This window comes from Vigna radiata, chromosome 6, assembly GCF_000741045.1.
Source record: "Vigna radiata var. radiata cultivar VC1973A chromosome 6, Vradiata_ver6, whole genome shotgun sequence".
NCBI lineage: Eukaryota > Viridiplantae > Streptophyta > Magnoliopsida > Fabales > Fabaceae > Vigna > Vigna radiata.
The window spans coordinates 5,698,625-5,818,229 of NC_028356.1; the positions used below are offsets into that span (position 1 = coordinate 5,698,625).

Below are 119,605 nucleotides of genomic sequence, written 5' to 3' on the forward strand. Positions count from 1 at the left end.
ATAAAAAATAAAGTTTTTGATCGGGATATGAATCAAACGGGGGATCCCTTAACTTTGAAGGAGTCCTTGAAACGAATCGCACTTTTACCACTAAACTATACCCGCTACAATATCATTATTGTATCTTTTGTTGAACAAAGCAATCAGACAAAATAAAGAAATAGGGGGCGTAATTTTAATTAGTAAGCATTATAGAAGAACTACTTGTAACAAATTCCTATTCGCAATTTTAATTTATAAAACTTGCATAACTAACTTTTTTAGCCATTACTCTTTCAATAAGAATTTATAACAATTTAGTGGGGGACTACGTCATTGAATTTTTTAACTCCAAAGTTTAAGTGGATACCAAACTGACCATAAGGTGAAAGAGTTGAGTAAAAAAATCCATTTATAAAATTAAGACTCGAAATCCTCCTTGATGAAGAAACATACGATTCATTTGTCATCCTAAACGAGATACAATTCTGCTCACGAGCTAAAAAGAAACATAAAAAATTGACTCGCATAATGCAAATCTGTGTTAAGTATCCAAACAAACAAGCCCCACGACCAACGAGTCCTGAGAATCTGCAAAACCAAGGTGCATTCAAAGCCAATTAGATCATGTAGATAAAATAGGATCATCATACTTGATATTCCTAAGTGCACTACCACAGCAGAAACATGTTAACTTTTGAAATTTTATTTGCCAGCAGCTATTCTTAAGTGTAATAATACTTGACATTATTGTAAGCCAATTACATTGGAGCATATCTCCATGGATAAAAGAAGACTGGTCAAGCAGAAAGGTTTTTCACTTAATATCCGCACAGATAAAATCCTAGGAATTGATTTTGTCAAAGTTCCCAAGAAGAACTGTGTGCACTTTTAGAAGAAAGTGATCAATTCATCCTTGAAATAAAGAAACAGGACAGATAGAACAAAAAACAATACAATGACGAGTTTAAAATGAAGGAATTGGCATTGTCTTACCAACTGAAATATGGTAAAAATATAATAACAACGATTTGGGTTACAATCTGAAAACTATTATTAACCGTGCCGTCTACACCTTAATATGCAGAAAGCAGACCCCATAACAAATAACAAACAAATTTCAGATTCTGAATGAAACTGTGAACCAATTACATTGGAGCATATCTCCATGGACAAGGGAGAAGGCTCAAGCAGAAAGGATTTTTACTTGCTATCTGCACATATAAAATCCTGGAAATTGATTTTACTAGGTTCCCAAGAAGAACTGTGTGCAAACTTCAAATAACGAAAAAGGGAAAAACACCTACACTACAACAGAGTTTGAATAGAGGGATTAGCACTGCATCATATGACAAAAGGCAGCAATAAACTAAAAATCAATTATTAGACTTAGACAAACTAGAAATCATATGAAATCTCCACAAACTGAACAAGCATACAAAATTTAGAAAACAAACTTGGCCTAATATGAATAATGGACAAGGCATTTCGTCAGGAACAGATACGATTAGTATCAAATTTTTATATTAAATTAAACTGAATTAAAAGGAACAAAGTACTTCGGCAGTTTGGCAATTGCATATAGCTTAGAAGCCATCCTTCTTTCATAGAAAGTGATTAATTGATGCAGAAATCCTTCACTGTTTCCTTTATTGGGACAGTTTGTATTTTAAAAAAGTGTCTAGTTCATATATCCGAGTTTCGAAATCAAGTGTGTACAGTTGGCGGCATCCAAACTGAGATCATAATTTACAATGAAACATAGCGGGCTAACACTTGATAATGCATATCTTTTTGAAAAAAAGAAAATTTACCTCATATATTGCTTGGATACATAAACACTCTCACCCTTGCTCCCTGCAAAGGCATCAACAGTCAACACTAATAAACCACCAAAAAAATGCCAAAAACAAAAACGAATTCTGTGTCAAAAAGTATACCATCGATCTTGGCGGCAGATTTGACTTGAACTTAGCTCTAACGACACCACTATTACCATGAGGTCTGGTGACCTTACCCCAAATGCATCGATAGTGGCTGCCGTTCTTCTTTACCTTGGCTTTGTAAATGTAAGCCATGCGCTTCCCAGCGTACCACGCAACTTCTTCCTTGGAGTTTACATTCTCAATCTGGATGAGAGAAGTATTTGGGTACTGATTCGACTTGGACCTGAACAACACGATCTTTTTTTTCTTAGCACGAATATAGTCCCACTACCTTAATCAACATCTATTATCTACTGTATATACATGGCATAGATTAAAACTATTATGAGAAAATCATAAACCTAATACTGTCACTCTTGCACGCACCTTTGAAGTAAGTTAACACATGATACATAATTGAAAAAAAAAATGAATCTAACGTTAATTGAAAAGAAAAAGAAAAAGAAAAAAAGCTTACCTCTTGTATCCAAGAATTGAGCCCCTGACATAAAGTCTGGCAAAGGAGAAAAACCACAATAGCATAAACAAAAGCTCATGAATGTGCATTCCGCTAAAATTTGTAAAAATGAAATTTATGATTAGAAGAGATAGAAACTACAGATCGCAAACCTAACACGTTCTCCTTGGCGCCCTTTAACCATCTTGGTAATGAAGATGCCTCTTCCTTCTTCTCTTCTCTTCTTCTGAGCTCGGCGGAAGCATGTTCTGCGATATAAGTCTCTGGGTTCTTATAGAGACAGAGTAACAAAGCGGGCAAGCTAGGGTTTTCTGCAAGGCCCATTGAATTGGGCTTCCCAAGGCCTTTTGCTTCAGTTTTAAACCCTTTTTAAAATATAGATTATTAGTAGCTATACGGATTTAATATTTTTTTTAAAAAAAAAAACAAAACATTAGTTATACACTAATTTGCTTTAAATTTGGATAAAAGAATTCCAAAAATACGGAACCATTTTATAATTATTTAATTAATTATTTTAATTTAAAATATAATGTAAAAATGTTAGGTTTGAACAGTTTTAAATGTTAAGAATTGAGAAATGTTTTTTTAACTACTTTTTTTTTATAATATTTTGACATATAGTGATTAATAATGAGTTCGTTTTAAATATTTTTTTTTAAAAGTAGATTTAAACCAATGGAATAATGATACGTGATTATTGTTAAAAAGAAAATTGTTATGAAAAAGTTATTATCTTGCAAAATATATTTTTAACAATTTTTTTATAGTTTATTTGAGTAACAAAGTAATATGGATTAATAGGCTTTTATTATAATTTAAAATTGACGAAAATAACCTAAAGATAAAAACAATGAGAGAATGTTGGTGAGAGAGGGATAAGCGTAGATAAAAATGGAAATTTTGCAAAGAGTAGATAAGTTGACAATCGTATATTTTATAAAACTCGATATAGCAATTAAGATGCAAACTAAAAACATTTGAAACAAAGAGAGTATATCGGCTGGTGTTTCGGTGCCATGACATATAAACTAATCGTTTATCTATAGAAAAGCTTCACCAAAGGAAAAAGAAGAAAACATAGTCTATGACACAAGTCCAACTTTCCACCAATGCATGTTTTGTTTTCATAACCTCACACACCCTTTTGCATCATTCACCTTAATCTCTGTAATAATCGCTTATTGTCTTTTTTCAAGTAGTGAATAATCTCGTACGTGCACGATGTTGACAAGGAGGAACATGTCAGAAGGCACAGAAGAACGACATGGATTGATGTCTTCTGGCATCAGAGGCATGTCCTCTCCGCAACGTAAATTACGACATTGGCAAAAAGTTTTGAGGCTTAAGCTTGGACGTCATATGTTTTGGGGCTTAATGGTTTTGGTTTTTATGTGTGTCATTGCCAAGTTTGTGTTGTTGAATATGTTTTCTGAACAGTTAGACTTTGACCCTATAAATCGTACAAATGTTGTAAAGCACCTACCGTCACCAACAAAGTCACCGGTATACAACATTTTGTTCCATCTGTTATTTTACTCTGATTGTAATTACATACAGATTTAGATTAGACTGTGATGCTAGTTTTCCTTTGATATCTGTTAGTTAGACTCTCAAAATATGGCAGCATCCCAACAGTAAAAACTACCACAAATGCATTGGTTCAGCCAATAGTCACAGTGAGTCCAAAGTTTTCTATTGCTCAAAATTTGAGAAAACAAGCCATTATAATTTTTTCATATTTTTCCATGGTTGTAACTAGCAAACTTTCTATCCTGTAGGGAAGGGAAATGAGACCAATGGTTACCTTCTGGTGCATGCAAATGGAGGGTTAAATCAAATGAGAGCTGGTGTATGAAATCTATCTTTGTTCATGTTTGTTTATTATTTTTCGAGATTATATATTGCTTACTTACACCTTATGAGATACATATAAACATATTTTCCACCCAATTGCAGATAAGTGACATGGTTGCTGTTGCAAAAATCATGAAAGCCACTTTGGTTTTACCTACATTAGATACTAATTCCTTCTGGACGGATTCTAGGTGTGAAATCTCATTTACCTGAGTTCCATAACAAGAATATATTTTCCTCTCTAATTTGCAGTGTTGTGACAGTGATTTTAAGCAAATTTTTAACTGGAAGAACTTCATTGAAGTTTTAAACGATGATGTTCATATAGTGGATTCTCTACCACCAGAAATGGCGAAAATTAAGCCATTTTTGAAGGCTCCAGTATCTTGGTCTAAGGCAATAAAACATCATCTCCATAAATAGTTCACAAACTAGTTATTACGATATTCATATATATAAACTTTTTGTGTACTTTGAAACATGTAGGCGGCTTATTACGCTGGGGAGATGGTGCAATTGTTGAAGAAACACAAAGTGCTAAAATTTACGCATACTGATTCTCGGTTGGTGAACAATGGTTTAACCAATCCAATTCAGAAAGTACGTTGTAAGGCTATGTATGAAGGGCTTAGGTTCGCAGTTCCAATTGAAGAGCTTGGAATGAAGTTGGTAAATAGACTAAGAAAAGATGGTACTCCTTACATTGCTCTTCATCTAAGGTAATTAATTAATCCCTCTAACACGTATACTCGATTTATGGTACATATGTTTGATTAAATAAGCTTTGTCTCACAAGCAAGTGCCAATATTGCAGATATGAAAAGGACATGCTTGCTTTTACAGGTTGTAGCCACAACTTGACAGTAGAAGAAGCTGAAGAACTTAAGAGGATGAGATATAAGGTGAAACATTGGAAGGTGAAGGAGATTGATAGCAAATCAAGGCGCTTAGGGGGTAGTTGCCCCATGACTCCAAGAGAGGCTGCTGTGTTTCTTGAAGCACTTGGTTACCCTTTTGACACAAAAATTTACATAGCTGCAGGCGAGATTTTTGGAGAAGATCAAATGAAACCTCTCCAAAGGAAGTATCGTTACTTGCTCTCACACTCCACTTTGGCCACTGAAGAAGAGCTTCGACCTTTTAAGGGTCACCAGAATCAACTTGCTGCTCTCGATTACATCATAGCAGTAGAAAGTGATGTTTTCGTTTATAGTTATGATGGGCACATGGCCAAAGCAGCTCGTGGTCATCGAGCATTTCAAGGATTTCGAAAAACTATTGACCCAGACAAGTACTAGTTATGTTTGTTTTTAAATTTAGGATCATTTTGGTTTTCCTTCTTATATTTCAATGATCTCATTTAATAGTGAAAACTGTCCTCTGACGTGACAAATGACGAATCAATCTCCGTTGAACTATATCTAACCTGATTTGTAGTTTGTCACAGTCCAACATTATTGGACTAAAAGACCGCATTCATATATAGAACCTAACAAAACCATAGTTTGAAGAAAAAAAACATTATTAATCTTAAATTTAGTATATCATTCGTGTGAATATAATCTGGTTCTTTCTGCTTGTAGACAACGATTTGTGAGATTGATTGATCAACTGGACAATGGTTTGATTTCTTGGGATGAATTTTCATCGAGGGTGAAAAGTATACATGCAAATAAAATTGGAGGCCCACATCGTAGAAAAGTAAAGCGACACCCCAAATGGGAAGAAAGCTTTTATGCAAACCCTTATCCGGGTTGCATCTGTGAGGACCCTCAGAAAATGACAATGTAAATATTCAAAACAATCTAGTTATTGGAGTAATCAAAGCCAAATGTTCAACTGTTGTAAACTGTGTATTAACTTACTTAGAATAGACTAATGAATAGTTTTAAAGTAGCTCCTGTTTACTGATGTCAATTAATATTTTCTTATTATTTATTAAAAAATATTTTGTAAGGTATATTTTAAAATAAAAGTTAAAGTAATTACTTAAATCTTACAAAAAAAATTCAAACATTAGCTTATACGCTAACAAATATATAAGATAATCTAAATAATAAGTCCATTATCAAATCCGGATAAAAAAAAAAACAATTCAGACACATGCACAAAAAAGTAAGTATATTTATAATTACAGTGAATCTAATGTTAGTAAAGTTAAGATAACCTCGTACACAAAGTCAATATTCAATACACATCCTATAATGTCGAAATACAATGCTTCCCCATCAGAAATAACTACATTCACCTATCAAACAATACCTTACAATAAATTATGACTCATCTTCCATATTATACTTTATTATTCACCATATAAAAAAAATAAAATAGATTATGGTCAACACCCTAACTTTTTCCAGTCATACACTCACTAGTTTAAATTCAAAAAATAAAACATATAATTTCATATATAAAATATATCCTTGCTCAACCACAATATTCTCTCACCCAACGAACCACCCTTAGAAGGATGCTCGCTTGATGACCAACCACTCTTTCTACTCTTTAGATTTTCATCCATCAAATTGGACCTCTAAGAACATTTCTCTAAAGCTCACCCGACGAATAAGACCACTCGAGCTCTTTGAAATCTTAAAACCACACTTTTGCTCAATAGCTGGTTAGCTCACAATTTTCATAATTCTATAAATATATCATATCATTACTTTAAGCTATTTAAGACATTTTATTCCTTTCTCAGTTCAAAAATACTACCATTTAGTTCAAAATATACCTTATATAAAACAAATTAACCAAAATGACATATTTAACTTAATTCGTTTGACCACATAGTCATACAATCATCAAACTTCCAATTCAACCTCAATACCAATATCATTTAATACATTAATACATAAAATATAAATCATACTTATTCTGCCATTTAAAACATTAGTTTAAAAACACTATTATAAATTAACTAACCTCCCTTACCTAAAATCAAGATACTTTCACAACTATTGTTTTAAGGACCTCACTCTTACATGATTCTATTTCTATAAAAGAAAATTTAGATAAATGGGAAACATAAACTTATTCTAACAAACAAACAAATATTTATCTTGACATGCACACAACAACATAAATATCACATGCATGTCGAAATCTGCCTCAAATTGAGCTACTTTCTCAACTATTTCTCCTAGTCTAACTTTTAAGAATTTTCTATATAAAGAAAATTCAGATTAATGATTTGAACATATTTTAATGATCATAATTGGACACAAATTCATCTTGAACTCTCTGGAACAGTATGCAGATATCACATGTATATCAAAGTTCTAAATGACTCAAGAAAAGAGAGTAAAGGTAATTAATTAAAAGAATTAATAAATTATTTTGAAAATTAGAGTTTTTTCTTTTTTTTAAGAAAAAATGTTTTTTAACAATGTTTTTTACAATAACTTCTTATTAGTTGGTTTTAAATATTTTTTTGAAAATAAATTTAAATTAACTAATAAAATAATAACATGTAATTTATTATAAAAAAAAATTGTTAACTTTTTTTTTAATCTGCATTTAACACACAGAAAGAGAGTTTTTTTTAAGAATAAGTTATTGCTGATGACACCTCGAAATTTATCCAAATTAAGAAAAATCTGATACATAGTAGATGCTCTTCCAAAAGGTTGGGTTATTCTCTTTAGTGGTGTGCTTTTATTGTTTTCTCTGATTTCACCAATCACCTCCACTTCTCCGCCGCGGTTTACACTTTCCTTGGTGCTCCTCTCTCAGGTTATCTTTTTTATATTTTTTTGTTTTCATTTTTTTATATTTTTTTTATTTTGCTGTTCTTCAGTTTTGTGCCCCTGTTCAATCGAAGTTTTAGGTGGTCATTTAGTTCGTTCTCTTTTGTAAATCAATTTTTTAGGTCATATGTACTTTAGGATGTTGAATTTGTTGGCGGATCTAGGGTTTCGTACTCGTCAAAAATTACTTTGTATGTCTGTTGTTTGATCCGAGTTCATTGAACTCCGATCTGTCTTAAAATCACTTGGTCCTGCCTATTGTTCAAAGTTTTTGAAGTGAGTACTTTGGTCTACACTTATTGACATCTAAATAAAAAGAAGGGGTATAATACAGCGGGAAAAGAAACTACCATTGAAGTGTTCTTATTCCATACTTCCAATTGAATTAGAAATTTCTCGATTGAGAATGAGAATTATTTGTAAAATTTAAGGATTATCTAGCCTTCATCTAAGGTAAAATATTCAACCTTGTACCAAGTCTGTCAGTTCTTTGACAATGAAAGCATCCTATTGCTGTATTCTCCCCATATGTTTCAACAAAGTGTATTATCTACCAAATCAGATTCAGGGATACCATTCTGCATTTTGATTTAATGGTTACGGTTACTTTTCCTTGAGCCCTTATTTTGACTGCTATGGTTAGCCAAATACGAGGCAATCTTGAGATTATGATTTGGTCATATAAAACGCGTACATAGTGCTGCTAGCTGTTTCATGCTTATGGTTAATTATGCCTTTTTCTCCAAAAATTATCAGTTGCATTAGTGACCATTGACCTTTTTGAGGTAATTTAGAGTAGTAAATGCAGGGAACTGCTGGTTTTGTAGTAGCCGATGCATAATTTTATACTATGTTTCTGGCTGTTATCTGCCTCCGTCAGTACTTTAGAATGAATTTGATCCTTATTCTTACTTGCCAGTGCATAGTTTTTCACTGATTTGTAAAGCGCTAAGTAGTCTTTATATGATCATATCTTCCAATTTTCTGTAATTCAATAGTCATGTTTTTGTATTCAGAAGAATGCTAGCAATTCCCTGCGCTTATTTATTATGAGTTCAATTTTGATGGATGCTATTTGTAAAGTTTTTACATTGTCAACCTATTAAAAATCACCCTAGTTATGATTTTTAAAAGTAAGATTCTAATGTTTCTCCTTAGTTTAAAGAATATTAGGGATGCAGTATTTGATTTGATAAATTAAAATTAAGCTTCCCTTTCTTATAGAATTTTTGTAGCCTGAGACTGTTCATTTGGAGGGGGTTGAGGGGTGTACAACACCAATCTTTTTTATTTGTCGTAGTCATTTGTTATTCTCCACTTCTGTTTATAGGTGAACAACAAAGAAAGACTAGTGCAAATGACTTGGAATTTTTTGTAAGCTGTGTTGGTTTTCTTTACGTTGCAGGTAAATGGGTTTGTGGACATTACTTGAGGGGTTCCTTCTTCTTGCAAATGCACTAGCAATACTGAATGAGGACCGATTTCTTGCACCCAGAGGATGGGGCTTATCAGATTTTTCAGCTGGCCAGACAAAGTCTTTCAAAGGCCAGGTTTTAGGTCTCATTTATGCAACACAGTACCTAAGATTTCCTCTTATACTTCTGAACTCTATCTGCATTATCGTGAAGTTAGTTTCTGGATGACGCCAGCAAGGTAAGATGTCAATACATATGTCTGGTTTAAACATGCATCTAATGTATCATCGTTTTTATTGCTATTAAATGCTATTTTAATTTAATTACAACAAGTATCTGTTTTTGATGTGAGTGCCTTGTACTTTTCTTAAAATTTCGTGTTCTATACCAACAAATCACGTAAAAGTGAATAATATGTTGACATTACAGGCAAGGTGTATTTTTCTATAAGTGACGGTTGTGACGGATATTGCAGTACAACGCATGCACACAATATATATGTACTGAATTTAGTTATAGATTGTGAGCTTAGTTTAATGTGGCCTTTTTAACTTAGGGAATTTACATTAGACCAAACCAAAACGGATAGTTTTAAACTTACCTTGGTTAATTGTGAAGTTAATAATTTTATTTGCATGCTTGATTCACTTTATATTGGACAAGTAATATCTTATTTTGTTAGTTTCGAGAGTTTTTATAAAACAAATAACTTTTTGTATTCTAACAAAATAGTTTATACCAAACATGTAGAGTGAGTCTGGTGAGCAAAACCTTTCCTTATCATCTAGCTAAGCATTCTTGCCTCTTGTGTCCTTTCCCTTAAATGCTCATTGAACAATATGCCTTGGGTATAATGACATTTAACACGATTTCTGTTTCTTTATGATGGCAGGTTCAAGAGTGATCATCAGATTATTTCAAAATGTTCTTAGATAGGAAAAATGGACAGGGATTATCTACCCAAAAAGGGTCAAATTCTATTGTAGAAATATACATTAAAAGTGTCCTTTTTAGGATTTTTGTTATCGTCAAATCAAGTTTTCCAGTGACAAAGCGAATCAGAAAATGAGTTCATCGTGGTTTTGATATTAATTGGGCGGGTGTTGTATTCATTTTTTAAGGATTGGTTACACCCTCTTCAAATTTTCCTTGTGTAAATTCAGATTGATTTTAACTGCTTTTTTGCTTGATAGGTGATATGTGTCCGAATTCACACTGTCCAAATAAATTTTACAAAAACATACGATTCTCAACTTGACGGCTTTTGAAAATGCTTGTTAATTCTTAAGTCAGAAGTCTGTTTGCTACCTCAAGTTAATTAAGTGGAAGTTGAAGTTATATTTGGCGAAAGGAAAATTTTAGGTAGCTGGTAAACTAAACAAAAGTAAACAAATGTTATTGAGAAATAAATAAATCTAATACTTAATTTACAAGTTATTTAATTATTCATTTTCTGTAAGTAATTAAAAGTATTTAAATGGTATAAACTCCACGTTGTCGAGAAAGGCTTTGTTAAAAAGAAAGCTACGATTTGCAGATTTTTATATCATTAATTAATTTTATACTTTGGTAAGTAGTTTTGGTTCACATGGGAGGAAAAAGTAAATAAAATTATCTAATATATTTAACCAGTACTGCTATTTTGTAAGACTTTTTACAAGTCAATTTCTTTAAATTTAAAATAAGTAATTTTGAAATAAATACCTTTTTAGAGTAGTTAGTTAAGAAATAAATAGGATTCGCATCTTAAAAAGACAGATTGTTAATTTTAAAATGAATAGACTAGATAGAATGTTAAATAAATTTTTCTTACATGAGAAAAGGACCTTTTGCATATCATGGAGAGATTCCAAGTAGTTATTTTTAACGAAAGCATATGTGAAGCAAAACCCACTATAACTACAATTGCCGAAAGAATATAATGCATTTAATCATACATCTGCAAAAGGATGGTAGGTTTTGGAGTCTACAGCAATAAGCCGCAGGGCTGCAATAGTTGCCGCAGCAGACAAGATGGCAAAGAAACAAATATTGATCCAATGCCAGAGCTTCTGGATGGACGTTAGTTTGTTTTTCTGTGTCACCAGGTACATATGGTTTGCAAGGATAAATGTAAGGGGAAATGTGCTGATTGCTCCAGTGAGGCTCATGAAATCTCCAAGAAATGGCAGTACAGCTGATACAAACGTATTTATAGCGAGGTACCCACCTCTCACCATGATTCGAAATGACAAGTTCCTAAAAGCCAGAGCACTCCCTTTGATCCCATGTTTCGTATCCAAATACTCATACATTGGACTCGCAAATATCTACCAAAATCACAAGAGGGGTTATCAGGCCAGTGATACAATTTAAATAGAATATTTAGTGGCACATGAATTGCAGTTTAGAAAGTTACTATACATGCAATGCAATGACTGATTGAAGAAAAGCTGCAATATTGGCCATGGCCTTAGCCCAGACTGGACCATTTACACCAGCCATCAAATAGGTTGGTGTTGAAGATCCGTAAGCCCAGTATCCTCCAAATGTTACCATATATAACGGCAGAACTCCAACGGTAAACTGAAAGTACAGAGCTTTCATCATGTTCTTCACAACTGGCTGCTTGATGGTTGCCTGTGATGGCCACAACCAAATAAAACTCACTTTCAAGAGGGTTTTTATTAATTCACACAAAACTCAACAAATCAATATGTATAAGCTTGCATGTTACCTGTATCTCAGGAAGCATTCCTGTATTATATGCAAACACAAGATTAGCAGATGCTCCAATTGTTGTGAATATTTTACTTGTTGGTGTCCCCGGAATACTATAATCACGAGGTGGTGATTTTATACCTATTGATGCAAGGGGGGAGATTAGTATGCGAATTCGCTTCCGGTTCATCAAGCATAAAAAGAGAATGAAAATAGAATGAGAGATTACCGTCTTTGACCGACAGAACAAATGCTATAACAATATACACTAGGCTCAAGACTGTTGAAAATCCCAGCCAAATTCCAAGAGCCGATAAATGGGGAATACAAATGGCAAACATTGCACAAACCAATCCAGCTATGCCAATAAAATAAGGAAGCTTCATCCCATCGTCATCCCTAAATAGAACATAAGCAGCCTGCAAAACAGTGAACAAACAAAGATCAGAGCTATTCGAAACACTACTAAACGATTTCTGCATCACTTTTTCTGATACAGAAACATAACAGTGCAGTCAATACAACGCAACTAGAGAATAGTTGACAAAAAATGAAGCAGTTGAAGTATCTTTAAATAAAACTTTTGGAAGGCTTCTTGAGAAACGGGAAAATGAAATCATTAATGAACAGTTCATATGAAGATTCATAAGCGTTACATTCTGCATAAAATAGAAAAGAAAAAAAAATTATGACTGCATCAATAACACACTTGTTTGTAACTGTACGTATGTTAGAAGGAGAGATGACAAGATAAATTTTAAATAAACTACTATTAAAGTTTAGTGTCAGTTTAAATAAATTTCTCTGTAAAAAGAAAACTAAGTTTTTTCAAGTTGACTCTAGTACAAACTTTCTATCAAAAATAGAAATTACCCAAAAATACTTCAATTCCATTATTTCTTTCTAAGAATCAATTCCTCAACTCAGAATTAAACACGTAAAAGTGACCCAAAATCAAACAAAGCAGTGTCTCAACACAGTTAAAGAAACACAAGTGTTGCCCCCATTTACCTTCAAAGCCGAACCAGCCAAAATGATGTAGCCAACATTTATCATGAAAAGATTGACATACTGCAGAGTCCATGTGAGGGAATAAGCTTTGCTCCCTGCAATAAGAAAAAGGAATGAGAGATAAAACCAAAAGCATGAGCATATATGCTCATGTACTTCCGTACAGAACAAGAGAAAAAACAGTTCGGTTGTGTTACGCTGTTGATTTATTCAGAAGCAGATATATAGAAAATACCATATATAAATCCAGCAAGATCTCTGTATCGAATATGCCTTGTTCCTCCAAATTCATGAAGCCTAGCAATAAGAGCGTTGGCGTAGAGCGAAATCGCAGTGGCTAGAATCAAACCAATCACACCCCATTCCCAACCCAGGGGTACCATGATGGTCCCAGAATATCCAAGCACATACGCGCTGTTGATGCCCGTGGTCAGCACAAACCCCACCTGAAACCACGAATCTGCAAAATATTCCCCAATTCATTCAATCTCATAAATCCCCAATTCAGTAGCAGTGTATAGACCGAGCTAAGAAGAAGGAACGCACCGGTGCTAATTTGATGCGCGGTATCCGGGATTTCAACACCCGCACCGTTTTCCTCATCGGTAATCAGCGTGACGCCGAGCTGCTCAGCCGCCGGCGCAGAAACGTTCTTCACCGCCAGCGTTAATCTCTTTTCAATTTATAATTTAATAAACAAATAAATAAATAAATCGGAATCTAAACTGCAGCAGTAGTAGTTATAGTTATAACAAGTGTAACTGGCGCTGAATTTATACGAAAGAAGACAGCAGAAGATTGCGGTGCGGTGGGTTGGAGGTAGAGAGCAGAGGTAAGGTACCAACAATTTCCTACGTTGTTAAGTGTGTGTTTACGTCTGTATGGTTATGGTTGCGCTGCCACTGCCTCTGTCTGATGCTACTTGCTAGAGTTTGGTGGGTCCCGCATTTGTAGTTTCGCCTCGATCGTAGCTTTGAAATTTTAAACAACAACTTTTTCTTCCTGCATCTACGTACTTTCACTTTGTTTATATCATTCCAAATATTTGTATCCTTAAACCTCTATTTCCGAAAACTGAAAAATACGTTCTCAACTGTCCCCTTCTTTTAATTTTCCCGACAACTTTACTACTGTGTAACAATTTTCAAATTCTCATTTTTTTTTCTATTAAATGTTTTCTTTGGTTTAATTATATTACTTTTAAAATGGTCAATCAAATATTAAAATCTTTAGTTACGTAACCCGAAAACCCGCACAACGAAGAGTAGTTCAAAACAGACGAAAAAGAAAGCACAGAAGGTAGGTATGGGAAAAGTGTTTTGAAATAAAATAAAATAAAAAATCCCACTTTCTATAAGATATTTTAAATTTTAACAAAATTCCACTAATTTTCCAGCCATTTAAAATCATTTGATCCTGCGTGGGTACGTAGATATTTATGAATAAAATTTTTGAATAAAATTTGTCACAAATAATTATTGCGAGTATTTACTATATGTATTGTTTTAATATTAGTTTATGAACGAGTCCGTGTGAATATTATATTATTAAAGTTGTAGGTATTTATTATAAAAAAATAAAAATAAAAATTTAATTTATATTTCATTAAGTGAAATTTAATTAAAATTAATATTAATTCATATTTTATAAGGTTAAATTTAATTAAAATTAAATTAAATTTATATTTAATTTAATTTATATTATATTTTATATATTTTTTGTAATTTTATTGTAATAATTTATTTTTTTTTAAATATTTACAAGTATTCGTATATAACAAGTAATGAATTATTAACCCAAACAATGATGCTATTGATTTATTTAAATATGAAATCATTTTATGTAGCTCGGTTTGGTTATGAGAATTATCACATATAAAAGATGGTATGCATTTGTATTTGTATTTTCTTTTTTTATGAATCCGCATTTTTTTCTCAGTTTTCTTTTTTAATTTTTATTACTAAGTTAATTTTGTAGCTTTTTAGGTTTGTGTGGATGATTGAAGGCATTTGATGGAAGATGAGTGAGGATGGTGAGAATTGCTCAATAATTGTAGGTAGTTGAGTGAAGGAAGTGATAACTGGTCGGTGTCTGTTTCTGTTGTCCTGTTTTATGTGATACTGTATCATCTTTTATCCATTCTGCTTTTGCTGTGGGACTTCTACACTTTTACTTCAATTCTCGCTGTCTCTTTATTGTCTACCTTAGACACAGACTAATACTGTGTGTTTCAATTAATGTTTTCATAAATACTTTAAATAAACTTTTTTTTTTTTAAGTTTATTTACTTAAAATTGTGTTTTGGATAATTGAACTTGAACTTGTGAATAAAATTATTTTATGAAATAGTCAGTAATAGTATTGTGGTCTTCTTTTTCTTCTCATTATAAGAAAAAAAAAAGAACATATCGTAATTAATCTGAATGTTGCTATTAGAAGATATTATTCTTGGAAGTAGTAATGGGAAGATGCATGGCCATCGTTTGATTGGATTCGAAGATACCAAACCCAAAATATCACACTTTCTTGAATTGAAAAATGGAATAATGTGAAGCACAGAGTATTATTGTAAAATGGAAAATGATTTAACGAAAGAAATGTGAGGGAATGGACAAACACCCCTCTCCTTTATTCTTAACGATTAGCATTTTTGTTTTTTCTTATAAAATAATAATAGATTTTTCACTAAAGTCATGGGTGAAAAAAAATATATGAGATGCATATTTTAAATTTTGTAAGTGGCTAATGTGATTAAGGTGAACCTTTAATCATATGGGCTACCATTTATAATTTGATTTAGTTTTTATTGTATTGTCTTTTCCTCTTGTATGAATTAATAGTGAACCATTAATTAATTAATTAAGATAAGGGACAAACCAAAATTATTACTTAGGGTAATTTTATTATGACCATTCAGGTATTATTTACATGTATTCATATGTTTGTATAAATAATATAATGACTTCAGTTTCATATTTCAATCTATGACTAATTAATTTGGTAAAGTGAATTTACATGATTTTTTTTACTTGTTATTACATCATGACCTGTTTTGTGTCTAATCTATAATTGGAGTGAACTCATTTTTTTTAAGAATTATATTACATATTTAAAATATTAAAATTAATTTATTATATAAAAATAAAAATTTAATTAAACATGTTTATATGTACAAAAAGATTTTCAAATGATTATATTCAAACATGTTTAAAAGTAATTTTTTTTTATATATACATGATGTAATTCACACATTTAATTACAGAAAATAGACAACTTTTAAAAAAAAAAATATCGACATGGAGAAGGAGAAGTCCTGTTAGTGAGATACAACTTTATCAAGAAGAAGTCGTATGAAGAATGATAACTTTTGCTAATTAGGCAATAATAATGACAACTTCAACATATTATCACCATATTATTATTTAATATCAGGACTGATAGCGGTAATTCTTACCATTATTTGAGATTCATTTTAGAGACAAAATAAACTCCTCTTTAGTTTATAACTTGTTTAATCCTCTCTTTTATCTTAGTTTTATGAATAATTGTGTTTTGGGCTACTTTGATATAATTTCATTTCTAGTCCCTTATTTTGTAGTTAATAATGTGTTTAGAAGAATCTCCAACAATGTATAGAGCTTAACCAATCACAAGAAGCAAATAGATATGTAGAAAAAGAGAAAAAAAATGTAGTGTAGAAAAATCAGGCCCAAGCGCCCCAGGAAGGGGGCTGAGTGCAAGTCTTCGCGCAACTCTCGTGCCTGGGCGCCCTAAGAAGGGCCTGAGCACTAGTCTTAGCGCAACTCTCGCGCCTGGGCACCTAGAAGGGGCGCTGAGCGCTGAGAGTGCTTATGTGACAGATCTGTTCTATTTAAACCTAAAACACGAAGGGGTTTGGGTCTTTGGTGGTTTGGAGGCACGATTTCACTTAGAGGAGAGCTTGAAGGGCTGCTAGGGTTTGTGGGAACACTCCCTTCTTCCTCTTTGGGTTCTTCTTCTTCTTCCATGGCCATTTTGTAAGCTTAAAGGCTCTCCATGACAAATAGAGAGCCAAACCCATCTTGTTGGGATTAGTTGTAGCCTTTGAATCTTGTGTAATTGTTGAATGATTTGAATACATATATGCCTTTTCTATCAACTGCTAGTATTCTTGTTTCCAATCTTAAAACTCGCATGTAATAGGGATGTTCATGACTTGATTTTGGGGTTTCATGGGTTATAGGGACGTAAGATGAAACCCAGAACTGAAACAAGAGTCCTTGTGGTTCATTAGGGATGGAAGATGATTCACATGTTGTCTTAGATCTTTGCTCATTAATGCGGGTTTTGCTTGTTAATTAATTAAGGGATTGATAGTTAATAGGTAAAAGTCAGGCTCTTTCACCTAAGGGATTAGGGCTAGAGTAATTTTGTGGATTGACTTTAGTCAATTGATGGAGAGGAGATGAAATTGTGTATGCACAAGAGCAAATTGGTGAAACCTAACCTTAGCAATGCCCTTTTCATATCATTTCTAGTCTATTTCATTCTTAAGTGTCTTCAAGCACTAAAGTCCAAACTTGTATAGTTGAAATTTTATCTTCTTTGCACTTGTTTTTCAATTAATGTGATGTTCTTGAGAATAGATAAGTTGTTAATCACACAATTCTCTAGTATTACGAGTCTCTTGGAAAAACGATACCTGATCTTACCATGATTTATTACTTGAAACGATTCAGTGCACTTGTCGAGGTCTTAACAAGGACTAATTATTTTATTATTATTCAAAAGTAAAGTCGTATGGGCAATGCACAACTTTTGCACAAATGTAGGATAAAATTCGTATATAGTTGTAGACAACTTTAGGTTGGAAAGAAGTCTTATAGTCGTGTAATATGTTGAACGAACTCGTGTGTTACAATCGATACCTCACAAGCGATTACCAAATGAAAAATGCACTTTTACTACAATACTACCATCTCATGACGAACCTTCTCGATACCTTTATCGGAGTTAAGCTCAAACACATACCTCATGGAGAAAACATAAGGGTTGATGTGCTCTCAAAACTAGCTAGCACCAAGAAGAATGTGGGTTATAATTCTCTACTACAACAAGTGTGATCGTCATCGTCCATTGATAAAATAGGTGAATGCATGACTATCGACATGGGAGAAGAAACATGGATGGAACCCTGCATACATTATTTGAAGATTAAGGATATTTTAGAGGGTGAAGACAAAAGCTGGGTAAGAAAAGCTACTTGTTATACTTTGGTGCGCAACTATCTCTTCAGAAGAGGCTATAGTCAGCCTCTATTAAAATGTGTCACCATGGAACAAGCTGAGTACATATGTGAGACGCATAAAGAGATTTGTGGTTACCACTCTGGGACAAGAACTATGACGAATCGAATCCTTCGAGTTGGGTACTTTTGGCCGACTATATGGGTGTGGATTGCATTGCCTACATCTAAAAATGCATACCTTACCAGAAACATGGAAATCTCATACTAGAAAAAGCTTCACCATATCTTCTCCTCGTGGTCTTTTGTAAAGTGAGGGAGATAGATATTTTGGGTCCTTTTACTCGAGGCAAGGGACATATTAAGTTCTTTTTGGTTGACATAGACTACTTCAACAAGTGGATCGAGGTCGACCCCTATCCGCTATCACGACTCAACAAGCCCAACATATCATTTGTAAAAACACAGTTTGACGGTGTAGAGTCCCACATAACGTCATCACTAACAATAAATGTCAATTCATCGACAAGAAGGCAAAGTTCTACACAAGACTTGGCATAAAACATACAACCAGCTTAGTGGAACACCCCTACTGTAATGGGTAGGCCGAGGTCGTCAACAAGGTCATCCTAGTTGAATTGAAGAAGCCATTGAATTCGACCAAGGGTAAATGGCCACAAGACTTGTTATAACTATGTGTGGGTGTATTACTCCACACTGTAGTCATCTACTAAGGAAACTCCTTTCAACTTACTATACGACATAGATGCCACGATTTAAATAGAAATCAATTAGTCATCTCTACGATGTCAGTGATAAAATGAAGACCGCAATCAAGATTGTCTGGGCACAAGTTTATACCTATTAGTTGAAAGATGAGAGAAATCTCTAATATGTGAGGCGATTACAAAGCAGAAGGCAACAAGAAGATAAACTCCAAGCTACAACCCAAAACATTCAGAATAGGTGATCTAGTATGGTGAATGTATAACAATTCTAAGAAAAATGATGATAATCTCTCCTTTAATTGGAAGGGAATGTTTTGAGTAGCAAAAGACATCGACAAAGGGGCTTATACACTAGAATACTTGTCGGAGGAATCGATACCTAACACCTGGAATGTAACACATTTAAAACTTTATTTTAGATAGGAAATTGTATATGAATAGTTTGTTGTAGACCTAAGTGTACTCTTTCCTTACTCAGTCTTTTTTCGCTAAGGAGGATTTTGAACGAGTATTTTTTGGCTTATCAACATTGATCTCTTCCTGTGATAACTTAGTGCAAAGCACATTTTGGGTATCGCTTACTGAGTGTCACGTGCCGCTTGTTGAGGGTTGAGTGTTAATTGTCGAAGGTTATGTGTTGCTTTCTAAGAGCCATGTGTCGCATGTCGAGGGCCTAAAGCTACCAGTCAAAGGTTAAGTGTTGCCTATTAAGTGTCATGTATCACTTATTAAGGGCTATGTGCTACCAACCAGGACTATGTTCCATTTACTGATAGTTAGGTGCACCTGTCGAGAACTGTATGGCTTCTACCAGTTCCATGTGCCTTTTGTCGAAGCTAATGGTGAACCACTTACTAATCGGTCTAGTTGAGTACATGTCAACTTATCAAATCTAATGGTGTACCGCTCACTGTGAAGCTTAGCAAAATTCAATTAATCATTGTCTCAATCAAGGTAAATGGGTTTTTGGGCCATGGAGCCCAAACCTAAGCTCAAACCTAAGCTCATTTAGGTAAGGGCATATGAGTATTAATTTTTGTTAAAAATATAACAACAATCGGGGTTTGTTTTTACTTTTTACATTAATTTTCATTTTGACTTTTTGTTGGCACTTAATTTTGACTTGAGCCTAAAAAAAATCTTTGGCAACCGCAACTCCTAAGTACCAAAAGGAAGAAGGAAGAATAGCTAATGAAGTGAAGGTTGAAGAAGTTTGTAGAGTTGGAGTCTCTTTGCAGGTACCTCTTCGACTCTGATAGAATATGTTTAATTTGGGAACTAGTTATTTTTTTATTATTCAAAAGTGAAGTCATGTTAGCAATGCATGACTTCTGCAGATATATGGGATGAAAGTCATCAGAGGTGTGGATGACTTTTAGGTTAGAAAGAAGTTGTGATTGGAATAGATGACTTCAAGTACAATGAGTATGAATAGAAGTCACAAGGGCAATGTACGACTTCTGCACATATATAGGATGAAAGTTGTCCCCAATGTGAATAATTTCAAATTCGAAAGAAGTCGTGATTGAGATAGATGACTTCACGTGTAACAAGACTAAGACACAACTTTTGAGACATGCAAAATATAATCTTTCAACCTTACAGAACTCATCTATCATGCATGGATCATGAACCATGATTAGAGTTTTTGTGTAAAAACATATGTGATGAATTGTTTTTTTTCTTGTGTACTGTTGTTGAAAATATATAGACCATAATTTTTATATGAAAGTTGTTAAAGAGAAAAAATAATGTGAGTGATCATAAAATTAGAAGTAAAAGTTTAAAATAATAATAGAAAAGGAAAATGACAATTAAGCCTAATTTTTCTTAATATATTTAAATAGAAGGATAATAGTTATTAAGAGAAAAAAAGGAAATAAATATTTCTGGTTTCTCTAAAATTAGATTTTTAATTTACTTCATTTTTTTTTAGTTTTTTCGTAAAAAAGCTTATGTACGTGAAAATTTCTTCTTGTTCTTAAAAATACTTGAGAATAATTTCGGTCAAATAACCTCAATAATCATATATGTTGAGAAAATGTAACTGGGATTATTAAATAAGTTGTGTGAATTATGTAAATACTTAACATAATTCAACTCTTTCTAATAAAGAAATAATAAAGATTTATAAAAGATAAACGGTCAAATATTCAATATAATGTCCTAAAACAGCCATTAAAAATTTAAAGAGGCTTCTTTATTATATTATGAAATTCATTATCTTATAATTTTTTTTTTCATCTATTTCAACATGAGTAATCGTTACGAGTACAAGAGCTAATTCATTTACAATCTTATATTTTGACAAATATTATAGAAATGTTAAAATTTTTTATATAAATGTATAAAACTTTACGAGAATGTCAAATAGAGAAAACATATTAAAACTTTTTGCATAAATATCTAAAATTATATTATATTATATATAATTTGGAGGCCAAAGTAACCTATGTGTACTAGGTTTCGCTACATTAGAAATTGTTTATTTAAATGTTATTGGATTACAAAACATAAGAAAAATCAAATTATTGATAACTTCTTTGAAAAGACATTTATTTGAATAATTTTCATTAGGATGTTTTGCTGTAAAATTTAAAAATATAGTGACCATGAATTACGTATTAATTTATAAGAACTTTCATTTTCAATCTTTCCACACACAACATGTATATATATAATATATATACACAAAATCGGACAACTCAACATGAAAACGATTGATCGATAAAATTTCCATTAGATATTCTATTGTTGTAGCTTTTCGGTAAAATTAATAAATTTAATAATACAGTGAAAGGACAAGTTGTTATATATATATATATATATATATATATATATATATATATATATATATATATATATATATATATAGAATAATATCTAATAGACCTTTTTGCAACAATCATGAAACAGTCTCCCCTCACGCAACATATTTATTTAAACGTGTTTCAAGAATTTAAAAAACGAGATTATATTTATAAGAATAAAAAAGATATTAAAATATTATACTTGTTTTTTGTTTTATCAAATTTTGATTTCACTTAGTTAAATCTAAACTAATTTATAAATTCAAATATTTTAATTGAATTTTTATTTAAATTGTTTTTTTATTGAAGTACTTAAAATTTTGATATATTTTTATTGAGTTTTTACTATTTAATTGTTATTTATTCATGTATTAGGAATTATATACATCAATAACAGTGGCATCAACATTCTATTGATGTTTCAATAAAAAATAACGAAAGTCACTTATATTTTTACATTAATTATATTATCATTTTATATTAATCAAATAAATTTCATTTTTTTTAATGATGGATAAAATTTCACTAAAGTTCATGTCATTCAGATAAAAACATAAATGATAAAAGTCCAACTGAAAAATATAAAAATACTGAATATTTAATAAAATTAAAAAAGTGAATAAAAATTCAGTTAAAAATATTTAAATTTATAAAATAAAATTAAAAATTAAATAAATAGTTTAATTTCTATTAGTTTAAAAAAGTTGTGCCCAATATTTTTTTTGTAAACTCGATTAAATGTTATTTGTTATTTCTCTATCAAAATGATAATATAAAGTTGATGAACTCACATTCAGCTGCTTGCTTTTTTCTCAATTGATACTATGATCATAATTTGATTTGACCCACACCATCCAAACAAGTTCTGTCAAGGAATTGAAAACCAAGGCCCAGCAAGACATCTGAATATCATTGTAAAGCAATCCATTATTTTTCAAATAAATATTCTTCTATATTCATGTTTTCTTAAGAAAATACCACATTTATCTTTTTACAGGAGATAATTATACCAAACTAAATAAATCAGTAAGGATAATAAAAATCTATTTGTCAATATTTTAAATTAATTATAAATAAAATCTATTTTTGAGTAAACAACTCTCACATCATATTTGATTTTGTAATGATAAATTAAATTTATCATCTTAGTAATTTATCGAATATATAGTATAATTCTTCGTTATTAGACTGTTATTAAACCATTACAATTATATAATTTTAAATGTTTATTCCATATCTTATCATAATAGAGTTTAAATGTCTATCTCAATATTTTATTATAACAGAGATTCTACATTATTAGAAATAAAATCAACTTTTACCATATAATTTATTTATAATGAGTTAAATATAACGTTATTTATTTAACTATATATTCCAACCCTTAGAACTTAAAAATAATGATTACACAAAAAAAATGTTAGTAATTAATTAAGAGTTGGATAATTGTATAAAAATCAATGTAACTAATAATCTTCTTAAGAAGTAAATTTTAAATATATATTCATTATTTCAAAATACATAAACTAAACAAAACTCAAATCTTGTTTTAATAGATATTAAATAATAGTTTTAATATCATGTTAAAAAGTGAATTTTAAGTCTAATTTAATTTTATAAAATTAATTTGTAAGATTAAATTTATAAATTAATTTTTTACTTTTAGTTGATGTGAAAATTATAAAACATTTGTTATGAATTTGAATTTGTTTCACTATCACTTTAAATATTAATGGTTGGGATGTGAAAAATGGGAATGATTAAAAAAAGATTAATAATATATTTTTACATTAATTTGAAATATTGCATAAGAATAAAATAGCTATAAAAATATAAATTTTTATATTTTAAGAAAAAATAGAGTAAAAATAAAAAAAATATATATAGTATCAAATGAAAGTAAAAAAATTTATGTATGTGAAAGAGAAAAAGTTTGTTAAAGATTAGATGTATATATGGAAAATGAAAGATGAAGGAGAGATAAATTGAAAAGAAATGAGAATAAAGAAAGTAGGAAGATGAATGGAAAGTTGTATATGATATAAAAGTGCAGAAAGGTATAGGACAGAAAACTGGAGGAGTGAAGGAGCAGAATCAGAGTAATATATAATGTTCCGTCGAAGCTCCCAAAAGTGCTCTCACAACCATGAAATCATTTCTTCTCACCGCAATTCTCTTTCACCTAATTTCCAATATTTGCCAAATAACATATTTTTCTGTTATTTCAAAATTAAAATATCATTTTGCAGTAAAGGAACAAAAAGAAAAAAAAGTTATTGTTTTTCTCGATTGAAACGAGAAATGTAATAGAATATTTTGCTACATTCTTCCCCACTTGCATTCTTCTGATAGGCAACTGTATTACTCTGTTGAAGTTTCGACCATTTAAATTGACGAAATAGAAAAAAAGAAAAGAAAAAGAGTTTGCATGAATAATTTAAGGTAAGTTATAGTGTTTGTGATGATGAAAAGATATTTATTTAAAGGGTAATGATAGATATAATGAGAAAGAGAGGTTGTTGGAGCACATGGGGTTCCACCTTGAAGAAACAGCAATGGCAGCATGCAGCAGCTAGCACACCTATAGAGGGCCAATATTGACAGTACTGTCATCCCACTAATGGTATTGTCGTGGCTACTCTTATGCAATATGCACTGAACAGTAGCTGGACCACGCCATTTATATATCATCATCATTCATCACCATCTTCTTTTATATCAATCCAATTTCTGCACACCCCTCAATGCATCCTATATATGCAACACTTCCTCTCACCTTTTTTCCAACAACATTTCATAAATAATAACTCACTTTTTCTCTCCTTCTTTCGTTACTCTTATACTTGTATTAAAAACTCAATTTCAAATAGGATAATCATACTTACACAACATTTTTCTGAACATTATTTACGTGTTATTATATGATTGGTCCAAAATTATTTCACAATTAATAATAATAATCATAAGGTTTAATATCTATTTTGGTCTTTCTTTTCGTAGGGTTTGTTCAAAGTCGTCATCTTTTTTTTAAAAAGTTCATTAAAGTCTTACTTTTTATAAAAAGTGTGGAAGTTAGTCCTTTTTACTTACGGCATTAATCTTGTTAACGACAGAGTTATGTGTTAAAAAAATAATTAATTGTGACGTGAAATTTAATAAAGTTAGGATTAAAATAAAAATTGAATTTGGGGTAATTAAGTAACCCTAACTTGAACAAAATTCCCATTTGAAAACCTAACTCCTAATTTGTAAGAACAGATTGCAAATTTCCCAATTTCAGAAACAAGTTGAGGAACCTTAATTTCAAACCTCAAATTGTAAGAAAAATTTGCAATCACAGAAACCCTAAATTACAATCACATATCTGCAAAGAAAACAGATGAATCAAACCCCAGAAATCTCCAATTTAATTTTAGAAAACCCAATTTCGACAAAACCCCAAGGTTGACATTTCGAATGGCAATGTTACTTCCCCTACAACGAAACCTCAAAACCAGAAAAAATTTGTTTAGGAAAGAAGAAGAGTTCATGTAAAAGGAAACCCCAAGACAAAAAACCAATCACGAGTCAAAAGAAAAGCGAGAGCAGAAACCCCCATGTTGCGTGGTCGATGGAGATGCTACGGTCATGACCCTTGCGCCGCGAACCGGAACAAAGAGTATGAGGATCTCCTACAACGTCAACCTCGAACAGAGAAAAGAAGGAGAACAAGGATAACCCCACTGCTCCTTGCACGGAAGGAGAGTTAAAGATTACTTTACTTAATTACCCCAAATTCAATTTTTATTTTAACCCTAACTTTATTAAATTCCACGTCACAATTAATTACTTTTTTTTAACACATAACAGTGCCAACACAATCAAAACGTTATAACTCATCAAATATTTGCAGCTGGGCAGCTCTGTCATTAGCAAAATTAACGTCGTAAGCAAAAAAGACTAACTTTCACAGTTTTTGCAAAAAATAGGACTTTAGTGAACTTTTTAAAAAAGGGAGGACGACTTTGAACAAACCCTATGAAAAGAGGGACCAAAATAGGTATTAAACCTAATCATAAATACCACCATGGACCAATAACAAAATGACACGTAGAAGATGTTAAAATGTTGTCAAAAAAATGTTGTCTAAGTATCATTATCCTTTCAAATATATTAAGAAGTAGACTTAAGTCTAACTCAATTTCACAAAATCAGTGACTCGATAGTAGAATAGACTTTAACTATAGCTCTGATACTATATTAAAAATAGACTTCAACCTAACTGAATTCCACAAAACCGACTTGTAAAATGAGATTTGTACCTCCACTTTTATATATATATATATATATATATATATATATATATATATATATATATATATATATTAAATTGGTCTTATATTTAGTATATTTAGTAGATGTCAAACTTTCAACAAATATAATTCAAGGATGAACACCTACCTACCCTCCTTTCTTCTCTTTTATTCACCTTTAATACCTCAAACCTAGCTCTCTATATTTGATCACTCATCGGAATATATAATCAATACTATGCATCACCTTTTATGGGGTTAATTATATAACTACCAACACAGAAATCTATATATAGCCATTTCTTTTGTGGACAGTGAATGAAATTGAATAATGAATCTTAATGATCCACACCATTGTTGACTATGTTGGATTTGTTATTGCTTCACAAGATCTCCATTTCTCTTATCGATCCACCTTCATATCCTTGTGTTGGTAGCTGTGTTTGGCCAAATTAGATGTGCATATGGTGCGAGTTATGGTGTGAAACTCGGTTATCTAGTATGGATAATAACGTTCATTCAAAAGGAAATTTTCAGAAAGTGACATCATTAGTAGTGTGTGTGTGTATTTTGAAGGTGTTTCAAAAGCTTTTCAGATGTTTAAGAGTAAAGTTTTTCATACAAGACACGTGATAAAAGCATAGCATTGATTTGGTGTAGTAAGTATTTGACAAAGATGTCAAGTTTGGATTTCACTATCAAGACAAGAGTTTTGCTGGTGAGTAATTTGCAAGAATTTTTGTGAGTGTTCATGGGATATATGGACCCTTTGAGATGAATAAGATAAAACTCTAGTCAATCCATTTTTCATAATTTTAAATAATGTTGGACTTTTAATTCAACTTAGCAAATCCATTGATATAATAAATTTTTATTTTTTAACTTATTAGTTATTTATTTAGAATAAAGAAAAAAAATTGTATATAAAAAACACAAGTTATCCTAATAAACTAAGGGTAGCAATATGAGTTAATCCGTCGTGTTTTGGTCCATTGATGTACTGATTTATATTTCAAGTCAGTTGCATAACATCTGATCTACAAACTTGCGGATTAATCTGCATAAGATTTTTTATTTTTTAATTTTATTATTTAAATTAACAAGTATAATACATTAAAGACTTTAAAAGAAATGTAATTTAAATGTGATTAATAAATATTTGTTCAAAACAAAATAACAATTTATACTTTCTAAATCTTAATTTTTTTTAAAGATTTTTTTATTGAAATTATAAATATTATTAACCATAATAGTTAGATGTACAGTTGAATGTGTTAATTAATAACTTTTATATTTATACACATTATTACAAATCACCTAATGAAATATTTTCTATCCCTTTAATGTTAAAAACATGTATTTCTTTTTTTTTACAATTTAAATTAATACGGGCCATGTGGGCTTGCCCGTTCCGTTCTGTGTGGGCAATATTAAAAGTTATCAGTATTATTTTTTTTTTGTTTGAATCATTAAAAATTTGATATTTCATCTCATTTGATTAAAACATTTTACTCTAATAAAGGAAATTAAAACATAATAACATTAAATATTTTCTTAAACAAAATTCGTAAAAGATAAAATAATTAAAATAAAATAAATTTAAATTTAATATATTTAAATATTTTAAAAGTTATAAAATTTCCTGTCAAAATGTTAAAGAGTGTTTGATAATTTCGGGTAGCTAGCTAGACATGTATTTTTCATCTCTCTTTTGTGGAGGATAGCCAGTGGGCCTTAATATTTTCTTCCCCAATTTATCTATTTTATAAGACTTCCATTAAAAGTAATTTTATTAGATAAAAACTGATGAAGTAATTAAATATTGAAATTTTAGTTAATGTTGCATTCAAAAGTATTCTCAAGTTATATGAAACGGGTAGTTCACGATAATAAAGTTCGAACTTATCTTATTTCTTACACTAAATTTTGTTGGAAGTCCCACATTGATTAGAGATAAGTCGGTTTTGTAGGGTTGAGTTAGGCCTAGAACCCACTTCTAACATGGTATAGAGTTTATCCTAGCGATATTTGTTGGACAGATTGTTCCACCCGCTATTGGGCCGTTATCGGACCACCCATTAATATCTAGTTTCACGCTCGAGATGTATATACCTCGGCGTGAGGGAGGTGTGTTGGAAGTCCCACATCGACTAGAGATAAACCGGTTTTGTGGAGTTGAGTTAGGCCTAGAACCCACTTCTAACAAATTTTGCCACTTTATTTGAGATGTATATCATGCAAACTCTATTTTGCTTGTATGACTAGTTAAATATACTTGTAAACAATATATAAATAGATTAATAATGATTTATTTGTATTTATTTAAATAAATTAATCTGCTAATTAAGTCTATTGATCAAAGCTTAATTTTTAAATAATATGTTTTTGAAACAATTATATTTGACTTGATAACCTGAACTAGAATATATAAACTAAGCTATCAAAATTTGATTTTTCTTTAACTGTAATAATTTCAGTTTGGAAAAATACCCTTCATTCCATTGAAACAAGTTTCAAGGTTTGGATATTGTAAGCTTCCTTAATAATTATATGAAAACTACGAGATATATAATATTATATATCCAGAGTCATAAAAATTATAAAAAGGTCTGTAACATGGTTTGGATTTATTAAACATTAATTTCTTTTTCAAATGTATCAAGAAAGATTCTCATGAAACTAAAATTAGAAATATTACATTCTCATATATTTGATATAAAAGTTTTGCAAGTATATTCCATGAAATCATTAATTGCCAAAAATATAACTAGTTATGTTTTTCTTACTTGTTGTTTTACAGTAAAAGATAGGAATATTATAGACTTTTAAGATGGTGGAAATGATTTTCTTTAAAAGCAATTTTGATATAGTTTGAATTAAAAGATGCATTCTAAAAGAGAGGATAAGGGTGGTGGAAATTTGAGAAAAACCTAAATATATGCATTGAGTGTGGAAGAATTGAAAAGCAAGGAGGGAGATGAAAAATAGAGAGGGGTAAGTGAGAAGAGAAGACAGTTTCACGTGAAGATTTTGATAAAGTTGAAGTGGTTGATTTTACCGTTTGCACGATAAAGGAAGACAAACTTAGTCCTCAAACTTTACGAATGATAGGAACATTTGAGAAGCATGTACGATGAAGGTGTTTGTTAGAGAAAATGAATTAAACTTTTTTAGAGGCCTATTAGTAGCCATGATCATGTGGAGAAGATTTAGATGAGATGTAAAGAAAGAAAAGAGGATCTAGACAGCTAAAATACCCGTTTAATGTGCCTATCCATGTGCATTTTTACTAGATTCCATTGCAAGCAAACAAATGCTTCTCTTTTGGGTACCCATTAAAACCATTTTCTTAAATCTTTTTTATTTAGGATTTTGATGCAAAAAACTTACTAGAAAAGGAACATGATACTAAGTTATATCTACATTTATAATGTTGTTTATTAATGTAATGCGTTATATATTAAGCATCTTTGACCAATGTAGACAAGTTGGATTTGTTCAAAATATCCAGCCACTGTGCATATATTTAGTCTGTGTTAAGTCATATGTATGATCATTCATATCATTGATAAAGTATATTTAATCATGCGTACATATAATGTCATAATTTTTATAATGCAGACTTCTGAACCAAGTATTATTATTATTATAATAGTTTGCTCTGTGTGAGTGGGAACATGGATTGGACCACAAACTTTGATTTAGTTAAAGAGGAAAAGAAAAATTTAGAGAATAAAATTGCTTTTCTTTGCGAAGACAGGGAATAAAATTGTAATATATATTGCTAGCCAACTTGTAGAGAATTTCCAATAATGGATAGCTGACCCATTGTCGGGTAAATTTTCTTTCGGGGTGTCTGGATTGTTATGGAATGGGGTCTACATCTCAATAAATATCATAATTTCCTCAAAAAACATTTTCGGATTATTCTGCAAAATCTTCGTAAATATAATCAATTCATGGAAAGAGAGTTTTTGTTGTTAATATAAGCACTTGTTCTCTTTTGCTTTCAAACCTTCAACCTTCAACCTTCAACCCTCAAACTCACACATACCCTTCCATCATCCATTCTTTTTCCTTCACCACAAAATCCTTCAGAGACAGAACCATAAACTATATATCAAACACACTCAAGAATCAACTCAGAAGCTGAACTTTGGTTACTGTAATCCACTGCAACTGGAGGAGGCATCCAAAGGGATCGCATTGATCCCAAATCTCAGATTTATCACTTTTTCCTTCTCTTCCTTCTTCAATGTTTGGGATCATGCTATCCCTTTGGATTCCTCCTTTGGTGGCTTCTACTGTTTCTCATGGTTTTGTCGACAATCTCTAATCACACCATCACAAACCACCACTGTTCTTCGCTTACAAACTGCATTCTGCATACGAAAGACAGTCATACAATTCATGTGTAAGTCCATGTTATCAATCTTCTTAATGCTCTCTCGCGCTCACCAACCCAATTTCTTTCACTTTTCTTTTCGCTTTTAACATATTTAACCATCTCATGTGATTTATGTAGTGGATCTCAGAACTTTGTTCCTGTATTATTGTTTTCTTCTCTTTTTCTTCTTCATTCAATATATATGAAGTTAACTTCTTTTTTCCAGAACCCAACACCCTTAAATTTAGCAAAACATAGGCTTAATGATTACCTTATTCATGCTTTCTGAGCATGGTTGAATAGATCCACTAATTCAGTCCAAGAGGGACTGGATCCCACCAAGGTAAATTATTCTTCAACCAGGTATATATTATCTCATTATTAGGTCTTTCTGCTTTTCACCACACACATATAATATATACGTACACTTATAAATATATAATTATATATTTTACAGAAGTAGTTTTCCGTGAATGTCAGTGTATATGCAGTACATTATTTCAGTCACTAGAATGAGGTCACCTTCCAAACATCTTACAAAATTACACCGTGCAAGTTAATGCTAACTTTTACTAATACGGAGGCACATTTTTCCAATTGATGTACTAAGATTTATGAGCTACTGATATGAATTTAACTGCGCTATAGAATTTTTGGGTTTCTGATGAGTGTATCGATCCCCCATGAAGAAGGCTGCTAAGATATTTTAAAGCCATAGAATAAGAGCAACTTTGACCAAAGAATTAAGGACATTTTCCAATATCTTTCATATCTGTGAGTAACTTTGTTGATTTTAATCAGAAACTTTTTCTATGGGTTCAGAAATAAATGGCAGGAAAAAGTTAGTCTCTCTCCGATGTCACAGATGCGCATATTCTCCCTCTCAATTACAAATTGGGGATGCCACTGTTGGAAGATGAAAAATTTAATTAAGTACAATACATAGCAAAAATGGAAGCATTCAAGCTAGTTAACCGGGTAGTTTGCAATCCATCCGTATGAATAAAACAGTGCTGACTATTAGCTATGCATTCTAATCAGTCGGCCAAAAGAAATTTCTCCCCATTTGGAAGGTTTTTGAATTTCGATCATTACCTATATTCAACAAATCAATTTCACCTTTTGATAAAGCAACTTTTCCCCCTGCTGAACATGGTCATTTTATGCACAAAAGCTAACTGGGCAAACCTGGCACTCATAGTCATAGTTCACTGACCGACCACACTCGAGTTGTCATATGTTGACATGATATTTTTTGTGTCTCACACAGTCACAGTAGCTACTATAGCCTTATAATATTAAATTAGGTTTTTGTTAAAAAATGTAAACAGTGCAGGAATATAAAAGTACATAGATACATAGTAGCCAATTGAAGCAGCATCTGAGAGTCTAAAACCAGTGAGCTTGAGTGAATTGCACTCCGAAAAACACATGGTTTTATGAAGTTTAATTAGAATGAAAGGCAGTGAGAATTGTTATTGAGGGAATTCTGCATATTGCTTTGAGAGTCACACAGAGTGTTCCATAGGAAATGGAATGATAGACGTGGCAACATTGCAATATCTTTAGAGGTTATTGTTAGCACATGAGTTGTAAATTTTAGGCCAGACTTTGGTGAGGATCGCTTTTATCACATGCTAGCTACCGTGTCTCCTGTTAAAGAATGAGCTGTTAAATCTCTTTATGAATTTTGCTGAAAGGACAAAAGATTAATTCTACACTAAACTATTAATGTAGGAGAGGGCCACTAAAGAACACAGTACACACACTTCTGAAGGATGGCCCTTTTGTTTCACTGTCTATTCTGTCTATTTCTTCTAAACAAGAATGCTATTTACACAGTTTGAATTTCATAAATAATATAGTTTTTGGCAGCTTTAAAATATGTAGGTAAAGTGTTTGGACTCTTGTCCTGATGATAGAAGTGAGAGTGTAATGTAAGAGGAAGAATAGGTTGTAAGATGGAGGGGTGGGTGGGGTTAAATTCTGAAAGGAAATGACGTTGAAATGAAATTGAAGAGGAAATGGGGTCCTAGGTGAAGTAGAATTTTTGGACATAAGAGTGTACAAATTGTCTACAAGTGTGAGTATGTAGTTGCCATGTCTCCTTCTTGGACTACACAGGTTTTATGAGGAAGACACGAGGTGGGAAAACATAAATAAATAAACAAAAATCTCAATATTTTTATCAACACCAACGTGGTAACTTGTGATTGGTTCATTTTAAATATTATTTTAAACATCAATTCAAACATACCAATAAAATAATAACAAATATCCTATTACAAAAAGTTGTCAAAATATCATGTTATCTTAAAAAAAAATTTAACAATATTTTTTCGACAACTTTTTTTATAAATGATCTGTTTTAAATATTTTTTAAAAATAAATTCAAATAAATCAATCAAATAATGATACGTTATAAAAAATTATTAAAAAATAATTTTAAAATACCAAAATTTTATAGTGTTAAAAAAAGTTGTTAAGATTATAAGGTGGGATATGGCCCGTGACGTCCTTCTCATATCTCCAAATTTCAACCCCTTTCCTCAATTTCTTGTCATTCTTTTCTACCGCACTTTCTCACTCTTATCTTCCAACCATCATTTTCGGATCTTATCATTTTTTTTTTTCATCTCTTACTCTCCCAGAGCTACGGATTATTTGCTTCCCAATTCAAATTAATTTTAATATAGTTTTCTTTTAGTTTAATCCAACTTCCAACATTTGTTTTTGTAAATATATAAATGAAAAAATAAAACATATAAAGATCCACAAATTCATGTTAAGGTTTTTAACCGAAAATAATATCATTTTTTATATGGTTTTAGTTCATACTTTATTGATATTATGTTTCTGAGTGAACTTTTTATTTTATTTTTTAAATTCCATCAGTTTCTCAGTTATTTTAAATAAAAAATACTTAAACATGAAAACAAGTTGAGTACATATTTAAGTTTCATTTATATATTATAATGTAGTCATATGTCTAATTATCATGAAATCTGTGATATTTTTTTTTTACATTAAGAAATGAACATCTTAACATTATAAAATCAATTTATAAAATAACACTTACATCTTATTTATATATAACACAGTTTAATTTTATTTTTAATTGAAATGGTATTTTTAACGGTGGCAAATAAAGAAATATTTAATTAAAATATAATCTCTCGATATAGGTGAAACAGTGAAGATATATAATGCATCAATTTACCTTTAATTTTACATTTTTTTAAGATAAATATTTTATAACAAAATAATAAAGAGTTTTATATTTGGAAAAAATATATGATAAAATAGTAAATACTCGAGTTAACTAATATCACTCAGACTTGAAAGTCGAAAATACATTATGGATTTTCCCTTCTATGCATTACTTGCAGAAGTTCAGAAATAAAAAATATATATTTTGACATAATAAGTTTTTGACTATGAATTTAATAAAAAATATATATATATTTATTTTAATTATGGCGCATGGAGTGGAGAATTTAATTTCGATATTGTACATGAACTGTGAAATAAAACAAAATATGTATTGGTTGGTAGTAGTGAAGTGGGGAACAACTAATGCACGATTGAATGAAATGGTTGGTTTCAGAACCCCACCAAGAATAAAGTGTCTCATAAAATTTTATTATTCCTTTTATTTTTCTTTTTTCATTTATGTTGTTGTTGATTATTATCAACTCATAATAATTTGTTAAATGCCGTTAATTAATTTTATTTAGGAGAAAATCAACATTCAAATAAATCACAAAAAGAAACGAGATCCATTATCAGATGTTTGAAGTTTTCTTTTCAATAATTCAGAAATTAAAAAAAAATAGAGCGAGAATAATAAGGTGGTAGTACAAAAATTGAAATTTTTAAAACAGCCATCTGCATCTGTACTACATGACAGTGCATTACATTCACAATTAATGTCCAACAAATTAATTAAATATGCTGCCTCAAAATATTTAATCGTTTACCATTTTTCTTTTAATATTTGGGCTGTTATGTCTGAATAACAAAGTTTGGTTGGACTGCTTCTTTCTGCACCTCCGTTGTGACAAAATGATAAATTTATTCTCTCTCCTGTGTTTAGTCTTGTATATGGAGAGAAAGGAGAAGGTTCAAATGACAAGAAAATTCGCAATTAGGGATATATGTGGATAAATTCATAAGAGTAATTATTATCTATGAATATTTATTATTCACAGATAACTTATAACAAGTATTTTAATATCCATTTTTAAACTAATTAAATGTAGATATGATAATATCGACTAATATGTATTCATTATTAAAAAAATAATAATAATAATTTAATTTATATTCATTTAAAATTAAATTTAATTAAAAATAAGATTAACTTATATTTTATTAAGTTAAATTTAATTTAAATTTAATTTTATTTATATTATATATATATATATATATATATATATATTACTTTTTTTAAAAATGTATAAAATATATATTTTTAAAATTTTTAAGGGTATTTTGTGAGTATTCGTAAGTTTTAAAATATTCACAAATATTTTTTAAGCAATGAGTAAGGCGGGTTGCAAGACAAATTTTTATTTTGCGAGTCGGGTTGTAGGTAGGTGATAACGGTTGATTTTACTGTTATCTATGATTCAATTTTAATATTAAATCAACTCTTTTTTACTTTGAAGCTTGTTTAAATTCTTGACTTTAATTGAATTTTGTGAATAAAGGAATCGAGGTTATACTTAATGATTTTTATCACTAATTCCCTCAATTTTATAGGTTATTGGTAGGTTTTGGAAGAGGAGTAAAGTATCAAGGAGTTGGAACCCAGGAATGACAGCAAAAGCATCAGAATAGAAGGATGCAGAAGGCTTGAGGACGCCCGCTTGCCCTTTTCTAGGGCCCTAGGCGCTGGTTGTCACACAACCACACCTAATTGCCTTTTTTTGGGGCTCTCAACGCTGATGTTTGTGCATCCATGCCTGGTTTCCCTCCTATGGGGCGTTGAGCGCTAGTCAACCACACCACGAGACGCCTAGTTGCCCTTGGTCAGGGCGTTAAGCGCCACTCTTCATGCAGTTTCGCCTGCTTGCCCCTAGTTAGGGCGTTGAGCGCTGGCGACATGGGCATATGTGATACTTTGGATCTATTTAAAGGCTTTGATGCATTGGGGTTGATATCTTTTGGCAGTTGAAGCACATAAATCCTATTTTCGACCCGTTGGAGGCAGATTGGGCATGTAGGAGCTTTCCTTTTCTCTTTCTAGGGTTTCCATCTTATATTCATTCTTCCATTATACACCAAGATTCTCCATGACAATGGAGAGCTAAATTCATTTGTTGTTAGGGAAGATGTAACCTCTAAACTCATGTATTTGAATATGATTTAAACATTTTAGGCTTATTTCATTTCATGTTAGTGATTTTCTCCTATTCGTAATGTTAATTATGTTTTTGGCCATTCATAGCTTGATGACTTGATTTATGTGATATTGGGAAATACTCATGAACCATGATCTGGAGAATTTCACTCAGAAGGAATATTGTCTAGGGATAGAGATGGGACGTTTGATTGTCTATAGCTTCTTTTCTTAATGCGGAATTGGTTATTAGGGATTTAAAGGATTGAGGTCTAATAATCAAGGTTGGGCCTTTTATGTCAAGGGATTGGGTTCTAAGTAATTTCGTAAGGAGTGTTGCTCCCTCCACCTCCCCAAGTGGGACCTGTACCTCCTCATTATTTTAATTTATTTAAAAAATATTTTACATCTCCCCACTATTTTCTTTTATTCCAAAAATACCCTACACCTCTCCTAACCTTAACAATTTTTCTCTTTCTCTCTCTACATTAATGGAGCATTTACATGGGTCACTAATGGGACATTTACATGACTCAAATTTCAACTTGTGATATATATTTTCTTAAATAAGTTTGATTGAATCTTATTTTTGTCGTTGAATATATTTTTTTCTTTTCAAATTACTTAATAAATGGTAAAATTTTGTTCTAAATTTCTAGAAAAATGTTTATATATATATATATATATATGTGTGTGTGTGTGTGTGTGTGTTTTTTACATATAAAAATTCAAAGGAAACTTCAATATTAGTACTTCCACCATTTCTATTTTATAAAATTAAAAGTCAGATGCAAATACAAAATAATAAACATAATAATATTTTATTCATGTTATTTGAGTCAAACATGTCGGTGAGTTAAAACATAATATAATGTTAAAAATTATAGATATTATATATAAAAAAAACACACATATATATATAAACATTTTTCTAGAAATTTAAAACAAAATTTTACCATTTATTAAGTAATTTGAAAAGAAAAAAATATATTCAACAGTAAAAATAAGATTGAATCAAACTTATTTAAGAAAATATATCACAATTTCAAATTTGAGTCATGTAAATGCTCCATTAATGAGCCATGTAAATGCTCCATTAATATAGAGAGAGAAAGAGAAAGATTGTTAAGGATAATAGGNAGGTGTAGGGTATTTTTGGAATAAAAGAAAATATGAGGAGGTGTAATATTTTTGAAATAAATTAAAATAGTAGGGAGATACAGGTTCTACTTGGGGAGGTGTAGGGAGCAACACCCTTTCATAAGTGACATTAACATTCCAAGGAAGAGAATGAGTTCTTATATGCATGAAAGTCAGTAGGAAAAGTCTAACCCCAACAACATCATCATCTCATATCATCAACACCAATCATTCATTCTTACTCTTAGCTTCAATTGATCAAATTTGACCTTCCAGTATTATGTTTACTTTTATTACATTTTAATTTTAATCATTAAAATAGTTTTTTTCTAAGTCTTAATTAGTTAAGATATTATACAATTGTTAGTGTCATACGATTCTCTTGAAAAACGATACTCCATCTTACCATATTACATTACTTAATACGATTCAATACACTTGCTGAACCCTTAACAATAGACACTACCTGTGTCCAATCTGACCTTTTGTCATCCCTAATATGAAAGGAGAAGAAAAATAATAATATTTTTAATTACTTAGAACATTTTATTTATTTATTTGGTCAGTAATCTTTTTATTGTAGATAATTATTTTATTTTAAAAATAGTTAAATTTTAAAAAATGTGAAGAAAAACAATAATTAAATTAAAAAATACAATTAGTTAAAGGATAAAATAAATGAAATATTTATTTTAATTTAATGTTAAAGGATAAAAAAAAATTATGTATGTACACAAAAAGAGTGAATAACCTTTATATATTGGCATAGTTACCAGGTTACGCAATCTAGAAAATATTTTTGAATTCAAAATACTAGATTTTGATTCAAAAATACTTTTCAGAATATATCTTTTAAATATAGTTTAGAATGTACATTTTTAAATTTGAAAATATCTTTTAAATTATATAATCTGAAATACATTTATAAAATGAGGTACATTTAGAAAATGAGGTGCATGAGTAAGTAGGATGACATAGTCTCTATGCTACCATTGGAAATGGGCTCATAAAAGGCTCCAAAATAAGGGATGGCCCAACTATTGAAACCTCTAATAGAAGTTTCTGCCACATACTTGAACAAGGTTTCACCATCAACATAAGCTTGTCAAGTTTGTTTTTAAATATGTATGATTAAATTTATCTTTATTTGTATTGTAATGTGATTATACTTACGGTAGAGTGATTATATTTGTATTTATATTGTAATGTGATTATCATCCTTGATGATTCTTATGTCTAACTTGTTGAATATGAGTGAGAATTATAATATTCAAGGATGCAAAATAAATGAAAAAATAACGACTAATAACAAATATAATATGATTGTTACGAATGCATATTTTCATAAAGTATGTAATCATACTTTTAGTAGGAATTATACGCATTTCCTTATTTACATGATATTACATCTTTAAAACTTTCTTCGAATAAATATGTATATATGAGTTAAATTTATTATAAATATTATTAACACAATAACTTTTGATTAACTTACACTAAATACGTGTTTGGTTGTCGAAATTAATTAAGTAATATTTTTTTCTTATATTTTTACTAGAGCCAAGAGAATACTAGATAGACATTTGCTATATAGTTATTTAAATAAGGAAATCAACTATGAACTTTTTGTATTTGAAAACAAAAATAAATATGTTTATGTCGAACGAGGTCCGAGGTCCACACTTTACACGTTTCTCTTTCTTCACCGAATTCTGCACTAGATTACTTGACTTTCTTCCTCCAATTGGTCTACACGTTTCTCCTTCTTTACCGAATTCTGCACTAGATTACTTGACTTTCTTTCTCCGATTGGTCTAGCGAGGGGGAACTCTCTAGAAAACACTCTTGACGCTAAAGTCAGTGAGATGTCTCTCAAAAGTATCTTGGAAAAATCATACTTTAACTGGTCATCCATCCTGTATTTATAAGCTTTGTAATTGTCCAGTCCATTAAATGTCGTTTAATATATTTTATGCCCCATGATTTGCTAATTATGTTATATATATCCAAGATAATTTGACTGATAATTCCTGTCAATCACACATAAATGCAATACCTATGATACAGTAAAATTATTCACATTAATTGTCCATTAATACTATTGAATGCTTATCAATCGGTGTCCTCTCCTGTATCGTGTTGGTGAGTCTTGGTCCGTCGTCCCTCTATATAGTATAAAATACAACATTTTATATAATAAAAAAATAGAAACTCAAATAAGACTTTTTTATTTTTTCTAATAAAAAAGTTAAAAATTAGATTTCAAAACACTTATCAGATTACAAAATTCAATTAAAATTTTATCGAATTTTAAAATTCGATTGAATTTTCATCCAATTTTAAAATACTATTAAGATCCAATCTGAATTCGAAATCCATTAGATATTTTTATCGCGAGACATAATAGCTAACTTAACCACACATGGAGGGTGAAACGTAATCTTGAACCGTCTAAAGCAAATTTAAGCTGGGCCTATAGAGAAAGAGGAATAAATTTAGATTTGATTTGATTTTTTTAATAAAATCACGAAAAACTCTTATAATATAATATCGAAAAGCATTGGTTAAAAAGAAATATAAAGTCCCTCCAATCTGGAAAATTTGTGCTGAATTGTGTCGGGTCATTTTAGAGGGTTTGGTGGCAAAGTAGCTGAATGTGTAAGGTTGATGTAGCCATCAAGACCTGCACTGTTTGCTACTTTGCTTGGATGCATTGAGGTTTTCTTTTTCCTTTTTCTGTCTTCTTTTTCAGCTGTTGATACCAGTTCTGTCTCATAATTCAAACAGACAATAGATGCTAAAACCTATGTCTTGGAATATGGTTTTTGCTTCCTCTATAATTGAGTTTAACAAAAATTACATGGTAAAATATAATTAATATTACAAAAAGTTATTTCAATTAATCAACTTTTTTTTTTTCTCTTTATCTAACTGATGATATCTTCCTACTAAATTTCTTACAGAATCTGCTCTTACAGATATTTTTATATCCAGAATGGCCTATCAATCATCTTTATCACCGAATATTATCACATGTTGTTGCTTCTGTCACTCTAAGCATGCGGCAGTGGAAACATGGAAACTACTTCAGAATTTTACAAATGAATGCCGGTCTAAAAAAATTACAGCAATTATATAACTTCTATTTTTATATTAAATATTTATATTTGAAAATAACTATTAGTTCATTATAAAAAATTAAAAGTGATATGATATAAAACATGAAGCACAACTGGGCTGCAAACTTTGTGATATGTGTTATGATCCATTCACCAATGGTAAGTTTTCAGAAAAAAGTTACTTTGATCTTTCTTGTTTTTGTTTTTTTGAATTTTCAAGATAAGGAATTCTCAGAAAAATAGACTGAATCTATTTGTTTGAATTTAAATATAAAATTCATTTTACAGATGAGGATAGAAAATTTGTGATCTGTTAAGAAGTATAAAAACCAAAAATAGATTTTTCAGACTTGTTGAAGATGAAGAGAATGAGAAAGACATAAAAGACAAGAGGAAGAAGAAAGAGAAAAGTGAAAGCGGTGAATGGAAAAGAGGACAAAGAATTTTGTGCTTTTCACAGTTTTATCTGTTGATGGCAGCGGCAAAAGAAAGAGCTTTTTTAGGTGTCTTCTCTATCTGTCAATCATAACATCTCACTCTTCAAATTCATTCTCTTCTCTTTTCGTTTTCCTTTCCCTTTTCCTTCTTTCTTGCATTCTCTCCTCAGTTGCACTCATCATTTGCAGCCCACAGTGAAAAACAACACTGGTTTCTCACCATACTTCACAAGGGAAAAAGAAGCATGGGCCCCACTTATCCCACAACTCATCACACCATGTCACTTCACCGTGAGTGACCCGTGTTCAACAATCTCTCTTGTTTTAAGGTTTCTTTTGCTTGTTATAATGCTAACGACATGGTATAGACACACACGAAATAATAATAATAATAATCAGACATATTAAAAACTGTGTATGCTTTGGGTTTTTGAGATGAGAGACACTGTTAGATTTCCAAGACCTCTCTTTTTTTACACACAAACAAACAAAACAATAGGGAATTTTTATTTTTTTGCTATATTTCTCCCATCAGATCACTGCATAATCATAATGCTGTTTCTCTTATATCATCTCTTCTGATCCATTTCTCTCTCTCTCTCTCTCTCTCTCTCTCTCACAAAGGTCCTCCTGTGTCAGGGTCTCAGAAGAGAGAGATCACATACCTTGCACACAAGTCACACAACTCGTGCTGGGCTTCAGAAAGACTGAAACTTTCTCCCTAAAAACTTGTGGGTATTAATGATCTTTGCCTCACTGGGTCATTACATGAAGATTCTCAACTTGGGTGCTCAAAATGTTGGTCACTACTGAGGACAAGTCTCATGTTGTTGTCGTTGACATACACAGTAATGGTTGTTGTCAACGGAGCTCGGCCACCGACGAGGGGGGGTGTTCTGACGCCACCGACCGGTCGCATGAGGAGCAAAGGTCTTCCCATGATCCTGGCACTGAGATAGTGGGAGTGTGTGAGAAGGAGAGAAGATCCTCTGCTTCAGAGTGTTCGGTGGAGGTGGATCTGGAGGAGGGTTCAGTCCCCGAAGTTAAGGTGCATTTGGATAATGTGGAGAGGGATTGTAGGATTTGCCATCTCAGCATGGATATGACCAACCATGAATCTGGTACTCCCATTGAGCTGGGATGCTCTTGCAAGGATGATTTGGCTGCTGCTCACAAGCAGTGTGCTGAGGCTTGGTTCAAGATCAAGGGCAACAAGTAAGTACACTTTTATGTCTTTGGAATGGCTTGGTTCCTGGGAAAGTGTTGTGAAATTGTAAGATTGATCAACACACCACTTTTAAGTTCTTGGCGTTTTTCTTTTGGACTGAAGTTATGAACAAGGTATCTGGTGGTCTTGCGTTAGTTTGAGATATGGATAATCTATTCTTTTCCCCAAATCTGGTGCTTTGAGTTGACTTGTCTGTTTTGTTTCTTCTTGCCCTATAGCAATTTACCATATGCTTATAATACCAATAGGATTTGGGATATTGCAGGTTCCTTTTTTGCTGTAAGAAGGTCATTGTGTGAACTAAATTAGGCCACATTGTTCCCAAAATAGTTTAGAGATTAAATGCTTAAAGAAAAATGTTGGAGGGGGAGATGAAAGTATCATATTTGCAGATTGGACTCTACAAGCATGTTCGATTTGCTTATGCACCTCTGTATCCAGTTGATTGTGAATAAATTGAATTTCAAAAGTATGTATGAGAGAGTGAGGTTTTGGAGGAAAACGAACAACGGACTTTCGTTTTTAATAAATATTTTCTAATTTTGGTAATTTTTAAATAAAGAAATGTTATGATATCCTAACCTTTTGTTTATTTGGATGAACAATATAGAACTTTTAATTAAAAAACAACAAATTTTTTAAACCTCACTTGTTGAATGTTTGAAAGCTTTATTTTTTTTTTTTGAAAAACTAAACTTGCCTTAAATGCTTTGTTATTTTTAACGAGACAGCATGTATGATCCATAAGTAAAAGTCTATGTGATATGAGAAATTTCATGTAAAAGAAGGATTTTCTAAAAATAGTACATTTATGGAGGTGGATGTAGTTTCCCAATCAAGAATGTTAACCTCAAGGGAGATTAGTATAACTATCCCTTTATTCATTGACGTGGCCCTCGTCATTAAATATTCATTCCTTTATCTTTTTTTCAAAGAAATCATGATCAAGTGTATTTATTATTAAAGAGGACTTTTGTGACCATAATTGACACCTGAATTTCATGAAGTAATAATCACCTATTATTGACAGGCTCCTGGAATTTTCATATTCAAAAATCTCCTAAAGGATAGTCAAATGGTGGGTATGCCAAGAGAAAGATAATTTGAGAAGTTAAAAACATAGTTTTGTGGGTTTCTGGGATGAGTAAGAGGAAAGTGAAAACTTTGGGAATGAAAATCAGAAGAAAGAGTGAAGAGTGGATATGTATGATGTAGAAACAGTTCAGGTTGATTTCAGTTTGAAGTTTGGAAAGTAATTATGTGAATTGCATATAAAGAATTTCAATAAGCTAAATAAAGAAGAAAAAAAGTGTTGCCTCCAATATGTAGTCAAATTATACTCGTTACAGATCAGATTTGATCTGGCTTTCGCTACTTAGCAGCACTAGATAAATTAAGCTGCTGCAAGTGTGAAACTTACTTCTATGACATTTTTGCTCTTGTTTTATACTTCATTTACCTATATTTTCTTCTATGTATTGATTTTGCTCTGTAGTTGTGATCTGATGCCTGCAAAATAAACCCGCTTTCTTTCATTCTAGGGATCCTGAATGTTACTAACTTTAAATGGGTCATTGAAAAAAGTAATTTTGTAAAAATATTGCCTACTACAAGTTTTCATGTAATTTTTTAGGATAATGATATTCTGACAACTTTTTTTTGACAATATTTTAACATCATTTACATGTCGTAAACACCACACCAATCACAGAATGATACATAGATAGTGTTAAAATGTTGTCAAAAGAATATTGTGAAAGTATCATTATCCATTTTTTTATCATTGAGATTGTAAAAGTTTCTACTTTGTAAAATTTCACTTTAACAACATTTAAAGGCTAAAGCATATGAGTTTCTTTATATCTGCATTAGGTTAAATTGCTGAAATCCTAGAGAGAAGCAAAAAATGAATAAATATATATAATGGTTAACACGCAGAAAGCTAAATGAAATTTGTTGTCCCATTTGAGAATGATATTTTCTTCTTTTTACTGTTCTATTTTCAGAAAGAAATATGCTGTTTTACTAGTAGGAGAGCAAAACACCAAGCCATACGAGAAAATCAGAGACTTTAATTCATATAAAAGATAAAAAGATGACCATTTTGGAATTGTTTTCTTGACAGCCTTGTGTGAAAACTTAAAAGCAGAAACAGAAAGCGAAACTTACATCCAACCATTGTTGCTGTCACGATAACTTTCTCGTGCTTTTACCTTCTAAAACACCTATGGTATAGTATATCGTAGAAAAAAGCATATTTGATGACCAAATTTAGTATTTACAGTGCTCTGCCCATCGTAGAGTTATAAAAATTAAAGGGAAAACATGATATCAAAACTTGCACACTTGTATTGGTTAATGCAGTTAGTTTACTTTAATTGAGTGCACCAATGTTACAGTTTTACATGTAATAGACATGGAAGTTGTACTGAGTATTTGATGTGTATGATTAACAGAACATGTGAAATCTGTGGATCAATTGCACGCAATGTAGCTGGAGCTATTGAAATTCAAATGACAGAACAATGGAACGAGGGAAATGATGGTTCGACAGCAGCACAATCTGGAACAGCAGGAGCCACAGAAAGTAGAAATTTCTGGCAGGGTCATCGTTTTTTGAACTTCCTGCTAGCATGTATGGTGTTTGCCTTTGTGATATCATGGCTCTTTCACTTTAATGTACCCTCTTGAATTCCTGTTTAACTTGAGGATGAAGCAGGTTAAGATGATGGAGGGTTATTAGACCCTCTTCACTTCCTCTTAACACAGGTATCAAACTCAATACCTGTGTCTGCATACTTCATGGATCTTTATGCTCATTTTCTCAATCAAATTTATATAAAATGCTCGTTGCTTATCTTAGAATTTTCAAAGTTAAATTCTTGTCATTTCTATCAAACTTATTCCTAATTCATGCTTCCTCCAATGGTGATCCACTTTCTTGGTTAAGCAAAAAAGAACATGCAACTCTTCAATCCATACAAAACCCTCCTTAGGAAGTTTATACTTGATAATCTTAAGCTAAAGTTGGTTCAGTTTTATTCATTTTGAACTTATAATCACTGTAATAATTAAAATTGAGAATATTTAAAAAATACGTCTGTTGGGAGGTTCAACACACGTAGATTTCCACACTTAGTATTGTCTATTTTGGGTTGAGTTTTTACAAATTTACTTTTGGTACCATTCCAAAACAAAGATCTCTTATCAATAGAAATATTTATATGTATATAAATTCATATCTGTCTCTTATCTTATTCGATGTAAAACTTTGTTTGTATTCCAACAAGATTAAATTTGTTTTATGTGAAAACAAATATTTTTCCATTTTTTTTAAATGTGTGTTTAACTCTTTTTTCTTGTGATTATACTGTTAAATAAAACCGTTACTATATTGAGCTACTATTATTTTTCCTAATTTTTAAGAAGAAAAAAAAAAGATAATGAATGAGAGGAGTGCTATAAGATCTTGGTCTTTTCTTAGAAGTACACTTTCCTTAGCATGCATCAAATTGCTTGTAGGCAACTAAAGTAAATTCAACCAAATTTAGATTATAATAGGGACAAGAATTGTTCCTTAGTCCGAATGAAAAAATTGTGCATTAATAATTATGTTTAGCATTGATAAAGACTTAGAAAAAAAGGGAAAAATAGATTTTGATTGAGATTTTATCCTCCAAGATTCGTACAATGATTTTATTCTCATCTTAATTAGTAGGACTAAGAAAGGAACAATGAATTTTTAAAAGGTGAGATTCGATCCATTGAATAGAAAATTTTATTTCAATAATAGTGTATAATGATGTCTTGAATGATTGTTGCATTAATATTGTATCACTAATCATTTCATGATATGATGTTTATTTCCTCTAGTGCTCCAAATATCATTATAAAGTTTTTTAACATATTCAACAAAAGTCTTGTTTTAATATTAATTTAAATATGTTCCTAATCCCAACAAAAACAATATAGCTTTAAATTTATGACATTTTTAACATTTTTTTTTATCTTTTATTATTAAGTGTGTTAGTTTACTCCCAAAAATAAATTTTTTTAATTAGTATAATTAAAGTAATAAATATTTTTTCAAATCAAAGTTTTTATATTTTTAATCACATAATTTAAATTTTTATATTTTTAATCACATAATTTATTTAAGTATTATGCTTCTTATTTAATACAAATTATATATATATATATATATATATATATATATATATATATATATATATATATATATATATATATATATATATATATATATATATATANTATATATATATATATATATATATATATATATATATATATATATTCATTCATTCATTCAAGAATTTACTTTTGACGTGGTGTTTTTATTTAAAATACTAATATTGTATTGTATGTATAACTTATGATTTAATTTCTGTATATTAATTTTGTATCCTAACATTGAATCATAATAAAATAATTGTTATTATATATCATTGATTAAGATTTTATCTCTACACATAAAAGAAATAATAATAATTTTTTCCAATAATTAGTGGGTTAAGAGAGAATTGTATAAAGTATAATAAATTTTAACTTATAAATTAAGTTAAATTATTAGACATATGAAAATAAATACCTAATAAATGATTTAAAACATTTTCTTTTGTCCCATCAAAGTTTCAATCTTCCAACTTCAAAGTTATTAGGTTAATACAATTAGAATTAATATAATTATATATATATATATATATATATATATATATATATATATATTTAAATATTGTTCTTTTCTATAACTTAATATTTTCCTCACAAGTTTAATGTTTTCATCACAGTTTTATCTTTCAAAAACAGACAAGTGAGTTAAAAACATTAATTATATAAACTAACATTCTCCTGTAAAAAAAATGTGATTTTTGAAATTATATTAGAAACACTTATTAAAAGTAACTCTATAAATTTTTATGATAACTATTTTAAATACTATACTTATTATAAATTGTTATTGGATAAAATTATAACAATAATTGATAATAATAAAGTCTTAAGGTTTTTGTTATCTTAAATATAGGAATTGTAAATTTACACATATAAAGTGTAATGAGAAAGAAATTAGGTTTAGGAGAAAAGAAGATAGGAATGAAATGAGAGTGTATGACATAAAGCAGCATAATTAGAATGCTATGATTAATAGTAATAAATTGGAAAGAAATTTGTTGAGTGAATGCACGAGTTGCTGCCACTAACTCGCCGCAATTAACGCTCATCCTTTTCTCACCTCACTCACTGCTACACTTCTCAACTTCTGTTTTATTATTTTTTCTTTCTTTATTCTATTATGCTATTATGAAATTCCGAATAATATAATTTTTTTTATAACAATTTAATATTATTTACCTGGTAGTTCAAAATTATTTTGCAATCAATTAATAATAATTATAAATACTAAATGATACATATAATAATATACTTATAAATGCTATGACTAAAGTAATTTTTTTTCGCAAATAAATATTCGTTTCATGCTACTTAATAATTTTTTTCACCAACATTTTTTTGGTTAGGGTTTTGTTAAATATAATGACGTGACGATATTATGATTATTACGTGGAATGAATGTAATGTTATAGTTATATATATATATATATATATATATATATATATATATATATTTTGATAAAATTATATTCTTTTAACAATAATTTTGACAAAAAGTAATTTATCAATTTTTGTATGGTATTGTTTTCGGGGTCTTGAAGGTTAGGTGTTGGAGTAGGTATACTTAGTTTGACAATAAGATATACGTATATAGAATAGATTTTTTTTATGACTCGTGTAATTAGTGTGTTGAAAAGGTTTAGATTTTCAAAAAAATCTAATACAATATATTCTAAAATGTGAAAATAACACATATTGTTTCCTCAAATTTATTATTATTATTATTATTACTATTACTATTAATATTATTATTATTATTATTATTATTATTGTTATTATTGTTATTATTGTTGTTGTTTGTTTTTTTAAATTACTGTATACACTTTTTTTAAGTATAAACACAACTTACATAATCATTAAAAATATTAATCAAACCAATTCAATATTAATTAATGTTTATAAAATGACACATTTTATTAAAATTTGTACAGAAGAATAAAAGAAAAACAAAATGTTAAAAATATGGATACAAGGATAATTATACAATCTAAAATTTAAGTAATTATTTCTCCAAAGACGCCATTTTATTATTACTACATTACATTAATGCAGAAATCAATAATGATTTGCCAAATTGTGTGACCTAGAATTATAGAAAGTCTAATAAGAATGTCACAATAGATCCAAATCTCAATAAAAATAAATTTTGAATGAAATTGATATCATCTTAAAATTATATATATATATATATATATATATATATATATATATATATATATATATAAAATAAACATTTTGTACATAAAAAAATAATAAATAATTATATAAATCGATAACACATAATATTTGTAAAAATTAGAAAGTATTATAAAAAAATATTTATTTTTATTGTTTTAAATGTTACACATTTCACATCAATTAATTATTTATACGTCCAATTTATTAGTATTATGAATATCATAAATTTATTTTAGTAAAATGTATTTTCATCATTCTCTAATTTATAATCATATTATACCAATTATGTGATATCCTAAAATATAATTTACCACAATATAATAAGTGCAATAATCAGTATAAATACATTTATTTTCTCACAAATTAAATATAAAATGTCATTATTAAACTATGTAATTCATTTTAACTTATGGTCGTTCATAGTGTTATCTCTGATTGCAGTAACTTAACAATAACTTCTTAATATTATTACCTTTATTTTTTACACACGAAGATAGCAGTAATCTTTGAGTTTTGAGACTTTTTTGTTTTTGTTATTTCTAGAAATATAAGTTTTGTTTCTTTAGTGATTTATTTTTAAGTTCTGGTAAACCATCATACTAATGTTAACCAGTTAAACTAAATTGTATTATAAATAATCAAATTCAGAGCAAATTAGCCTCTCTATTATTTTATTATTATTTTTTTTTTTACATTTGTATAAAAGTTTTTTTTTTGAACTCTTATTTTTAAAGAGATTTTTACTTAAAAAAAAATTAACAATGATTTTTTATGTAGGCATTTGGAGATTTTTAGGTCCGGGTTCATGTAAAATTAAACCTTTGTGATTTGAAATAAATTGTCATATAGTATAGTATATTAATATTTTCGGTTAACTCATTGCTTAGTCTCAATGAAACAAATTATAAATGGCATGACCAAACTTATGATGTGTTGGATTGACCAGAGTTTAGTGGCAGGAGTCTTGGCCTTCAAGTTATTTTATATATAAATTAATATAAATACAACTATTTTCTTTTGATTTTAGTACATTATATATATATATATATATATATATATATATATATATATATATATATATATATATATATATATATATATATATATATATATACTTTAAGTCTCCACTCTTTAATTGTTATCTTATTAAGTGTATGATTATTAATTTCTTCCGTCTCATTTCTGAATATTTACCTTTTAATAAATATGATATTTAATGATTAATATAAAATAATATTAACGATAAATTTTTTATTATTATTTTATTAAAATTGTGTTAAATAATAAAATGGTAATACTTTCTAATAATTTCATATAGTCACCTGATTGATTAATATAGGTGTGAGTGATGGTTTCAAATTACCCAACACTTTCTCAATAAAAACAATAAAAATCACACATTTATATTAACCATAATATGATTTTATATTAATTACAGATATAAGTAAAAATCATATCATCTGGTTAAAAAAATGGTAAATCAATTAAAAATATAGAAATAATTGAATACTAATGTATAAAAAAGAAATTCTCAACTAAAAATATCTCAAACAACGTCGATATATTAAAACTTTTTCTTCTTTCTGCCTCCTTAAGAAACTATTCACTCCAACCTAAAGCAAGCCCCTTTCAGTGCCTGTATCAAATATCGATTGGAACATATCAATAATACAATATGATATCAAACAAAAATGATTATCATGAATATAGAGTTAAAGTAAGAGTAATGATCATCTGATACATTTAAATTTTATACATTTATTTAACACTATTTTTATTATTTTATATTTTATAATAATGAATGTAAAAGTGTGTCATAGTATAATTATTCAGTAAATTGTGATATATTACAGAGACAGTTTTGTTCTTAATTATATAAAACTTATACATAGAAACATGTCATAAAATAAATAAGCTCGTGATGGTTGTAAGATGATATATAGTTAATTGGTGCAGCATTTTTGATGAACGTGAGTGAAATGATTCAGAATTGAGAAACGACAAGATGTGTTTTGTCGCTTAACAGGTTCTTGTGAGCAATAATCAGAAATAGGATCCGACCACAGCTCATGTGGCCCTGTTCGCCGGAGACATGAACAAATTCATGTGAGGCTAACCTATAACCAGCAACCACCAATTGGCAGGGCCATGGGCTACCATTACAATTTTAGAATGTTGGTCGGATCTTCCATATCTCATATGCATCTTTATGTTCTTCGGATGCATCATGTGTTGCCTCCGACATTATCTCAACTTAAAAGCTATCGTATCTTCAATAACCATCATCTTATCCTTTTAACTAGTTACCAATTATTAGTTAAAAAAAGACAAAGCTTGTATAAAGCTATTCATGCCATTCTCGGAGGTAACAAAGTTTGAATTGTGGGCTCCTCCTTCTCTTTTTCTTTTCTTCATTTTCACTTTTATTTTAACTTGTTTATCCCTTAATCAAATTCACTTATATTCTGTATCTGTCTCTCTCAAGACAAACTACCCCAATTGTGTAGCGGCCACACTAAGTATATACATGTTTCACCTCAACCACATTTCATACAATCTCAATTTTAATCAATAATATTATTATGTGAAAGAGAAAGAACACCAGATTCTTACATCATTCAATTTCCATTTACGTTTTTTACTTAAAAAGAACAAAGATAAACTACGGATTTTGTTGATCCTCCTTTGAAAACACCTGTAATTAAATACATTAGACAGAGTTTGGTTAATAATTTAGCTAAAAAGTGATGCAATAAATTCTTACAATTTGTAGTTTAGAAAGACTATAAAGAAGGTATGAACCGGAGGACTTTTATGACGATTTTGTGGCAGAGTAAATAATGATAAGCAGCGGCAACCTAACTTAGCATGTCCTCTTTAGAAAAAAAATAAAATAAATTAAAAGAATAGTATCATATGACACACTTTTTGATATAAAATATAACAATAAAATAATAATAAAAATGTAAAGTTTTTAAGAAAAATGATACGAAACGAATATAAAAAAAGTTAGATATTTGTGAAGAATTTTATTAATTTTTTAAATAAGTTGAGATGAAAACCTTAAAATTATTGAAAGATGTAGATTAATTTTAAAGGGAAAGCTTAAGTTATTAAGAAAAGTAGGAGAGGCGTGCGAACACGACGAGATAGAGAAGTGAGGGTCCCCATAGTTTGGTTGTTAATCTTTTTCCAAAGTAACATTCAACAACACTCGTATAACTATTTCTTTCTCCCTTTCCGTTCAAGACTCCAACCCTCTCTTTTCTCTTCTCTTTCGTCACTTCCTCATCTCATAAGCTATCTCAACCCATAAACATTTTCTTCATTTCATGCTCATCAAAATCAAACCACATTTTCTTCACTCATCTCTCTCTCTTCTATGAAGAAACTCTGTCCCAATCTTGCTCGCCAGGATGGGCTCCAAACGGTGCTGGAGGTTCCCATCCCAGAAGAGATTTTCACCATCAAAAGCGGAACCAGCAGAGCTTGGCATAACATGAAGTCATGGATGAAGCCAAACGTTGAATCTTCTGCATCATCATCACTCTTTGGAGACCAAAATACTGATATCCAACTCTTGCTTGGTGTTGTTGGAGCACCATTGATCCCTCTCCCTGTCACCTCTCACAACCAACCCATCACCATTAAATCCCGTAACATTGTTAGTATACTAGTTACCAAGACAACATTCTCTCTGTTTTCCACGCACTTCTTAAATGTTTTTGATACTGTTTTTCAATTCGGAGTTTCACTTCAGTAATTGATGTTATTTTTTAATGCAAAAATTTACTATTACTGATATGAAACTCGAATTCTCTATGCTGAAAAACAACCCCAAAAAGCATCTGAAGAAGAACTATAATAAGTTTTTTTCTTAGTGGTCTATATGTATCTAAAGTTTGAATCTTTCATTATGTGTTGTGAAGGAGGCTTCGATGGCGAAATACATTGTGAAACAGTACGTGGCGGCTGTGGGAGGAGAGAGTGCTTTGAATTGGGTGGAAAGCATGTACGCTATGGGGGAGGTGAGGGTAGGGACAACAGAGTTTTCAGGAAGTGAAGAATGTGTGAGTAAGAAGAAGATGGTGAAGGTGAAGAAGATGCAGAAGAAAGGGGAAGTGGGAGGATTTGTTGTGTGGCAGAAGAAGCCAGAACTGTGGTGTTTGGAGCTGGTTGTTTCTGGGTACAAAATCAGTGCCGGGAGTGATGGGAAAGTGGCATGGAGGCAAACACCTTGGCACCATTCTCATGCTTCTCGTGGCCCACCAAGACCACTCAGGCGTTTACTTCAGGTAATTTCACTTTAAACTTCACCAATATCTTTATCCTTTTCTTTTTCAGTTTTTTCCCCTTTAATTTGAGTTCTTAATCATGATTATGTTTTGCTATGTTATATTCTAAACCTTGTTCTTGCAGTAATACTTGTTTCGTCTTTCATTGTATTAAATTTGATTTCCTGAGTCACTCAAGTGTGAATCTGAATTGAATAAAGGTTTAGCTCCCTGTAGCAGAAAAGCTAGTTTGAATATGTTTTCAAACGCTGCCTAACCATAGCTTACTCACCCAAAATCAGGTGCTTCCCTTTCAAAAAAGAACACCAGAACTTTTTCTCAGAAAAGTCAAATTACTTTCCTCATTGCTTTTCACAGAAATTAATAACTTAGCCCTCCCAGAATGCAATGGCGTCTACATTTATAAACAAAAGTCAACAATTTAATATGTAATGCAAAGAAATTCTTCCTTATATAGTCTGAACCCAAAAGTATAATGCTCCTTCAATTGGACAGTTAACAATATCTACCACATTCTAGAAGTCAACAATATCTATCTTCATTCTTCAGTGCATGACAACTGGTTTATCCATTTTTTTCAAGTCCTTCCAAGCCTTTCAACACGTAATCGCATTTAAACATCTTCTGGCTATTACCAAGACATCAAGTATGACTAACAATAAGCATCATATGCATTATCAATAGGCATGATTGACGTACCATTTTCCCATGCTTCTTGAGCCTTATCAATCAATCCTTTAGGCTAAGGTTTGTGTTAATAAACTAAACACTACTAGCTAGTGTCAAATCAAATCACAGACACATTACTTCATGTTTATTTCCACACTTTGGTTATGAATTTGTAGAAACACTGTCATCTATTCTGCAAGTTTTTGACAGTTGATGAATGCCTTTAAACAGGGTCTTGATCCAAGGTCCACAGCCAATTTGTTCAACAACTCCATATGCATTGGAGAGAAGACAGTGAATAACGAAGAATGTTTCATATTGAAACTTGAAGCAGATTCCAATACACTTCAAACAAGAAGTAGCAGCAACGTAGAGATTATACGTCACACTGTGTGGGGCTACTTCAGCCAAAGAACAGGTCTTTTGGTCCAATTAGAGGACTCTCACTTGCTGAAACTCAAAACCACAGCAAGTGATGCTATATTCTGGGAAACCAACATGGAGTCCCTAATACAAGACTACAAGAATGTGGATGGAATTAACATAGCACATGCAGGAAAAACTTGGGTGACACTGTCTAGGTTTGGTGAAGGCCCAGAGAGCCATTCCAAAACCAGAGTAAAAGAGGTTTGGAAGATTGAAGAAGTGGATTTTAACATCAAAGGGTTGTCCATTGATTGCTTCCTACCACCCAGTGATTTGAAGAAAGAGGAAGAAAAAGTGGTGGAAGAGTGTAGGGTGGCTGCAAGCAATACAAAGTTACCTTACAAGATTCAATCTGCTTCTTTTAAGATTAGTGTTTCCAAAGTAGCTGCTGTTAATGTGGATGATTCAAGTGGTAGTGAAAGTGATGGTGATGAAGAAGACATGTAAATCAGCACCTTCCATTTTGTAAGATCACACCATTTCATTGTGGGGCTTGTTCAAGCTTGTAGGAAATATATATATATATATATATATATATAGTGTATGTCAAATAACACAAGTATGAGACTAAAATCATTTCTAAAAAACTAAAACATTGTTCAGTCTAATATTAAATATTTGAGTAATACTGGTTCTCAAATGAACAACAATTTATTTGCATATTTATATATACTAAATTACAGTAATACCCATGTCGATGTCTACGTGAACCAGAATTAAAATAAATAGAAGCTAAAAAAATAAAATGGAATAAATGAATAAATAGCAAAAAAAAAAAAAAATCAGAAAAAGAAAGGAGAAATAGTTTATTTATTTATTTATTTTTTTGTTTTATTTCTCTTTACTCATTTAATGGACCAATAAACTCGATCTTTTTTTCTTTCTGTTGGGTTCGTAGTTCAAAGGATGAAACAACAAAATTCAAGAATAAGCAAAAAAAGGAGGAATAATGGACAAGAAATGCCGTCATTGATAAAGAAAAAAGAAAATAAAAAATGAAGAAAAAATGTGATAAATTGAACCAGACTCTTTTTCTGCCCAAAATAGTAACCATCTCACATCATCTCCATTAATGGAGATGTTCTTTTCGGAGTGCTTAAATGTGTCTTATATATACATTATTTGTTTTAACTTTTTTCTAATTTAAGTATTTACATAACTTTTTTCCAATTTTTAATTTATTTTATATTATAATTATGTCATAATTTCTAAAATACATAAGCTCTGGTGCCCATTAGTATTTTTTTACATTTTCTTGATGTACTGTGTACAATTGTCAATTATTCTTATAATTTAAAATATATAAATATAATGAGAAAATCACTTCGTACTACTTAATAAATTTATTTATTTTAGACGTGTATTTTACAAAATCTTTATAGTTGAAATTTTAGTTTAGAATTTTAAATTATATTTTATTTTCTTTTATTGTTTGTCTTTCTTTATTTATTAACATGCTTTTGATTCACTCGTTCTATTGCGGTAAATGTTTGTCAAGAAGCATTTGTAACAAATTGTGTCGAAGATTTTGATTCATTATTAGGAATTTTAGATTTTTATTGGATAATATGTAGTTTGAAATTTCGAAATTTGTTTCAAATTATAAGTAATTTAATTTCAAAAAATGAAATGAATCTTTTTTTGTTACTCTTTTTACTTTCTTGTTATTTTCTGGGTCAGTTGCAAAATCTGTCAAATTTTCTCTTCATGTATGGTCACATGATGTTATGAAGGGGCCTACTCCAATTTCGACCCTTATAACTGTTACAAAATATATATATATATATATAATAATAATAATAATAATAATTATTATTATTATTATTATTATTGTTAATAATACACATAAAATTTATATATTTAATAATTTTCAATAATACAATATAAGTAAATAATTGAATCATGATTAAGAAGTAGTTAATATCATGCTTAAGAAAAAGTAGTGAAGAAATTGAATTTTAAGAATCAAAATAATATACTTATTTCCTTTTACATAGGCAACTTTGTAGACAACTTTGTATCACAAATGAATCTATTCTTTTATTTTTCATAATAATAACTTTGTATCACAAATGAAACTATTCTTTTATTTTTCGTAAAAATATCTATCTAAGAACTTTTAAGAAACAAATCTATTCTTTTATTTTTTTCATAAATATATATATCTAAGAAGAAAAAAAGTGTAAGAAATAAATCTATTCTTTTATTTTTCATAAATATATCTGTGAAGAAAAGTTCAAGACGAAAGCATATAAATCATCATAATTTGATTAAATATTAAGATATAATTACTGAAAAGAAAATCTATCAAGTCACAAATAAAAATGATTAAAAAAGCACATAAATAAATCATGACAGAGATATAATTGTTAAAATGAGACACATAATTACTAAAATGAAAATATGTGATGATTAAACCCAGATAAAAATATTAAAAAACACGTGAATATGAGATAAATGGAACAAGAGAAATGAAAAATAATGAATTTATATTTAACTTTTTTTCTCTTTTAAAATAGAAAAGAACATGGAAAATAGTAAAAGATGAATTGTAAATTAATAAGATAGCAAAGGAAGAAAAATAATATTTCAATAACTTTTTTATTTTTTATTACATTTAATTTTATGTTTTACTATTTATTAATGACATGATTTATAAATAAAAAATAAAAAATCTATCTAATTTAAATCCCATAAATTCTCTTGGACCACCGCATCTTCCGCCTCCTAGAAAATTTGTACGAGATATTTGTCCTTGACCAAAATGGAAAATGATACTTTGACAAATTTTTGACACCACTGCTGTGTCATGCTCTGATAATAAAAAAAAAATATTCAAAAATGACGTGGATTAGCAATGTCTGACAGAGGTCCGTTTTTATTTTGAATTGAGATTTCATTTTCAGATTTCAGGATTTGAAAGAAAGCCTAGAGAGAGAAAGTCTCCCTCCCAACTATCAAAGTTCCGCAACCTTGCCACACCGTCGGTCGCCGCCGTTCGCCGTGCAACGGCCACCGATCAAAGCTCCGCCACCGATCAACGACCAAACCCCCTTGACGACTCCACCGTCGTTCGCCGTTCAACGGCCACCGGAGGTCCATCAAGAGACGACACCACCGGTCATTCTTCGCATCTCTTTCAACGTCAGTCGTGCCAAGAGAACTCCATTTACAGCAGACGGTAGAAGAAAGAAATGAGTACTTGAATATGTTTAAGTTATATTTTTATGTTGATAACCTTCCAAAGATGTTACAAAACTACATGGCCTGGATAATAGAACTACTGATGTTGATGTACAAACATTTACTTTTTTGCACTTTTTTGAAGTTATTTGGATTGTATGAAAGTGTTTTAATTACTTTGATTTGTGATTGTGATGTTTGTGTGCATAAAATAAGTGTCAGGCAGGTTTGTGAATTTAGATGGGCAATCATCTTCAACTTTTGTGTTAGGTAGGTTTGTATATTCAATAAAATTCAACTTTTGTGCATAAAATAAAATTGTTAGGCACGTTTGTATATTCAATAAAATTAATTAATTATCAGTTAATAACACTTTTATACCAAGTTCCATTGAGAAGGAAACGTTCTTGTTTAAAATCATGCTGCAGAAACGAAAGTGGTAGCAAGGGCGATATAAATGGGTAGTTTAAGATAACTTTCTGCACGAAGAGGGCATCTTTCAATCAACAACGGCGCTTTGAACTCCACACTTTATTGTTAACCATTTATATTGAATTAAATTCATTAATTAAGTTTTAATAAGACATTTACATTGCAGTCCATCTCCATGAAAACGTTTATGTTTGAAGTCATAGTGCAGAGACTTAAGTGGTAGCGAAGGCAGTATAAGTGGATAGTTTAGACTAACTTTCGGCACGGAGAGGGCATCTTTCAATGAACTTATTTTTGAACTCCAGACTTTATTATCCACCAAATATATTGAATAAAATTCATTAAATAAGTATTAATAAGACATTTACATTGCAGTCCATCCCCAAGAAAATGTTTATGTTTGAAGTCATAATGCAGAGACTTAAGTGGTAACGAAGGCAGTATAAGTGGATAGTTTAGACTAACTTTCGGCACGGAGAGGGCATCTTTCAATGAACAACTTATTTTTGAACTCCAGACTCCAATTATCCACCAAATATATTGAATAAAATTCATTAAATAAGTTTTAATAAGACATTTACATTGCAGTCCATCCCCAAGAAAAACGTTTTTGTTTGAAGTCATGGTGCAGAGACTTAAGTGGTAGCAAAAGCATTATAAGTGGGTAGTTGTAGCTAAGTTACTGCACGAAAAGGGCATGTTTCAATCAGACTTATTTTGAAATGCATATTTTCAGTGAAAAAATAAAACCTTGTAAATAACACACAAATAATGTGCAGCAAATATCGTACACAAATAATGGTCATTGTTGTATTAAACCATGTCAAAATCATTACGAAATCTAACACAATCATCATTGTAATGTTCAAATTGCATTACTAATAAATGTTAATAATACATTTCTTTCATCAAAATGTAATACATGAACTGTATATATTGCAAGAATTCTTTCCGCCTCACATTATGAGGATCAGAAACAAAGTTCTCCCTAATGTCTTGAAGTTTCTCCTGCAAACAAATAATTGCACACAAAATGAATCATATGACCAAGTTCAATAACAGTAGTATAAGTACCCCAAAAATGATGAAATGAAGGAACATACCCCAAAAATTGGTCCATTTCCAAAAGTCCATCTCCTAAAGGTGTGTATAAGTACATGGTGATAAGTCAACATTATCATTAGTGTAGTATGCAGATGTCAATAAGGACATGAATCCCGATTGTGAAACTTGAGATTCAAACATCTGCTGACTTCCAAGGTCCTCAACATTATGGATGTTTGTAACATGACAACAAGTTTACTTACATTCCTACCATCTTTTGCTTTATTGAAATCCATCACTGAAAAATGTATGCACAAAAAAGTAAGGTTAACTTAAGGTTAAATTCCNATCCAAACCAGCAATCTAACTACCCCATACCAAAATTAAGATACTAATATATGTACTCAATTACTTTCAGTGCTATTAATCACTTGGACAAGTTATTTTATAGCAAAAACAACCACCATTATGACATTATCAAGTATACAATCAGAATTAACATAGAAATATTTAACGTACTATCATTCTAACCAATTTTAATTCACTTTGAATTCATAATCAATTAGCTATTCTACAACACATCCATTCTTATTTCTAGTACATTCTTGATTAGTTTAAATTATAGATTAAAACAGAGTGACACACCTTCAGAAACCACATTTAGCAAACTAAATGACAAGCACATCCAAAATATATCCTTGAAGAACGTAATTGGTCAGGACACCCAAAACAACACACACAAAGGGTCTAAATAATCCTTAATAATGGTCTGCCATAACCTTTAACAAGGAGCACAATGAAATCCATTCCAGCCCATACAAATAAAACAAATCACGTTTTGCACATTTATATACAACCAAAAGAGACTCAACAGTTATAACCCAAAAATACCAATTTACCTATAGCCTAACCCTTTCAGCATTACCATAACACCCCAAACCTACAAGGAATTATCCCACTACAAAGTGGAGATATTCCACCATCCATTATCAATAAAGGTTTACCCAAAACAAGCACTGCTCATAGTAATACAAGACAATTTGTACTACATTTATCAACATAGCTCAATTAACTGGTACAAAGGACTAAGATTTCATCACACATTGCATATAATTGCAGGACAGAGAGGTAACTAGGTAAAATAGTCTCGTCATATGAATACATAACAATAGCACACAATTTTCAGATTTCACCCCTTACAAGGTTAGTCAATAGTCTACTACTCAAAACCCAATAGCAAACATATTTGACAGCCCAAAACTAATTGCACCTACTTAAAATAGCCACAAAACATGACATTGAAATAATAAAACACTCACTAAAAACTACTTTTACTTCCTATGAACCTGGAAATTTAGTTCACCCTTTTTCTAGATTTAGAATAAGTAAATAGAATGTGCAGAATAATTTCCAGTAACAAAATTCAACAATTTATGCAATATTATAGCCAAAAGTTGACTTACTTCTTCCAAACAATATACACAACCTAAAAAAGATTCTTACTAGCTATTTTCAATTCAAACCCAAGTTAATTTTAGTGTTAAACTTGATAACCAACTCCAATTCTATCTAGGTATCATCATCAAATAATTTAATCCACAAAAAAAAAATGCCAAACAAGTTTGACTGCCCAAAATTTAGTTTCAGGAATACATGTAAATTGGAACACTTGAGAAACATGTAACAAATCTGCCAACATTTCTATCATAAATATAACCGCAACAACCAACATTCCATCATTTAACATCTAAACTCATTTCATATTAAAAGACCATATTCATACGTACATTTTTGGTTCAGCACCATTACCCAAAACTATGACAATCACCTCTATAAAAACTAGCATATGACAACACACATTTATATACATTCTTGATCTCGCACCTGATTTCAATCTAAAAGCACATTATATATATATCACCAAAATCCAAACCAACAATCTAACTACCCCATACCAAAATTAAGATACTAATATATGCACTCAATTATTTTCAGTGCTACTAATCACTTGGAAAGGTTATTTTATAGCAAAAACGGCCACCATTATGACATTATAAAGAATACAATCAAAATTAACTCGGAAATATTTAACGTATTATCCCTGTACTCATTCTAACCAATTTTAATTCACTTTGAATTCATAATCAATTAGCTATTCTACAACTTATCCATTTTTATTTCTAGTACATTCTTGATTAGTTTAATGTATAGATTAATATAGAGTGACACACGTTCAGAATACATAATTCCCACTTTCAAATATATAACGCCGAATTACAGTTCAAGCCAAGTTAGTTCAAAGATTTTTCAATTCACTATACTAGTTCCTAATCACAATCAATTCAAGTATATTGCTATACCACTCTACGTTTCAGCCAAAGTTAGACAAAGCAAACATTCATACCTTTATATTAACATATATACATTATCATGCAGCGACCTTTTAATTTCCATAGGGTTTATTCCTTTTAGTTCTTTAACACTCCCAGTTAATTCATTACAAATCCAACGTTTACCCATTAACCTCCCATTCCCATGTACCCATTATTCTTTTTCTTAATCAAACAACACAGAGTACACTGATTTGCTTCCCTGTTGAATGTATTTCGAAATAGATCATCACAATATAATTTCCAGAACCCAATTTCAAAAACAGAGCATTCAAAATCATATTCTCAACATCAAATTCCCAACCAAAACTGAATAATTACGAATTCAATTTCAATTCAAGAACTTTATAATATTTAAGCATTACATTCTACAAACTGAACATACATGATATATGCAAACTATTACAAAGTTCACGAAACAAGAATCCAAAGATAAACTCATCGAACAGACACATTTCAGTTTAGCTCCCATACCTGGTTTGCTTTCCTCTTTTCGACACTCCCACGTCGGCCTTTCGCCTATTATGCTCACTTACTCCTTCATCCTCCTCTCTTGGTCCCTAATCAAGGTTTCCCGTGCCTGCCCAAAACCCCAGAATTTCTCACTTACAGACTCAGAATCTTCTTTCTACGTCACCTAAAATGAATCCCCTCACCTAGGATCCCTTTGTCAGGTTTTTTTTAAGGATTTTCTTCTTATCTGTTTATTTGTTATGTTTTGGGTTGTTGCAGAACTTTCTCTTATTTTCTAGGGTAGTTCCAATAAATTAGGGATCACACTCTAACATGTGATCCAACCGTTTCAATTCACTGTAAATGGCTATAAATGGCCTCTTTTATTACTTTGAATAATAAGTTTCGTGTGTTTTTTCTCTCTTCAAGCATCCATCTATTTTATTTACCTTCTAGATTAACAATTGGTATCAGAGCTCCGTAAGGGCCTGATCCAATCCGTGAGTGAGTGATTTCTTCTATCTCCCTCTTAGTAAGATGACAACTCTAGAATTTGTGCAACCTGCCATTCCCAAATTTGATGGTCATTATGACTTTTGGGCAATGACCATGGAGAATTTCCTTAGGAGCAAGGAACTGTGGAGTCTTGTGGAGGTTGGTATACCTACACTTGTAATTGGTTCAGGATCTAGTGGTGAGGCTCACAAGGGAATTGTGGAGGCAGCCAAACTCAATGACTTGAAGGTCAAAAATTTTCTCTTTCAATCCATTGATAGGAAAATACTGGAGACTATTCTTGACAAAAGTACATCACGGGCAATTTGGAATTCTATGAAACAGAAGTACCAGGGGTCTACAAGAGTGAAACGCGCACAACTTCAAGCATTGAGGAAAGAGTTTAAGCTACTCACTATGAAAGAAGGAGAAAAAGTGGACACCTTTCTTGGTCGCACCATGAGTATAGTGAGTAAAATGAAGTCCAATGAAGAAGCGGTGGAACAGAGTGTTGTGGTGAGTAAAATATTGAGTCAAATGACATTAATATTCTCACCATTGATGAGTTACATGGGAGTCTATTGGTGCATGAGCAACGGATGATTGGGGTACAAGAGGAAGAACATGTCTTCAAAGCAACTCATGAGCACACTAGTAGCAGAAGCAGTTAAGAGGAGAAGCCTGGCAGAGGCAAAGGCCGTGGTGGGTTTAGAGGTAGTCGCGACAGAGGGAGAGGAAGACAGTCATTCAACAAGGCCACCATTGAGTGTTTCAAGTGTCATAGGCTAGGGCATTTCCAATATGAATGCCCTGATTGGGACAATAAAGCTAACTATGCTGAATTTAATGATGAAGAGGAAATTCTCCTAATGGCACACGAGGAACAACAAATGCAAGAGGATGAACGGTGGTATTTTGATTCTGGCTGCAGCAATCATATGACAAGAAACAAAACATGGTTTCTAAATTTGGAAGAAGAACATTCCAAGACAGTAAAACTTGGCAATGATACTCATATGACAGTGGCAGCAAAAGGTAGTATCCAGATTCATGTTAATGGCATTACTCAGGTACTGACTGAAGTATATTACATTCCTGAACTCAAAAATAATTTGCTGAGTATTGGACAGCTACAAGAAAAAGGTTTAGCCATTTTAATTTCATATGGCTCATGCAAGGTGTTTCATTCTACAAGGGGTTTGATTATGGAAACTCACATGAGTGGAAATAGAATGTTCTATGTTACAACATCTATGCCTCAAACACAATCGTTGTTTCTCCCATCAGAAACCAGTGAAGCTTATTTATGGCACTCTCGTTTTGCCCACTTAAATTACAAAGCGTTGAGTATCTTGGTTGAAAAAGAAATGGTGATAGGCCTACCTGCTTTAGTCCATCCGCAAAAAATATGTTCCACATGTTTAGCTGGGAAACAATCCAGAAGTTCTTTTCCAAGCCACAGTACTTGGAGAGCATTTCAACTACTACATATATGTAGGCATTAGTTTAAGGGAGGGATTGTGAGGTTTTTTTAAGGATTTTCTTCTTATCTGTTTATTTGTTATGTTTTGGGTTGTTACAGAACTTTCTCCTATTTTCTAGAGTAGTTCCAATAAATTAGGGATTACACTCAAACGTGTGATCTAACCGTTTTAATTCACTGTAAATGACTATAAATGACCTCTTTTATTACTTTGAATAATAAATTTTGTGCGTTTTTTCTCTCTTCAAGCATCCATCTATTTTATTTACCTTCTAGATTAACACCCTTCGCGTCTCCTAACAGGCATTCTCGTGCCATCATCCCAATTTTCGTTACTCACGGTTTTCTTGGTCCGACAAAAAAGAAAACAAAATTGAGAAAGAAGAATTAGGTAAAAGAGGGTTTTGGTCCTAAAGATGAAGAAAAGAGAGAAGAATAAATAAAAGAAGAATTAAAGAAGAAGAAGAAAGAGGTTGAATGGGTTTCGTTGCCTCTGATTTTCTCTCTTGTTTCTCGAAATTGTTCTCAAAAAAGAAAAGAGAGAAAAATAAATAAAAGAAGAATTAAAGAAGAAGAAGAAAGAGGTTGAATGGGTTTCGTTGCCTCTGATTTTCTCTCTTGTTTCTCGAAATTGTTCTCAAAAAAGAAAAGAGAGAAAAATAAATAAAAGAAGAATTAAAGAAGAAGAATGAAGTTGAAGGAAGAATCAAAGAAGACAAAGAAGAAGAAGAATAACGAGGTTGAATGGGTTCTTTTCCCTCTGGTTTTCTCACCCACTCTAATTAACTGAATCTCCTTTATTTTGTTTTAACTGAGCCACCCAAAAAAATAAAGCAACCCACCTTTATACTGTCAGAAATCAAACAGTGTCCACCATGTCACGCACACATGAAACACAAAACACGTATCACTACATCACAGCTTAATTTCATTTCATCAATTTTTTTTTTTATTTAATTTATTCTTTTACACAAACTTTATAATTTCATATTTTAAATACCACAAACAATTTTGTCACACCACAAACATACGTGCACAAACATTTATCCATCAGAATTTACTCTCGTTACCAAATATATTGTTTTAATCAAATATATTTATTTTATTGCTAAACAATATTCCAATCATCCGATCAAGGAATTATTTCAAGAGTTTGGTTGTAATTATTTAGTTATTTTAAGATTATTGTTCCTTATCGAAGCTTGTAGTAGAACCGTGAGTGTCTAAAGTGAAGGAAGTGTAAGAAATGGTAGTATTTTTTTTAGTCTTATTTGGTTATGTTTAGAGGTAGGAGCATGGAGGAGTTCCTTTGATGAGAATGAAGATTGTACATATTCACACCAAAGTTCTGAAAGCGTGAGTTGGTTTTGAGGAACATGCCATACAAATGTATAGTTGAGTCATTATTCTCTTAACCGTGTACTCATGCCTAGCGTGTAAATTTTAGGTTATTCATGTATCGTGCAAAATCAAATTTAAAATCTGTATACTTAATTAGTTGTAAACTGAAATACTATTTTTCTTATGGTTTATCTTTTGTTTTTTTTTCATTTCAAAAAACTCAATTTATAATTATTTAATTATTTTAATATTATAATTAATTTACAATATTATATATATATATATATATATATATATATATATATATATATATATATATATATATATATTTTTATTTTTATTTTTTCTAACTTAATGGGATTTGCTAATTTAGATAAGAGGGTTTTTCAGTTAGCACATTTTAACAAGGTGTACCAAGTTTTAGGTTACAAAAATGTTCTTGTTTAAAAAGAAAACCAACTTTAAATCCAAGAGTATTTTAATAATTTTAAAATTTCATTTAAAATAAAAAAATAAATGGTAGTTATGAAAAATCCTGATTGGTCCACGTGTACCAGAGAAGTTATTAGCTTTTATTATATATTTTTTAAAAGGTAGTTGTTTTTTAAAATAAAAAATAAAATAAAAGGTAGTTGTTTTTTTAACCCAAACGGTTATACAAATCCAAACGGGTTCTACAAACCCAAACGGATTCTATAAACCCAGAAAGGTTCTATAAAGTCATGGAAATAAAAATGGAAAATATGTTGTCTATGGATGTGATCTATCCATCTTTAAAAAAACAACGTAACTATAAAAATTATATCTATTTAAAAATATTATAATTAAAAATATTCCTTAAGTAGTGGAAAATAACAACCTTTCTTTTTATTTTATATTTTAAAAAACAATTAATGAATAACTATCGTTTTTATTATTTTTTATTTAAATTAAATTTTAAAATTACTAAAATATCCTTATATTTAAAGTATTCTTTTTTAAATAGGGATATTTTGTAATCTAAAATTTGGTACACTTTGCTCAAATGTATCAACTGAAAAATCACTTTAACAAACCCCTTAGTTAATAATAGAAGTTTTTACTATTACTTATTGTTGATTTTTTTATGTAAATTTGAGAATTTTAAAAATATTTAAATTTATATTAAAAACTGAAATTTATTGTTAACATATATAGCTTTCACACTTTTAATATGTTTAATTTTTTTTATTTCAAGCTCAATTTATAATCATTTAGTTTCGATGATTTTGGGTTAATGTTATTTGATAATTTGGTTTTTGTCATTTTGGTGATATGGTGTAAGTTAATAATTTGTTTTTGAATTAAATATTTTTCTTTTGATTTAGCACCACAAATTAAATGAAATAATGATAAATATTCACTAAATTGAAATAGGGACACGTGAGATAAGAAAAAAGAAAAATATTACTTTATAATTTATTTATTTATTATATGTTGTGTTAGCTACTTAATATTTTTTGAGGTAAAATGTGTTTTATAATTTATATTATATTTTAAATTATATATAAATATAGTCATAGAGTGAATGTTAGTATCCATTTTGGAATTAAAAATATGATAATAATAAAATTTGTTATTAACATAGTTATGGATCAAAGTTGGGTAAGTGCATATTGTCTTAGTGATCATTCATGAAGATGATTTAGTTGTCTGATTTTATTCTTTTCATAAGAGTAATGATATAACTTTCATATCATCTAATAAGTACATAACAATTATGATTAATGTGTCATCAATTTAACTAGAGTTATGGGTGCCATAAACATTTTATGTCAAAATAATAGACAAAAGTAAGTTCAAATTATATATCCCACAGTGAAATATTATTTAATTCTTAAATTAATTATTTTGTGTACAAGTTATTATATGATATGAATTTTCCTTTCTTTTATTATAGTGTAATAGACACGTTAGTTCATGGAAATGTGAATACTACGTGATGTATTAGATCAAAGTTATCATCCATGTAGAAATTTATGATAATTGGACAACAATAATCACTTATAACTAGTGTACGAATTCTACGATTTTTGGTATATCACTACATAATAACATTGTTTATTTTAGGTATTCAATGATTCATCACCAATAGACCATTGACGAAATAACACATGAATTGGCAAGTTGTATTCTCTAAAGTGAATAGATTTTGATTAAGTGTTGTTTAAGTTTTGTTTAAGTTATGTTTAAACTTAAAAGTTTAAGTTATACTTTCTCTAGACTACAAATTTTAAGTTACACATCATATTGTTTATTTTGATTTAAAATTCTTCATTATTTACTTAAATTGAATAATTGAAAATATATATTTTGTTCTCGAAAAGTTATATTTCAGGTTTTGCGTTAATGATTAAAAAAATAAAATAAAAAAAAATATAACAAATTTAAGTATGTTATGGTTATGATAGACTTAAATTCGATGTCATTTTTATTTAGAATTTATGAATATTTAAGTCAATTAGACAATAACATACTTAAATTTTAAATTTGTTTCTTAATAATAAATTTATTATTTAAGTTTATTCAACAACCAACTTAAAATTTAAGTATATCAAATCTAATTATATTGTAAAACAGACTTAAAAAAACACAAAATAACATATTAAAATGTTGGTTTTGTTGTATTGTTTTATAATGTTTTAGCAAACGTTTTGGTAAGAGTTTCATAAGTCTTTCTTATCTTTTCTGTCTCATATATATCTTAGGTTGTATATCAAGTTGTATTTTTTTTGAGTTTACGTTATCAATAAGAGTTTTTCTTTCTTCTTCTTTATCTCTTTTTCTTCTCTCTTTCTCTACTGTCTTAAAAGCTTTCTTTTTGTACTTTGCAACTAAATCCAAGGGTGTAATTTCTTTGTTTTTCTTGAAGCATGCAGGTTGAATGGATGGTATATGAAAGTGACTGACTATATGGTCTTTACATATTTACGACATTTATATATGTAATAAACTTTTAAAAGAATTCTAACTTATCATATTTTGTTTTTATATGGTTTTCAACTGGTAATAATGGTGTTATATATATATATATATACGAATTGAGTAAATTGGTTTAGTATAATTTGAATAAGGGTAAAGATACATAAACAACATTTTTTTTATAACATTTGAACATCATCATATGTGTCATTGTGTGATTGGTCCAAATAACACAATGACATCACCATGGACCAATCACACAATGAGATGTATGATGATGTTCAAATGTTGTCAAGAAAATATTGTCTAAGTATCTTTATCTTTTGAATAAATGATTGCAAACTCAAATATGAATTAAATGTATAAATGGGATGAGGCAGAGTCGTAGATTTATCATTGGTCGATCACGTAATTTCGCATATCTGCTTTTTAATGATTCTGATTGAATGATTTGAATTTTAGAAGTATTGTTTGATGTGATAATTAACAGACGTGATTAATTTTGGGTACTTTAATCTCTTTTAATACGTGAGTTTAGTATTAATTTAAAAAATAATTGGCTAATTTAATGAATTATAAAATTTGTAGATAAAATATTTTAAAATTAATCATCTTTCTATTTTCATCTTAAGTGGTTGATCTTTTAAAAACCAATAATTATGCATACTCATGATCATATGTATGCTTTTACAAGCTTGATTTTGGCTTATTAATTTATAATATGTAATTTTAAATAAAAATATTAATTACTTAATGAAACTTAAGAATTTAATATTGGAGTCCGAAAAACATTATCTCTATAGCAAATGCATGGTAATAGGTGATGTGAATACAGCCGTACACGTGGCAGTAGTATGTTAAAAATATGGTTTGTTTGTTCCCGAAACATCTTCATGGTTCTTTTTACGTCCAGGCTGGCATCTTCTTCATTCATTCATCTTCTTCAGAACCGTCTAAACATTTCTTCTCTTTTCTGCCATCACTTGACCCATCATGAAACCTCGCGAACACTCTCCTCACTCCATATAAATACGCTTCTTCTTCTCCACTTTCTCATCACTCAGCAAAATCTCATCAACAATAACCAAGCTCAGTTCTATCCATCACAACTCTCAGCAAAACGATGTCGCTCATTCCGAGTTTCTTCGGCACAGGGCGAAGGACCAACGTCTTCGACCCCTTCTCCCTTGACGTGTGGGACCCATTCGAAACCGCACTCTCCTTTCCGCGCTCCGAGGTCTCGAGCGAGACGGCGGCGATCGCCAACACGCGCATCGACTGGAAGGAGACCCCGGAAGCGCACGTGTTCAAAGCGGATCTCCCGGGGCTGAAGAAGGAAGAGGTGAAGGTGGAGATCGAGGAGGGAAGGGTGCTTCAGATCAGCGGACAGAGGACGAAGGAGAAGGAGGACAAGAACGACAAATGGCACCGCGTGGAACGTAGCAGCGGCAGCTTCCTCCGCCGCTTCCGCCTGCCGGAGAACGCCAAAGTCAATGAGGTTAAGGCTGCTATGGAGAACGGAGTGCTCACTGTCACTGTTCCCAAGGAGGAAGTGAAGAAGCCCGATGTGAAACCCGTTCAGATCACTGGCTAGGCTCCCGAATGTTACCTATGTGCTCGGAATCAAACGATGATGTTGTGTCTTTTCTGTATGTCTTTTTTTTTTTTTCTCTTTATCTCTGTCTCAGTCTGACAGAGATGAATAAAATGTATGTGCTTGAATTGAGTTTAAGATACTACTGAAATGATATAGCAGTGTTTGTGTTCACTACTATAGCTTCAGAAACTTGTTTCACACTGTGAAATTTTACGATTCCTGCATATGCAGCGCAATACAAAAGTTATCGATCTTATTCTTAATAAAAATGTTTTTTCTTTCTAAATATACAAAAGGTGTTTTAACATATACTAATCATAATTTGATATAAGAATAACACAAACATGGAGTCAGTTTTAGCAAATAATTATTAACCGATTATAGCTAATATGGATATCAATACTCTTTAAAATAGATATTTATGTTGAAGTTCACTTTTTTAGATGTATTAAAATGGCATCTAACGTATTAAATCAGAAATTAAAAAACAGTTTGATCACCACTGAATGGGTAAGAAGGGGAGAAAAATAGAACTTGCATCGTCAGAATAAGATAAAGCAAAAGCTGGTAAACTGAGATGTCTGAACAATTGTAGACAATTGAAGGAAGTTGGAATTTGACACTAGTAGGTCCAAGCTGGCTTCAAACTCATTGAAAAAATAAACTCAGTTAAAAAATCCTAGAGTTATTTTAAGAAAAAAGATATGTTGTCTTGACATTGACAACATTTTGATATACATGTGTTATTCTCTCTACGGGTTACGCTTCTCAGGTAATTTTTTCACTTTTGCACCATTTTAAATTAGTTTTACTCCGATTACATCATTCTTTGATGCATTATCTTTCGTTTGAATTGATTAAAATGCGTTTTCGTTGGGTTTTGGTGCACTTATTCTCGTGTCTTTGGGCGGCGTTCTTTGGCTGCGATTTATTGCGTTTTGTAATTTCCAATTCCCTCCACTACATTTTTAAAATCATCCAATAAAAAAAATATACAATAAATTCTCTTCAACTAAAATATAAAATTGTAAACTCGAATCACCATTAGTCAGGAGCAACCTCAAAGACGTCTAACCTGTATGAATCGGACATGTATATAAACGTCTGACCTATATAGGTCCGACGTCTATAGAGACGTCTGACCTAAAGGGTCCGACATCTCATTAACGTCACCCATATAGACGTAGGACAAAGATCAGACGTTAAAAGCCTAAAATAACAGACGTCTAAAATCCTTTCTCCACTAGTGGATAACTCTCAACAAACACTCCTACCTTCATTATTCATTCAACTTTCAAAAATTTCAATTAATTATAATACTTCTAAATATCACTTCAAAAATGAAAATGTCTACAAATACAAGAAAATTAGAGAAAAAAAGCATTGTACTAATGTGACTTCATTGTTTTTAAACAAAGTCAATGCAACAATTAAGAAACTTTTCTCCTATAATATTTATTTGAACTTGTTTTATACAATTTAAAAGCTTCGCAGTCGCAATATAATCACAAACAGAATCTTCTCAACTAACATATAAGGTATAATACTCATAAGTTAGTGAAGAAATAATCCACATAAAAGCAAGTTAAAATATTATAATCACTTTGTAATTATGCATGAAAACATAAACGAAAAAAGACATTTTCATACATGTCGTCACTTGTACTACAAAGTATTTATTGGCTTTACCACATAGGAGAGGTAAATTGAAGGCAAAGAATTATCACTTCCATTGAAACATGTGCATGGAAGTGGCACCACAAGGTTGTGACCCACATCAAGCACCGAAGGCTCAGCAATGGAATCAGCCTCCCTAAGCTTATCAATCTTTACCAATCAATTTGGAATTTTATAGGGTAGAAAATCTACCTTTATCCAAAAAAAAAGCAAATAAATAAAATCTTCTTAAACAATTAAAACTCTCACAAACTCTCAAATAAAGTCAATTGTTACCACCACTAGGATCATCCAAGATGAATACACCCTCAAGACAAAAACACCAAAGTGCATCGCTTTCTAATTTTATTTATCACTTTTGAAAGAAAAAGGAAAAAACATTCTAGATTGCAGAGCAATATGCCTTTATTCTCTTTTCAAATAAAGGATCAGAACCTTTAACGATGATGGTAGAGCATTCAACAGTTCAATAACGATACAGTGTGAAAAAAAATTCGACGATAACGAACATTTGACTTCAACGAACATTTGACTTCAACAATAGTGATTGAAAGAAGAATGTAATATGATATAGTGAAGCCGATAGAAAATTGTGATTGAAAAAACAAATGATAAGAAAGCATAAACCACAATTAACAATTAACTATACTAAAAATAGAATAAGTTCATTATTTTTAAACTAAATTTTTGAATAGTATAATTAGCTTTTAGTAAACATAGTTCAAGTTTTTTAAGTACAAAAAAGTATAAATAAACTGCACTTTAGAGTTTTTAAGTGAAAACTATGCCCAACCTAATAATAATAAATTTCAATTATTCCATAATTAATTATTTATAATGAAGTGAATAAGAGAAAGAATGAGGTTGAGTGGGTTTCATTCCCTCTAGTTTTTGGTTTTCTTTCTTGTTTCTCTGATTTTCTTTCTTATTTCTCGAAACGTTCTTATTCTATTTTAACTTAAGGCATCCAAAATTAAATAAAGCATATAAATACGAAAAAAAAAAAAAAAACCCACCATCAGAATTCAAATAGAGTCCACCGTGTCACGCGCAAAGCAACACCCAACGGTATCACTGCACCAGCTTAATTTCGTTCATATCATAATTTTTATTTTTATTTAACTTATTCTTTTTTATAGATTTTATAATTTTACATTTTAAATCTAACAAACAATTTTCTCACGTCACAGACACATGTATAAGAACCTTTACCAACCACATGGTACTTAATCAAATATATTATATTTTATTACTAAACAATATTTCGAGCATACAAGAATGAAAAAATATGTCGCGACTACCTCGTTATTTTCTCTTTCAGTTATTTTTTTTCTATTTTTTTAAATTATGTAATTGTAACACGTGTAAAAATTGTGGTCCTAAATTCTTTATTTATATAGATGGTTTGATTTAGACATAATAATCAGGAAAAAAAACAAATTTTAAATCAAAATAATTGAAAGATGCTAAAACTGCTGCTCACTCATGAAAATATCAAAATTGGACCACCTACTTGTTTAAGACACTTGCACTCATCACTTTCAAGAATGAAGGTTTAGAAAAATCTCCCATCAACTAAATCAAATTAATTATCAGCCTTCCTCCACCAATCAAATCTTACAACAAGCATCAAAAATTCCGAAGCAAAAAAAAAAAGAACAAGAGACATGGTCGAGCGACAGAGTAAATATGAACTTTCTGCTCGTTAAGATTATAACTGTTTATTTATTCTACAAAAGCCTTTACAAGTTAACTACAACACTCAAACTTCCCATAACCACTTTACAGAACATGACACAAATATAAACAACACAGAAACACACGAAACAACAGAAGACAATTTTGGAAAGTGGAAATGGCTGAGACCTGAACCATAAGACCTAATTAACCAGAAATTTGAATTGACTTCATCTGAGGTTTGTTCTCTTCCTCTTTAGGCACAGTAACAGTGAGCACCCCATTCTCCATAGCAGCCTTTACCTGATCTACTTTAGCATTCTCGGGAAGCCAGAACCTCCTCATGAATTTCCCAGTGCTTCGTTCAACGCGGTGCCATCTATCATCTTTCTCTTCCTTCTCTCTGCTTCTCTCTCCACTAATCTGCAGCACCTTCCCATCTTCCACTTCCACCTTCACTTCCTCCTTCTTCAATCCGGGAAGGTCCACGTTGAACACGTGAGCCTGCGGCGTCTCCTTCCAGTCCACGCGAGTGTTGGCTATGGCGCTGCTTTCACCACCGGAGGAAGTGAGGTTGGCGAGAGTAGCTGAAAGGGGAAACCCCTCAAAAGGGTCCCATATATCCAGAGAGAAAGGGTCGAAGACGTTGCTTCGTTTACCACCGAAGAAGCTAGGGATCAGAGACATCGTTCTCGATAGCTTTATCTCTTCTGGTTTTGATGAAATGAAACTCTGTTGCTGAGAGGAATTACGAGAGGATAATTTCTTCAAATCAACTGTTTCTGACGCTGAGAATGAAAAGCGAAACCTATATATATAAGTTTCAACAGAAGTGCTCACGTTTTCCAGAATTTTCTATTCAGATTGCGACTGATGAAACACGTGGTGTTTTCTATAACCTTCTACATCTTTCTATTACAAACCATTTTTGCTAATTTCTAAACAATTTAAAATAACTCTTAAAAATCTTCTAATTCTATTTAACTATGGATTATTATGCATTTCAAATTATTATCAACACCTTCTTTTAACACTTTTTTTTTCAGTTGAATACTATGGAATTTAGCAAATCTCGTATCTTATTTAATAAATGCGTATCCTGATTTTGGAAACTCATTAAAAAATATAACATTATGTAAAGTTTTAGTTTCTAAAAATATGTTAGCTTTTATTTTTAAAATAATGTGATTTATTTATTATAGTTTCGTGAATTTATTGAAAAGTAATGCTTTGTAAAGAATAATGTGATCATATTTTATACTTTTGTTACATAAAATGCGTAGATCAAATAAACAGCTAAAATAGTGAGAAACAAATGTACGAAAAAGGTTAAAGGGGAGAATTGTGAAATTAAAAAGTTGAGGAAATAAATATTAACTATAAACTTTTTTCTTTTTTCTTTGTCGGTGTGTTTGATTTGTTGTTAATTGTACATGTTCATGTCAAATCGCAAGAAATGAGTATGCATCATTTAAAAAAGAGTGGTAATATTTTGATACTGTTAAAGATAAAAAAAAAAAAAACACATATTGTAATTTTAAATAATAATATTTGAATTATATTTATTTTAATTTTTAATTTAAAATTCCAATATACATTATTATATTATTAAAGAGAATTGTCAGGTGAGTAATTTTGTTTAGAAGTCAAAAGTTTTATTTTTCCATTCAAAAAGGAATCTCCAGTTGATGAAAACATTAAATTCCCTGGATTGGACTGGCCTCTGGCCCAAAATATCTTTTGGACATGCCGAAAATCAAGGAGTGGAATTCTTCCTGCACCCCAAATTTGTCTTCCTACACAATCGAACGTTTTTACATTCTTAAAATTATTCCTATTAGCTTTTAGGTTTTGACTTTGAGTAAGGTTTAAAACCCTTTGATCCTTCAGTGTTGTCATTCGCTCCATTTGTGTCTCATCTTACTTCCTTCTTTCCATTTTCATCTCATTCTTTTACTTTCTTTCGTTCTTCTTCTCATTTTCATTATCAACAATAAAATTTATAATTGAATTTTGAATTTCAAAAAAATCTAAAATTGGATTTCAAATTCCGTATTTAAAAAATCTAAAATCAAATTTCAAAATCCTAAAAAACTCCAAATCCAATTTTGAAATTTAAGAAAATTCAGAACCAAATTTTGAAATTTTAGAAACTCCATAATCACATTTCAAAATTCAAGAAATTCGAAAACTGTTTTTTAAGTAAAATTCGAAAGTGAAAAAAAATGTGAGGTGCATGAAGAAAGGCCCTTCATAATGGAGATGGTCAACCTTATTCTATCAGCACAATTCTTAAAAAGAGATTGCTAAAAATTAAACTTTATTAATTCATGAATAAAAATAAAATATTTGAAAAATTAAGATTCTAACTAAGACATCTTGAATGAGATCAATTAGATTCGTTAATCTTATATTCCTGATTTTATCACCTTATTTATTTGTTGCAAAAAGAATGAATGAAAATTGAAATCGAAGATATGGATTAAATTTAGGATTTCATTTTAAAACTTGTTATAAACAATAACATATATTGTCTCTTTTTTTTTTTTTTTTTTCTGTAGTTTCTTGCTCTGGATACACAACCAAAAAGCTACTCATTTCCCTTTTGATTTTAATATTAACCAATGATAATGGGACTCAATTTTGCAACTTTTGTTTTATTGTACACTTTTTAACTCATTTTACCCTTTGTATTTTTATATTTATTGACGAACTTTTTGTTTTCATCATATAAAAAATTATGATAAAATTTTAAATTATTGTTTGTTCTAAATTATAATCATAATTTTTTAATTAAAAAGTATATATTTTTATAACTATTTCCATATAAATGTTACTATAGTTTCCTTTTTTATTGTGATAGAAATTAAATCATCCTATTACTCTTATACAATTATGACATTATAAAAGTGAATAAAATGAATTACAATTACTTTTAATATATATAATTTTTTTTTATAATTTCAGCAGAAAATATATATATATATATATATATATATATATTTGTAATTAATTTTAATATAATAAATAACTTTTAATTATATTTTATTTATTATTATAAAAAGAATAGACAAAGTTTGGGAATTTATATTCCTCATCTTTTAATCTTTTAATCGTTAGACAATAATTATAACTACCAATTTTTAATATTTAATTATTATTATTATATGTTCAAATGATGAAAAGATTGAAAGTTACCTGCTACTTAGAAAATTATAATAAGGAAACATATTCACATGTGTATATTTTTATTAATAATAATAAATTTATAATTATAAAAGTAAATATAAATATTTTTTAATAAAAACTTAATTTTTTTTTTATTTTTTAGATAACTTATTTATAATAAATAATTATTTAACTTAAAAAATAATTGAATTAAAAAATAGTTAAATAAAAATGATTAAATTTAAAAAATACTTAAAAGATAAAATAAATAAAAAATGATAACTTAAAAAAGAGATAGAAGTAGAAAAATATATCTATACAAAAGACATTGTATATAATGATATTGATAAATCAAAGGTCTAAAGTGCAATTAGGTCTTACAATTTTTCAAGCTAAAACCCTCTCTGTTAACACGACAACACAGAGTTCGGTAATGGCAACCACAGAAGACAATGGAAAGAAGGAAGGAACCAACTTGCTTGGCTCGCCCACTTTCACAGAGTTGGGAAACGGCCGTTTCAGGTGCGTTGAAACTGGCCACGAGGTCCTTTCTAAGGACATAGCGTCCTACTCTAACAGCAAAAAATGTCGTTTGGGTCTCATCGATTTCGCCTTGTCCAATCGCAAAGCCCCTCTCAACATGTTCAAGCAAGACCCTCTCTCTCGGTGAACTACAAATTCCCTTTCTCCTTTTCTTTCCCACTTTTTCTTTTCCTGATTTTTGTTCCTCCCTGTCTTCAGGCCTTCACGTGTGTTTGTCATACCAATTTTACTTTGTTCGATTAGGTTTAACAGAATAATCTCGAAACCTTGCTGAAAAAGCTCTTAAAGTTTTCAACATATGTTTGTAATCAAATGTTGTTTTAAAAATTGTGAATTTTCGACGGAGTTTGTGTGGAGTCTGTTTGTATGAAGTAACAACACAGTCTGGACATGAAAATATGACAACTTTCAAGGGTTACATATTTTTCTGTCCCCATTTTCTGTGTCTGTGGAGTATGTTACTGACGTAGTTGTTTTTGTTCCTCTTTTTCAGTTCAAAGTTGATATGTAAGCTGACTGGGGACAACGTAAATAAGTCTGAAGAACATATCTGGAAGCATATGAGTGGCAAAAGATTTCTCAATAAATTAGGTCAGTGATGTTATGTCTTTTATTTACTCAATATTGGATTAAGAATGATGTCAGCGCTTCAATATTTGAGCGAGACTATGTTTTCCTGCTAGTATTTGCAGATTATGTGATCTGTGATTGAGTATAGATATTGGGAGCTTTGTTTACTGATACATCTTTTTTTATAAACAGAGCGAGAGGAAGAAGAGAAGTTATCTTGCCAAGGAATGGAAGTTGAAGATAGATTAGAGGAGTCAAAAAGTGCAGACGGTGGAGGAAAGGATAAAAAGAAGAAGAAAAAGAAGAAGAAGAATAAAGGAATTGATGAGGAGAGCTTACTGGAGTCAAAAAGTGCAAATGCTGGAGAAAAGGATAGAATGATGAAGAAGAAAAAGAATAAGGACACGACAGTTGAAGAAATAAGATCAGGAGTTAGGGAGTCTTCCGTTGAGGATAGTGACGCAGAAGAGGAAGACTTCTGGATGCCTCCTGTTGGTGATCGGTGGGACCAAGATGATGGGGGAGATCGATGGGGTTCTGAGTCTGAGTCCGATTCAGTGCAGGAAATTGAAGATGGGAATGTAATCGGTATGTATACCCATCATGCCATTCAACATTTATTGTCAAATTAACTTAGACTGTCAATAACAGAGTATTTTTGTTTCAAAGTTGGGAGAATTGATTTTTTACTGAGTTAATTTCCATCTGCTGAACTTAATTGGGATAGCCGGATCATAGATTTTAAATTGTAATGTGTGTCATGAGTTACTGATTCTGAGTGATTCCGAAACAAGCACTTGGCTGATTTATAACTTGACTTCACACCGAAGAGAATGCCTAAGTAATGGTTTGAACAGTGTTGTCAAAACTGAATAACCTCACCAATTCTTTCAATGCTACCAGTTTTGAGGACGGGTTGGGGTTCACATGCTAAAATGCAGAGGGATGGCATGTTGTATGGATTTCTTGTGAGTTTTAGTGCTAGATTCTTGTAATGGTCGATCCACTTTACCATGACAAAATGAAGATGCTCTTGTCCTCTGTCAATGCTTGGGTTTGCATAGCCAATAGATGTGTTCTTAGACAAGACAGTGTTCCAGTTGAGGAGAAGGTTTGACGAGGTTATCATAGGAAGCAGTTTAAGAGTATGAAATAACCTTTGTTTGTAGGGGTTGTATGACAGTTATAGTTGTTCACCTTTTTTTTTTGTAAAATGTTTATAAATAGACTTCTGTTTGTTTTAGTCGGATCATCTTGGAAATATTAGTTTGTGGTGTCTGAGTTATCTAGTGTGAAAGGATACAATTCCCTTGTGTAATCTGTTTTGCTTCTTTTGGTTCAGGAATAAATTCAAGAGTGAACCTTTTTCTGTAGTTTTTCTTATCTTCATCCTGAGAATCCTAACAATTGGTTTGATCTGCTGGATTTAAAACTTATGGTAGCAACCAGTTTTGGTGATGATAGATAGTGGAGCTAGCCACAACTTTTTTTCTTCAAAGTTGGTGAACAGTTTGGGTTTACAGGTGTAACAAACTCCACCATTTAGAGTAAAATTAGGATATGGTAGATTAAAATTAGGAGATGGGCATAAAAAACAAACACAAGTACTCTACAAAATACTTAGGTTCTGTTTGGTGAGTATGCTCATATTGAGGACTTTTTCATATTTGAACAGAGGGTGGATTTTTATTTTGGGTGTGTCATGGTCAGCCACTCTAACAGATGTAAAAGTAAATTGGTGGACTTTGACAACGAAATTTGCTGAACAAGGTCAGGTTGTGGAAATTAGTGGTGATCCCCAGTTGTGAAAAAGCTCACAAGCTCTGATGAAAGGGACAGAGATAGAGGCAGTATCAATAATTGGGGGATAGAAACCAGGGAAACCTGGTTCTTGAAGGAAACACAAAATAATCTGCCGGAGGCTGGGAAGGAAGAGAGTTACAGAACATTATTGAGGAATTCTCTGCCGTTTTTGCTGAACCATAAGGACTGCCACCAAACAGGGCAGTGGATCACAGAATTCCCATAAAATATGGGATAAATCCTCTAAGTGTGCCCTATAGGTACCCACACCTTCAAAAGAATGAAATTGAGAAGCTAGAGAAAGATACGCTGAATTCAGGAATTATTAGGCCCAGCAACAGTCGTTATTGTAGTCCTGTCTTGCCAGTGACGAAAAAGAATGGAAGTTGAAGGTTGTGTTGAGGGCTTTAAATAAGGCCACTATAGCTAACAAATCCCCCCTAGTCCAGTCATTGAGGAACTGCTAGATGAGTTACATTTGGCCCAATTTTTTTTTAAGTTGGATTCAAAAGCTGGATCTCACAAGATTGATATGGACAGGCCAACATTCCTTAGAAAGACATTATTAATCTCTCTAGTCGTGCCTATTGAGCTGACCTATACCCCAACTGTATTCCAATGTGCTATAAATGTAATTTAATAGCCCTACCTCAGAAGGTTTGTCTTAGTTTTTTTATTTATAATATACTAATACATAGTTAATCATGGAAAGAACAGTTGGTGCATTTGAGAAAGGTTCCCAGTATGTTGCAACAACGCAGATTCTATGCAAATATGAAGTGAGTTTACTCAGACAGAGTTAGAAAGGGTATGTGATTTCTGTGCAGGGAGGTAGTAGCCATGGATCCATAGAAAATAAAGCAATTCTACAACTGCCTATTCCTGAGTGTGTTAAGTCTTTAAGAAGATTTCTGGGGCTAACATGTTACTATGGGAGGTTCATTAGCAATTGTGGAAAAATAGCAAGAATTTTCACTCATTTGCTAATAAAAGGGATCTCTAATGGTCTCAACATAGTACTGCAGCATTTGAACAATTGCAAGTTGCTGTCAATACAACTCCGACTTTAGCAATATCAAATTTTGTTCAACAGTTTGTGTTGAGCGTGATTTCTTCAGTGCTGGCTATTCAACATTTTGGAGGCCTTATCTTTTGGGGAAAAATTCAGTGTACACTGACCAGAAAGGCTTGAGATTTCTGCTGGAGCAAAGGTTTGCTGGTTAGAACTAACATGGTTGGCTAAGTTGCTCGGATATGATTTTGATATTGTATATAAACTAGGGGCTGCAAACAAAGGGGGAAATGCTTTATCCAGAAAATAAGAAGCAGGAATTCCAAGTGTTGTCCAACCAACCACTTTGGCAAAATGTGAATTTGATTGATGAGAAGGTACAAGAAGATCCAGTCTTGGGCAAAATTTTGGAAGATTTAGGTTATATTACAAGGGTAAACAGGTCTTGGCACAGCCTTATCCAGGAGGGCGGTAAGGGATTTTTCACACATATACCAAGTTAGCTCAATCTTTGTATTGGATTGATAGGAAAAGAACAATAGCAGAGTAGGTTGCAACCTGTCCTATTTGTCAACGAAGTAAATATGAAGTATTTTCACAGGCCACCTTCATCCCCTGCCCATTTCCAATGCCCCATGGGGAGACATTAACATGGATTTCATGGCAACTTTTCCTAGATTTAAAGGTTTTCATGCAACTCTGGTGGTTATGGACAGACTTAGAGGATGCAATCACACTCATGATGACCGTTTTATTCACATAAAAATTCATATACAACAGGATTTTTTGTCAAAGAAGTACCCAGTTTTTCTTGTTTCTCTGTTAGAGACCAATATTATAATGATAAAAGGGAAGCAAAATTGTGTTATTTGCATTAGAAAGGAAACTACAAAACGAGGAGCATAAGTTTTTTTAACAGAAAATCAGTTCATCACCCCCCCACTTCCCTGTCTCATGAGACTAAATAATAAAAATATTCTCCCACCGCTAACATCCTCCTCACTGCTCATGCCAACTCTGTTTTATAACAATTTCTCCACTAACTCAGCCACCTCAGCTTGAGATTTTCCCTTTCTTATTTTGTGCACATTACACCTGCAAACATTTGGTGTCTCATTTACCTTGTGGACCAGTGGCTCTTTTGGCCCATAAACTTGTTGAGCTTCAACATTCTCAGTTGAAGTTAGCAGTGGGAAATTATTCAGTGGAGTCCACTTTACCAAGAGAGCTTCAGGAAGAAGTTTCTAATTATGTTCCTAATCAGGTTTTGGGTTCTTGCATAATAGCAGAATTAGGTGTTTGGAGTGTGTTGACTTGTTTGGGTTTATAATCCTATGTTACATGAAGAAGCATTCTATTATGTTTTTAGTTATTTATGACAAATATGAGCTATTAGTTTTCCTTATATATGTTACTTTTTATGCATATGCATTTATATAAATATAATTTTGAAGTTTTAGGATCTTGTTGATTTTTTTGCATCATGAGTTACTAATCTTTTACACCATTTTTTATCCTTCAACTTTTTATTATAGTCAGAGTTTGACACCATTGGACATGAGGACATGTCCATGCCATTAGTTTTTTCTTGTTTGATCTGTCATATGTTTTCTTAATTTTTTGAGTATGATAAATATGATTGAGCAGAGGATGTTTTTTGTCACAGATGGGGCTGCTGTTGAGGATTGCGAGGAGTCAGAAGAGTTGTCATCAAGGTATTTTTCTTCAGTATGAAATAGTGGAATGTTATAAGTAGATGTTACTAGCAGTGTCTGGTTTCCTAGACTGACACAATATATATTTAAATTTTCTATTTTCTGCAGGACAAAAAGAATGTCAATAGAAATTGGACCGAGCAGCTTTGCTACAAGAAAGAAGAAAAGTAAGAGCCAGCACACTTAGATTGGTTTGGAAGCCAAGTTTAATCTAGAGAATTACAAGTCAATTTTTATGTGCATGAATCAAACTATGTCAGCCCATGCTATTCGCACATGGGTACAAAATGCATTTTACCATTGAATTTTTTCTTGTTTTGAGAAGCTGCTTTATCATCATATTTGTATTACGAGTAGCATGAAATTGGATAAAATTGCAAGTCTTTAAATTAAGCATGCAATCAATTGCAGGTCAAAAGTTCTTTAAGATGATCGTTCATTATTTTGTGTTGACAAAGTATTTTATTATTATTATTATAATACTTAGCTATTTATAATAATTGTTATAAAAATTTATATAGAATAATTCTTTTATTAGTCAAAATCCTTACATTGACCGATTTTTAAAATTATGGCAGTTTTAACATGAACTTAATATTTTCATAAAAATCCAATTTAATCTACCGTTTTCTGCATACTCCATGTGATCTATAAAATATTAGGAATGTGACTAATCTGTCAGAAAAAAGTGGGAATTAAAGATCAAAATTACAACTCATAAAGCAATCAATCGATGATAAGATAAAATAAAATAAAATTTTGAAAGATATTTTTCGTGCCTAAATAGAAAGTAAATTCAATTTTGATTCTTTAATTTCAATCTATTTTAAATCCTGAAATCTGAAAAATTACAGTTTTTAATCTTCTAAATGTAGTTTTAAAGATCTTTTACATGTTTAAGGAAAGATAATTTAGTTCTTTGAACTGAATGTTTTCTAGTATGATATTGATGCCATTTATTTATTTAAAAAAATAACTACTGATATTATTGAACAATATTGATCTACAAATTTAATATTCATGAACTAACTCTTTTTAATTAAAAGGTTAAAATTAATATTCATGAACTAACTCTTTCTAATTAAAAGGTTAAAATTATGTTAGCTTTAAAACCGGCAGTAAGCAGGAAAAAGAAGAAAGACCATAGATATAACAAAAACATTAATCCATCTTGATTCTCTTGGTTATTCAAAAGTATAGTTGCTTCTATAATCTGCATATCTACATCATTGACAAAAAGTTTTAGGCACCAATCTGCTTTAATTAAATAACTTAAAAAATCGATGAAAATGAAAACCTGGTCACAAATGGCAAATTCCCCTGCCTCAAACAAATTGGTAGCTGCAAAATGATTGACTTATGTGCACGCCATGGAGAGAGATAAGAATCATGAGTGGATTATCAATTATAAAGGATGTTATTGTTTTTGTATTAACAAAATGAATAGACTCAAAAGAACGTGCACGGTGTGGGCCTTGAAGGATAGCATATGTACCTAGCTTCATCAAACTCCGTACACTCACTTAGTATTGTTACTCAAACGCTCAACACCCACTACTTTTATGAGTTCCGATCGTCGTCTACACATGAACCAACTCAATATTCATTTTCCTAGGTACTTTTAGCGTGTGACGATAATTCACCCAAATGGGTTCTGTTCTGCAACAATCTACAAACATTTAACATTGACATTATGCCATAATTAAATATTAGTAAGATTTGGGTGTATGTTAATAAATAAGTGAAACTAACTAACAGGCCAAAAGGCAAGCGTAAGTTATAATGGTTGTAGATGGAATGAAGAAAAGTGTTAAAAAATAGATGGACCGTGGACCCATAAGAAACGTGATTTACGGCTAGATATGGGCCAGAAATCAAGCAAGGGCAGAAGGGAACCCATTCGTCAAAAGACAGAAGAAAAAAAAAGTAAAAAAAAAAAAAAAAAAGCAAGGGGCAAAATAATGATCACATCAAACATGATATTATCAATGGCATCTCGGTGACCCTCCACGTGTTGACAACCCATCTCCTCTTGCACGTTACTTTAAATTATTTTGCAGGCTTTGCTTGGTATCTTGGTGGCAAAGACAAGTCCATAATAGTGAATGAATACGCACAAAACCTTTCATCAATATTTATCTTTCTTTCTTTAAAGAGAAGGCCCTATTCCTCTTCAACCCATATGGGGCGTGCAAGCTGCAAGGACTCAAACACAACAACATGATATTCAATTGATTAATTCAAAGCATGGCATAGTAGATCAAATTCTTTAACAATAGGCTTAAATGGCAATAATTGAAATTTTCAATGGAGACAGAAATGTTGTTGTTTGTTTTCTTGTTCCATAGCGACAAATCTAACATCCTTATTGGGTGTTGATTAAGAAGTGAGTAAGTAACCAAACCAATTAATGAGACGCAACAACCGCCACCGACCTCAATCTCTGCCTTTTACTTCCACCATTTCTAGCAATAACCACCTTTCTTACTCCAATAAACCTCTCATATACTAAAACACAACAACAACAACTTAGAGCGTCAATTAAGCAAAACATCCTATGTATGAACTGTCACCAACTCACTCCTCTCTGAAAAGACAGCTATGTTTATTCCCTTTTCAATATTACCCATCCATCATTCACCAAAATGACCTATTATGTTTCCCAAACCATTATTATCATTATTATTATTATTATTATTACAATCTTAAAGTAAATATCCATTCACATTCACATTCACTTTCGCATTCACTCCTTAGAGGTGTTTATCATACTTAGTGACGAAGTAAGTAAAAGAGTGATTTTGGGTTTTGATTACATGGTTTGATCTAGCTATCTAGCTAGCCACACGTGACATAGACTAGATTGAAACATAGAGGGTTGTTTTATTTTATGTGTTTGCTTGCATAAGTTGCAAAAACCAAATGAGTGAAGATGAACCCTAGTGTGTGTTACCCCACATGCTCACAAACCTTGAGGTTGGGTCTCGGCTTGAGTTCAAACACCCATCTCATCTGCCATGTTAGTATTCTCTGTGACAAACTTTATAGCTGTATTCCACTACTTCACCACCAGTCAACCACTTCGATTAATATAAGAAAATCTTACACATTTTTTCGTAGGATCATGTCACGCACAATCATTCTTTTCTTCACCTTTTTTTTCTTATAATATAATTATACGTTTCGAAAGTTTATAATCGATTAGAGATAAAATCAATCTATAATATATAAATGAGTGTCAGTTTTGTGAGATTATTTTACCATTTCAAATATTCATTTGCTTTCTGTCTCTGTTTGTAAAATAATCATGTTAATGATATATGAAATTTCAAAAGGGCACTTGCAATAAGAAAATAACATAAACAAAATAGATGTGCGTTTCACTCTGCACCAAAGGAGACATGTAGAGAAAATTGTGATGGAAAAAAATAATTATTTGTTGAAGGCTTCTTTAGATTCTTAAACAAGCAAGTACAACAACTAGTTAACTGCTTAATTTATTAAGCTGATGTGCTCTTAATGCTATAACGTGCCGTCCATAAATCCTTAACTGTTATTCATTAATTGTTTCTTTTATTACAAAACACACTCGTAAGGTCACTCTTATCACTTATATTTAACATAAGAAGCTAAATTGCTCCAAAATCTTAAAAATAAACTATAATTCTAGTTTATATTAAAAATTAAAGGATAAAAATATATTTAATTCTGTTTTAATTCATAATAAATTAATATAATAATCATTTTACGCTTATTTAATGAAACAAAGCACTTATTACAAATGATTAGTTTACGGGTTTTATTCATTATCAAAATAAGTTTTAAAACTTTCGTTTTCATCGTAGGTTTTTTTTTTTATAAATTTAAATTGTTTATATTTTCATTTTCGGTAAAATATCTTGATGTGTCTGTTCTCAAGCTAATCATGTAAAGGAGGTAGTGATCTAGCACTACCCGTGGTACGTGAGTTTAACATAAATTCATGAACATTCGCATTTCCTAATGAAAATCAAGATTCCATTACCTGTACAAGGCCAGATTATTTTGTTATATCCCGTTAAGCAACGATAATGTTTATATGATCATGTTGTGGAAAAAGTGTTAAAATAACCATACATTAAAAACAATAATAATAATTATGATCAACGGATCTAGGTTAATAAAATAATCATTAAAATTGTGCTAGGTAACACTAAACGCCCAAGTATGACAGTTAGTAAAGTGAGCATATTAGTATTTTAAATCGTCTTACTAAAAAATATAAAATAACATTAAATAAAGACTATAGAAATAATTATTAACTTCAAAATTTTAAAAGGAGAAGAATAAAATATTGTGAAGTTTGACCAGGTCAAAATCAGAAGAGCAAGTCCAAATCAAATCACGAATTTCAAAATGACAACTCTTTAGATGGTGTTTGGATAAAAACAATAATAATTAAATAAATAAAAAGAGCGGGAATGCATATGAAGAGGGTAGTAACCGAGACAGAGGGCCCTAACACTGGATTCAGAGAGGGACCCATCAGAGGTACCCTCCATCTTCAACCAGCATCCCCTGTCCCAATGTCTACACTTTCTTCTTACTTTCCTTCTGCTCTTCCCTCCATTTACTTGATAATGACCTTTCAAATCTACATTCCAGGGAAAATATCTTCTTTCAATATTTCCCACAGTATCATTAACCAGTCTAGTACCGTTTTTAGTTCATTTATTTATATTTGCTTTTTCACAACTTTACTTTTAAAAGAAAATAACTACTGGCATTAGCATTACTCAAAAATTAATATCAGTCAAACATATTGATGAACTCATGGGCAGTGGCAGCACATATTCCATAAGAAATCAAGAAAAGCTAAAAATGTAAACTCTCAACAGGAGGATGATGGAGATATGGAGGATAATGGAATTACACAACAGTTGCCTTTACTACATATAGTATAACTTATTACATACTATTCTATAAGGAGTAAGAGCTTTTACAAAGAGTTATGGGCAATCTTCCAACACTTTTTCTGCCAGCTAGACTTTAACCCCCTTCTAACACAGCAAGCTCTAACCCTTCTTCCACAACATTAATTTAACATGGAAGAAAACCAACCCCACTTATTACAAAATAATAAATATATTCTTAATCAGAGATAAAACCCTTCCCCTAAACTGCTATCTTTCACTGTTTCTTCAACTAACAGATCCCAAAAGCTGCATCTCTCACAAAAACCGGATGTTTATTGCCACTAAACTACCCAAAACACATTCTTGAATATCATCTTTATATTATAAAATTTAAACTAATAAACAACTTCCCTACGATTTTTTCACTAGATTGCTTTCTTCGCCGAATTTAACTTATGGAAATTGAATCTTTGTTTCAACTATCATCAAAGTAGTCAGTACGTCCATTCTTGAGGCAAGCGAAGTTCATGGTTGGCAGCTTCCTCTCGCCGCATGCTGAACTTCTGTTGAAGGATAAGAGCATTTCTCCTTGCTAACAAAGCATCTACAAGAACCCCAAACTCAATCATGTTAGCAGGGGAAGAACTCAAGTTTAATCCAAAAATGTTTAAATAGAAGACCCACTTACCATAGTCCGGCCCGAATGCACTAGAGATGCGTTGTTGGCTAGCGGCATTGATGTCATCAATGTTGAGGTTCAAAGCATGGATAACCTTAGCTGGGACCAGAACTGGAGCAGCACAACCTGTTTCAAAACAAAAACAAAAATCAGATAACCGCTAAATAAGCAGAAACGGAGCTTAATAAGGGGATTCAGTAATTTACTTGTTTTCTTGCGAGATTCCGGTGGAGGTGCCCCGTACTGACGTGGCAGGAAAACCCCTGTTCCAGCGCAACCCTTTTTGTTAACAACGCCAGATCCAGCTTGCAAACCGGGTCGTGACCCTGATCCGAAATGCGAAACCTGCTGATTCTGGGGCTTCGCTTGAAGAGGACGGCGCCATGCAGAATGGGGCAAGGTGCGTATGCAGTTCATGGCTTCATAGTCATACCCAAAATCACGCAAGTCACGTACTCTGTTCTGAACTTGTGGCTGGTGCTGCTGGGTCACCCAAGCAACCTTCTCTTGCCTTCCCCAAACCGAACCACACTGCTGCTTCAGCATCTGCTCCGGTCTCACCTGCGGGTACCGAGCCTACACAAGGGGAAAATAATGTAAACACCCGATTCCAACATGCAACTTCTTTAACGCATTTTTACAAACACCTTGGACACGTTTCTAAATAACTCACCGGAGGACCGCCATGGTTCACGAAAAACGCATTCTCCGCGACTACTGGCGGAGAAACACCCCCAAAAACACCCCCGTTCTGAAACTCAAACTTCGAAGAGACTTCGTCGTTCATCCTCAACCTCGCAACTTGCCCTGCGGCCGCGTACAGTACATCCCACGCATCATTTGTAGGCTTAAACGGCGTCGTCGTTGGCGAAGGAACACGAGAAGACCCGTTGGGACTCCCGTCGCCGGAACCGCCACTCCGACCGGACCAGCTTCCGATTCCACTGAGTATAGACTGAGGCGAGCCAGCCAAACCCCGAGCCATCAGTTTCTGACTCTGCAAAAACCCCAGAAAAACAGCGTAAGCTTACCCGAAAAGAAAAAACAAGCAAAAAAAACAAAAGGATCCGTGACGGTCATCGTTACCTCAGTTTTTTCAGCGTTGCAGATTGGAACAGTGAGCATCTGTTCCTTCCTGGTGTCATGAATCGATGCATGACCGAGGCGGCGAGTCAAGCCAGCAAAGAAGTCCTCCTCGTCGCTGCTCTCGGTCCCAGTGGAACCGGACTCAACCGGTTCTACCCCAGGCGAGTGAAACTCGTAAGGAAACTCGGAGGGGAAGGGAAACGCGGCGTCAAAGTCAGCTTCATCCATGGGTGAAAGTGAAGGAGTGAAGGAGTGAAGAAGGAAAGAGGTTTGAGAGAAGAAAAGTAAATAAAAGTGGTATGAAGCCGTTACGAGTTACGAGGGTAATGAAGGGGAACGAGGAAGCTGAAGTTGCTGGTGGAGGAAGATTTAATAATAACACAGCTGTGTGTGCAGAGTGGGACCCACACTGCGAATGAAAATAAAAATTAAAAAAAAAAAAAAGATAAAGTAAAAGAGATGGTTGTGTTGTTGTGATGCGTTGGAGGATAATAGAATGTAAGAAGACAAGTTGCTTTTATTAAGGTTTCAGGGTCCCTTTTAGACACTTGAAAATAAAAATATTGGTGTGTATGAAAATGAAAGAAAGAAAGAAAGAGAGAGAATTGCAGTGGTTGTGGACATTTGTCCTTGCATGCATTTCACCTGCCATTTGTCCACTCCGTTACTCTTAAACAAAATTAATCTTTCAAATTAATTAAGCGCCACATTTTCCATCATTCAAAAATAAAATTTCAAATTTTTAGACTCACCTAATTCCTCTCTTTTTTTTGTCCCTACCTTCTTTTGGAAAATTTTGGACTTTCCCAACATTCACTTCAAATTTTAAATTCTGTAAATTTTTATAACGATGAGGTCCTTTCGGTAATCTTCCTCCACGCTGCTCTTTTTCCATATCAGACTTTTGCTTCGAAAATCTCTCAGTTGTGCAATTCCACGAAAATAAGTCCCGAGGTCGTTAAAAGTTTATATGCGAGTTACACAGTTTACGCCTTCCCTACAAAACAAATCCATAATACGTTTTCGAAAGCTTAAAAAAACAAAGATTATGTCAGAAAACTGCCAGGATTATGTTAAATTAAATACTTAATTGTAAAATATTTAATAAAAATGTTACTGAAATTGATGGTTAGGTATTTATTACTAATAGATATGAAGTCACAAGTTCTTCAAAGGATTGAATTTGTTCTTTTATTTTTTGTATATTTTCAACATTAAAATTAAGTTTAGTAAAAACTATTAAGAAGAGAACATAGTTAATTGAGATTAAATACAAGATAGTCTTGCTTGGGTTGTGAAATGATGTAATACAACTTTGACACTGTTAGTAATATAATTGATAAAAAGATCAATTTGAAATTAAAAAATGTAAAGAATCAAAACTAAACTAAATAATAAAACAACGAAACGAATGCACATTTAAATTTATAAAGTCTTTAGAAAAACTATAAGTATATTTTATATAAAAAAAAATACTTAAAAATGTATTTAAAGGAGTTAGTAAACTTAAATCTATATCCAGTATAAGACACGTTAAATTAAAATAATAATAATAATAATAATAATAATAATAATAATAATAATAATAATAATCTTTAAAAAAAAATGCGTTAAAGGGAGCATGACTCTATCTTGGTTTTTTTCTTGTTGGGTCATTTTCAAGTCAAAAAATGACAATTTTAAATGACAACAATTGCCATGAATGAGAAGTTCAAAAACTGTATTTATCCTCTGTGGTGTGATTAGTAACTTGAATGTGAATAATGCATTGATAGTATTGGTATAAGAAGATGGTGCTGAATTGCATAAAAAAAATTAATTATCTTTTAGTTACAAAATATGTGCAAAATCACCATCATTTATTTAAAAGTTTACTTGAATTCAGAGACTTTCTTAGATTGAGTATCGTGATATATTAACAACTTTTTACAATAATTTTTTTACAGTTTTATTAGTTTATTTGAATTTATTTTTAAAGTAATATTTATACCACCACGTTATAAAAAATATTAATTTTTTTTTTCTGATATGTTACTATTATGAATAATTTGCGAACCTGTTACGTTTAGTGTAGCTAAGTTGGATTATTGTTGTGATATTTTCCACCGTCATAGATTCGTATTTTAAGCTAAGCAAATGCACACTGTCACATGTGACAAAAAAACACATCCGAATTTTTGCTTCCGACACAAATAGATTTACAATTAAAACTCTTCCTTCTCTTCAAAGGCACGATTAAATCAGTGGGCCAAAACAAACTAATCTATACCATTGTCCTACCCAATTTTTTTCCTTCAAATTGTTATTGTATGTGTTTCAAAACAATAATACTGTATATATTTTTTGTTTTATTTATTTTAAAAACAAAACAAAGAGAAATAGAAATATCTTCAAATAAATTCGATCCAAAAAAAACCAAACAGTCTATTAGCTAGTCAACCATCGTAATTGTTTTCGTACGTGATTTTCATGGTTTTAAAAATAATGTTGAGATTAATAAAATACATTTTGAGAAGGAAACAATGACTTTCTAATGAAAATAAATGGTTATGAAACCATGTATTATATTTATATTCAGAGTTTTTTCCTCGGGATTTTTAGCAAAACTAACACTTCTGAAATATGTTAGATTGATTGGAAAAGAAAAATCTTCAAAAATGCATTTAAAATTTTTTAAAGAGGTATTCCATATAAATTATTTGTTTTCATATTGATAAACAACTGCACGAATCCTCTGCTCTATAAACATGCACAATTATTCTAGCTTTTCGTTAGGTAAATTACAAATCATGATAACTAAAACATGTCCAACATTAATTTTTCTCGTATATGTCTTTTTCAAACTTATATGTTAAATTACACCATCTCCATAACCTGTTTGAATCTGATCTCAAAAAGTAATATATTGCTATATTAATACTTGACGGTCATAAAATAAAATCAGGAAATTTAGACTAATTTTAAGGACGTTAAAATGGGTTATTATTTAGACAATGTAATATAAGATTACCATTCTTAAAATTGTATTCTTTTATTTTCAAATATAATATAAAATTACCATTTTTTAAATTATATTATTTTAAAATTGTAGTTAACCAAGTTGGTCAATCAAATCGATAGAGTAATGTCAAACTACCATATTAATATTTAAAAAAAAAATTCAATTACCTCGTCAAATTGATGAGAAGTTAACATGCGAATTTGAATTTATTTTCATATAAATATCTTGTGTGTAGTGAATATATTTTCTTGTGGCTATTTGGATCATTGTCTTTTTTTATGATGGAAAATTTTCATTGAAGAAGAGAGAATCCTAAGTAAGATCTATTTAAATTGTTTGTGATATACAAACAAATAAAATAATGGACAAGTTATGAATTGATGCATTATATATAAAATGATTAATGTTAGAAATGGTTTTTGATGGAAACAAATTTTATAATCATATGATATTATATATTATTGATCCATAGTAAATTGATATTGAGATAATGTATAGAATGTAATCACGATTCATAAAAAAAAAAAAAAAAGTCTAAAAAGATTGTAAACACTTTGATGGAAGTGGAAAGAAAGGGAATAGATTTATCTATCAAGTGTATCAAAAGAAAAGTTGGAAAATGTTAAGTTATTAAAGATGTATATATATGATGTATTAAAAAAAAAGAATTAGTATATTTCATAAAAATATCTACTTGAGTCCAGACAAGACATTAATAAATCATTGAAATTGAGAAAAAGAGATGAGGAAGAGATAGAACATTCTGTTTGTGATTGGTCCGCTAATGTTGTTATTGTGAAGGTTATTTAACGAAAGCGTGATTAGTTAAACAGGAAGTGGGCTATGCGGCGTGATCTTTGACTGTTGCTTTAATTAGCCCACTCTAGTTACAAGAAAAAGAAGAGACATAATCATTGTGACATTTGACTCATAACTATGCATTATTACTGATTATTACTTACAGCTCTTTATTGGTTCCTGCTGTCACTGCCAAGTAAGAAGCTGAAACACTGTAAGATGGTAAAAAACCTCAGAAAAACATCCTTATCCTGTGTTTTGTTACCACTTCGCTGACATCCAAACTTCAATAATCACTTTATCTTCTTTGCTTACTCCTCCTAACATAAAGGTCCCATGCTACTTACTACGCATGCTCACCTCGTGATTTCTGAACATGCTAACCTAATACACGCACGAATACGCCGCAACCCCCAATAATAGCCTCTGCCTCTTTCTCTTTTTCCTTCCACACTCTTTTTTCACTTCCTCCATTACATTAATCTTCCTAATGCCATAGAGACCGAATCAATAAAACAAATGTTATTTTAATTAAGTTCAATATAATTAAAAAGTAATAAATTAATTAAAAGTTTATCTGTTTTGTTGAAAAAAAAATGTTAAGAGATATAAATCGTATACTTTCATTGCGTGTTGTTTTTATTTTAATTTTCAAAACAAAAATCTACTGTGAAAAAATAATTTTGCTCAATTTTTCGGTGTAATAAATGCATCATTAGTTAAGGTAGATTTGTAATGGATTATGTTCATGATGAATAGTATTATTCATGGTCCAATAATTCATTATGGATCACATAATAAATCGTTTGGGTACATTACATTGTTACGTTTTGGTTTGCACAATTAATTATGAAGCATACAAAATAATCAAGTAACTCGTTTAAAAAATTACTTATTTATTTATTTATTCAAATGCGTACTTGATTATATATAATATTTAAAAATACCTTAAGGTAGGTTAAACATATAAAATTGTTTCCATTTAAAATTTCTGTAGATTTGACATTAGGAAATACATACATACATATATATATATATATATATATATATATATATATATATATATAATTTATTTTCGAATATTTCTATTCAAATTATTCATTAAATATATGTCAAAATAAAAAAGTTTTAGTTATTTTAAAGATTAAATATATTTTTAATTTCTAAATTTTAACTCAATTAACTTGTGATTGTATTCAAATTTTGATATAGTTTGCTTTTTCAAATTTTAAATATAAATAGTTATATTATTGTTGATCTAAATGTGTTACATTTTTTTAATACGTCAAAAGGTATTTCAATCTCACGATTGTGAATTTGGTATGGCAAACAATTTAATATTTATATTAACTCATAAATACTTGTTTCCACTCTTGTTATTGGTACTTTATGACATGATATAGATATATAATTTAAGGGTTAAATATGTTTTTAGTCCTGTATTTTGGAGCGATTTTGGTTTTAGTCCATCTTTCAAACTAAAGTACAATTTAGTTCTTCAACTTTATAGAACTTTGGTTTTAGTCATTTTTACCAAATTTTTTTAATTTTATTTGTTGTTTTAAGCACGTTCATTATAGTATTTGGATTGTTTACATTGTTTGACACATTTTTGCTTCAATGTTAACTGAGAAATGTGTTTAAAACGGTAAATAAAGTTAAAAAAATTTGGTAAAAATAACTAAAACCAGAGTTTTCTAAAGTTGAAGAACTAAATTGTACCTTAGTTTGAAAGAGGGACTAAAACCAAAATCGCTCCAAAGTATAGGGACTAAAAACATATTTAACCCTATAATTCAACTATTCTTAATTTCAAATTCAATATACAATTCTAAATATTTCATAACAATTCATCGTTTAAAATAATTATGTTTACATTATATTACAACATAATCATCACAAAATATATATATATATATATATATAGGTTGTTAGACTCAAGAGTTTACTTAAACTCGTGAGAGTCCAATAAACTCGATTTATAAACTTGCAAGAGTTTACTTTAAGAAAAAAAATATAAAAAAATAAGTCTTAATTCAAAAAATTAATGTAAATGTAACTCTCTTTAATTGAGCATGCTGAGTTTCTGCAACTATTTTGATAATCAAATTTTTCATTTCATCACAAATAGAATCACGAAGTTTAGAATCTCCTTACTTGATGTTTGAATATAAACATTCTTTCACTCATGGTCTTTGAACAATAATGACATCTAACTTTATTATCATTGCCATTAATATCTATCTCGTATTCTTATCCGATATATCTAACCTATTCTTAAAACAATTTTATTTATACTTATAATTGATGATGCTAAAAAAAATTAGGATCATTCTTGTGCATTACGTTCTAATTATATTGGTTTTTCATTACAAGCTTGAAAAATGTTATAAATAAATACCATGTTTATAAATTAAAAAGTAACTAAAGGTATTTGCTAAGAAGGGAACTAGTGCATGTCCTCACTGAGTTCTAACTCATAACACTAACATTGGTTTTAAAAGTATATCTTAACTTAGAATTGACACAACAAAAAATGTAGAGGGTGAACACATGCTCATGGTGACAGCAAATAGCAAACGCAAAGTGACAACAACCTAAACAATGACATTAGACGACGACGACAAATACATTATTAACAAACACGAGAGACTAGATTAGAAATAAGGATGCGTCGTGCGAGAGTTTGTGAGAAGGTGATGTGTGAAAGAGTTCAAAAGAAAAAATAGCTTAAACACAAAATGTCCTATGAATTTATATGACTATTTTTTAGTTTAAAATTATTTATCATAGATCTCACACACATACCTATAAACTTGTAAGTATACACTTATTTACGATGTCGGAAAAAAAAAACCGACTTCGATTCGAATAAACGATTTAATTCACAAAGTTGATAATCAAACTAATGTGATTTAAATTATACATTTCAAAATTTATATCTCGAGTCGTCTACATAAATTGTCTCGTAAAAACTCATTTCAAAATTTATATCTCGTCGTCCATATAATATGCTAAAACATCAATTATGTTTGCTTAACAAATTAAATTTTGTATCTAAATTCGTTCATCCGCCGATTGTGTTGCTTTACAAGTGACCTACTTGTCTAAGAACTAACATTAACATGTCTGTCCATTGAATAAAACTTTTACATATTACTAAATTGAATTTTGCCCAATAATATTATGATGTGCTATGACTAAACTCGTTCAATTTCCAAATTAATAAATTTTGCTAAGTAAATAAAATTATAACTCAGCCCCTATTAAAGAGAAGAAAAAAAATCAGATTTGTAGAATTAATAAATTATAAAAACCATTTAGAGTCGTACACGATGAATATAAATGTATATGATATTGATCACTTTCAGTATTCATGTTTATTAGATTATTGATTATATTCCAAATAAAGTCATAATAAAAAATTGATATAGCTTTTCCATATAGGACTTATTAGTTACATTGTTATATGTATAAAAGAAATTCACATATACAAAAATATTTTTAAATAACAATTAATTTAGAAATTAAACACACTTAATCCTAAATTAGACACTATTTAATTAACTAAAAAGTATTGTTGTGTGTAATTAATAATAGAGACCAATGATAATAAATATTTAAACTTTTGATAGTTAATTATAAAGACTAATTTAGAATCTTATTCTTCTATATTAATCACAAGTTTTTTATTAATAATTGAGATTATTTTATGCATTATAATTTTTAGTTCATAATATAATATCTAACTTAATAAACATAATAATGAATTGTTTTTTATCTCTAAATGAATTATTATTTAACGTTTTATTATACAGTAAAAAAATTGTAATTCTTTTAATTTCAACGAAAATTCGCATGTACAATAAATGATTTTACAACTTTTAATAATATCTCTTAACTTTGTTCCATAAAACATCAGGTAAAGAAATACAAGCAAATAACATTTTTATTATGGAAAATAAATATTTAACATATTTTGTAAAAGGAAAAAGGTCAAGATTTCCCAGTTTTTATTCTACGAATAAGTAATACATATTTAATTATTCTTATTAGTTACTGATAGGAATGAGATACTCGGTTAGTTTATATATATTATAAAAACACGCATACATACTTTAATTATTTGTATAATTTATTTTAATTTTTAATTTTAAAATATAATTAAAAGTAAATAAAGATATAAAATATGTATAAAAATAGAGAATCTATATGAACACGCATTCTGTTGACTTTCAGTGAGTGAGAGTTTACACAACAATAAAGTTTGAAATTTTGACTTAAACGATTTTACAAAACGAAACCCATATATATTAAGAGTTTATTTATTAAAAAAATATTTTATCCTAAATGTATATTTTTTGAGTATTTGAAGTCTAGAAAACGGCATCATTACCACTTAAATTATCTGTAAGAGTTATTAATTTATTATAATAATATGGTAAACTGAAAATAGGTTTATATTTTTGGATGAGATACGTTATTGTTTGAATGATATGATAGTTATGAGTAGAATAAAATTATATTTTGAAAATCTAATATTTAAATATATTTAAATGGGATGTTACTAGTGATGAGATTAAAGAGGTGACAGTTACGTGTAATGGTTTTAAAAATAAAAAAGAATTGAATAGAAAAAGGAAGGTGTGGTACCTGCATTCATTGCAGCTAATTTCTGCGTAGTCACAGAAATCCCGTGAATCAAGCCATGGCTGACGTGGACTAGTCGTACGTTACGTTACGTGGGCATCGATGCATCTTCCTTGGACTTCAACCCAACCTTCATTTTCCTTTATTCCATTTCCCGCCCAATTTCATCTCATTATTTTATTATTATTTAAATATATTAAATAATTTCTTTCTTTACTGTATTTCTCGATTGAAAGTAAAATCATTATACTATAACAGTCAACCGTTGCTTAAAAAAGTGTCAATTAAAATAATTTGAATAATTGCATTTTAAATCTTTTCAAAATTAAACGTATTTTTAATTCTATGTTTTCGTCTTTTTGTAGATTGTTTTACTCTTGCAGCACTCTTTAAATAAGTAGGTTAAAACAAGTACACATCAATTTTTTATTTATTTTTTATCAAAGTTAAATTTTACAAAAAAACAAACATGATCAATTCTAATTCAACATGCTATTATATAAGATAGGTTATCATTATTTTTTCACTCATATTTCTTGACTTCTCTAACTTTTTCTGATTTATTAATTCATGTTAAACGAGTTTTTAAATGTTAATATTCTTATGATTAAAAAAAGTTGTTTAAATAAAATAAATATAAAAAACACTGACACGTGTATTTCTTTTATAGTATAATAAAAACAAAAGCACACATTTTAGAATGTATTGAAAATATAAGTATGTAAATAAAATTCATTGTGTTTGGTTTTTAAGGTGATTTCTCATAATTAATGTGAATCTTTTAAATATATTTTTTTATATCAAATTCTAAACATTCGACACCGTTAATAGATTACCGATAAAAAAAAATCTTTCTAAAAAACACCTACCGGAAATGGAATAATACACTGTAATCGTGACATCAAAGTAAAAAAATAAAAATAAATTAAACAATGAAATGGAAAGATGGAAATGTAATTACAATAAAACTTTAAGAATTTCGTTGTAATTTACTATAAATTGCCGCAAAGACATAATTACAACCTAATCAATAAGTTAACTTTTTTTTTGTAACATGAAAAATGAAAAAAAAAAATACATGAATAATTACAACAAATATAGACTTGAAATTTGTTTATAAAACTTTATTGGGTGGGCAATACATTTTATAAAGGCGTTTGTTTTCTATTAATTCGGTGAAATCCCATGAAATTGGGCAATGAATCTTGAAATATGGTTTTGAAGTTAATGATTTTTAAATGTAAAATTTTAAAATCATTCAAATTTTTTATTAGATGGTAATTTAGTTATTTTTTCTATTATTTAATTACGAACATTTTCAATATCATGCAAACGAAGAAAAAATATTAATGTTTCGTTCAATGAAAAAAAATATCATATGATTTTATTCTTTACTTTGTCACCTAAAGATTTTGTAATCAAACCTTAACTAAAGTTAGATATGAACTAAGTTAAAATTCACAAGTTGGTATAGAGTATTACTTCAAATTAGATATAGTTGAAAAATAAAAAGGATAATGATACTTAAACAACATTTTTTTTTACAATATTTAAATAGATCCAAAATTATTCCAAAATTAATAATAATAATCATAAACACCACCATTGACCAATCACAAAATGACACGTAGATGATGTTTAAATGTTGTCAAAAAAATATTGCCTAAGTATCATTATCCAAATAAAAATGCAAGTTATTATAGCACAATAAAAATAAACTTATTTCAATGATTTTGATAGTCACATTATGAGAGAAAGTACATGAGAGAACAATTAGTCCTCACCGTGAAGATCAAGTTGCTCCAATTATGGTCGCAATAGAAACTCTATAACATGCATGGTTTAATGGTATGCACACACCTTGCTTTACTTTTTTTTTTTCTGATTTATACAAAAGACAAATTTCTAATAATTACGAGTAAATTAATTTTAATCTCAACAATTTCCTTTTCATGGCCTTGAAAATATGGTTTATATACATAGTTTTCATTATCATTATTATTGAACGAATAATTTATAAGTATACAATGTTTTTTTGTTGTATCTTGAAATTTTCATATTTAACACCATTTTTCTGTTAATTTTTTTATACTTTTACAATGTCATCAATTGACAAAAGCCTTGAGATTTTATTTTTTTTTTAAACTTTATTTGATAGTACATAATAGTTTAAGAATAAGTGAAAACTTGTTATTTAATTTTGCTAGAATTTTTTAAAAATTATTATTTTTTAAATAAGCAAGTCAACACAATTCGCATCATGCCAACATTTTTATGACACATTGAAAGGTGGGTCGGATTAAGTTGATCCATATACTAATTAAGTAAGCTAAGATGGTTAAGCCTAAATTATGATACTATTGTGTTGGCATCATACAAATCTACGGAAGTAGCAAGACGAGAGGGTATTGTAAGTTAAACGCAAAACTCATCAATGAAAAAAAATAAAATCCTATGTTTCATTGATTTTCTAATGATACAGAAATATAATTTAGGTGAAATGAAATTTTTGTACGACATTATTTATAATAAATACAAGTAACTAATTTGATATAAAAAAAATTATGTTAATTTTTGGGGGATCTTATTTTCGACGTGTCATCTTTTAGTTCATTTAGAACATGCTTAATACAAATATTCTATTTCAATGTGACTACTTAGAGTGTTTAATTGGGATGTAATTGATGATTTCTACGTCTTGATTGAAAGTAATTTAGTAATAATTAATTATAAACATGATATATTAATAATGTGGTTGGATTAATAGAAATATGCTCTATCATATTAAACTATGATTATTTTAATGACATTGTTAGTAATAATAGAGAAACTACGCGATAATAATTACATGTTTTAATTTTACTAGTTTTATTATATATATTATGTTAGGATCTTAATATTTGAATGATGTGTAAATATGTATATCCAAACACAATACTACATGTATAGTTATTATATATTGTTATAATTACCGAGTAACATATTATATGGGATACTACAACTATACAAATATTTCATCAAGCTGAATTGAATTCATTGCTTTCTACTAATTAACTCCAACCTTGTAAGAATGACAAAATATGATGAACGTAATACTTTAACTAGATTTTAGAACCTTTTTTTTTTCTTTTTCAGGCACATTTCTTTCTGCATGCATGCAACAATTTTTCTATTATGTTTGTTTTCCATTTTTTCTTTGTATATAAGGGCTTCAATTAAATTTTAATCAAATAATTAATATATTTCGCATGCTTTAATTGAATTTATTTATTTAAAATTAATTTTGTAAATAAATAATTATTTATTGTAATTTTAGTCCTTTTTGAAATTTAATCCCACGTTCCTAAGTTACTCGTGTACATCGCAAACAACGACAGACAATTTATTGCGAAAAAATTATTTAAAAAATGGTTAAAATATGATGGTAGTTGATTAAACTGATATTAAAGAAGAAAGATATTTATTTGGGGGAGAGAATTGGCGCCAAAATAGCTTTGGGTTGGTTGCCTAAAAAGAAGAGAGTGCAGTGTTCTGCTGAGGAATTGCTTCACTTTAACTTTCTCAATAAAAAAAAAAAAAAATCTGCTGCTGTTGCTGTTGTTCTCATAAAAAGCCTGACCACACTACAATACACAAACACGCCTTCCATTTTCCTCTTTTTACATTTCGTTTTCTTCACCACCACACTTTCAAACATTTTATACTACATAATTTTTTATTATCTTAAAGTTATAACATTAAGATAAATATAAAATACAAAATATAATTTACAATTCTTTTACTTTTAAAAGTTTAAGCTAATATATATCCTTCGATAAATTATAGAGAGTTTGATTGGAAAATATTTAATTGGATTTGCGATCATACTTGATCCACATTTACAATCCCATAGTTACTTTTTTTTAATGGATAATGTACTAGGGAGGACGTCCGGCCCTGTACATCAGGGGAGATGTCCGGACAATTAACTTACCGTTCCATAGCAAACCCTTCAGACGATATTTGTTCGTCCGGTTTGGCCGGACGGTTTCGCCGAAAGACGCAGTATCATTTACTGACAGTGAACGAGGAAAGATCAGACCACTAATTAATATCAAACTAAATAGGATTAAGGGCATTGGGCCCAATCTTGGGCCGTGATTAAAGAAGGCTAATCCTCGGCCCATCTGGAAAACTATAAATAAAGGTCAAAGGTAACAGTAGGTAGGAAAATTTATGGTGCATTTATGCTACTTGATAACTTTCTCTTTCTATCTCTATAAATAGAACTGAGGACTGACTTGAGCGTCGGAGTACTTTTAGCACGTACCCGGCCGGTCAAGACGAACAACAGGAATCAAGACCCAGAGTGAACGGAGGTAGAGCTTCAAGTCCGGAAATTGTAGAGGAAGATCCCACCGACCCGAAACATTTTGGCGCCCACCGTGGGGCCGAAGGATTATACCCAATGGTGACCACAAGAAACACTAACACTGAGGATCAGGCGGAGATGTTGAGGATGATGGAGCAGAGGATGATGGAGATGCAACGAAAGCATGAGGAGGAGATGACCACAGTGAGAGCGGAGTATTTGGCCCAGATTGCGAAGAGTAAGAACGGGGGGACTGAAGGTGAGCAGGGCGAGGGAGCAGGAGAGAAGCGGACACCATTAGAAGGGGAGAATAGTAGTGCTCATGCGGAGGGAAGAGAGGAGAGGGGGAACAAGGACAGCCGATCACTGGTAAACGTGGAAGAGTCAACCACTATGGTGTCGTTCGTACGGGAGATTATGGAAGTGCACATATCGGAGCAATTCGTACCTCCTCAGTTCAAGATGTACGATGGGACGTCCGACCCGACCGCCCATGTTAAGTCATTCATCAACACCATGACTTTCTGTACCGGATGTGACGCCATTTGGTGTAGGGCGTTTTCTTTATCCCTGGAGGGAGAGACTTTAGAGTGGTTTAACTCGTTGCCAGTCAACTCCATTGAAAACTTCAAGAGTTTGGGAGAAATGTTCAAAAAACAATTTGCCGCATGCAATGCGGAGGATATGACGGTGGTAGACCTGATGAACCTGAAGCAGGGCAAGGAAGAATCTTTGAAATCTTTCATGGATCGATACCAGAAAACGGTCCGTAAAGTTAAGGGACTGAGTTTAGAACTAGCCCTCCAATATGTAATGCCCGCATTGAGACCCGGTCCTTTTAAGGATAGTGTATGCCGGAATCCTCCTAGTACAATGGAGGAATTGAGAAAACGGACGGCGGACGAGACCCGGGTGGAGAATATGAAACAAAATTACAGGAGAGAGCAGCAGGAGGCTAAGGCCGAAAAGGGGGATAGTAGAAAAGGTGAGGGTCAAGGAAGTAGGCCGAATGAACCTAGACTTCGCGAGGGGCCAAGGGGTCCCAAATTCCCGCAGTACACCCCCCTCAACGCTCCCCGAGCTCGGATATTACAAGAGGCGCTGAGCACCCAAGTCTTACCCACACCTCAGAAACGGCCAACGCCTCCGGGAGCGGACCTGAGTAAACGATGTCTCTATCACCAAAACTCCGGACATGATACGGAGGATTGCCTGACGTTGAGAGACAAGATTGAAGAGCTAATCTGAATGGGACAGCTGCAGCAATATGTTAGAAGGGAAGACGTCCGTCGGACGGAGGGATCGTCCAAGAGAGAACATGTGAGGCCAAGGAGCCCTCCTAGGGAGCGAAAGAGGGATGGAGAGCGCGGTTATGGTCGGACGTCTGAAAGGCGAAGGACGGATCGGAGAAGCAGGAGCCGCAGCCGAGGCGATGAGCAAAGGAGACCTTTGAGGGGGGTGATTAATACCATCTCCGGAGGTTTCGTCGGAGGAGGGCATACTTCCTCCGCTAGAAAAAGGAGTATCCGGGCATTGAGATCCATACATGTTGTAGACGTGCCGAGAAGAACCATGCTGCAAATCACGTTCACCGACGAAGGTTTTCATGCCCCAGACCCTGACCAAGATGACCCCATGGTTATCAACGTGGAAATAGCTCGCTACGGGATAAGCAGGGTGTTAGTTGATCAAGGGAGCTCGGTCAACATACTATATTGGAAGACCTTCCTGCAGATGGATATCTCGGAAGATCTGATCGTTCCATACAACGAGCAGATAGTAGGTTTTGTCAGGGAGCGGGTGGACACGAGGGGGTATGTCGATTTGCAGACCCGCCTGGGTACCAGAAGGGAAAGTGAAGAAATGAAGATAAGGTACTTATTAGTAGAGGCGAATACGACCTATAACGTCCTCTTAGGACGGCCGTGCCTGAATGCTTTCGGGACCATAGTGTCCACGCCGCACCTCACCATGAAATACCCGAACCACCGGGGAACAATCTGCACTATACGGGCAAATCAGAAAACCGCCCGGGAATGCTATGCAGCCGGTCTGCGGATATATCCACAGGAAAACTGACGAAAAATGTCTAGATCAGAGGTGGCTATGGCTGATTTGGACCCAAGGACTAATACTGAGGACCGCCTGGAACCTCTAGGAGAAACGCAGCCCGTCATGATTGGACGGGATCCCTCGCAAACCACCTCTATAGCCACGGGGATGGCGGACGCGACAAAGAAGCAATTGAGGGCCCTTTTATGGCGAAACCGGGACCTTTTCGCATGGACGGCGGCGGACATGCCGGACATCCATCCGTCTGTGGCGTCCCACAAGTTGGCCTTAGTAAGGAACGCCCGATCAATATCCCAGAAGAAGCGACGAATGGGAGAGGAGAAAAGGAAAACGGTAAACGAAGAAGGCAGGAAGTTATGTGAAGCCGGCTTCATCCGGGAGATCACATACACCACATGGCTGGCCAATGTGGTTATGGTAAAGAAGTCAAATGGCAAATGGCGGATGTGTACAGATTACACGGACTTAAACAAGGCATGCCCCAAGGACTCTTACCCACTTCCGAGCATCGACGTGTTGGTCGATGGGGCATCCGGGCACCGAATGCTGAGTTTCTTGGACGCGTATTCCGGATACAACCAGATCCCCATGTATGCACCAGATCGCGAGAAGACCGCTTTCATGACGGAGAAGGCCAACTTCTGTTATGAAGTAATGCCATTCGGTTTGAAGAACGCTGAGGCCACGTACCAGCGATTGATGGACAGGGTCTTCTCCGAACAGATAGGACGATGCGTGAACATCTATATCGACGACATGGTTGTTCGATCGTCGGATGATGAGCGACATTTGCACGATTTGGAAGAAGTATTCACTCAGATTAGAAGGTATGGCATGCGGCTAAACCCGGCGAAATGTACCTTCGGCGTAGCCGGGGGAAAATTCCTAGGTTTTATGCTTACCTCCCGGGGAATCGAAGCCAACCCCGACAAGTGCGAAGCTGTGTTGAAGATGGCAAGCCCAAGCACGCTCAAGGACATCCAGAGGTTGGTCGGTCGGTTGACAACACTATCCCGTTTCGTTCCGAAATTAGCCGAACGAATTCGACCAATCGTCAAGAAGATGAAGAAGGACGCCCCGGGAAAATGGGACGCGGAGTGCGAGGAAGCATTTGCTGAAGTAAAAGAAATTCTGATGAACCCCCCCGTTATGAACAGACCAATACCAGGCTATGACCTGCAAATATATTTGGGGGTGTCCGACACGACAATCAGTGCGGTCCTGACACAGGAAGAGCCTTCCCCAAAACTTATATATTTTATCAGTCGCACGCTTCAGGAGACAAAGGTCCGCTACCAGCAAGTAGAAAAGGTGGCACTGACGCTCCTCCACGCCTCCCGCCGACTTCGCCAATATTTCCAGGGATACCAAGTGGTCGTCAGAACAAATCTTCCGGTGGCTAAGGTGCTCAGGAAACCCGATCTGGCTGGACGAATGGTGGGATGGGCCGTCGAGTTATCAGAATTCGGTCTGCGGTATGAACCAAGGGGTTCCATCAAAGGCCAACATCTCGCTGACTTCGCGGCTGAGTTGCCTGCGTTTGGGAGTGATCAGTGGACCCTTTATGTTGACGGAGCATCCGGACGACAGGCCAGTAGGGCCGGAATAGTTTTGGAAGGCCCGAACGGTTTTTTACTTGAATACTCGTTGATATTTAAATTCAAAACATCCAACAACCAGGCTGAATATGAAGCTCTGGAGGCCGGATTAGGGCTTGCCAAGGATATGGGAGTGCGAAACCTGGTGTGCCGGACGGATTCGCAACTGGTCGTGGGACAGATGAATGGGGAGTTTCAGGTGAAGGAGGACCATCTGCTGAAATATTTCCACCGCGCGACATCCTTAATGGCAACCTTCGAAAAGGTTGAGATCCAACATATCCCCCGGGAACAGAATACGCGGGCCGACATGTTGTCTAAGCTCAACTCTGGCAAGGAAAAGGGTCAACTGACAACTGTTATTCGCCAGGTCTTGCTCCAACCGTCCGTAGAATGTTACGCCATCACTTCGACCGGTAACGACTGGCGAGATGAGATAAGGAGATTGATAAAAAGGCAAGAGGATGGACTATTAGTAGATTCATTCGAATCAAAGAAGATCGCCCGGTTTATAATAATCGGGGATGACTTATGCAAAAGGGGTTTCTCCACTCCGCTGCTGAAGTGTCTATCGCCGGAGGAAGCTCAGTACGTGGTGAACGAGCTTCATAACGGGGTGTGCGGATTTCATTGCGGACGGAGAACGTTGAAAGCCCGTATCCTCAAGGCCGGATACTACTGGCTGACAATGGAGGACGATACCCAAACTTTCACGCAACGTTGCCTCAGTTGCCAAGCCCATGCCAACGACACTCGAGCTCCCCCGCACACGCTCCATTCCATTACTTTCCCGTGGTCGTTTGCTCAATGGGGAATGGATATCATCGGACCTTTTCCCCAAGGCCAGGGTCAGAAAAGATTTCTCCTAGTCGCGGTCGATTATTTCACAAAGTGGGTCGAGGCTGAGCCCCTTGCGTCCATCACTGCCGGGCAGGTTCAGAAGTTTTGCTGGAAAATAATATGCAGACTCGGCCTTCCCAAAGTTATAATAACGGATAACGGCCGGCAATTCATCGATAGAAAACTAGAAGAATTCTACACTAACTTGGGTATCAAGCATTTCACTAGTTCGGTAGAACACCCCCAGACGAACGACCAGGTCGAAGCCGTCAACAAAACCATAGTGGCAGAATTAAAAAGGAGGTTGGGAGAGAAGAAATCGGCCTGGGTAGAGGAGCTGCCAGAAGTATTGTGGGGCTACAGATGCACACCGCACGGCACCACGGGGGAAACCCCCTTTAATTTAACTTATGGAACCGACGCCATGCTCCCGGTCGAATTAGGCGAACCATCGTTGCGCAGGAGGCTCGATGACATGTAGATAAACGATGAGGTGTTGAGGGTGGAGCTCGATACCATTGACGAACGGCGCGATCGGGCGGCGCTCAGAGCTGAGGCTTGTAAACGGCTAATAGAGTGCCGGTACAACACTAAGGTTCGCCCCCGAGAATTCCAAGAGGGCGACCTTGTCTGGAGGAAGACCGGGGAAGCCAGGCGCGCGCCTCAACATGGAAAATTGGCAGCCAAGTGGGAAGGCCCCTTCAGAGTTGTCGCAACGTTGAAGAACGGAGCTTATCGCCTTGCCCGGCCGAATGGAAAGCTCCTTCCCAATACGTGGAATGCAACGCACTTAAAGTTTTATTTTAGTTAATTATGTTTAGCCAATGTACTCGTTCTATGAATCCTTAAATGAAAAGCCTTCTTTTTCGTCCAACTAAGTACTTTGCCGGCAAAGCCGATCATAACTAAGGGATCCGTCCCTAATAAAAGGGATCCGTCCCAAATAAGTTGAAGGGATCCGTCCCTAATAAAAAGGGACCCGTCCCAAATCATTCCTAAGGGATCCGTCCCACCAAGGGATCAGTCCCACTAAGGATTCCGTCGCCACGAAATCCATCTGACCAAAAATCCGACCCGAGCAAACCAGCATGGGCCGATAACACTTATAAATAACAAAGTTAACAAGACAACAAAAAAAAAATAATAAATTAACCATAAAACGAACCAAATTCATTATACTGTCAAAGTAAAGCAAAAAGCCGGACGGGTCGACCACGCAAACAAAAGCTACGCCTAAATGTTTGCAAGTCGACCTCACGAACCAAAAAATACAGTGTTTAAAAAGATCAAACTCCTGGTTCGGCCTCAACAGCAGGCTCGCCGTCCGTTCCCACGACGGTTTCATCATTTAGAGCCCCTTCCACCGGTCGCATCTCGCCCCGGTACACGTCCTTGTACAAGTCAAACCCAGCAGCGGTCGGATCTACCTTAAGAAGATATTGCACCTGACGAAGAGCCTTATTGAACTCTTTTTCGTGCTCATCTATCACGGTGGCGTCCAGCTTGTCGAAAGCTTCCTTCACCTCCTTCAGCTCGGCTTCAAGACGCTTCTTGTCGGCATTGGCGGCCAAAAGATCTTGGGATAGTCGCTCGCTCTGTTCGGCCAATTCACCTCCCCTCTTGGCCAACCGGCGGACCTCCAGCTTTTCCTTCTCGACATCTTCTCTTAGACCATCCTCCACCAGCTTGGCATCCGCCAAGGACTTGTTCGCTGCAACTAGTTTAGAAGCAGCAGTGTCCAAGTCCGCTTGCAACTTGGTTTGCGTCTCAGAGCAATGCTCATGCTCCTTAGCCAGCGTCTCCACACGACGACGAAGCCCGACAGAAACATTCTGTTCATCCGCCAACTCGCGGAGCAATTCCCGAGCCTCGCGACCTTTACTGTGCTCGCGAGCTCTACGAGCCAACATGACGCCCCAGCTCATCAGCTCCACGGCCGCCCCCAGCAAATCTTCTTCGGATAATGGCTCAATGACCGCCAATTGAGAGGAACTGGGCCGACACTCTATCTTTGACGCCGCGTCAAAGGCAATGTCGAAGACGCCGGCCGGTAGGGGATGGAGTGAAGAACTTCCACTGCGACGGTGGCGTTTGGAGGAGGACTTCCCTCCATCATTGGTTTTTCTCTTCCGCTCGAGGGGAACAGCCGAATCCGGAGGAGATTCAGAAGAATTGACCAACGTGACAAAAGCAGGGTCCGGCTGAACTTTCTCTGGCGCAGAATCAGCCACCATCTTTTCAGGGCGAACCACTGTCACGGGGTCCGCCACCTTCACCTTTACGGGTACGCCAGTAGGTACGCCGGATGACGTTGCCCGATTGGAGGTCGCGGACGGTTATGCAACACCTTTCGAGCTGCTCCCCTTGCGCCGTTGAGTGGACGCAAGCCATCCAGACTGGCGAGGCTACGGTAGTGACATATATCCTGAGAAGAAAACAAGAATTTAGCTAAGTCAAAAATGAACATAAGGAAGCCGAACCGGCCATAAGCATACCAAAGGCTATTTGGTCATAGTCCTCGTATTTCAGGCAGTCGACGAAGCCGCGNGCGTTGAGGCGACGGGGAAGGTCCTTTATGATCCGAACGGCGTCGCGCTCCANATTATTCATGCGNGCTACACCGTACGCCCTTATTTTGGGAGGATCCTNTGTCCAANAAANGGGGAACNGAGGAGTGCCTTCGGCGTCAAAAAACTCNGACTTCCCNGAATCCTTAATTATTATTNTGAAATATCTTGTCTTGAAATTTTTGAAAGAATCGAAAAACGGCTTGAAAAGAGTGCGATCATGTACAGAGGATAANGACACCCACCCTCGTCGGGGGGAAGGGCNGACGTTGAAGTAGTGAAGAAATACCNGAACCATGGGCATTAATCCNACCGNCGCACACAAGGATGTNAAGGCTTGCATGGCCGCCCACCCGTTNGGATGCAGTTGGGTGGGAGCTATTTTCAACTCCTTAAGGACGGACNCTTGGAAATCGGTGAACGNCACTCTGACGTACATTTGCTCGAACATATACGTATACACGAAGAAGAAGTCCTCGGTNCTGGAACCCTTCCCATGGTATACGCGCTCGTTCGGATGNCTGACGCCCAGACNGAATAGCNGGGCATCCTCAACATCACGGGCGATGTAGGACCGATTCGCCCACCACGNCAGTTCATCGTGAGTCCCGAAATCTGAGGTAAACTCACCTACTTCAGGGGAGGCCCACCGATAACCCCGGATGCGAGGCCATCCTCCGGCCGGCTCGGTCGACTCGCGATCGATCCGTACTCCGTCCTTGAGCAAAAATATGCCATAACCATTAACCAATCGATCTCCGTCCGGAGAGGGCGGAACAGAGCTCTCATCCTGATGCGCGTCCAGAAACGACGAAGAAACCGAACTCNGAGACGAAACACCCCCAGCCCTAACCTCCGCCTGTTCCCTTTCCAAAGGGACGTCACCGGTCCTTCCCGCCGCGCCCCCGCCGCCACGACCCGACGACTCCTCCGATGAGTAAACGGTAATCGCAGCCATTTATTACCTGAAGGTCGAAATTCTGAAGCAGTAAAAAGAGAGAAATAAAGAGTGAGCAGCGACCCTTTCCCACCCCTATTTATAGCCAATTTTTGAAAATCATCATGCGTTACCCACCGTTCGATTCAAAGCACATCAACGGCGCAGATTCGCGACGGTTCACTCCACCACTCCAAATGACCAGTGACAGGAGAACACGTGTCTTTTCCCGCCTAGTGCCCCCTCAAAAATCGCAACCGTCTCCCCACTCTCAGCCTTTCAGTTACTTCGTCACTTCAGGCTTGGGGGGCCTATGTACCAGGGAGGACGTCCGACCCTGTACATCAGGGGAGACGTCCGGACAATTAACTTACCGCTCCATAGCAAACCCTTCAGACGACACTTGTTCGTCCGGTTTGGCCGGACGGTTTCGTCGAAAAACGCAGTATCATTTACTGACAGTGAACGAGGAAAGATCAGGCCACTAATTAATATCAAACTAAATAGGATTAAGGGCATTGGGCCCAATCTTGGGCCGTGATTAAAGAAGGCTTAATCCTCGGCCCATCTGGAAAACTATAAATAAAGGTCAAAGGTAACAGTAGATAGGAACATTTATGGTGCATTTATGCTACTTGATAACTTTCTCTTTCTATCTCTATAAATAGAACTGAGGACTGACTTGAGCGTCAGAGTACTTTTAGCAGGTACCCGGCCGGTCAAGACGAACAGCAGGAATCAAGACCCAGAGTGAACGGAGGTAGAGCTTCAAGTCCGGAAATTGTAGAGGAAGATCCCACCGACCCAAAACAGATAATGATATTTAGACAACTATTTTTGACAACATTTGAATATCATTATGTGTCATTCTGTAATTGGTCCATAATGGTATTTATGATTATCATTATTGATTGTGAAGTAATTTTGAACCAATCACAAAATAACACGTAAATAATGTTCAAATATTATAAAAAAAATATTGTTTAAATATCATTATCCCTTTCTTATTTTGCTTCAATTTCAGTGATTTCTAGTAAATATTTAAGAACAGTATTCGAATTATTTGAGCATACAGTTGTGTTGATTTGGAATGCATGTAATCTTAAATAAATAAATTTTATTAAAGTGGTTAATGACAAACGAATTTGAATAATATATTGTGATTTTACTAACAATCCAAATTTATATTTTAATATTTATAAATTTAGAAATATATTCTAAATTTTATTTTTAATATGACATTATTTTATTAAAATTTAGTAACAAGTTATATAAAATTATAGATTATTATAATAATAATTATTAAAATTATTCATGTCATTTTCTTAAGTTAATGATTTACTATATTTATGTCATTTATTTAAAATAAATATAATTTTTTGTATTAAAAAATTAATTTAATATAAATTTCCAATTTAAAAAACTCGATTGAATTAATTTATAATCTGAAAATTTTGAATCTAATTAACAATCCTCAATTCTACTTTGAGAAAGGAAATAGGTTACAGGGTCAGAAATTTACATTGAATTAGCATTGCTTTATTATTCTGAGAAAATACATTTAGCAATTGGATACTACACATTTCTGCACCTGCCACATCATTGTCCATAGAACTTAATTTTAAATTAATCTACGATCAAATTTTCTGTATCATTAAACTATTTGAACATGATTGAATTGTTAGCAATTTGAGAACTTCAACTATTTCAACCTGTTATGAACGGATTGGACGCATAATTTTATGATTTTCAAGCATTTTAAATTATAGTAGAAAAGAAAGAATACAGTAGAAGGAGCATGCTGAAAAAGCTTTTTTAGTAATTTAATTTTAAATTTAAAATAAAAAAGTTAATTTGTGATGTCTTTTTATAGTATTAGAATTTTTATTTTCACATAACTTTTTCATATTAAGTAAATATGTATAATAATAAAGATAACATATGTTTGTTATTTATTAAAACAAAGTAAGTTGTCTCCTATTCATATCTATAAATATTTCCATACAATTTCTTCTAAAGAAATTGTAAACTCTCATATAATTTCTTTTTTATATAAAAATTGCATATTCTCTCATTATATATATTAAAAAATAATTTCATATTATTTTTATTATAAAAAAATTTGATAATTTTAGTTTTTTATTTATTAAAATTTTTCTTTTATTTATCACATCAATCAAATAATTTACAAATTTTTAGAAACTCTATCATCAAATCTATTTACTTTCAGCTCCATTTTTTTTTTAAAAAAATATATTTAAATTCATACCATTACTTTCCCTTAAATCTATCTTGATAACAATGTGTGGTATTGTAATGGACAAAAGAAGTTTAATTTAAAAAGTTATATTAATTACGTTTAATGATTTATAATTAATTTCAACATAAGTTAGAAGTACACATGCCATATATTATTTATTTTAAAACTCTAGCCTAGTTTAAGCTTACAAAAATAAATCTGTCAAATGATATTTTCAAATTTATAAAATTCATTCCATAAAAAAATGACATAATATTTCAACTAATTACGGCAATTCTAATTTTCTTTTACATTTCTCTGATTAATATTTATCCCATATTTAGACCTAAATGTGGCCTAAAAATGTCACATTATCTAACCAAAACTTTTATAATTGATGTAAGCGTTGTTTCATCCATTTTATACTCTTCAAATCAACTGGAATATCAACAAAAAGGATAACAAAATGATAAAAATAAAACTCAAGAACTTAGTTCATCAAGTTCATAAAAGTTTATAAAAGACATAAATCTTTGATACATAGCCTTTTCGATTTTCAACACTCAAATTATATATTATATATGGAGCTCAAAAGTCACACTCCCGAATAGATTAACATATTCTTTTGACTTCTAATTTGGATTTTGAATACTTAAAATCGATAAGAGCTGATTTTTTCTTTTTTATTTTCTCTACCTTTATTCAAATTGATCGATTCGATTCCGTTTACTATAAACACATTCTTTCATATAACTTCTTTAATCGTTTCAAATTCATGGACAAAATAATATTCCTTGTGATGTACGATATGTTGTTTATAACTTATGATGGAACCTCTTGATCGCATAGTTTATAGTAGTTATACTTCTAATATTTGGTAAACTTTTTCAAGTTTACATACCAACTAGTGCAAAAACGTTGTTTAACATCGGTTAATTTAGGCTTTTAACGTCACCTTTCCAACCGACGTCTATACGAGTGGCGTCTATGTGATGTCAGAATTCATCCAACCGACGTCTATATACACGTCAATTCACGATATCCACCGACGTCTATATAGACGTCTGCTTATACTCAAACTGACGTCTATTTACTCTATATAGACGTCCGCCTATTCCTAAACTGACGTCAACATGAATATACAGAGGTTGTAAATGACACTAACCGGCGCCTATGTTCTTATAGATGTCGGACCATGCAGTAACCGACATCTAACAACATTAATTGTAGCCTAGTCGACGTCGCTTTTTCACTAATCGACGTTTGACTACGTGACGTCTAATTGCCTGCGGAATTAGGTGAACAACATTAATTGTAGCCTAGTCGACGTCGTTTTTTCACGGGATCCAACGTCTATTTGACGTCTAAAGCTGAACCGGTTGACGTTTGATTTTTTGTCAGTGACGTAGACGTCGTTGCCCTTTCTAGCCGACGTCTAAGCTCCTTGAAATTTGATGGGCAGCATTAATTGCAGCCTAGTAGACGTTGGTCCCCATGAACACCGACGTCAATGGACTGTCTTATCACATTCCTCAGACAATTGGACGTCAGTTTGCGGCAGGTGCGACGTCTATGAAGTCATAGACGTCGCCGAACATCGAAACTGATGTCTAGTTTTCCAATTTATTTACGATAATACTACCGTGCAGTAATAGACGTCGGATTTTCACGGAACCGACGTCTAATGAATGACGTTAAAGAGCGTTTTTGCACTAGTGTAATTCATTAAAACCTTTCTAATTTGACGACTTTAGTGGCAACAACTTATTAAAATCTCATCTTAAAACTGCCAAGATGAGAGCAAACTAACAATACAGAATATTATATAGCTCTAAGATTGATTAAACGAAAACACAGGTATCTCAAGAGCTTTTAAAAAGGATACTTGTAATCATAACACCAGATTTCTTGGCATCTTGGAGAGTTAATGCAAAAACACGACCCTGAACTTAAGTTGCTTAATTACCCCCAACGTCTTCAGTGATGATAAGCTACTCTCGAACCACACCAAAAGAATTTGATGATCAGTCAAGATGCTACAACTAGCTACTGGTGCTTATGCAGCATGACCAGAGAAGAATGGCTTGTCACTGCAAAAGGGCAATCTCAGGATTTGACTTTGTTCATGCAGTGATAACAATGCCCCTATATTGTCCAAGCAAATCCCAAAATAAATTTTGTCACATCTTCAACAGAACCATTTAAGTTTAAAAAGTGGGTTTAAGCCTAACTCAATCCTACAAAACCGATTTCTAAGATGAGAATTACATCTTACTTTATATATTATAAATTAGTCTTATATTTAGTCGACGTGGGAATTCTAACAAGTTTATTCAATCATTTATAAAGAATATCATATTTAGATAATTTTATGATTTTATTTATTTTTATAATACCCAGTTAAAGATTGAATATATGTATATGCCTCTCTCTATATATATGTAGTTGTTATCCTCTGAAACATTGTAATGGAACTCAAGAAGTTAGGTATCCAGTGGATATCATGACAAGTACCAAACGCAGTGATACTGAGTCAACCTCAAATCTCTTTATTTTTCTTCCTATATTCTGCTATATCAGTTTTCCTAATTGCAAAATTTCCACACTGTAGGGTCCAACCTTCACATGCCTAAACCTGACATGCACGACCATTCTATCCCCTCCCCAACCAAACATAATAAGAAAAGTTTTCTTCCATTTTAATAAATAAAAAGGTGCAAGTTCTCACAACATTCATCTGTTGAAAAGGTGTTTAGCATAAACAAACTCTTCCAATTAATACTAACTTAATTATTCATAGATATTTCTTTCTTAATATTTCACCTTAGTGTATAGAAAAAAAGTTCATTAACTCTACACAAGAGAGACAGAGAGAGAAAACAGTAGAAGTCATTTTCTATAAGATGTTTTGTATTGATTGATTCAGAGTACTTCATGGAAACAGGAAAATCTGAGATCTTCATCAATTCAAAATAGGTCATGCATAGTTGCACACAGTACTTTTCTCGGTAGGATCAGATACATGGGATGCGATTACTTTGGGATTAGGTTAGACTATGGACTATATAGAGTATAGTAGTATAATAGTATAGTAGTATAGTATCCTACACAACAAGAGCTCACGTGACTAGAAAAACAATCACGTGATCCATATACCAAAATGAAATTTTAAAGTCATTTGTCAAACTTGAGGTAAAATGCAGAAGTGGCTGCAGCCGGAAAGCATTTTCTTATAGTGGAAATGATCTAATTAAACATTGTTTTCACATACACATAATGGGATGATGTTGGTCGTTGAATACTTTATTCATGTTCATAAAAGTTAATTTCTTGATTATGGTGTGGTCAAACACATAAAATGACTTATCTTGTCACAGTTAACCACATTTAAGTCTAAATTAAAAAGGGAAGAACCAGGTCGTTATCAATTGTGCCAACATTAAGAATACGACACAAACATTCAACGATCCAGCTAAAAATATATGCGTTGAAATTGGCTTTTTTTGGAGGATGTACTCCTTCGTGTTCTTACCAATCCTGCCAAACAGATTTCAGCTTAGAGAATAGTGGTGGACTAGGAAAAAAACAGTACAAAGCCACAGACAAAAAAACAAACACACAGAGAAGCAGTAATGACTTAATAATATCAACAATTTGGATCTTCTATATTGTTATTATTGTTGTTATTATCATTCTTTTTCATTGAATTTGGACCACTACGCTACAGAAAGGGCACATAGTTTAGCAGGTTATTCGCGACGTGAATATAAACAAATGGGTAAACAGTTTGCTGCAAAAGGACAATGATTCGTATTACGATGATAAGAGGTGTCATCGGTTCAAGCTTTATGCAACATGGGTTAGCGTGGTTTCACTTTATTACTTAATCTATGAAAACGTCGTCTTCAGTGTGTTACAGTAATGGGCTAATGGGCAGCACCTACCACTGTCGATGATTTTGCACTTTAAGGAGCCACTCTACTTCATTATTGTGCCTTGTAGACATTGAACTCTGTATTGCGCTTATATCTAACTTGAACAATCAAATGATGTTAATTGATTAATCGGCTGGTCTACGTTGAAACTTCATTTATAGAACAAAAATTGATAACCTTGATGCTCCCTTTTACACAGTTACTTTAGTAGTTTACACAGTTCCATTGTAAGGTATAATAGATGTGATTTGTGTCTAAGTTGAACTGCTTTCACTTTTCAGCTTGTAGCAGTGTAAAGAAATGAGTAAAGTCATCATCAAGTTCAACATGTCATGGCCACTAACCACTAAAATTGAATTCATTCTTATAAGAAAAAGTGAATAAAGAGTATAGCACTGTTAAAAATAGAAAAACACATCATGACAAAGAGGATATGGCTGTAATTGGACCAACAATCGGGGAGTAGTTTCAAGAGTGTGAAGACATAACTCTAGCACACAACCAGCAAACGTCACATTTTTTAAAGCAAACTGATGAAAAGTATTAATATATGTTTTTTTTTTCACACAAAAGACATGGAAAGAAATAATGACATTTTGGTAAAAACTAGAAATTAATGACGGACGAAGGTTTCTGAGTGGTGTTATGCGGGGAAGAGATGGCTTGTGGTAGAACTCTGCTTTAGAAGATTCCTGGGGTACAGAGTATCGAGTAATTGGCATCCTTGAGCAAAATTTGAAGCTTCGATTACCGACGTCAAGAATATTTTTTTAATAACTTTTTTAACAATATTTATTTTTAATAATTTTTTTTAACAATACTTTTTAAAAATAAGTTTAAACAAACTAATAAAATAATGATACTTGACTATTAAAATAAAATTATTAACTTATAAGATTTTATAAAAGTAGAAAATGTTTTCTTCACAATATTTTTTATAAATTTTTACAACATTCAGTAACCTGTGATTGGTGTATTGGTGTATTTCATGCACAAATAAAATAGTCACACAACTTATTATCAAAAAACTGTTAGAAAAAGTTGTTACCGTGTAATATTCCTATAAAAATCCTGTGAACGAGTAAATTACATTTCAAAGAATTGCACAATAGTCAATGGTGAAAGGTCTCGGAACTAGGGTTGCATTCTACGGCTCTCTGAGCAAGGAGTGTCCAGACGTTTTGTGCATCAGTACATATACATATTTTCTATTAGAAAAAAACTAAAATCCTTTTTTTTTTCCTAAAAAATTTAAGGTTTAATGGCTCAATACGTTTCTATTTTCGTCCAAAATCTTAAATAAGTCATTTTCTTTTTTATGTCTTAATTGAATTCTTATTTTTGTAAAATTGGATTAAATAGGGTCTTTCCGTCAAATTGAGATGATGCCGTTAAGAAGGATATGTTGACAATGTAGTTTCTTATTAAGTGGATTAAAAATGTGACTGAATTGTATTTTTTTAATTTTTGAATTAAAAAACAAAATATACAGAAAATACAATTTAGTCACATTTTCAATGTCATGTAATAAAAAAGTACATTGTCAAGACGTCATTTCAATTTGATGGAAATGTTCTATTTGATTCAATTTAAAAAAAATAAGGACTTAATTGAGACGCCGAAAAAGAAAAGGACCTATTTGAGATTTTAAATAAAAATAAGGACCTATTAAGACATTAAATTAAACCAAAATTTAATTAGATTTAATTAAGTTTTTTTAACCGCACATATTTTACATAAATATTACAAAATAAAGTTATTTAAACTTTATATATATATACATACACTAATTGCAGTCCTCGTAATGGTTTCTTGACTCTCACGGGGTAAAAAAATCCCGACGAAAAAAAACACTTATACGAGTAATATGAAAAAAAACAGGCTATTATTCCATGCATCTATATATTGTTTAATATCTCAAAAATACCCTTGTAATGCATCCATACAAAACACACACCGATAGCTATGCTCTTGGTATTCCAAATATTACTGCTTCAAATCTGAGACATCATTTCAGCAAGCTGCCTAACTGTAACTCGTTGTTTGGGTTACCCACATTAAAAATCTGTCCATTGGCCCTGGCAGGATTCTCCTGTTAACAAGTTATTCTTCACATTAGTGGAACAACAGTTTAAAGATGAACATCTGCAATCAGATAATCTGCCCTTAAAATCAAAAAGTATCATCAAAGATTGGAAATGGGAGCCTCCAATCACCAGCAAGACAGCTTCAATAGCATCCTTAATGTACACAAAGGTTCTCTGGGATTGACCACCATCCACAAGCTTGAGGGGCTCACCACGGAAGAGATTCTGCAGAAAATATTTAGAGCAGTGGTTCAAAAATATTGAGCAGCAACATTTAGTGTTAAAGAAAGTCCTAAATCTCATAAGCTCCCATTGCTAAAACATGCTCGAAGGATTACACGTGCTTAACCTTTAAACATATATTTGGATATTTTATATAAGAAAAAAGAAAAAGAAAAGAAAGAAAAAAAGAAGAAAAGAAAAAAGAAAAAAAAGAAAAAAATAAAATAAAAAAGTAAACTGATATAGAAAAATAGAATAAAATAGAAAATGAGAAATAAAAATAAGATTGAAAATTAAAAAGATAAAGGCCAAAATGTTAATGGAGGGGTAAAAACTAAAAAGGTGGTTGCATGAAGAAAACAGACCCATAGTTGCCTATGGACTCGAGGCCCAACTAAGAAAGGGAAAAAGAAAAGGGAAAGGGGGTGCCAGGATGAGTAAAGGGGGCTCAAGGCCCAACTGAGAAAAGGAGAGAGGGTATCAAGATGAGAAATGGGAGGTGCACAGGAATATTAGCACATACTTTCCCATATGCTAGCATTCCTCTACACTACAATATGATATCTGGTTTGACGATGATTTATAAATACCATAGAACTGTAGTAATGATGGAAACAGCAACAAATAAAATGGATTAAATCCTCAGGTATAATGCACTCAAATGCATTACTAGTTAACAAAATATTTATCCATAGACTGCAAAAACCAAAAAAGATATATTCCAGAAATATATGAAGATAAATTGAACTAGACAACAACAATTGCACTGCGTGTCCTCAAAATATGTCAGATGAAGAATCATATGTCAGTAGCCTCAACATTACAACAACTGAAAACATCAACATGAGCCTGACATCCAATGAAAATGCTACCTTGCAGCTACTAACTGCTGATCAACGCTGTCATAAAGGCATGGAAATACCTATAAAATACACAAATGGAAGGATTGCAATGAGTTCTTGTCATCCAGTTATTAAAGTTCGTACCTCAAATCAGATAGAAAAATGAGATGGGTGCAATTTTCTAATCAACAATGTATTTTAACAAAAGAATCCTGATATTTCTAGTGTACAACAAGCCTAACATCAAAAATAGATATTTACTCACGCAGACAACTTCTAACAAAGTGTGAAAGGATCCAATGGCATTTAATTTTGTTTTGTTCTAAAATATAATCATATGCAAAAATTAAAAAATCTAGATATTTGTCTTCTTGGGCATCAGGTATCTCTAGTTTAACAGTTAACACATACCTGGAATGCACTGCAGCAAAACTTCATCAAAATAATACCATCATGATTTATTTTGGCCTTTTTTAAGTCATGATGCAACTATCGTGGAACATTTTCTATCAGACGCCTAAACAAATCTGTCTGTCTATTTATCTACTAGCATAAGATCCAAAGCTTCCAAAGTTTAAAAACAATAGGTAAAATGAAAATGATATTGACCAGTTTACTATATCTCACACCCAATACCCCATTCATCAAATCTTCTACCAAAAATTTGTCCCTGCAAATGTCCAATGTTGTGTTCTCAGCGTTGCAATCAAACACGACCAGAGGTTGTCGTGCACCTACTTAGAATCTCACTCTACTGTATTCGGTGTTGCCCCGAATCAAGCGAGCCTGGGGTTGTTCCACGGCTGTGACGCATCTACCCTTCATGATCGGAAAGTTGGGAGTTTTGCAGAAAACAAGACGAGCTCCGTTTTGGCATGGGATAAAAGGGTTAAAAACATAAGCTTAGGGGCGAAGAATGGCAAGGGTGATGTGGTGAATACGGTGGTGGAAGATGGAAAAGGAGAAGTTGATGAGGCGTTGAGAAGAGGGTTTTTGTTGTCATGGATTGTGAGTAACTGCACCTGATGCAACAGCGCGCGACGCCGGAGACGAAGCCCCTAATTCCTTTTTTAATCCACCCCTAATTATATTCATTTACATGTCATAATTATATATTTTTTAAAACAAATTACAATGCCACATCATCAAACATTACACACCTGGCAGCTCTGCCGTTAGTGAACTTAACGCCGATACCAAAAAGGACCAACTTGAACAATTTTTGCGAAAGATAGGACTAAAGTGAACTTTTGAAAAAAGAAGGGACCACTTTGAACAAACCCTCCCAAAGGAGGGACCAAAATAGGTATTAAACCTAGATTTTAACAATTAAACTAAAAAAAAGTAATAAAAAAAGGTTATTTTTGTAATTATAAAAGAAGGTTATTTTTATAATTATAATAAAATTTAGAAAGTTGGGGAGGTGAGGGAGAAAACGGAGAGGAGAGGTGGAGGGAATAACACACAGGACTCTGCCAATAATGCTCATGTGACACCCGGGCACTGACGAGGGCGGGGAGTGATCGCCGGTGCAAGAGGCATGGTGCGGGGGGCACGGACAAGGAACAGCTCCTGGCAGGCTTCAAGTGGAAGGGGCACATGGACGAATCGAACATACACCGAAATGAGAGGGATCTGGAGATTGTATAGGTATGGGACTATACAGTTGAAGGATAGCTTAAAGGAATTGATTTGACTAC

General features: G+C 32.1%; 11 protein-coding genes, 1 long non-coding RNA gene and 1 pseudogene across 14 annotated transcripts; 8 read left to right on the forward strand and 5 right to left on the reverse strand.

The window, feature by feature from the left end:
• Positions 1–360: 360 nt before the first annotated feature.
• LOC106762948 (60S ribosomal protein L35a-1) lies at positions 361–2,661 on the reverse strand. Of its 2 annotated transcripts, none has more exons than XM_014647081.2 (5): positions 2,535–2,656; positions 2,383–2,418; positions 1,920–2,148; positions 1,794–1,836; positions 361–570 (listed from the first exon to the last, which is right to left on the reverse strand). In XM_014647081.2, the coding sequence occupies exons 1-4, from the start codon at positions 2,564–2,566 to the stop codon at positions 1,795–1,797; spliced, it is 339 nt and encodes a 112-aa protein (XP_014502567.1). In that variant the 5' UTR covers positions 2,567–2,656; the 3' UTR covers positions 361–570; position 1,794. The 2 variants fall into 2 exon arrangements, with proteins under 2 accessions (XP_014502567.1, XP_022637693.1); XM_022781972.1 differs by lacking the exon at positions 361–570 and adding an exon at positions 1,111–1,282 and having other exon boundaries at positions 2,535–2,661.
• A 945-nt stretch (positions 2,662–3,606) lies between these two features.
• On the forward strand, positions 3,607–6,030 carry LOC106763305 (annotated as a pseudogene).
• A 1,804-nt stretch (positions 6,031–7,834) lies between these two features.
• Positions 7,835–10,595, forward strand: LOC106764105 (immediate early response 3-interacting protein 1). The gene is made up of 3 exons (XM_014648331.2): positions 7,835–7,974; positions 9,394–9,641; positions 10,296–10,595. The coding sequence occupies exon 2, from the start codon at positions 9,398–9,400 to the stop codon at positions 9,629–9,631; it is 234 nt and encodes a 77-aa protein (XP_014503817.1). The 5' UTR covers positions 7,835–7,974; positions 9,394–9,397; the 3' UTR covers positions 9,632–9,641; positions 10,296–10,595.
• Positions 10,596–11,192: 597 nt separating this feature from the next.
• Positions 11,193–14,198, reverse strand: LOC106762939 (proline transporter 1). 2 transcript variants are annotated; one of them, XM_014647067.2, is made up of 8 exons: positions 13,960–14,198; positions 13,661–13,787; positions 13,350–13,574; positions 13,115–13,209; positions 12,333–12,522; positions 12,120–12,244; positions 11,807–12,022; positions 11,193–11,712 (listed from the first exon to the last, which is right to left on the reverse strand). In XM_014647067.2, the coding sequence occupies exons 3-8, from the start codon at positions 13,495–13,497 to the stop codon at positions 11,335–11,337; spliced, it is 1,152 nt and encodes a 383-aa protein (XP_014502553.1). In that variant the 5' UTR covers positions 13,498–13,574; positions 13,661–13,787; positions 13,960–14,198; the 3' UTR covers positions 11,193–11,334. The 2 variants fall into 2 exon arrangements, with proteins under 2 accessions (XP_014502553.1, XP_014502552.1); XM_014647066.2 differs by having other exon boundaries at positions 13,956–14,198.
• A 26,924-nt stretch (positions 14,199–41,122) lies between these two features.
• On the forward strand, positions 41,123–44,688 carry LOC106764040. The gene is made up of 2 exons (XM_014648239.2): positions 41,123–41,810; positions 44,280–44,688. The coding sequence occupies exons 1-2, from the start codon at positions 41,392–41,394 to the stop codon at positions 44,512–44,514; spliced, it is 654 nt and encodes a 217-aa protein (XP_014503725.1). The 5' UTR covers positions 41,123–41,391; the 3' UTR covers positions 44,515–44,688.
• A 6,674-nt stretch (positions 44,689–51,362) lies between these two features.
• On the forward strand, positions 51,363–54,206 carry LOC106764134. Its single transcript, XM_014648365.2, has 3 exons — positions 51,363–51,856; positions 52,122–52,487; positions 53,388–54,206. The coding sequence occupies exons 1-3, from the start codon at positions 51,575–51,577 to the stop codon at positions 54,027–54,029; spliced, it is 1,290 nt and encodes a 429-aa protein (XP_014503851.1). The 5' UTR covers positions 51,363–51,574; the 3' UTR covers positions 54,030–54,206.
• Positions 54,207–61,621: 7,415 nt separating this feature from the next.
• Positions 61,622–62,911, forward strand: LOC106763306. Its single transcript, XM_014647507.1, has 4 exons — positions 61,622–62,095; positions 62,195–62,293; positions 62,356–62,649; positions 62,867–62,911. The coding sequence occupies exons 1-4, from the start codon at positions 61,622–61,624 to the stop codon at positions 62,909–62,911; spliced, it is 912 nt and encodes a 303-aa protein (XP_014502993.1).
• Positions 62,912–68,372: 5,461 nt separating this feature from the next.
• On the forward strand, positions 68,373–69,114 carry LOC106763898 (17.5 kDa class I heat shock protein-like). Its single transcript, XM_014648069.2, has one exon. The coding sequence runs from the start codon at positions 68,467–68,469 to the stop codon at positions 68,935–68,937; it is 471 nt and encodes a 156-aa protein (XP_014503555.1). The 5' UTR covers positions 68,373–68,466; the 3' UTR covers positions 68,938–69,114.
• A 3,180-nt stretch (positions 69,115–72,294) lies between these two features.
• Positions 72,295–73,096, reverse strand: LOC106765107 (17.8 kDa class I heat shock protein-like). The gene has a single exon (XM_014649610.2). It carries the CDS (start codon positions 72,979–72,981, stop codon positions 72,502–72,504), a length of 480 nt encoding a protein of 159 aa, XP_014505096.1. The 5' UTR covers positions 72,982–73,096; the 3' UTR covers positions 72,295–72,501.
• A 2,731-nt stretch (positions 73,097–75,827) lies between these two features.
• Positions 75,828–81,532, forward strand: LOC106765108 (protein FAM133A). The gene is made up of 5 exons (XM_014649612.2): positions 75,828–76,128; positions 76,499–76,596; positions 76,768–77,163; positions 81,057–81,105; positions 81,214–81,532. The coding sequence occupies exons 1-5, from the start codon at positions 75,896–75,898 to the stop codon at positions 81,290–81,292; spliced, it is 855 nt and encodes a 284-aa protein (XP_014505098.1). The 5' UTR covers positions 75,828–75,895; the 3' UTR covers positions 81,293–81,532.
• A 4,473-nt stretch (positions 81,533–86,005) lies between these two features.
• On the reverse strand, positions 86,006–88,117 carry LOC106763031. The gene is made up of 5 exons (XM_014647189.2): positions 87,766–88,117; positions 87,353–87,676; positions 86,886–87,255; positions 86,689–86,805; positions 86,006–86,604 (listed from the first exon to the last, which is right to left on the reverse strand). Exons 1-5 carry the CDS (start codon positions 87,991–87,993, stop codon positions 86,495–86,497), a joined length of 1,149 nt encoding a protein of 382 aa, XP_014502675.1. The 5' UTR covers positions 87,994–88,117; the 3' UTR covers positions 86,006–86,494.
• Positions 88,118–100,661: 12,544 nt separating this feature from the next.
• On the forward strand, positions 100,662–101,813 carry LOC106763307. Its single transcript, XM_014647508.1, has one exon. The coding sequence runs from the start codon at positions 100,662–100,664 to the stop codon at positions 101,811–101,813; it is 1,152 nt and encodes a 383-aa protein (XP_014502994.1).
• A 15,856-nt stretch (positions 101,814–117,669) lies between these two features.
• On the reverse strand, positions 117,670–118,656 carry LOC111241782. Its single transcript, XR_002668067.1, has 2 exons — positions 118,542–118,656; positions 117,670–117,985 (listed from the first exon to the last, which is right to left on the reverse strand). It is a non-coding gene; the product is annotated as an uncharacterized LOC111241782 (long non-coding RNA).
• Between the last annotated feature and the right edge of the window lie 949 nt (positions 118,657–119,605).

Coding starts and splice junctions, on each gene's coding strand:
- LOC106762948 (XM_014647081.2), bottom strand. CDS start 2,566: ATGGTTAAAGGGCGCCAAGGAGAACGTGTTAG. Junction 2,149..2,382: donor TCAATTCTTGGATACAAGAG/GTAAGCTTTTTT, acceptor CGTGTTGTTCAG/GTCCAAGTCGAATCAGTACC. Junction 1,837..1,919: donor ATCTGCCGCCAAGATCGATG/GTATACTTTTTG, acceptor ATGCCTTTGCAG/GGAGCAAGGGTGAGAGTGTT.
- LOC106764105 (XM_014648331.2), top strand. CDS start 9,398: ATGGGTTTGTGGACATTACTTGAGGGGTTCCTTCTTCTTGCAAATGCA.
- LOC106762939 (XM_014647067.2), bottom strand. CDS start 13,497: ATGGTACCCCTGGGTTGGGAATGGGGTGTGATTGGTTTGATTCTAGCC. Junction 13,210..13,349: donor TCTTGCTGGATTTATATATG/GTATTTTCTATA, acceptor TTCTTATTGCAG/GGAGCAAAGCTTATTCCCTC. Junction 12,023..12,119: donor GAATGCTTCCTGAGATACAG/GTAACATGCAAG, acceptor TGGCCATCACAG/GCAACCATCAAGCAGCCAGT.
- LOC106764040 (XM_014648239.2), top strand. CDS start 41,392: ATGTTGGTCACTACTGAGGACAAGTCTCATGTTGTTGTCGTTGACATA. Junction 41,811..44,279: donor TTCAAGATCAAGGGCAACAA/GTAAGTACACTT, acceptor TATGATTAACAG/AACATGTGAAATCTGTGGAT.
- LOC106764134 (XM_014648365.2), top strand. CDS start 51,575: ATGAAGAAACTCTGTCCCAATCTTGCTCGCCAGGATGGGCTCCAAACG. Junction 51,857..52,121: donor CCATTAAATCCCGTAACATT/GTTAGTATACTA, acceptor TGTGTTGTGAAG/GAGGCTTCGATGGCGAAATA. Junction 52,488..53,387: donor CACTCAGGCGTTTACTTCAG/GTAATTTCACTT, acceptor GCCTTTAAACAG/GGTCTTGATCCAAGGTCCAC.
- LOC106763306 (XM_014647507.1), top strand. CDS start 61,622: ATGACAACTCTAGAATTTGTGCAACCTGCCATTCCCAAATTTGATGGT. Junction 62,096..62,194: donor CGGTGGAACAGAGTGTTGTG/GTGAGTAAAATA, acceptor TTGGGGTACAAG/AGGAAGAACATGTCTTCAAA. Junction 62,650..62,866: donor ATGTTAATGGCATTACTCAG/GTACTGACTGAA, acceptor TTCTCCCATCAG/AAACCAGTGAAGCTTATTTA.
- LOC106763898 (XM_014648069.2), top strand. CDS start 68,467: ATGTCGCTCATTCCGAGTTTCTTCGGCACAGGGCGAAGGACCAACGTC.
- LOC106765107 (XM_014649610.2), bottom strand. CDS start 72,981: ATGTCTCTGATCCCTAGCTTCTTCGGTGGTAAACGAAGCAACGTCTTC.
- LOC106765108 (XM_014649612.2), top strand. CDS start 75,896: ATGGCAACCACAGAAGACAATGGAAAGAAGGAAGGAACCAACTTGCTT. Junction 76,129..76,498: donor AAGCAAGACCCTCTCTCTCG/GTGAACTACAAA, acceptor CCTCTTTTTCAG/TTCAAAGTTGATATGTAAGC. Junction 81,106..81,213: donor TCAGAAGAGTTGTCATCAAG/GTATTTTTCTTC, acceptor TATTTTCTGCAG/GACAAAAAGAATGTCAATAG.
- LOC106763031 (XM_014647189.2), bottom strand. CDS start 87,993: ATGGATGAAGCTGACTTTGACGCCGCGTTTCCCTTCCCCTCCGAGTTT. Junction 87,677..87,765: donor GCAACGCTGAAAAAACTGAG/GTAACGATGACC, acceptor GGGTTTTTGCAG/AGTCAGAAACTGATGGCTCG. Junction 87,256..87,352: donor TGAACCATGGCGGTCCTCCG/GTGAGTTATTTA, acceptor CCCCTTGTGTAG/GCTCGGTACCCGCAGGTGAG.
- LOC106763307 (XM_014647508.1), top strand. CDS start 100,662: ATGGTGACCACAAGAAACACTAACACTGAGGATCAGGCGGAGATGTTG.